Source organism: Populus nigra, chromosome 6 (assembly GCF_951802175.1).
Source record: "Populus nigra chromosome 6, ddPopNigr1.1, whole genome shotgun sequence".
Classification (NCBI taxonomy): domain Eukaryota; kingdom Viridiplantae; phylum Streptophyta; class Magnoliopsida; order Malpighiales; family Salicaceae; genus Populus; species Populus nigra.
In genome coordinates this window covers 19987944-20132122 of record NC_084857.1, presented here as the reverse complement: position 1 = coordinate 20132122, position 144179 = coordinate 19987944, and the positions used below count along the sequence as shown (strand labels likewise).

The window sequence follows — 144179 nt, the reverse complement described above, 5'->3', positions numbered from 1 at the left end:
CTGTGGGTTGAGATCTTGGGCTTAGTTGACATCTTCCAAATTCATATGAATATCAAAACATCGTAGTATTGCTAGATACTATTATACTGGCTTTCTAATTCAGCCGAGTAACTCTCCATGGTAAACCACTTCCTGTCTACTGGTATACTGTTTCGCATAAATTTCAGCAGATGCATAATTATCCTTTTCTGCTTTGTGGCGCGGATCCGTTTTTTTTTTTTTGGTGTGTTATTATGGGAAAGTTGTGCCATGTTAGAATTTTAGCAAGGTCTTGGATTCATCTACCTTAAACTCAGGATACCAGTTTGCTTAATTCTTCCAACCCTCTTCTCCTATTGTGTTTTTTTGGTTGTAGTTTCCAAGCACATGCCCCTTCTGTCATGTTCGGACTGTTATTCCTAACCTGATTCCTAGCATCCATGTGACTCATTTTGCCTTGTTGGATTAAAGGAAATCAGGTCATAGCACATCTCTTAAAGCTTTATGGCTGGAAACCTCTAGTTTGCTGGCAATTTTTAGGATTGCAACAAAACAGCAGTTCTTTGTGACAGTGCTGAAATGATATTTGCAAGTGAACCAAGTGTTTTACAGCTTAAGGTTCCTATCAAGAAAAGTTTTTGATTTGCATGGGCAATCTGGGGATCTGATGCACCTTTTTGATGAATATGGCTTACCTTCAACTGCCAGTGACATTTCGTAAGCATTTTTGCTGCTATTTTGTATCTTATGTTATTTTCCTTGTATGTTTTAGGATTTTGATTCTATTATTTAGTATAAGTTGGTTTTCTAGCCTATTTAAAGACATTATAAACCCTTTAAAGAGGCAAATTTAGTCTGATTAATATTTCAGAAATAAAATAAGATTTTGGTTTGATGAGGTCCACAGGCCGAATGTTCCTCGGATGCTTTTGGTACAGTCTTTACCATTTGTGCTTTGTGACCGAGTTGGGGCTTGAAAATCTTGCTCCCTGTCTTCTTGCTTTTAAGCATGTAATATGTATGTTGTGTTTTGGCCTTGTGCCATTTCCTTCATTAACTCATCCTTTCACGTTGTTTTATCCAAGTAATTATCCATGCATAAACTCTTTTTTATTTTTTTTATTTTAATTCCTGTAATGTATGTGCTGCCCTAAATAATTTGTGGACAAGAGTTAAGTTCCACTTCAATTCATATTTTTGGAGCCCTAATTTTTTTTTTTAATTAATGTGGGTGTATTCGGACCAGCTTGCGTATACCTCGACTAATCTTACGAACCCTGAAGTTAATGACTATTATAAAGAGAGAATAATTGCCGTAATTTATTTCTAGATTTTTTTTCAAACATAAAATAAAAAAAAAACTTAAAAATTTGATTTGAAAATTGGAAATTAAAAAGAGAGAACAGATTGATGAGAGCCTAGAGAGAAAATACAGACAGAAAAAGAAAAGGAAAAGAAACAATAGAAAACCATTTTAAAAAAAATCTTATCTACTAAAAACAAGAAAAAAAAGCCGCCCCCTCTGGTTTTTCTTTGACCAGAATCCATGAATGCCATTGAAACTTCAGAACCTCCTTCCTCTCAAATCAACAACCCCACTCAACACCAACTCATCCACAGAACACCACCCAGCCTCTAGAACTTTAATCGCCGACGAGAAAAATCGGCTCCTATTTACTTATACTTCTGGAGCTAGATATTTTCTGGCGATTATGACATGCTTTTAAATTTTCCATCGAGTAAATCACCATCAGTTCGATGGCAAATTTGTTTCAATTGGCAATTTTTTAAGTTAAGTCAATAATTCAGATATCAATTTTCTTTCCGATAGCATTTAATAGATTGGATCCCAAGGTGACATTTGATTTTTGTTTGTGTGGATTCCAAGTCGGTCCCTTCATTCACATGAATTTCAAGTTGATCTTTTTATCCACCATGTCTCAAGTTGATCCAATCATTTTTTTTTTTAATGTGGATCCAAGGTTAAGCCTTTCATTTACATGGATTCAAAGTTAATCTTTTTATTTTTCATCAGACATATCTCAAGTTGATCTTGTTATTTTTATTTATGTCGCATGTGTGCAACATCGTGGTGAATATTCCACTTCATCTAAATATATCTATCTGGAAAATATGAAAAGACAAGAAATTCTTTCTTTTATCGGTGGAAAATAGAATGGGAGTCATCACCTAGTATTTTGGTCACTAGGAACCCTAACTGGTCTCAGAGATCGGGTACGGGGACTGATTGCGTAAAGGAAAGGTATTAGCACCCTAAATATATCTTACCTAAGATAAGTTGCATTGTTTGATTGCCTAATTAAAAGCTAAGGTGTTATTATATTTCTAATTGTTGGTCCGTCTATGGTTCAAGAAAAATCCTTCTCAGTAAGGAGATCCTTATCTTATCGGGTAAAAATCTAACCATTCTAACGTCTATAAAAAAACTATATTTTTAATATCAGGAATACGTTTTACGTATAAATTCATAATCCTGAATACTAAAAGAAAACAAAAATATTTTTTGGAATTTTTGAAATATTGGCCTAGTTCTCATGGCTCTAACAAACTTCTTATTAAAGCCAAAGTGCATGCTAAAATCTATTTCTGATTTTTTTTGTGTGTTTTATGTATATAAAAAAACAATATGATTTTTTTTTGTTGTATAAAAATACGATGTGATGATTTTTCTTATCTTTGAGAGACTTGATCGTATGCATGAAAAACAAAATATTTTTTTGTTTTATAAATTTTTTTGCAATGTTTTGACGAAAACTGAATATTTTAATACCAGATTTGTATCTTTGCAGTAAAAAAATACAAACCAGTATTTAAGCAAATTTGATAAAAAAAAATATGTGGGAAAATCACAAATTTTTAAAAGTATTTTTTAATTTTTTTAATTTTTTTTCATATATATAAAATAAGATATTATAATATATAATATATAACATTATAATTATATGGGCTGGGCCGGACTCATCCCAAAAGGGTTGGGCCGGACTCGGCCCAAAAATCCTCTCTGCTTCTTTTGGTCTGGGTTGGACCCGGCCCAGACAACAGGGCTAGGCCAAAACTGGCCTGACCTAGAAAGTAAAAATGAGGAGGGGAATTATTTCCCCCCTCCCATCTTCCTGCATGTAGAACGATATTCGTTCTGTATGCAGGAGAAACTTAAGCCGAAAACGAAGTAAAAATGGAGGGGAAAGAAGAGTTACCTGGCGCGATGGCGCGAAGGAGGCGGTGCCTTGCTGGTCTGGCTGAGGACGTGACTCATAAAACAGAAGCTCTGAGCGGCAGTGCTGCTGTTTCAAACGGCAGAGAGAGAGGTTACTGCTCTACCCTTCTCCTCTGTTTTCTCTCCTCTTCTTCTGCTATGTTTCCCCTTTTTTCTTGTTCTTCTTTGTCTATTTTTCACCTCCCGTTCCTTTTCTTGTTTCAGTCTTGTCCCTCTCACTTAGCTCTCACAGTCTTTATCCCCTGTTTCAAACTTCCTCGTCTTCTTTCCTTCTCTCTCTCTCTCTCTCTCTCTCTCTCTCTCTCTCTCTCTCTTCTGTCTGTTTTTTTTTCTTGTTTTCTCCTCTCCCCCCTCTCTGCTGTTGGCATTGAGTTGTATTTATAGGGCAAAGGGGAGCGAGGGCGTCCCTATCACCGCCCTATCGTTGTGCATGGGGAGCGCGACCTTTCTGCCCTGCCACAACGTCAGACGAGGTGGCCAATGGGTGTGGTTTACAAGGCACAACTTCGTTGGTTTCTCATCATGAGGGGGCGTGGGGCTTTGGGTTTTGGTAGAGCACGCGGGGAGAGAGAAAGAGGCAGGAAGAAGTAAAGAAGAAAAAAACAATATCTTCCCCTGCTGCACGTCCAGGGGAAGAAGACGGGGGAACAATGTCGCTCAAAACGACACTATTTCATTCCCTCTTTTTTTTTTTTAACATGAAACGGCGTCGTTTTGGACAAAACGCGCCATTTTATTTAAATAAAATATGGCGTCAAAACAAGTCAACTTCCAAATCAGTCCTCAATTTATCCTTTGTTCATTTATGTCTTCAAAATGCAATTTTGATTTTAAGAATCAATTCAATTGCATCCCTGCCAACTTCAATCGCCAACCCTATAGTTGGCCGTCTTTTTCAATTTAGTCCTTGGTTTTGAATTTGTGCATTTTGACCCTCAATTGATTAATAAACTTTAAATTTCTTCAATTTGGTCCCTAATTTGGTCAATTTTAGTCCATCTATTTATGCGCCTTTTCTAATTTGGTCCTTGGTTTTAGATTTATGCAATGAAGTCTCTAATTGGCCACCAAACTTCAATATTCATGCAATTAAGCCCCTGATTTTACCAAATCAACTCTTTAAAATTGTAATTTGACCCCTGAACTTTAATTTCTTCCAATTAAATTCCAAATTGACTTAAAAATTAATTTTTCTTGCAATCAAACCCTCTATAAATTCAATTAAACCTTTAATAAAATCCAATTGAGTCTATAAACATCTAATTTTAGACTTTTCTCATCATTCAAGTATATACTATCAAAATTTCAATCTTTGTATTTTTGAACCTTCTTAATTAATTTTTCTGACCATGTTCTAAGCGCTCCAGCCTCCTCCTACTACTATTATTTTTCCAATTTCTTCCAACTATATATTTTTATATATTATTATTATTTATTATATATTTTTTTATTTTATATATATATATATATATATATATATATATATATATATATATATATATATATATATATATATATATATATATATATTTGCAGGGACCCAAAAATGGGTTACAACAATTTACATGAATTTAAAGTTAATCACTTTATTTACATGGATCCTAAATTAATCATTTTATTTTTCAACTTGCAGATCCGAAGTTGATCCCGTCATTTTTGTTTTTGTGAATCCCAAGTTGAGCCCTTTATTAACATGGATCCTAAGTTGATCTTTTTATTTTTTATCAAAGGATTTTAAGTTGATCTTATCATTTTTGTTTGTGTGGATTCTAAATTGAGCTCTTGGATTTGAAGTTTATCCTTTTATTTTTCATTAATCATTCATTTTTCATCCAACAAATTACAAGTTGATTTTATCATTTTTATTCGTCTAGATCCCAAATTGATTACTTTCTTTTGCTCAGTCGTGGCGTTATTTGACACCATGTTTAGTGATTAGAACTTAAAAGTGCATTTTTATCAAGGTTTTATATCATCATTTTGCACTTAAAGTATCAATAACTCCTTAACTAGAGCATGCTTTATAATAACAAGTCTGATAATATAAGATAGCTTTAATTTATGGTAAATGCTCATTTTAAATGCAGAAATATCTCACAATTCAAAGGATTGATTGATGTGATTAACTATTGAAAGTGAAAGGACAAAGAAAAGGCTAAGCTTAGAAAGGAGATGCCGATTCAATTCAAATTGGAACACTGTTAAGTTATTGAGTCATATCTGGAGCTGTAGATCTTGGATTTCAGTTTGATTTATATGAATAGAAAGCTAAGAAATAGGCCTACAATGTTCATGAGTAGTGGAAGACCCAAATCTGCCATTTTCAAATCCAAAGTTTGGCCACAAAAGAGAAGTCAGAATCTGTCCTGCAATCCAGCCCAACACTGCTCAGAATTTTACCCATATCTGGAGTTCTAGAAGGCAAAATGACATGAAATTTGGTGGATGAAGGCAAAGACAATTTCCAACAACTTTCATGAAGAAGACCTGCTTAAATTCTGATGGTAACAATGACATTTCATCCAGACAAGAGTTTGAGGGCTATCCATCACGTCCACTGGTAGCACTACTCAGTATTTTAGCCATATCTCGAGCTCTAGTGATCCAAATGCTTTGAAAGTTTATGGGTCGAAAGATAAGATGATTGCCAACAACTTTCATGGGAACACTTTGCCAAATTCTGATTGCATCAATGTTATTGCATCCAGCCAAAATGCTTGAGTGCTGCTGTCCATCAAGTCCACTAAATCAATAGTTGGCCACTACATCAATAATCAATTACCAAATGAATAGTTCCGAATTTTAGCCTATAAAAGGAGGCATTTGCCATTCATTTAGGAATCTTGGTTCTTCAGATCAAGATCATGTTCTTGCTCTCTCTCTTTATATTTTTGTAATGCTTAAGTTTTGCTTTCATTAATCTCTTGTTCATGCTTTTCATTTCTTTTACTATACTTAGTTAACTTATATCATGTTTATGTTCTTATATTGTTTATTTATATTTTTCTTCTTCATAATGTCTAGCTAAGTTAATTATGTCAAGGTGAAAAGGTTTCACTAATGGTGTTTGAATATGTATAATATAAACTCAACATGGACTTTAATGTTTATATCCAAGAAAGTTTGCTATTAACATGTCTTATTATTTTTATCTTATTAATTCTTAATACCTTGCTTGTTAAATGGTTAATCTAGATTTGTTGTATAACACTTGGTACATCAAATACTTGATCCTTCATAGTCTTCGGCCGACATCGTTATTATGAAAGGAATTTGATTTGTTGTCAACATAAGTTAGCATCATGAATACCTGATAAAATTTATAAGTATGGTGTAACGTAAATAAGATGATTAATATGATCATGTTGATAATTTATAAAGAGTTTATACTTTACTTTATCTCTAATACTATTAGTGGATCCTTTAACCTTGACATTTGTTTTTATCATTGTTTAATCTTCACATTTATCTTACATATCAACGTCCTCTTTAACTCATCATCACCATCACCATCACCATCACCATCATCGCTGTTCTTATTATTATTATTATTATTATTATTATTATTATTATTATTATTAGTATTTATATAGTTCACCTCCCTGTGATTCGACCCCGGTCTTGCCGGGTTATTTATTACTTTGACACCCCTACACTTGGGATAAGACATCAACTCTTTGATCGTGTCATTTAGCCTTCATTAAAGAAAATCCCTCTTTTCCTGTGGTTTTTTTTTTACAATTTTTCTACACAAAGTTAAATGAAAATGATTTTTTAAATGTTTTTATATAGTAAATATTATAAAGAGAGAATAATTGTCGCAATTTATTTCTGCATATTTTTTCAAACATAAAATAAAATAAAACTTAAAAATTTGATTTGAAAATTGGAAATTATATATATATATATATATATATTTAAATTTTTGATTTAAAGATTAAAAATTAAAAATTGAAAAGGTTTGAAAATGAAAGATAACATTTTTATTATAATTGAGGGGGTGCATTTCAAACTGGAATTTTCTCTTTCCCTTTACTATTATTCTCTAACACATCCCCTCAATTAAAAGCCCTTTAGGCTTGAAACTTGCACAGATTCATACTTATTAGAGTATATTAGAGTACATTGCTTCAGATTGTGACACTTGTCACCATCTTAATATAGTGGATAGTTAGTTAATTAGCACAAGTTTGTTAGTCTGTTATTAATAGATATATAAACACAACTATCTCGTGGTATTCAGTTTATGCAAAATAAGAACTATTATCGAGTATTCTCTACTGCTCTTATCTCTTTATTTCTTCTTTCTTTCTACAAAATTATAGTTCAGGATAATCAATTGACATAGCTTAACATGGTATCAGAGCTCATTATTGCTCATGCTTGAAATTTCTTGATCCTCTGTTGCTTCCGTATTTTACTGTTATTTTCTCTGCACTCTCATATTGTTCTTCATATTTGGAGTATATAGTGCTTCGTTGTGATCTTCATCTTGAGTTGTATTTCTTTCTGCAACTTGCACAACAAGTGTTTGGTGTATTGTCTCATTCACATATTAAACTTGAAATCCTGATGGTGACTGCTTCGCAACTCCAGTTGCTTCAATCTCCAGTTACAGCTCTCATTTTCTCCATTCCTATATCAGTCAATGTCAAACTTGATGAATCGAATTACCTTAATTGGAACTCCCAGATGCAACTTTTACTTGAAAGTAATGGAATTATGGGGTATGTTGATGGTTTGCTCCCCTGTCCACCTCAACATTGTTCAATCTTGGCTGAATCTGGTATCACCTCTTCTTCCTCTCAATATGATGAATATATAGCATGAAAAATTCATGATAGAGTGATTATGCAATTGATTACTGCCACATTATCACCGATTGCTATGTCCTGTGCAATTGGTAGCACTAGCTCTAAAGATTTATGGATTAGATTAAAGGAACAATTTTCCACTGTATCTAGGACTAGTATTTTTCAGATGAAATCCAATATGCAAACCATTAAAAAGGGTTCAGATTCAGTTTCACAGTATCTTCATCGAATTAAAGAGGCTAGGGACTACTTGTCTGTTGCTGGGGTATATTTTGCAGATGAAGACATTGTGATTCTTGCCTTGAATGGCTTACTTGCTGAGTATAATACTTTTAGATGTGTTTATAAGGGGAAGAGAAAGTGTGATCTCATTGAAAGACTTTCGCTCACAATTGCTTGTAGAGAAAGTGATTATTGACACTTTAGTTAATTCCCTGTTTCTGTCAGCTATGGTTGCTAGTACAGGTGATACATACACACAAGGGAGTTTCTCTCCACATCATGGACAGTCTCAGGTGCCCACTAGACAGTTTCAGCCATATAATGGAAACAAGAACAGGGGTAAAGGTCGATTTCCTCACGGCTCTCAATTCTTTGCTTCTAGACCAGGTTTTTCCTCCATAGCACCTGTGCTTCCCAACTCAAATTCTGGAATTCTTGGTCAATCCCTTTCTCAGCAATTTCAACATCCTTCTGCACTCATGGTTCCAATCTATCAGCTATGCAACTCTGAGGGACACACTGCTCCCTTATGTGGAGCTTCTCCTCCTAAGAGAACTAGATGCAACATCTGTGGTAGAAGCAATCAGACCTCATGGTATTGCTTCTATAATGATAAGGGTTCGAATTACATTGCTTCGTATTCTCCACAGTCATCCTTTTTTCTGCAGCCACAGTCTCTGCAGTATCATCCATATCTGGCTCCCTCTTTACAGAACAGGGAAGTACAAGAACTCCTATGCAAGCTATGCAGCAATATACTCCATATCAGGCTTCATCCTCATAAAATAGGGAAGTCCAACAATCTCCTATGCAAGCTATGTACATAGCGATTCACTCTACCTCTCCATCATCTTGTTCTTCAAGATCTTCTCAAGTGTGGCTCACCGATTCTGGTGCCACGAATCATATAACGACTGATTTGGCTAATCTATCGTTGACCTCCCCATATCCATCCACTGAAACAATTCATACTGCCAATGGTGAAGGTTTGACAGTATCCCACATTGGTCATTCTACTCTTCATTCATCAATTTCTTCACTCAAATTGCATTCTGTGCTCTTTGTTCATTAAATTACTCAGACTCTGTTATCAGTATATCGTCTTTGTCTTGATAATAACTGTCGGCTCATATTTAATGCTCTTTGTTTTTGGATTCAGGACAAAGCCACAAGGAGGATCCTTTACAAAGGGTTATGCAGTAATGGATTGTATCCTATCCACTCTTTCTCGCCTGCAACCTCCCAACAGCCTTATCAAGCTACAACTTATCTTGGTCAACTCATTCAGTCCACCTTGTGGCATCATAGGTTAGGTCATCCTACAAATAATATTGTTTTCTTGATATTAAATAAAGCTCACATGCATGTCTCTAAAACACCTACATGTCTTATATGTCATCCATGTCTTGAAGGGAAGTTTAGTAAACTCCCTTTTCCACAGCATGTCAATAAGTCTGTAACTCCATTTGATACTATTCATATTGATTTGTGGGGTCCTGCACCATTTATTTTGGTTGATGGTTATAGATGCTACACTATCTTTGTTGATGAATGTACTAGATATTGCTGGATTTTCCCTTTATTAAATAAATTTGATTTGTTTTCTACCTTTGTTGTTTTTTATTCCTTTGTTTCTACTCAATTTGCCTCTAGCATTAAAACTCTTCAAACTGATTGGGTGGGGGGGGGGGTGAGTATACTAGCAATCGATTGAAACTTTTTCTTCTTAACAAGGGCATTTCACATCGCCTCTCTTGTCCATGTACTCTTGAACAAAATAGGGTCGCAGAGAGGAAACATAGACACATCATTGAAACCACTATCACCTTATTACGAACCACTAAATTGCCATCCAAATTCTAGTCTTATGCCTGTCAAACAACCATTTATCTAATCAATCATATGCCTACTGTTGTTCTTCATAATAGCTCCCCATTTGAGATGTTATTTGGATCCTCCCCAACTATTACACATCTTTAAATTTTTGGATGTGCTTGTTTTCCTCTTCTCAAGCCTTATAATAGCACCAAATTGGAGGCCAAAATTACAAAATGTGTGTTTCTTGGATATGCCATAAAATATAAAGGCTATTTGTGCTATCATATACCAACAATGAGAATGTTTGTGTCTAGGCATGTTATCTTTGATGAGCACCAGTTTCCATACTCAGATTTAGTGTCTACACCTTCAAACACAATCCAATCCAGTCCGCTGTCTTCTTGTCCTATGACTATTGTCAATACATCAAACTCCATTGTCTCTATTAGCTCAGTGTCTCCTTCTCACCCCTTTACCACTCATACACCTGCCCCATCTATAGACTTTGTTAGTCCTCAGTCCATTACTGCTCCATTTTCAGCCTCTCCTCTGCTTCCTGTGGCACCTGATATGAGTATGCAATCTGATTTCGATTCTCATAGCTTTATTCCTGATAATCTACAAGTCGTGTTGTCCATTCCTCCACTTAATCTTCATTATTGCGACACCTGATATGCATTTGGTTAAACCAACTAATTACAAGGCTGCCCTTAAAATTCCTATGTGGCTATAGGCCATGAAAGAAGAAGTTCATGCCTTACATACTTAAGGCACTTGGAGTTTAGTTTTGTTGCCAGCAAATAGGAACCTTGTTGGTTGTAACTGGATTTTTAAGGTCAATAGACATTCTGATGGTTCTATTGCCAGGCACAAAGCAAGGTTAGTTGCTAAGGGTTTTAGTCAAGAACCCGGATTGGACTATGGGGAGACGTTTAGTCCTGTGGTGAAACCTACCATAGTCCGGTTAGTTCTGGCTCTTACTGCACATTTTAACTGGTCTTTACGACAGTTAGATGTCAAAAATGCATTTTTGCATGGTATTCTCCAAGAGGAAGCCTACATGTCTTAACCCCCTAGTTTTGAAGATCTCAATCATCCTCATCTAGTTTGTAAACTGCATAAATCCCTGTATGGCCTTAAACAGGCTCCTCGAGCTTGGAATGACAGGTTTACTCAGTTCCTTCCTTCTTTGGGTTTTGAAACCACTTATTCTGATTCTTCGTTATTTGTCAAACATGATGGTCATGAGATTGTGGTGCTGCTTCTTTACGTGGATGATATCATTATCATTAGGAGTGTGTCTGGTGTGATTCAGCAAGTCATTAGTGTTTTTACTTTTGAATTTGATCTCACAGATTTAGGCTCCCTCCATTATTTCTTGGGCATCCAAATTACTCACACTGCTGCTGGTTTATTTCTGTCCCAAACCAAATACGTTGAGGACTTGTTAGCTAAATCTGAAATGAATGAGGCTAAACCGTGTGATACTCCTTGTCTACCTTATCATTGACTCCTCAAAGATGATGGGGAGCCTTATCCCAATCCTCAACTGTACAGAAGTCTTGTAGGAGCTCTGCAATGCCTCACTTTCACTAGGCCGGATATTGCTTTCTCTGTACATCAGGTCTGCCAGTTATGATGTCTCACTTTAATGCTATTAAAAGAATCTTACGATACCTAGAAGGCACTCTGAAGTTTGGTCTCTTATATACTCGAGGCGATTTACAGTTAAAGGCATTTAGTGATGCTGATTGGGTAGGGGACCCTAATGATAGGAGATCTACTACTGGTTTGGTGGTCTTTTTAGGTAACAATCCCATTTCGTGGTCCTCTAAGAAGCAACAAACTATTTCTCAATCTTCCACCGAAGCTGAGTATCGAGCTGAGTTGGATTGGATAAAACAACTATTAGCCTTTCTGCACATTTCATTGCCTGGTGTGCCTATTCTATTTTGTGACAATTTGTCCACCATTGCTTTGTCTTTCAATCCTGTTCAACATTAAAAGACTAAGCATATCGAAGTGGATGTTCATTTTGTCTGTGAAAGAGTATCACGTCAACAACTCTCAGTGCAATTTGTGTCCTCCTAGGAGCAGTTTGCTGATATCCTTACAAAGGGCCGAGTGCTCCTCTCCTCCTAGATTCTCTCAAGAATTGTCTTTTGATTGGTTGTGTGTGTTTTGCCAACACCCTTCAAGAGGTTTTCTAGTGTTTAACCTCATTTTAGATTGCAAATCAGTTATGGACTTACCCCTAGTTGAAATAATACTCTTCAAGTATATGTTTATCAATCTTCTTGGAAACTATCCAATCATCCAAACATGCATCTCATAGCTTGCAGCACAAAGGCTCATGGTTGTATGCTCAGCGTTCTTCTTAATAGATTTCTCTCAGCTCTTCTAATGTCCCGACCTCATCAACGATGTTGCTTTTATCACCCAATCTTATGCGGTGAAGTGCGCATTTGGCTTCAAAACAAATTGTCCCATAGTCAGTCTTGGTGGTGGGCGTCTTTCTAGTATTCATTCAATGTAGTTGTGTGATAACATCTTTCGATAGCTATATTTCAAAGGGTGACAATATAAAATTATCCTTCAAGTGCAGCGTTATTCCACAGCCCATCTTGGAGGTGTGCCCGTTTCACCATTCATTCTTATTCAATTGCGTGTCCTCGTTAGTTAATAGTCATGTTTCAAAGGATGATGATATGAAAATGTCCTTCACGTACATCTTTGTTCCACCATCAGTCCTGGTGGTGTGCATCTTTTCAGTATTCATTTAATTGCAACTGTATGCCCACATTGGTCGATATTCATATTTCAAAGGATGATGACATAAAGATGTCCTTCAGATACATCTTTGCTCCACAGTTAGTCTTGGTGAATTCAAATGCAACTATATGCCCACATTGATCAATTTCTATTTTTCAAAGAATGATGACATGAAGATGTCCTTCAAGTATATCTTTGCGCCACTTTCCGTCTTGGTGAATTGCATCCTTTTGTCATTCATTCAAATTGCAGCTATATGCCCACACTGATCAATATCCATTTTTCAAAGGATGATGATATGAAAATGTTCTTTAAGTACATCTTTGTATGTCAATTGTTGACGGGGGTTCACTAGGTCACATGATGTTTTTGAACAACATTGCCCTCAATTGATCTGAATATGCTCATAGGAGGTTCTTGTAATTACCAGATGCTAATCATAACTTTAGTAGACTTTGCTGACTTGTCATTTAATTCTTTCTTTGCCCCCAGTTAATCTGAATTCTGCTTCTCTTCCTTTTCAGGTTTCAAATGCATTGCCCCTAGCTGCCCCACTTCTCAAAGAGTGTTGAGAAGTGTTAATGTCATTTCTGTTAAGGATTTCACAAACTCAATCGACGTTCTTCTTCGTTCGACAATCTTCCTTGTTCTGGAATTAACTCTCACATTTCAAAGATCATGTCTATTCAAAGTCTAGTTTGTTGAAATGAAATCAAAGATGTTCTTTTGAAAATCAAACTTTTTGATCAAAGATCCAACACACGTTATTCAAAATACATAGTTTCTTAATTGTCATGTATTTTGAAAACAGAAATTGACCCAATGTAGGATTAAAATGGCTTTTTCCCATGTTTTTTTTTTCATTTTAAACTCTAATTTTGGGTGTATCTTTGATGGTCTGTGATGAGGTGACCTTTGTGTGAATTTCAAAAACGAGATGCTCATGTCAAATCTCAGGCTTTATCAAGAGAGGTTGTTTTGTTTTTTTTTTGAGCTCTTATTTTATCAATATGCATAATAACCAATAGCTTAATTCATGAAGCTATGACTCTTATGAAAAGGCTCTTTAAGCTTTGAGAGCGCCATTTATCGGTTCAGATTGCTTATTTGATCAAAAAAGGCTTTTCAAAGCACGTAATGTAGGCTATGGTTCAAGGCTATGAAAGAAAGGGATTTCACCAGTTCAAAATGTGTTTGAGGGTTTCAAAGATCTAGAATCAACATCAATTATCCATCAACTCTCTTTCTCTTGTTGTCGTTACAAAGGAATGACATAAAGTCATGTTAAGGACAAAATCAAAATTCTCTTAACATGGGTCATAATCTATTTTTCTGATGAATGACTAATCTTGATCAATTTGAAGACACTAGAGGCTTTATCACGGACCTCAAAAGTCATGTTTGTAGCTCAACATTTTTTGGTTTTTAACTTTCAGCCTTTGTTGTGTCTAATAACTATGACATGATTAATTCTAACACCCATCTTCACTGCTTTGTCTAGATGATAAAGAAAAAACCAAATCGGTATTTTCTGCCCCTAGTCTATGTCTTTTTTTTTTGTTTTTTTTAGCACTATCTCAAACATTAGGTTTTTGTTCCTATCCTTCTCTTTTCTCTTGATTCTACCATTGTCTTCAAAATATCTCTTGTTTGCCCCCGGTGTGGGGTGTGATCCTAGTCAGGGTTTCTTTGAAAGAAATATTTTATTAGGCTCAAATGGGGACCACAAAGGATATAATTTTTAGAAAGTGAAGGGATAACAAAGATGGCCTTTTTTCATTTCAAGCAAGGTCGATTAAAACCGTTAAATTTTGACCTCATCCGGTGTAATGATTTGGATTTGCAAAGAGTCATGATTCGCGAATCCATAACTGGTGAATCCACTACGTGTCATTAGGCATACTGCTAAAACTTAGCTATACAACGTGGGTTCAATTTTGTGGTGTGTGGGCTCAAGATTAGTTCGGTCATCTCTTGTCATTTTAACAAACATCAAGTCTTTTCTGAAATCAAAACACTTTTAATTTTTGCGTGTTGGAGTTCAATCAAAATATTTTGCCAAAATAAAATTTGAACAAAACATTACTTTATTTCAAGACAATAATAAGACCAAGAATAAAGCATAATCCAATAAAATGTAAGATGTGATCCCAAAACAAAATGATGGGAAACAAAATTGAAAACATGACATTTCTAAACAACTTCTTCATCGGTTATCCATGTCTTGTTATCATACATTGGTGATGGCCTATTGACGATATGATCGTTGATATCATTCTTCACAAAATCTACCCGTGTCTTGCTCACCAACCTTCTGACTTCATCTTCAAATTTCTTTCAATTCTTCACATCTCATTTGGATTATTTCATCTAGAGAACCATGCCTTGGGGCAATGAACTAATTGTACCTTTTCCTTGGTGGCAAAGGTGAGCTGAAATGGGAAGCATCCATCGAGCAGACCCTTCCCTAATTATAGCATATCAATGTGCTCAATCTTACAGTTGAAGAATATCATATCAAGAAAATATTCTCCTATCAGCACAACATCAGCATTGCAGAAGGCCAAAGGACTTATGTGGGATTTTTTCCTTGTTAAAACCCCTATGTTTATCGAATGCCTTTTGCTCCATTGCTTTCTGTCATGATCCTTCATGATCCATATTTCCATGAAATTTCTCTCCCTATCGATGCAGGTTGTCGCACGTTTGTTGCGTCGCAACGATCGTCCACCCTCTAGGAAAAATGGAATGGTGTATTTCTAGCAAAATATAGAGAGACAAGGAATTCTTGTCTCTTATCAGTAAAATATGGACTAGGAGTCGCCACCTAGTATTCTGGTCACTAGGAACCCTAATTGGTCTCAGAGATGGGGTATAGAGACTGGTTGCATAAAGGGAAGGTATTAGCACCCAAATACGCCCTACCTAAGGTAGGCTGCATTGTTTTAATATCTGATAAAAATTATGGTCTTATTATTTTTTTTTCTAATTGTTGGTCTGTCTAAGGTTTAAGAAAAGCCCCCCCTTTGTAAGGAGGTTCTTATCTTAATGGGGTAAAACTTGACCATTCTACGTCCAAAAAAAAACAGAATTTAATATTCAAAATACGTATTACGTGTAATGTCGTACCCTAGATACTAAAAGACAAACAAAATAAAATTTTTGTTGTTTTTGAAATTTTGGCTAATGTTTTATTGACTTTAATAAACTGGTTATTAAAACCAAAATGCATACTAAGACATTGTTTTTCTTTTTTTGGTGTATGAAAAACACAATATGATTTTTTTAGCTTTAAGACATTTGGCCGTATGCATAAAAATATTTTTTTTCTTTTTTTTCAATTTTTTTTGTATTTTTAGAAGTTTTTGACGAAAACCGGGTATTTTAATACCGGATTTATATTTTTATGACATAAAAATACTGTCTGATATTAATCAAAATGACATAAAAACTACGCGGGAAAATTGTAAAATTCTGAAACAAATATTTTTGAATTTTTTTTTAAAATGGGCTGGATCAGGCCCAAATACATGGGCTGGTCCGAACCGGCCCGTGTGAACAGTGCCCTCCACTATTCACATGTTATGTGAACAGTGGAGGCATGGCAGAACGAAGCAGGAGAAAGAAGAAGGGAAGAAGGGCTGACCTGCGGTGGTTACAATCGTTGGCTGTGCTACTGGAGGCGATAGGCGGCGGAGCTGGTGGTTCGCGGTGGCCGGCGGTGCTGTTTTTCTTCTCTCCTCTCCTCTGGTTTTTACGCTCTTGTCTGCTTCTTCTTCTTCTACTACTTTTCACTTTTTTTCCTCTATTCCACTCTCTCTCTTCTCTTCTCTTCTCCTCTGTTCTTTTCTCTCGTCCCTCTCGGTCTCTCTTTTTCTTCCCCTTCCCCTGTTTTTATAGGCAAAAACAGGGGAGGGAGACGTGGATGGGGCGGCCACTGTGCTGTCGCCCCTTCAACACATGGAAAGTGGGTTGTGTCGGCGTCTTTTTAAAGTCATCTGGGGAGGGAAGTCGGTGAGAAACAGAGGAGAAAAGAAAATCTTCTTCCCTTGTTCTATGCGCGTCCAGGGGAAGAAGATGACATATGATGCCGTTCAAAACGACATTCTTTCAGGCCTTATTTTTTTTTGTTTTTTTTTGCATTAAAATGGGAATTGGCGCCAAAAATGCGTCAGATTCAAAATCAGGCCTTCAATTTGCGCGCGTTTTGCATTTTGGTCCTTAATCTCAGATTTCTTCATTTAAGTCCCTAATTAGCCATCAAACTTCAATATTTATGCAATTAAGCCCCTGATTTGACCAAATTAACTCTCAAAAATTATAATTTGACCCCAAAACTTTAATTTCTTCCCATTAAAGCCCAACTTAACTCCAAAATCAATTTTTCTTAAAATCAAAAACTCCATAAATTCAATTAAACCTCCAATAAAATTTAATTGAGTCCATAAACTTCTGATTTTGGACTTTTCTTCCTCAAATTGAATTTAATTGAGTCAACAAGGCTTTCATCAGTTAATAAAATACTGTCAAATTTTAATTTTTATATTTTTAAACCTCCTCAACCAATTTTTGACCATTTTTAGGGCGCTGTAGCATCCTTTTCTCATTGTTATATTTTTTGATAATATTTTTTTTGTATTTTATTATTTTTTGTGCGGGGACCCAAAAATGGATTACAACAGTTGGCCCCCTCTTTACAATGCTTATGGAGCAAAGATTTTGCGTAGTAAGTGTTGTAAAGATAAACAAAACTGGTCTTTCAAAACTGGTCTTCTCAAAATTTGGTTCCTGAAACATCAACCAGACCTAAAGTCCTGTGTGTGGTTGGGTTAAACTGAGATTCTTTTCTCCAATCTCTTTTAACCAAAACCAAAATCCTGTGAGTGGTTAGGATAAACTGAGATTCCTTTTGCCAATCCCTTTTAACCAGAACAAAAATCCTGCAGCTGGTTAGGATAGACTGAGATTCCTTTCACCAATCCCCTCTAACTAGAACCAAAATCCTGTGTGGTTAGGATAGACTGAGATTCCTTTCGCCAATCCCTTCTAACCAGAACCAAAACTCCTATGTATGCTTAGGATAAACTGAGATTCCTTTCGCCAATCCCCTCTAACCAGAACCAAAAAGCTGTGTGGTTAAACCCTTTGTTTTTTTTTTTCAGAAAGACGGTCTATTTTTATAGGCGACCTACCCACACACTCACACTTACCCTGGTCTATTTTCATAAGCGACCTGCCCACACATACTCAAAGTGGTCTATTTTCATGGGCGACCTGCCCAAGTAGAAAAAGGAAGAGTGGTCTTGTTGTAATGAGTGACCTACCCAGGTGAAAGAATGGTCTCATTGTAATGGGTGACCTATCCAGATAAAAAAAATGGAGAATTGGTCAAATTGTAATAGGTGACTTATCCAAAAATGGAAAAAGAAGAATGGTCATGTTGTAATGGGTGACCTACCCAAGTAGAGGAATGGTTGCATTGTAATGGGTGACCTACCCAAATAAAAACATGGAGAAGTGATCGAGTTATAATGGGTGACCTACCCAAAATGGAAAAAGAAAGAATAATCGTGTTGTAATGGGTGATCTATCTAAGTGGAGGAATGGTCACATTGTAATGGGTGACCTACCCAGATAAAAACATGGAGAAGTGGTCGGGTTATAATGGTTGACCTACCCAAAAATAGAAAAAGAAAGAATGGTCATGTTGTAACCACCTACCCAAGTGGATGAATGGTCGCATTGTAATGGGTGACCTACCCAGATAAAAACATGGAGAATGTGGTCATGTTGTAATTGGTGACCTACCTAAAATGGAAAAAGAAAAGAATGGCCGTGTTGTAATGGGTGACCTATCCAGATAAAAAACATGGAGAAATGGTCGAGTTGTAATGGGTGACCTACCCAAAAAGATGGTGAGGTTTCAGAGGCGCACTTGAAATGAGGTAGGGTTAGAAAACGCACTACCTAAGTGGTGAGGGCTTAAAGACGCACTCAAAAAAAGGAAGTGAGGGCTCAAAGGTGCACTTAAAAGGAGGCAGGGTTAGAAAATACACTACCCGGGGAAATGAGGGATCAAAGGCGCACTCAAAAAAAGGAGACAGGGTTAGAAAACGCACTACCTAAATGGATTACTGATTTGATGAAAAGTTGAAAACCATGCATTAATGGTTGATATGCATGTATACTTACCTAAGAAATATAGGGCCCCATTTCTTCATGGTGTCTTTCTTTTTCTCAAAAGTTGGAGTGTTGGTAGTAAACTTCGATGACCTTTTCACCCTTGCTTACTCGAGTTATATGTTGTGATTTTGACCTCTGAGAAGGGTTTGATGCCGTCACATTTCTTTGTCTTCCAACCTTTATCTCAAAGGTTGTCAATTTTGCCCGACATTTTCCTTAGAAAAGGAATTATGGAGCCAGCCCTACCAGGTGTTTGATTGCCCCCAGCTTGCCCCCCAAGTGTTCATTGGGTTTTCTTTGGGGATGGCGCTATGTGAAAGAAAGTTTGGGTTTTTTACAGGGAAATGTTTCCATACAAAATTTTTGGAACTTCCAAGTTATTTCAACCACAAAAATCATTTTGACATTGGTTCAAAATAAACTTGTTCTAAAGAATTCAAGTGATTCCTATGGACAGGTTTCTTGAAGTGATGAAAGCTTTTTGTTTTGCTTTTGGGGTAAAGATGAAGTGACATCTAGTTGGTCACAAATGGTTTAAATTTCAATTTGAGGGTTATTAAGAACCGAATCGGTTCAAAGCATTTATTTTATTTGAATGAATAATGATTTGACCCTCACGAGAAAGTACTGCCTATCGATCTAGATTGCTTGCCTTTGATAAAAAAGGGCTTGATTAGGTACGTAATGTAGGCTTGACTGTTGGTTATGAAGAAAAGGATATTTTGCAGGCTTGAAAGGTGTTTAAGGGATTTTAAGACTAAGGATCACTTGTGCTTATTCCCTAACCTTTTCTTTTGACTTTCTTGCTAAAATCAATTTCTTGCCCCCACAGTGTCGGGTTTGGGCTCTTTATCTTTGTTTTCTTCATTTTTGTTTGGTTGAGCATAATCACCTTAATTGTTTTCATGAGAAGCTCAAATCTTTTGGATCCTTTGGATCTTCTTGTTTTTTTCAATCACAGCATCTATCTTCACTGCTTCATTTGGATGATAATGAAAGACTAAAAATTACATGATCAATTCCAGCATCCATCTTCACTACTTTGTTTGGATGATAATAACACCTCTCTTATTTGCCCCCCAAGTGTGGGGTGTGATCCTAGCCAAGGTTATTTTCAAAAATGTTACCAGGCTCAAAATGGGACTGCAAAGGATAAATTTCAGCCTTGTGAAAGGATTATCAAAGATGGCCTCTCCTCATCTCAAACTCAATGCATTGAGGATCGATAGGTCTTGCTTTCATGCGTGTATGCAAAATGATTTATTCATTCAAATAAAACTCAGCTTTTGAGTCACCTCATAGGGTTTTAATTTTTTTTTGTTTTTGTTTTGTCTTTTTGCTTTCAAGTTTCCTGGGTATGTGTTTACCTGTCTAAGGAACCACTTGAATTTCTAGAATGCATTTGTTATGGACAAATACCAACATGATGTTTATTTTTGTACTCACTTTGGAGGTCCCAAAAATATCCTTGAAAACATATGAAGTTATGTATGGTTATGGAAGAACTTAAAAGAAAACACTGAAGGATTCATCATGTTGTAGTTTTGTAAGCAAAAGTTATGCTCAAAATGTTATTTACATGTGATAACAACAAAAAGGAGTGTGATATGAACATAGGAAAGCACATGAGCTTTGTCATAACCCAATTTTTGACCATTTTTATTTTAATTATTATTATTTACTGAAAATGATAAAAAATGATGATGAAAAAATAATAATGATGAAAAAAAGTGAAAATAAAATAAATGAAGAATGAATTAAAATTTGGGTTAAGGGCAACATGATTGGAAATTTTGGGGTTTAATTAAACTTTGAAATTAATCTAATTAATCCAATTAAGGGTTTAATTGGAAAATTGATAAGTTTTTGGACTTAATTGGCTTGGGATTAATTTAATTAATGAAATCATGGACTTAATTGAAGAAATTTCAAAGTTTAGGGTTTAATTGGGTTCCAAATTGCAAAAATTAAAATCCAAGGACTAGCTTGAAAATAGCACGGAAATGCAAGGATCCAATTACATTTTAACCAGGGGCTTGATTGCAAAATTACAAGAATTACAAGGACCAAATTGAAAGCAGCCTTTAGAACTGGAAAACGGAGTCGTATTGCAGCGACTGTTCACCGTCTTCTTGCTCTGCAACGGCTCCGCCATTAAGGCATAGACGTTTCATCCGTTGGCAGCAACGCTTACGTTTGATCATGGAAGGCGACCAGTTACATGGCATTTAGGAGGCGACCGTTACAGCGCCAATCGATCTCTGGCCTTATAAAAGCTGGGCAAAGGCAAACTCGCAAGGGGGCAAGACTGAGAGGAGAAAAAGAAAAAAACTGGGGAAGGGAACTGAACAAAAAGAGAGAAGAAAAACCCAGTAGACAGGGGAGTGGGGAAGCTAAAACCCAGACTCGAAAAACCACAAAAACTAGGGGGACCGGAGAAAAAAAGAGAGGAAAAAGCGACGAACGGGAGAAAAAGAAAAAACTGGGGGCAGAACCGAGGATAGGAAGAAGAAAACAGAGGAAGAAGAAACTAAAAAAACAGAGAGAAACCAAAGGGAGCTCACGTTCAATGGGCAGGACGTCATGCTTTTATTACCATCTCCTTTGTCCTGAGCAGGGGTCACATAACTGGGGGAAAGACAAAAACAAAACCAGGGGAGCAAATAGAGGAAATCCCAAGAAACAGAAGAGGCTAGCAGGAGGGGAGACTGGATGAGCACGAACTGAAAACCATAGCTAAAAAAACTCAGCCTAAGGCCATTGCCTTCATCTTTGCAGACATCCCTGTAGAAAAAGAAAACGCCCAAAAAACATCACTGAAAGCCGACACTTTTATCATCTCAGGAGCTGCGGGAAAACTAAAGTATACGGGCACAGAATCAAAAGGAAACAAAGGAAAACAGGAGAAGGAGTAGAGTAGATTCGGCCAGTCAGAGCTTCGCCACCATCTCCATCGCCTCATAGACTAGGTAAGCTCATCCTTTCCCTTTCTACAATTTAATTCATTGGACACTGTTGCCGTGCATTTTAATTAGCCCTTACGCAGCGTTGTGCGTGTCTTTGCCTAGCCGGGTCACTGGCTTGGGCTAGCATGGCCCAGCCCAAAAAAATAAAAATTAAAATAAAAAAATAAAAAAAACAAAAAAGTAGAAAAGTAGAAAAAATAAAAAATGTGTATGCATGAATAAAAATAATGTAAATTTATTGGTTTATTCACTTATGCCAGAGTCAGGAATAAAAATACCGGTTTAAATTTATATTATTTTTATTCGGTGTATTTTATTTTATTTAGCTAGAAAAATAAAAAAATATGTGCATTCGTAAAAATCAATTTATTTTTATTTATTTATTCACTGGCGCTAGAGTAGGGAATAAAAAATATTGATCTAATTTTTTGTAGCTACGAATTTTTACCAACGCCAGAGTTGGAATTATTGGAGCTCGAATATTCATTGGCGCCAGAGTCAGGAATATTATAAACAGATCATCATAGCATAAGCGAATAAATGTTTAGCAATTTAAGACAAAACCAGCAATGCAGTCTGCCTCAGGCAGAACGTTTAAGGGGTGATAATATCTTCCTTTTTACGTAACCAATCTCTGTTGACCAGTTAGGGTTCCTAGTGACCATAGTACTAGGTGGCGACTCATCAAACATAGAAATCAGTTCTTTTTCAATCTTGATTTTATTTTTTAGAGCCGTCGCGATGTCGGGTGCGACAAGCTTATTTAACAAGGGCTTATTTGACATAGATAGTCTTGTTCAAAAGCATGAAACAAAAAATAATAATAGGGCTGGCTTCATTGGCAAATCTGCTCTTACGCTAGCCTTTTTTCAAAAGTTCTATGCAGAGGGCTTAACGACGATGTAGAACAACACTACAGTCAAAATTTGTGTCCTTCAAAATTGATGCTATCATTTCCACACCCATGTTGGACTGTTAATGCTTTCTAGTTCCCCAAACAGTCCATTGCTAGTGTTTTTCTAATCCACTACTTCCAGCATAATTCGGTAAAGGATTCGTATTCACATTAGGAGTGTCTTCAAATTCTATCCACCCAGCCTTAATTAATTGCAAAAGCTTTATCTTGAAGGCATTGCAGGTATGGATGCTATGCTCAACAATACCAACATGGTATTCACAATTGAGTTATGGCTTGTACCAATTAGGATAAGGTGGCTGCACAGGTGGCATCTCTTTTCTTTCGAAGCCTCTTTTCTTGGTAGGTACAGAAATTCTACCAGTATTGACGCCTTGCTCTATGCGTTCACACACTACCACAACGTCAGTGAATTACTGGGCTGAACCACCCATCACATATTCGTAATATGGTGCTTTGAGTGTGTTGGCAAATAAAGAGACCATCTCTTTGTCCCGAAGTGGAGGAAGGACATGAGCAGCTAATTCCCGCCATCTTTGAGCATATTCCCTTATGCTTTCTTTGTCCTTTTTCTCTATATTGGACAAGTTGGTTTTGTGGGGAGCAATGTGCATGTTGTACTTGTACTGTTTGACAAAAGCATCCACCAAATCCTTCCATCTCTAGATTTTTGTGTTGTCTAATCTCATGTACCAGCTCAATGTTGTCCCCCTTAAGGTATCTTGAAAAAAGTGCATTAGTAGTTTTTCATCATGTACTACCTCTGCCATTTTATTACAGTAGGACTTGAAATGAGTCATGGGCATTGTGTTCTGCTGTATTTGATGAACTCAAGAACATGAAACTTCTTTGGGACAACCACATTTGGGACCAAACACATCTTTGTTGCCCGAACTAGGTCATATAAGTCTACCCTTGCAATGACTTTGAGTTTTGCTTCCAGCGCCTCTATCTTAGCTTGGTCAATGCTATCAGATGACTTAGCTTTGTGGAACTCGTTAGCAGATGCCACCATGATTGTCGAGGCTGGTGCAGGTGTCGCTAATTGCACAAATGTTGGATTTTGCCGAGGCTCTTGACCATGTTCGCTCATCCTTTCTTCAGGTTGAACTGTCGTAGGAGCCTGATTAAAGGTGAATGGTCAGTTAGAAGGACCTTCACCAGAGATAATTCTTAGTGTTTGCTCAAGTAAGCTAGTGAGGTGAGCCACACTTGTTTTGAAAGACTCCAACTCTTCTTGAAAATAGGCATCACGTTGAGCACGCTTTTCATCTTCCATGTTTCTTGCTCGAAGTCGGGTGTTGTAGACTTTTTGGGGACCTATATTTCAACCTGGTATGTATGCATATTATTTACAATGAAATAAGTTAAGCACTTTAATCGATATGATGAACTCACCCTTCGAGGGGTGACATATGATCATACCCTTACATGATGAAACAAAAATCTTGATTCTTGCCCAAACTCTGCAATGAAAATTTTCTGCGTGACGGTCATTGTGTTACCCACAAGTCTTGAGTTCAAGATGCTTCAAGAAGGGTTTGTCTTTATGCAACTAAAGATGGCATATACACGCTAAGGACATGCTCTATTCCTTATGTGAACATAGGTAGGTTTTCTACCTGGTCTCAAAAGGGTCTCATATCTGCCAAGTGATGATCTTCATAAAGACAGTATAGGGGCGTTGCGAGAAATGGTTAAGGCACGTATGTCCATCATTACCAAGTAGGTACTCAAATATGAGTTGGGTGTTTCACGCATCTGAACCCTGACCAATAGTCATAGGATAGATCGCCAGTTCCCCACCTAACTTAAAAGTTTATGTGTGCTTTTTAAAAATCAAAGCATGTGATGCATAAGGCAATTCTATACAATGCATGAACAAATATGTACATAAATTAAAGCACATAAGAAAATAAACACACAAACCACAACAATAAAACACAATGATCAAACAAAAACAAAGCTTAGTCCACAAAGTCCCCAGTGGAGTCACCATTCTGTCGCACGTATGTGGCGTCGCGACGATCGTCCACCCTCTAGGAAAAATGAAATGGTGTATTTCTGGCAAAATATAGAGAGACAAGGAATTCTTGTCTCTCATCAGTAAAATATGGACTAGGAGTCGCCACCTAGTATTCTGGTCACTAGGAACCCTAATTGGTCTCAGAGATGGGGTACGGAGACTGGTTGCGTAAAGGGAAGGTATTAGCACCACAAATACACCCTACCTAAGGTAGGCTGTATTGTTTTAATATCTGATAAAAACTATGGTCTTATTTTTTTTTCTAATTGTTAGTCTGTCTAAAGTTTAAGAAAAGCCCCCCTCTATAAGGAGGTTCTTATCTTAATAGGGTAAAACTTGACCATTCTACATCAAAAAAAAACAGAATTTAATATCCAGAATACGTATTACGTGTAATGTCGTACCCCGAATACTAAAAGACAAACAAAATAAAATTTTTGTTGTTTTTGAAATTTTGGTCAATGTTCTCTTTTCTTTAATAAACTGGTTATTAAAGCCAAAATGCATGCTAAGACATTGTTTTTTTTTTTTTGGTGTATGAAAAACACAATATGAATTTTTTAGCTTTAAGACACTTGACCGTATGCACAAAATTGTTTTTTTCTTTTTTTTTGTATTTTTGGAAGTTTTTGACGAAAATCGGGTATTTTAATATTGGATTTGTATTTTTAGACATTAAAATACTGTCTGATATTAATCAAAATGACACAAAAACTACACAGGAAAATTGTAAAATTCTGAAACAAATATTTTTTATTTTTTTAAAATGGGTTGGATCAGACCCAAATACATGGGCTGGGCCGAACCTGGCCCAACTACATGGACTGGGCTCAGCCCAGCCTGTGTGAACAGTGCCCTCCACTATTCACATGCTACGTGAACAATGGAGGCATGGCAAAACGAAGTAGGAGAAAGAAGAAGGGGAGAAGGGCTAACCTGCGGTGGTTACAACCGTTGGCTGTGCTATTGGAAGCGACAGGCGGTGGAGCTAGTGGTTCGCGGTGGCCGGCGGTGCTGTTTTTCTTCTCTCTCTCTCTCTTATGTTTTTTACGCTCTTGTCTGCTTCTCCTTCTTCTTCTTTTTTTAGGTTTTTTTCCCTCTATTCCGCTCTCTCTCTTCTTTTCTCCTCTGTTCTTTTCTCCCATCCCTCTCGGTCTCTCTTTTTCTTCCCCTTCCTTGTTTTTATAGGTAAAAACAGGGGAGGGAGACGTGGCTGGGGCGGCAAAGTGGGTTGTGTCGGCGTCTTTTTAAAGTCATCGAGGGGAGGGAAGTCGGTGAGAAACAGAGGAGAAAAGAAAATCTTCTTCCCTTGTTCTCTGTGCGTCCAGGGGAAGAAGATGACATACGGTGAACGGCACCGTTTCGAGCCTTTTTTTTCTGATTAACAGTGCATGAAACGACGCCGTTTTTCCCAAAACATGCCGTTTCATTTTAAATGGGAATTGGCGCCAAAAACATGTCAGATTCAAAACCAGGCCTTCAATTTGCACGCGTTTTGCATTTTGGTCCTTGGTCTCGAATTTCTTCAATTAAGTCCCCTAATTGGCCATCAAACTTCAATATTTATGCAACTAAGCCCCTGATTTGACCAAATTAACTCTAAAAAATTACAATTTGACCCTAGAACTTTAATTTCTTCAATTAAAGCCCAAATTAACTCCAAAATCAATTTTTTTTGCAATAAAAAACTCTATAAATTCAATTAAACCTCCAATAAAATTTAATTGAGTCTATAAACTTCTGATTTTGAACTTTTCTTCCTCAAATTGAATTTTCTTTGTCAATAGGGCTTTCATCAGTTAATAAAATACTGTCAAATTTTAATTTTTATATTTTTCAACCTCCTCAACGAAATTTTGACCATTTTTAGGGCGCTCTGGCATCTTTTTCTCATTGTTATATTTTTTGATAATATATTTTTTTATTTTGTTGTATTTTATTATTTTTTGTGTCGAAATCCAAAAATGGGTTACAACACAGGTCATAACGAGCTTTCCTTTGTATTTAGTAAGTCTGACATCTTTGTTATCATTGCCCTTAGAGGCTGGCAGGAGAAGTAGGAATAAACAATGGTTCTCTCTTTTTACATGAAATACAAAGACATTTCTCTTCCAAGTAAGCCAATGAAGTGAGCCATTTACAAATACTTTTGTCATGCGATAAAGGGATTCTTCATGAGGCAACTTCACTTCGTCCAACAACATCCATTTCCAAGTTGCTGATTCAAACAACTCGACTCTAATGCAGTGGTACATATAGAATTCTTTGTGTGAGTGAAACTTGGGCTTCGAGAATCTCAAAATCTTGTATCGTAAAGGCTTTGACCTTTCAATCATTAGGCCAGATTCTATTGTATCATATTGTGTCTTTGGATTCGGGATCTTTTACCATTGTTGGATAGAAAGGTCGCCCACATATAATAAGATGATTTATTATGTGCGCGACAAAGTACAATTCTTTGATTTGTTGTGACACATTCTCCACGTGCTCTGGATGAAAATCAAAGGGTATTTTTGTATGGGTATTCAAATTGTTAGTTGAAACAAAGGAAAACTAATATTCGTTCCTGATCATGCTTTGGATAAGGAAACCAAATACGCGGGGAAATCGCAATTTCTTTGAAAATATATATTTTTCTTTAAAAAAAAACAGAAAAAAATGAAATGAACTGGACTGGACTCAGCCTAGTCACGTGGGCTGGGCTGATGTTCCAGCATTAAAAAATGAACTAGGCTGGACTTGGCCTAATTGTGTGGGCTAGGCCTGTATTGGCCCAGTTACAAGGCTGGACTTAGGCTGGGCTGATGTTCCAGCCCGATAGAACAAAATATAATTAGCTAGTTACTGTGCACACCACAGTAACTAGCTAATTAAACTTCATTTGCTGCAGAACGTGAATTGCTCACGTTCTGCATGCAAATGAAGATGAACAAAATAAAAAACAGCAGGGGAGGGGGAGAAAGTTACCTGGAGTGGGAAAGCATGGTTGTGGTCGTCAGCGGTGGTTGAAGGCGACGGCGGGTTTCCTTCCTTCTCTCCTGTCTTCTTTGTTTTTCTTCTCAGCCCTCTCGTCTGTTTTTTTAGTTATCTTCTTTATTCCTCCTCTGTCTCTTCGTGGCCGTCAGCAGCGGTCAGGTGGTGTGCTGTGGCGGTGGAGAGGAAGCACGGTGGCAGGTGTGGTTGTTCTTCGTTTATTTCTTCCTCAGTCACTTCCCGTTCTTCCCCACTTCTTCGCTGGCTTCCCTTTCTCTCCTTTGTCCCAGTCCCTTTTTTCTTCCCCTTTCTCTCTCGAAAAATCCTTTTGCGTCTCTCTCTCGGTCCCTTCTCTTTTCCTCCTTTCTCTATCAGAAACCCTTTTGTTTCTCTCTCTCGGTCCCCCCTTTTTTTTTCTTCCTCTTCCTTTCAGGATAGTATTTATAGGGGCAGGGGTAGCCGGGTCGACCCTGCCCCGTCCCATCATTGCCCATGCATGGGGCGCACATGCCTCCTGCTCTGTCACGACACCGGTAGAGGTGGCCAATGGAGGCGTCCTTTGCGGGGCACAACTTCTCTGTCTTCTTATCATGAGGCGGGTGGCGTTTGGTTTTGGCTCTAACAGAGCACGTGAGAGGGAGAGGAAGAAACAAGGGGAAGAAAACAAAAACTGCTCTTCCCCTACTACACTTCCCCTACTACACGTCCAGGGGAAGAGGAAGAAGAAATAGTGCCGCCTCAAAACGACACCATTTCGTCTCTCTCTTTTTTTTTTGGAAAATGCATGAAACGACGTCATTTTTTTCCAAAATGCATCGTTTCATTTAAAGGAAACTGGTGCCAAAGTGTCAAATTTCAAGTCAGTCCTTTTATTTGCGTGATTTTCAGTTTGGTCCTTGGTTTTGGATTTCTTCAATCAAGTCCCTAATTGGCCATCAAACTTCAATATTTGTGTAATTAAGCCCTCGAATTGACCAAATCAACTCTTAAAAATTATAATTTGACCCCAGAACTTTAATTTCTTCCAATTAAAACCCAAATTGACTTCAAAATCAATTTTTCTTGCAATCAAACCCTTAATAAATTTAATTAAACCTTCAATAAATTCAATTGAGTTCATAAATATCTGATTTTAGATTTTTCCTTCTCAAATCAAATTTTCTTCATCAACAGAACTCTCATCAGTCAACAATATACTATCAAATTTCAATATTTGTATTTTTGAACCTCCTCAGCCAATTTTTGACCATTTTTTGGGCGCTCTGGCATTCTCTTTTCATTGATATATTTTTTTGATATACTATTATTTTTTTAAAATTTTTTATATTTTCTCTTTTCTTGTGCGGGGACCCAAAAATGGGTTACAACATATATTTCAAAAAAACTAGAAAAATCCTAAAACAATGTTTCTTTTTAATAATTCTAATCATTTTTAAAAAGTCAATCAGCGACTTAATTAAAAAATAAAATTGAAATTTACAGTTAAATTAGTCAAAATTACATGATTTTAGAAAACAAGAACTTGTATAAAAAAGATTAAAGATTTAAAGTTAAAGTAGCCAAATTAAAGATTTTAATTAATTCACATGACGATGAAATAAAAAAGAAAATCCAAGATTAAATCCTTATTGAAAGATCCAAGCTATATAGTTTTGAATTTGTGCATTTTGATCCTATATTGACCATCAAACTTTTAATTTTTATAATTTGAATCCTGATGTGATCAATTTCAGCCCCTATATTCACTTGTATTTTTCAGTTTGATTCTTAATTTTGGATTTCTTCAAACAAGTCTTTAATTATCCATCAAACTTCAATATTTATGTAATTCACCCCTTTATCTTACCAAATTAACTTCTAAAAATTACAATTCGATCTCCAAACTTTAATTTCTTCTAATTAAAGTCTAAATTGACTTTTAAAAATTAATTTTTCTTATAATTATGCCCTCAATAAATTCAAATAAATCTTGAATTCTAATTGAGTCATTAAACATTTAATTTTAAATTTTCCTACTTAAATTGATTTTTCTTTGTTAATAGAGACTTCATTAGTTAAAAATACACTGTCAAATTTTTTTTTTCTTGTAATGTGATCTTCCTCAACTAATATTTAGCAATTCATTAGGCATTATGGTATACTCTTCTCACTTATATATATATATATATATATATATTCATCCAACACTTTTTTTTTTATTTTTTTTTTTTAATTTTTTTTTGTTTATGTAGGGCCCTAAAATGGGTAACTATAGATAATAAATAGATATGAAAATTCAGTTGTTGATTATTAAAATATTTAAATAGATTTGTAACATAATTTTATCACATTTATGTTTTTTTTTAATCTTTCAATCACACAAAATATAGGGATACTATTTTGATATTTTTTAACTTACTTTAATAATTATAATTTTTTTAAGCAGAAAGAATGCTTCTAATCAAGATGATTACATTAGTTAAAATAAATAAGAGATATGTTGATAGAAAGATTTATTTATTAAAATTCTTTTTTAAAACAACTGCATTTTTAGATTTAATGACAATATATAGTATAGAATTTCCTCAGATCTGAAAAAAATTTAGGTCCCTCCTAGCATAGCATGGGCATATATACAACTAGTATAAACTTATTTTATGATGGCTATTTAATATTATGTATATTCCAAAATGCCGAATTTTAATGTAGCCAGGTTGTGGGTGATATATAGATAATATTGATATAAAGATGAAACAGAAATGAAGAAAGAATAAAGAGTATAAAGGAAGAAGAACAGAGGTTCTGTTTGTACAAAGAAGCAAAAGATGAAATTCATGCACTATTATATTGTTGTTTTTGCTTAACTGTTTACATTACTATTTCTCACTTTATATTTGCAGTATTGGAAGATACTACATGGAGAATATTCTTTCTTTTACACTCAATATAATGCTACCAGATTCTCTTTTACTAACAAACACTACTAACAGAATGCTAACAATATTAATTGCTAATCTTCTAACACTTGGCATCATTAGGACCGTTAATATCTTTACATGCCCCCTCAATCACAGGCTGGGAGGAGCCAAGCATGAGATTGGAGCAATGATGCTGAAACAAAGAAATGGAAAGACCTTTGGTGAGGATGTCAGCAAACTGATTAGTAGAGGAGACATGTTGGACCAGTAAATCACCCATGATAACCCTCTCCCTAACAAAATGATAATCAATCTGGAGATGTTTCATCCGGGAATGAAACACTGGATTGGAAGCAAGAGAGATAACAGAAATATTATCACAATGAATTAAAGTTGGAAGAAGTAAAGGAATATGAATGTCATAAAGCAGTTGACGAATCCAGGCAAGCTCTGCAGTAGTGATAGTGAGAGCGCGATATTCAGCCTCCATAGACGAACGAGAAACAATATGTTGTTTCTTAGAAGCCCAAGAAATGGGACTGGAACCAAAATAAACAAGAGAACCAGAGACAGGCCGACGGTCATTAGGATCTCCAGCCCAGTCAACATCACTGTACGCCTGCAAATGAAGAGGACCAGGATGAAAGTGAAGGCCAAGATGCAAGGTACCTTTGAGATATCGCAAAATACGTTTGATTGCGACAACATGAGAGACCATGGGATTATGCATGAACTGACAAGCTTGATTCACCAAAAAGGTAATATCAGGCCTTGTGAAAGTGAGATGCTGCAAGGCTCCTACAATGCTCCTGTATTGCTGTGGATTAGAATATGGTTGGCTATCATCCTTGAGTGGGTGATGATGAGGAAGACAAGGAGTAGATCAAGATTTCGAATTCTACAAATTAACCCTGGCAAGTAAGTCAGTGATATAGCTAGTTTGAGACACAAGTATACCAGAAGGCAGATAGGAAATCTGCAGCCCTAAAAAATGATGCAATGGACCCAAATCATTGAGATCAAATTCCTGAGACAGAGCAGCAATAACATATGGAAAAGAGAGGAATGGCTGCCAGTAAGAATGATATCATCAACATAGAGGAGCAAGATCATAGTGTCATGAGAAGAGTGTTGAACAAACAAAGAGGAATCAGCAAGAGAGGCTTGAAACCCCAAGCTGAGCAAAAAACTGGTGAACCGCTCATTCCAGGCACGAGGAGCCTGTTTAAGACCATACAAAGACTTCCTCAGCCGGCAAACAAAATCAGAGGGATGAGACTTGCTAACAAAGCCCGGAGGTTGAGTTATATAGACCACCTCATGAAGAATGCCATGCAAAAATGCATTCTTAACATCAAGCTACCGCAAAGACCAATTAAAGTGAGCTGCAAGGGCAAGAACTAAACGAACAGTGGTAGGTTTCACCACTGGACTGAAGGTTTCACCATAGTCAATACCCTCCTCTTGACTGAACCCCTTAGCCACCAATCTAGCCTTATGGCGAGCTACAGAACCATCAGCATGCTTCTTCAGCTGGTAGACCCACTTACAACCAACAAGATTTCTGTCAAGTGGCAAAGCAACAAGGTCCCAAGTACCTTGGGCATGAAGGGCCGCAATTTCCTTTTGCATGGCTGATTGCCATTCAACAATAGTAGAAGCAATCTTAAAGGAACGAGGTTCAACCTGAGAAAGAGCAAGAGACTGAATAGAGGCAGAATATGCCTTTTTTTGGGAAATGCCACTCTTAGACCTAGTAGTCATGGGATGAAGGTTCATAGGGGAGAGAGGCAGAACCACACACAAGCACTCAGGGTGGAAGTCAGGATCCACGCGTAGAGAAGAAGGGGTAGGGGAGGTCAAATCAGATGAAGGCGGGGAAGACAGACCAGGTGACAAAGGAGGTAATAATGCAGCATTAGGAGAAGGAAAGGAAGGAGAGGAAGAAATAGGAGGTAAAACAGAGTTATGAAGAGAGACACATGGGGAAGAAGGAGAGACAACAGGCACATGCAGAGAAGGAGAGACTGCAGGCATAGGCACAGATGTATAAGGAAACAGTGATTCATCAAAGAGGACATGTCGAGACACAAAGAAGCGATTGGTATGAAGAGAAAAACAAATATACCCTTTATATTGGCCGACATACCCCAAAAAAATGTAAGTGGAAGTTTTAGGTTGAAGTTTGTGAGTGTTGTAAGGTCGAAGTAAAGGGAAACAAGCACAACCAAAGATGCGCAAGTGATGGATGACAGGGGAAGTACCGTACAACAAGAAAAAAGGAGATTTGAGTTGGAGAATTTGACAAGGCAATCTATTAATCAAATAGATGGAAGTAGTACAAGCATGAAACCAGAATTTATTAGGGAGATAGGCAATTTGTAATAAAGTGATGACGGTTTCCATAATATGTCTATGCTTTCTCTCAGCAAGACCATTTTGTTTAGGTGTATAGGGGCATGACAATTGATGAACAATGCCCTTGGTAAGAAGATAATTTTTGAAGTTGGTACTAATATACTCACCACCTCCATCACTTTGAAAGATCCTAAGTGTAGCAGAAAATTGAGTAACTAAAAAGGCATGGAAATGGACAAAAATAGAATAAACTTCTCCTTTATTGATCATTGGAAAAATCCAAGTGTACCGTGTACATTCATCAACAAAACTAACATAATATCTAAAGCCCTCAACAGACATTGTGGGAGCAGGACCCCAAACATCATTATGAATGATTTCTAAAAGGTGGATAGACTTAACTGCTGGATATGGAAAAGGAAGCTTAGTAATTTTGCCCTCTAAACAAGTGGTACAAACACACTTGGTAGGATTTGAAGTGAAGGGAATTTGAGACTGAGTGAGAAGAGTGGACGTGATGTTATTAGAGGGATGACCAAACCGCTTGTGCCAGAGACTGGTTTTAACCTGTTGACCAAGATAGCAATACTGATTATGGTAGGAAGCTGAAGCAAGTTGAAAAGGTGTGTGGGAACTAGAAGAAATAGAGAAAGGGATAGGATATAAACCATTACTACACAGGCCCTTGAGAAAGACATTCCCCGTGATCTTGTCCTGAATCCAAAAACCAAAGTCATCACAAATAAATCGACAATGATTATCTTTACATAACCTATAAATGGATAGCAGATGTTGAGATAGCTTAGGAACATGCAACACTTGGTGTAATTGTAAGGAGCATTATGGAATAGTCCAAACAGAAGAGCCAATACTAGAAATGCTCAAACCTGAACCACCTGCAGTGGTGATAGCATCAGGACCAGAGTAAGGAGTAGCCGAGCGAAGTTGAGACAAATCAGATGTCATATGAGTTATGGCTCCAGTATCAGCCACCCAAAATTGTTTATGAGATGGAGGAAAGGTAGCAGCCATAGCACTAAGATTGGTGGAAGGAGGTCAGCCTTGATAGGAAAAGTTGCCTCTATGATAACATTGAATGGCAGAATGCTCATATTTCCCGCAAATTTGACATTGAACAGAAGAGGTAGGAGCTAAGGATTGGTTGTGACGTTGTACAATCTGCAGCGATATGACCTCTCTTACCACAGATTTGGCAAGAAGGAATATCAGTTCTAGGACCAAGAATACCAGGACTAGAGCTTGGTTGAGTATGATAATGTCGTTGGCCAGAGTGAAAATTATTGCGACCTCTACCACGACCCTTGAACTGAGAGCCACGGTGATTAAAATAACCACCAGTGTTATGACCATTGAAACCACTCTGATAGCCGTTAAAACCTCCATGGAAGCCAAAGGAAAAATGAGAAGATGGAGCTGACTTAGAGCTGGGAGAAAGAGAATTAGTATTACCTTCATCAAGAACCAGAGCTTTACCTTGAGACACCTGATTCTGAACCAGCATGGCAGAGACAAATGGAGATGATGAATGGGTCTGCTCAATAGTAGCTTCTTCAACAAGCAATTGAGAGCGAAAATCTTTAAGAGATAACACATTATCTCTGCCTCAAACCATACATCAGAACGTGTTATAATCAGAAGAAAGGCCATTGAGAGCCAAGATCACAATATCATCATCTTCACAATAAACTTCTGCTGCAGAGAGATGATCACGTGCATCTTTGATTCTCTACAGATACTAAGACACCTGTTCTGAACCTTTTTTGATAGTTTGAAGTTCACTCTTCATCTAAAAGATTCTTGCCTTGGTTACTGTAGAAAATCGATCCTGCAATTGAATCCACATATCATGAGAACTGATGCAGCCAATGACATAGGAAATGGCAGTAGAAGAAAGAGTGGCAATAAGTAGCTGCATCAGTGCTCTGTCATGCATTTTCCAAATCTGATGATCATTAGATTCAACACCCTGAATATCGGAATCTGTATCAAATCGACTTGGACATTTGCTGGAACCATCAACAAATCCTAGAATTCCATGACTCTTAAGAAGAATTTTCATTTGAAATTGCCATATGAGATAGTTTGTATCATCAAGCTTCACTGTTATAGCAGTAAAAATTGCAAGAAGCAAAGAAGTGATGGGAGATTGGATAATCTTAAGTTGAGAACTAGTCATCATTGTAGAATACAGGAAGTGAAAGAAGAAAATTGAAGATTGTAATGATTGATGAAGTAATAGAGAAACTAAAGTTTTAAAGAAGAGACTCTGTTAGGCAATATATCAAATAGCTGATAGGCACATCAATAAGTACACAAGAATTGCATGAAGAGAATGAGAATAAAGCTAGAATTCAGAAGTTAATGGCCACAAAATCAAGAATTCCAACGCTCTGATACCATGATAGACAGATAATATTGATATAAAGATTAAATAGAAATGAAGAAAGAATAAAGAGTATAAAGGAAGAAGAACAGAGGTTCTGTTTGTACAAAGAAGCAAAAGACGAAATTCATGCACTATTATATTGTTGTTTTTGCTTAACTGTTTACATTACTATTTCTCACTTTATATATGCAATATTGGAAAATACTACATGGAGAATATGCTTTCTTTTACACTCAATATAATGCTACCAGATTCTCTTTTACTAACAAACACTACTAACAGAATGCTAACAATATTAATTGCTAATCTTCTGACACTTGGCATTATTAGGACCGTTGATATTTTTACAGTGGGAAGGTCCTAGGGAAGTGATTGAGGCATCCTTCAAATCTTTTGCAGCAAACGTGTGAGACTTTTTTTTTTTTTCATTTGGGTAAGTTAGCATGTAAAAGTTGAAATTAGACATTTGAATCATAGGTAGGTGTTGCCTTTTCCTTACCCAAGCAATTAGAAAACCAGAAGCGAGTTAACCGAAAAGAATAATATATATGGAAAGACTTGCAGTTGAGACTGACTTGTAGTTTAGAATGATTAGGTGATGCAACATATCGAATTGATTTTAGGGTTAACAATCAAAATAGGTCCAACTTCATTCATCTCCAATGGATTGAAAATATTTCTTTAGTAAATTGTTGCTCTTACTTGACACTAAACACGTTGAGTTGATATGCTTTAATTAAAATAAAATGAAATATTATTTTAAAACACGTGAAATTCAATTTATAAAGGCTGAGTGTCACAAAAAAAAAAATGATGATGTATTACTAGAATAAGAGTCAAAATTAATATGCTAGTACAAACAAAAACCTAAATTAATCTTTTTAAATGGTATTGTTAGATTGAATCATAAATTTGCAAGTTAATTTCATAAACAAAAAGTCGTTGTGAGAATGGTGAAGATCTTAAGAAATATTCAATCAATTCATTATATATTCCCATTCTTCTTAAGATTAAAAAATAACAATAGAAAATAATATCTTGATAATAATATAGACTCTCTCTTCTTGATTCAAATACAATTGATTATATATATATATATATATGGGATTGAATTCCAAATAATTAATGTTATTTCATTGATCTTCGAAACATTAATCTACGTCAATTTCTTTTGCAAGATTGAACAAACTTCACAAATTAAGGAAGCTTAAGCACGGCAGTTATGATCATATCAAGACAATTGAAGACTTTGCTTAAGATTAATTATTGTATTCGATCCATTGTAATCACTTTTGAGGCATGATGGTATGTATGGAATTTGGGGAAGATGTTCTATAGACGCAAACAAAATGAAGCTTGGAAGGTGACGATGTATAATGAAAAAGTCGCCATGATCAAATTGATAATCACACGCACATTCTAAGTGTGATAATCGAATTAATTTTCCTTAAATGCAATATTATATTCATAGTTTTGCTTGTTCGGTCATCGGCTAAGACACGTCATGAAGCAGCCAGTGCATACATTGATGACGAAGGGGAAGCCAAACTGGTCCCCAAATGATTCATGCAGCTTTGTCCTTTGTTCTCTAGCTTCATTCACCCACAAAGCTATTAAAAATTCGAGGTCCTATCCTCGAAGGTAATTACAATGGTTGGAAACGAGCAATTCAGGTTGGTACGATTTTCTGCTTCCCTCGACCTCTTTATCTGTGGCCTGGAAACGAATCTCTTTCACACGTATAATCATATGCTTAGGCTATTGGAAACTTGAATTCAAATTATAACGAAAGAAAAAACTACCTTTTTTCGGATTCCAAGTTTACACTTTTCTTTTTTTTAGTTTAACGTGGGTGTTCGGGCTAGCTTGCACGCATCTCGACTAATCCCACGGGCCCTGAAGTTAACGACTATGTAAGCCTCCAGTGGTCATCATATGAACAACCACAGGGCTTGAACCTGAAACCACAGAGAAAGTAAACCTATTAATCCCAAATTCTTACCACTGAGGCACTACCTAGATGGTTAGTTTATACTTTGAAACTACAGACACAAACCTATTTATTAGATTCTGAAAATTCATAAAACTGATTGAAAAATAATATTTATAAAGTTGTTAAATTGACCTGTCTATTTAGAAAAAACAAATCAAAACTAACTAGGAAAAATAAGAAATAAATTCAAAAATAATAAGAAAAAATTAAAAACATTTTAGGTCAAATTTTAGCATATCCCTAACCCCGGTGAGCACTAATAGGCAAACCCATAGGAAATACAGCCTATAAAACAAAATTTTAACCCGATTTAATGTAAATCGGTCAAATAAAATATAATGATTGTTTTTATTAAAAAAAAAACTCTTTTGATATGTCTGAACTTCTTTTTAAGTATATCTTTTTTTTTTTATCTAAAGCATAAACATATCCTCTAGATATTTTAGAAATTTCAAACTATAATTAAATTTTCTCCTTCGTATCATGTTGGCCAATAGGCTAAGCTTGCCAGCGTAACCCATAGTCACCAAATTATAAGTACATCAATTTGTCAAGGGCAAAAGCTCATATAAGTTTACTCAGTATATATAATTAATTTATCAAGTAAATATAATTAATTTATCGAATAAATGTCTCAAGTACCAATCTTATCAATTAATTGGATTCGCATATATCTTTCCTTAATTTCTATTCAAATAATTAGAGATAACATTAAACAATACATATGCTTTTCTTCATTTTAAGATGCTAAAATATTAGTTTTCGCCTCCCATTTAGCTTGTGATGTGTAGTATGAATGTTAAAGAATAATATAAATAATATGTTGAGATCTTAACTAAAAATTTAAAATTTTTGGTTGAATTAATTTTTTTAATGTAATGTTAGAGTTTAATGACTAACAATTAGGAGTTTGAATTTCATCACTTTTAATTTTTTCTTCTAATTAATAGCACAAGGTAATGCATGTTTTTGTAAGTTTAAATTCAAAATGTTTTCACTTAAAAGAGTGTGTTAGAAAATAATATAAATTATATCTCGAAGTCTCACCTAATAATTTAAATTTTTTAATTGAAATGGTTTTTTATTATATTTTCATGTCTAATACAAGAGATGGAAATAGAAGAACAAAGATAACATTTCTTTTTATATTCAAAATTGTCCTAAAAATATATCTATTAACACTTTTATTTGTTAATAAACACATGATTTTAGCACATGCACCCTTCAAATCTATCCTAAAAATATATTTATTAACACTATTATCCGTTAATAAACACATGATTTTAACATATGAACCTTTTTTAAGGCCGTTTGTGTCCTGTTTTAGATTGCAGGAAGGTATATATTAGAAGCTATTATATCTCGGAATAATCCTTCAATATTATCGTGGATTATTGCACTGAAACGTTTCCTTTTGAAAATTATACATCGATAACTTTGCCTCAATGACTTTTTCCATCCATGAAGTTGTCTCTTCTCTTGTTGCTAACTTCTGCAAAATCCCAGTTGATGTAATTGATTACTTCTCATGTCATAACTCCTCCCTTAATTCCTGATCAACCTACAATTCTCATTGATTGCCATCCTTCAATTTAATTTTACCCTCTGACCCAATTTGTAAGTTGTCCAACTTGAATCGTGTCAGCTAAGAACTGTGTAGCGATAAGAACAGAAAAACTTGGATCCATCCAAAAATTGTTCCCCGTCCAAGAAACTTCAAATGGTCATATTCGGTTAGTAAAATCTTAGGAATATTTTAAGAACTCCAAAAAAAATCTTGAACGACAGAAGTCTATATAAATACCTCCACATCTCCTTTGGGAGATTGCAAGGATTTAACACTTGAATACATTTGAGTACTAGATATCTCTCAAGCTCTCCGAAAGTTTAAGCTAAACCCTCTGAACTCTATCTTCCACTTCTAGGACTCTTGGTTTCCTCTTTACATTTTTAGCATTTGTTCATCAATATGGCTAGCATGCAAACTCCATCATCACCTCCTCAACCTCCAACACATGTAAACCAAATCACCATTCTTAGCATCGATGGAGGTGGAATAAGAGGCCTTATACCAGGAACTATCCTTGCCTTTTTAGAGTCTGAGCTTCAGGTAGACAAGAAACCGGGCTCTTTTAGCACGTATACTAATGCATGTCAAATAGGCATGCAAGATATTGCATTCTTTTTCATCATCATATATACTAAAACAAAAAAGAAATTAAGTTGAATGCCTGATGTAAGGTTAACACTTACTAGTTTTACATGCATCTGTGTATGTATGTAGAAATGTAATGTTAGTTTATATTTCACACACTCAAAGTTTTATCTCCTGTATGTATCATTGAGTAGTTGCTTTTTGCTCAAATTTACAGAAGCTGGATGGTGCAGATGCTAGGCTTGCGGATTACTTTGATGTTATTTCAGGAACTAGCACTGGCGGCCTCGTGACGGCTATGCTAGCTGCACCGAATAAGCAAAACCGCCCTTTGTTTGCTGCTAAAGACATTAATGACTTCTATCTTGAGAACTGCCCTAACATATTTCCCCAAGACGGGTAATAATTAATCCTCATGATGAATTATTGCATTAAAACTGGTTTTTATTCATCAAGGTACTAATTTAAGTATTGTGTGCTAATAGCTCTCCGTTTGCCTCGGCTGCAAATCTCGTCAAGACATTGAGAGGACCAAAATATGATGGGAATTTCTTGCATAGCATTGTCAAGGAAAAGTTGGGAAATACACCGTTGCACCAGACATTGACAAATATTGTGATCCCAACTTTTGACATCAAGCGCCTCCAGCCAACTATCTTTTCTACCTATCAGGTGAAGAATAACCCATCAACGGATGCCCTTTTGTCCGATATCTGCATTGGAACTTCAGCTGCCCCAACTTATCTCCCTGCCCATTATTTTGAAACCAAAGATCCATCAGGCAAAGTTAGAGAATTCAATCTTATTGATGGTGGTGTGGCAGCAAACAATCCAGTATGTTTATGACTAATTATCAATCTTCAAACACATCTTCAGCTTGTATAACTAAAGAATCTTATACCATTCATTTCTTTTGTAATTTGATCAGACTTTAGTTGCCATCAGTGAAGTTTCAAAAGCAATCAACGGGGAGGGACCTGACTCCTTCCGCATGAACCCAATGGAATATGGCCGATTTCTAGTCCTGTCCCTGGGCACTGGAACAGCAAAATCAGAAGAAAAGTATGATGCAGAAGAAGCAGCTAAATGGGGTCTCTTGGGATGGTTTACTAGTGATCATTCTACTCCATTAGTGGATGTTTTCACACAAGCTAGTGCTGACATGGTTGATTTTCATATTTCCACTGTTTTTCAAGCCCTTAACTGTGAAGAAAATTATCTTCGAATTCAGGTGCTTATTTATCATGCTAATGTTATCCAATATATATATTTATTAATGAAGCAAGGTGGGGAAATCTAACCTTATAATACTTGTGAAAAATCAATGCAGGATGACACATTGACCGGAACGCTTTCATCTGTGGATGTTGCCACGAAAGAGAATTTGGAGAATCTTGTGAAAGTGGGCGAGGAATTGTTGAAGAAGCCAGTTTCAAGGGTGAATTTGGCTACTGGAGTCTTTGAACCTATCAATAAAATGACTAATGAGGAGGCTCTCAGAAAGTATAAATGAGTGAATAATATACTCTTTGTTTCATCTTGATTATTCTTTTATTTATTTATTAAGTTTTTGTTTTGTTGGTGTAGGTTGGCTAAATTACTCTCGAGGGAAAAGCATCTTCGCGAGGCTAAGTCAGCTGTTGGAAATTAAAGCTACCACTCCAAGACATGATTAATAAATAATTTGACTATTCATTTGTTGTTTTATTATTAAAAATTAAATTATTAGACGCAAATAAATTTTGGAAGAAGTAATTTATTACTTTGTAAGATAGTCTTCGAATAAAGATGCTATGCACATATATAGCATCCTAGAATTGTAATATTATGTAATTCAATCAGACTTTAAATGTTTTATTTTTTCCAGGTAAAGCTGATTTTTATTTTGTTCATAGTATTTAATAGTTACCTAGTTTTCTTAGAAAAAAATAGCAATTTTTCATATCAACTTTTGCATATCAAAATCAAGTTTCTTCTCACATGGATTTGTTATAGTTAACGATCTAAGTCATATATTTGAAAAACTAATGCGGGTTAATATTATTTTTATTAGATTTTTTTTCAATTTTATTATTCGATATTGTTTTTTTAATGAGCCTTGTAATTTTTTTTGTCTTTTTTATCTGGTTATTTCATGTCAATTAAATATAAAAAGATAAAATAATTTAACGAGTTAAATCGGGTAGCATGACCCTTTCTACTGGATCGATTTTAAAAAAAATTATAATATTTTTTTTATTTTGTTCTTCAAATTTTTATTTTATCATTCTATATTTAATTGACTAAGAATTAAGATATATTATGTTTTTTCTTGTGAGAAAAATATTTTTTTGTCAAGTTATCGTAATTATTTTTTTATTTGATCTATTTATTATTGTTGGTTTTTTTTTGTAATTTAATTTAAATAAAACCAATTTTTTTTAACCCAGTATATAACTCAAATCATATTTTTTTTTTAAAAAAAAAAGACCATGCTTATAATAACTGAATATCATCTTTATATATATATATATATATAAATAAATGAAGAACCGCGGGAGAACAGTACACAGTTACACAGTATATTATTATTTTCCATGGCTTATTGTTTAAAATAATGTTATAAAATGTCATCCAAGACATTACAAAAATAATTGTGTTCAAACTAAAATACTGCTACTTGTTGGAGTGGATTTTGGTTATGTATAATATAATACTGCTACTTGTTTGAGTGACTTCATTTTGCTTAGATGATTCTGTGTGCGTAAAACTGCATGAATTCATATAAAGTTATCTATCTCTTAATAATTAGCATGATTACTTGTACTAATTTTATTTTCCTGTTTGTTCCTTCGAAGGTGATAGACCATAAACTCAATTAAGAATATTGAGAAGCAGCCAAGGCAAAAACTAGGAGCCTCAGAAGTTAAGACTTTGTTATCCACAGCTGGTGACATGTTCAGCATTGGAAGCAACGACTACTCTCTATAATATAGACATTGCCAGGGGATCTACACAGTTTAATCCCATCGTGGTGGAGTGTATTCTCTGGACTTGGAGTGCATTTCCTATGGATCATAAGGCTTTTTTCATTTAATCCTTTTATTATAAAATTGTCTTGATTTATTTAAGACAATTTTCCCTCCGGGGACTGCCTTATAATTCACTATGAATGAATTGTAGCAGTGTAATGATTTATTTAAGAAGGTTAAAATTTAAAAACAAGAGACTAGAGTGAAAAATACAATAAACTATGATAGTGTTCTTAAAATTAGCATGAAAAGTTAATTTTGATTATCCTACGTCATCTTGGATATGTTTTCTGTTGGTATTATTTTTTTAAAAATAATTTTAATACAAAATTTTATTTTATTTATTTTCAATTTTTTTAATTTGAGAGAGCAGAGAAAGAGATGTGAAATTTCAATGAAAAACAAATTTTTTTCTAGTAATATTTTTATACTTATTTCTAGGATTAGAAACAAAAAATAATAATTTATGTATATAATAGCACGGATCACCTACTACTTTATCCATATCATTGCGGATCACATGCTACTTTTCTAAATTAGGAGGAAATATCTATATTTCCTAAAAACTACTTTTCTCTTTGTGTCTAATAAAAATACAATGAGTTACCTTCTTCATGTCTTTTTAATTACTGATAAATTTGGTGCCAATAAGTATAATATAAAAGTTTAATATTTTTTTTTCTTAAAGAAAGTTTGCAAGAGTAATTCCTTTACTTATTTCAAACTTAGTTTATTTCTACTCAATAACATTTACAATTTATTTTATTGCGAATAAATATATTTAAAGGCAACATCTTATAGCTAGAATTAATTGAGTTATGACCAGATGATGGGCCCAATTGGAAGTTGTTTTTGTTTGCGTAGCCAATTGAGTAATAGGTACTACTTGGGGGACAAATCAGTAAGTATAAGTCAAACAAGCACAGTCTTTGACAATTGATTTTTCTTAAAACCGAGATTTGTCTGAAGAGATGTAACTGCATTGACATGAACGCATGTTTTCCAAAAAACGAAGAACAAAAAGAATTCCAAAGACACACACACATGTATACTAGCATGCCTCATTAACGACAAATTAATAAGAACATACGTATTATATTATATGCGTAAAGGAAGGAATTTTCCTTGCTTGCTCTTGTTCTCGACAGCCATGATCTTGGGGCAATACCATTAGAAAAGCAGAGCTGCCATTAAAAAATTTAGAGTTACGTGGCTAAGTTTGATGGATTTTTTTCATTAATTACTCACCACTTTCCTAGATTTGAACTTTTTTATTTGTTTGAAAGTAAAAGGGTTGAATACATTTGTAGTATTTTAATTTCTTTGGCTTATCATAATACCGAAAAAAGAAAAAAAAACCCTCTAGTTGACTAAGTTGAGTGAATCTATAAACAGTTTAAGTGGTTAAAAGTTGATGGGTTTGTCATAATGCCTAGAAAAGTTTTATTATGTCCTTAAAAGGATAGCTGTGGATTTTTCATGAGAACATTATTACGCAAATATATATAAAGATGAAAGGAGGATGGCAAGGGCATGAAATATATACATGATTGTTTTTATTAAAATTCAGGTATCAAATTAAAAATTCATTTCAATTTTTTATTTAAAAATTTAACTTATTAAATGTGATTTTAATAATAATTTTATATTAAAATCTTGCATGTCAAATTTATATAATCCTCGAGATCCCCTAGTCAAGTTTTCTCAAGTATTTTGGCCTCGACATTAATTCTACAAGTTTCTCCTCGGGATGTGGTTTGAAGGAAGTTCATGATATGCATGAAATTTTATCAGTATTAACGTGACTGGATCATGTAAAGGAAAATTAAAGACTTCGCTGTTTGATTTCCAAATCCAAAAGTTTTGAAATGTTCTTAGCAAATACTATTCCTTGCATAACTCTCTGCTTCAACTTGAGCAATCTTTTGCTAATTGGTCTCTATTCGACGATCAGTTAACATTATCTTCAAAGCACAGCCGGTCTAACTTAGAACTGCCATAAACTTAATTAGAAGAAACAAAAGAAGTACTGGGCACCACGAAACCTCATAGCACAAATTGTGTCATGATGCTAAGAAATTAGCCAAAAATGTGTTGAAGGACAAAAGAAAACACCAAAGAATGCATTAATATACTACTTAAAGACTTCAAAAGTATTTTTGTATCTATCCTAGAAAAGCAATTTAGATTTAATTTCCAACAAAGCAGTCTTCGATTTGATTCTCTACCACCTTTGATACTGTAAGTTAGCGTCTTCTTCTTTAAGACCTAGTTGAGAATAATTGAGAGGCTTAACCTTATGGTTAGTGTCGCACCCGACATCGCGGCGGTCTTAAAAATAAAAAGTATGTCATGGAGAGAATGGATTTTTGGCATTCTATTCTTTAATGGAGAATATTCTTGTTTAAGGAGTCGCCACCTAATATTATGATCACTAGGATCCCTAACTGATCAACAGAGATTTTATGATACGAGACTGATTACGTAAAAAGAAAGATATTATCACCCCTTAAACGTCCTGCCTAAGACAAGCTGCATTGCTAATCTTTATCATTGATAGCTGATATTTGTCATAAAAAGCTCAAGGACAAAATGCATAATATCATATCTAAAACTTTTCCAAACCATGGGGCACATGATCCTTCAAAGCAGATTAGTATATCTGAAACTAATACAAAATTATTCATGAAACCTTATCCAATAAATTAGATTTTCAGTTGATGACATGATATTAAAAAAGTTATAACAAAGTTTTTAATGTTAAAAACACTAAGAACTTATAAAGTATTTAACCTTCTAAACTCTTATTCATTGATATTCCATATGATTTGAATGTTTATGTTGTTTATGGGCTTACGATTGAATATTCTTGGTGTTTTTTATTCTTTATATGCTTGATCCATTTTTCTTAAGAAATATTTTATTTTTATGCTTTTTTATGTTGAATCTATTTTGGTTTTGGGTCCTTGTTTTGGTTTTAATATTAGGAGTAAACTAGAAAATTCTCAAAAATATTTTAAATATTCAACAATTTTAATTAGAAGTATTTTTTTTATCAAAATATACAAATTATGAAAAGCTTTTAGGTGACGTCCAAGAGTGTATCTGCGACATAAAAAAATGGATATGTCACAAAGTTTCATTTCAGTACTTGAAATGTTCAAAAATATTTTTTTAAAAAAAAAATTTGGTTATTTAGGAAGTCTTTTTGGTCCTTGTATTTTTATAAAAATTACAATTTAGTTTTTATGATAAATAACTTTTGCAATCAGATCTCTATATTATTACTTTTCATTTGGATAAATCAGTATGTGAAAATGTAGAAATCACTAAAAAATTTAATAATTTTATCAACAGTAAATTTAATCAGTGTTTACATTAATAGTTTGTTGGCATAATTTAATCAGTGTTTAAATTTTATATATATATATATTGAAAGACTTGCAGTTGAGACTACACGTGAATTGTAGTTTAGAATGATTAGGTGATGCAACTTAGTGGCATGATTGATAGAAATCCCATTGGATTGCAAATATTTATTTATTAGATTGATGCACTTTCTTGTTAATCAAAGCACATTGAAATCGTATGCTATAATTCAAACCCTAAATAATCAATCAAATATCCGACTTCAAAATATATGAATTTCAATTCGTAAAAGGCGACGGTCTCATACAATAGAAAAACTAATATTAAAAAATTAATTGAAGCGACCATGTCTTGCAAAAAGAAATATTCAAAATTAGTTTGGCTTTGGTTATAACCTTTGCAACATCCCATTTTGATGCTGACAGGAGTTGTTTCTTCGAAAATAGTCGCTTGAACTCGTGAATCAAATTGGGGCAAATAACATGTTCAAATCCAACCAGTTGCACTAATGATCTTCATCAACTAACTTATTTAACTTTATGCCAGCAAAATACCTATCATTCTAATTTTAGTGTCTGCTTTCTTTGATTTGAGAATTTGGAATGTTCAATTGTACCCTTGGACCCAATTTGTAAGTGGTCCAACTTGAACCGTGTCAGCTAAGAACTGTTAGTGATAAGTACAGATAAGTTGGATCCATTCAAAATTGTTCCCGGCCCATCCAGGAAACTACAGAATGGTCAAATTTGGGTGACTAAGTATTGGGAATTTGATGAAAATTCCAGACACCATGAAGGGTTAGAGGTCTATAAATACCTCAGCATCCCCCTTTGGCAGATTGCAAGGTTACAACACTTAACTACATTTGAGTATACTAGCGATCTCTCATCAAGCTCCCAGAAAGTTTACGCTAAACCTCTTCAACTTACTAGGTCTCTTGATTCCCTCATTACATTTTCAGCATTTGTTTTTTAATATGGCTAACATGCAAACTCCAAGATCTCCCCTTCAACTTCCAACTCGTGGAAACCAGATCACTGTTCTTAGCATCGATGGAGGTGGAATAAGAGGCATTATACCAGGAACTATCCTTGCCTTTTTAGAGTCTGAGCTACAGGTAGAAAAGAAAACGGGCTCTTTTAACCCATATACTAATGCATGTACCAAATAGACATGCAAGATCTTGCGTGCTTTTGTGTTTTCGGGTTCATGATCATGTATGATAAAAAAAAAAATTAAGTTGAATGCATGACCTAAGTTTAACACTAAATAGTTTTACATGCATCAATGTGTGTATGTATAGAATTGTAATGGTCGTTTAGCTTTTATCTCTTGTTTGTATCACTGATTAGCTTTTCTATTCAAATTTACAGAAGCTGGATAGTGCAGATGCAAGGCTTGCGGATTACTTTGATGTGATTTCAGGGACTAGCACTGGCGGCCTCGTGACGGCTATGCTAGCTGCACCGAATAAACAAAACCGCCCTTTGTTTGCTGCTAAAGACATCAACGACTTCTACCTTGAGAACTGCCCTAAAATATTTCCTCAAGACAGGTGATAATTAATTCTGATGATGAATTATTGCATTACAACTGATTTTTATCCATGAAGATACTAATTTAAGTACTGTCTGCCAACAGCTCTACATTTGCCTCGGCTGCAAATCTGGTAAAGACACTGAGAGGACCAAAGTATGATGGTAAATTCTTGCATAGTGTTGTCAAGGAAAAGTTGGGAGATACATGGTTGCACCAGACATTGACAAATATTGTGATCCCTACTTTTGACATCAAGCGCCTCCAGCCAACTATCTTTTCTAGCTATAATGTAAAGAATAGCCCATCAACGGATGCCCTTTTGTCTGATATCTGCATTGGAACTTCAGCTGCCCCGACTTATCTTCCTGCCCATTATTTTGAAACCAAGGATCCATCTGGCAAAGTTAGAGATTTCAATCTTATTGATGGTGGTGTGGCAGCAAACAATCCAGTATGTTTATGACTTATCAATCTTCAAACACTTCTTGAGGTTCTATTAATAAAGAATCTTATATCGCTCATTTCTTTTGATCAGACTTTAGTTGCCATCAGTGAAGTTTCAAAAGCAATCAATCGGGAGGGACCTGACTCCTACCGCATGAACCCAATGGAATATGGCCGATTTCTAGTCCTGTCCCTGGGCACTGGTACAGCAAAATCAGAAGAAAAGTATGATGCAGAAGAAGCAGCTAAATGGGGTCTCTTGGGTTGGTTGACTAGTGATCATTCTACTCCATTAGTGGATGTTTTCACACAAGCTAGTGCTGACATGGTTGATTTTCATATTTCCACTGTTTTTCAAGCCCTCAACTCGGAGGAAAACTATCTTCGAATTCAGGTGCTTATATATCATGCTAATTCAGGTGCTTAATTATTTGTTCATGAAGCAAGGTGGGGAAATCTAACCTTATAATACGTGTGAAAAATCAATGCAGGATGACACATTGACCGGAACACTTTCATCTGTGGATGTTGCCACGAAAGAGAATTTGGAGAATCTTGTGAAAGTGGGCGAGGAATTGTTGAAGAAGCCAGTTTCAAGGGTGAATTTGGCTACCGGAGTCTTTGAACCTATCAATAAGATGACCAATGAAGAGGCTCTCAGAAAGTATAAATGAATGAACAATACTCTTTGTTTCATCTTGATTATTCTTTTATTTATTTCTCAAGTTTTTGTTTTGTTGGTGTAGGTTGGCTAAATTACTCTCGAGGGAGAAGCGTCTTCGTGAGGCTAAGTCAGCTGTTGGAAATTAAAGCTACCGCTCCAAAATGGATTTGATTAATAAATAACTTGACTATTCATTTATTGTTTTATTAATGAAAATGAAATTATTAGATGCACATAAAAATTGAAGAAGTAATTTTTCACTTTGTAAGATAGTCTTCGAATAAAGATGCTATGCACATAGTATCCAAGATTTGTAATTTTTTTTTATTTTTTTTCTACACATGCAGTGTATTGTTTCATACCTTGAATATATTGAATCATAGAATTCAACCAGACTTTAAATATTTTCGTTTCCCAGCAAAAGCTTATAATCATTTCTTGGATTGATTATGTTAATATTATTTAGTAATTACCTAGTTTTTCTTATAACTATCGCAACTGACATCATGGTAATCTTAAAAAATTTCATTGTAAAAAAATATATATTTAGCATCTTATTATTAAAAAAAAAGATCTAGTTTAAAAAGTCATCATCTAATATTATGGTTACTATAAATCCTAGCTAGTCAATAAAGATTCTATTATATGAGACTGATTGTGCAAAAAAAAAATATCACCTCTTAAACATCGTTACCTGAGGTAGGCTGCATTGTTGGTTTTGTTATAAATTACTAAGGATTTGTTTTATTCAGTTTTTTATGGTCTATTTATAATATTCTTGACTCTGGTGCTAGTGAATATTCGACTATAAATACTTCCAACTCTAGTATTAGTAAATATTATGTAACAAAAAAAGTATGGTATTTCTGACTCTGGTGCTAGTTAATAAATCAGAAAAATTTGGATTGAAAGCAAAAAAACATATTTCTATTATATGTTTTTTTAGAAAAAAAAAACATATATATACTACATACTAGATTCGCATTTCATAGTATAAGTCAACAACCCAAAATACCCAGTAAAGTCTTTTAAAAAAAAGTTGCAATGGGTCCATAAATAAAAAGTCCTTAAATTTTTTGGATTTTTCTGATATCTAGAAAGGTTAATGGAATTATTTTTACTTAAAAAACAATAAATAGTAAAAAAAAGTAAAAACAATTGTGCATGATAACGTGCAAATTTCTCCTCGGGATGCGGTGTTAAGGAAGTTTATTATATGCATGAAATTTTATTAGTATTAACATGACATGATCGCGTAAACCACAGGAATTTTATTTAAAATTTTAACTTATTAAATGTGATTTTAATAATAATTTTATATCAAATTTTATATTTATTTATTGATGCTAAGAAATTAGCCAAAAATGTGCTGAAGGACAAAAGAAAACACCAAATAATGCAATTAATTTACTACTTAAATATTTCGAAAGTATTTTTGTATCTATCCTAGAAAAAGCAATATAGATTTAATTTCCAACAAAGCAGTCTTCGATTTGATTCTCTACCGCCTTTGATACCTTAAGTTAGCGTCTTCTTCTTTGAGACCTCAAATCCTATCCTTCTGAATTCAAAAAGGGCGCCAGGAACAGAGGAGAGGAAGTAGTGTTGATGGAACAGCCCTTCCACACTGTCATCTTCGTCTGCAACTGCAAGCAGCAGGTTCCAGGAACTAGGGTGATTCTCTTTTCTTTAAGAACAGAGGCAAAGAGAAGACGAGGAGATGGAGGAAAGGAAAACAGAGAGAACTGGGGGGGGGGGGGAAGGGAGGAAGACAGAGGAGGCATAGCGAGCAGTACGTGAGAAAAAGAGAGCAGAACAGAGGGAGGGAAAAAGATTTAAAAAAGGCACAGAAAGGAACAGAGAAGGGGGAAGACGAGGAAGATATGAAAACAGGGAGGAGTTTGTTTTAAAACAGGGGAAGAACACCCGTTGGTGGCCATTGTTTTTTTCTTCTCCCTACTGCGAACCGCTGCCATCCTACATCATCACCAGCACTGCCAACGCCATGTCATTCTTCCTCAGCATCTCACCATTTTCTTCCCCCTGCTGCACCACCAGTGAAGAAAAGGAAGAAACTTGTGCCTCTGCACGGACTGGAAAAACAGCAGCAAAACATTGCCCGCCACCGCAGAGAAGAGCCACCGTCCCTCCGCCATTATCATTACCGCTAGCTGCCACTGTCCTCCCAGTTGACAACAGCACCGTGAGAAACAGAGAAGAACAGAGCAGAAGAAAAAAACATAGAGAAGAAGAAGAAAAGCCGACCATCGTCCACAGCCCCAGCGCCACTCCGCCACCGTCAGAGCCACCGCAGGTCAGCCCTCTTCCTCTTCCCTTTCTTCTTCTTCTTCTTCTTCTTCACCCCGGTCTCCACTATCCTGCCAAGGAACAGTGGAGAGTGAATTATAATTCAGTCTCTACTGTTGAGAGCAACTGTTCATGGCAGGGCTAATTTTTGGGCCAGCCCACATAGCTGGGCAGGCCTGGCCCACGTCAAAATAGTTGGGCCGAGTCCAGCCCAATCCAAAAGGAATAATAAAAAAAACATTTTAGAAAATTTGTGATTTTTTCTGTGTATTTCTCTACTAAATTTTGTATTGGTTTGTATTTTTATAGCGTAAAGATACAAATCCGGTATTAAGATGCCCGGTTTTCGTCAAAACATGAAAAAATGAAAAAAATATGTGTTTATGCATACAGCCAACTCTTAAAAATAAAAGAAAAAAATCATATTATATTTTCATACAACAAAGAAAATTTCAAAAATATGTATTAGCATACATTTTGGCTTTAATAACCAGTTTATTAAAGTCATGATAAATAGGTCAATATTTCAAAAATTCCAAAAAAATTATTTTGTTTTTTTTAGTATATGGAGTTACGACCTTATACGGAAAATGTATTTTAGATATTAAATTCTTTTGTTGACGTTAAAATGGTTAGGTTTTACTCGATAAGATAAGGATCTCTTTACCGATGAGAACTTTTCTTAAACTATTAACGGATCAACAACTAAGAAACACGACAAGATCTTAGATTTTATCATACAATAAAACAATGCAGCTTACCTTAGATAGGGCGTATTTAGAGTGCTAATACCTTCTCTTTACGCGACCATTCTTTGTACCCGATCTCTAAGATTAGTTAGGATTCCTAGCGATCAAAATACTAGGCGGCGACTCCCATTCTATTTTTCAATGATAAAAAACAAGAATTTCTTATCTTCTTATATTTACCAAATAGATAGAAGATAATATATTTGAGAGTGGATTTTTTTCACTGCGACGCCGCACCAGTGTAACAACAATTAACTACAAGCGCCAGCTGCTCGGTATTTTTTGCAGCCAAGACTAATTCTTAACTGCTCGCATGATTCCCTAGCAAGGATCATAAACTGATAAAGCTCCTCAAACAGAGTGCCTAAAAATCCACACGAATACTATCGCAAGACAGTCACACAACCAAATCTCTAAAAAAATCGATCTTTAGCATTTAGAAGCTCATGCAATTTTTAAAGGGCTCTGCATTTTCCTATGCAAAACATCCAGACCTGGAAGTTTTTGGAAAGCTGAAACATGCCAGAAAATTTCAAGGAAACTACATAGGCCTTCAAGCACCCATAATCACATCCATGGACCTCAATAGGGATTGCAAGAGAAAAAAATAACCAAAAGCCAAAACAGATGCAGAGTAAATAGATCAAAACAACTGATACAGCCGCCACCAAAAAACATTCAACAAAGATTAGCTAAACTAATTTTCACAGCCATACTCACAATCGTAATAAAAAATTAACAATGAACAAAGATTGCCAAGAGAAAAAAAAATCAAAACCAAGAACAAACAACATAGAGAAAACAACCAAAAAACAATGCAAGAAAGAAACTGGGAGAGCACATAACCACGCTTTTTTAAAAAAAAAAAACTAACCATCTAGTACTCTCTTAAAGAACAAAATTAGACAACTCGACATAATGGGAAAGAAGCTAACAAGGACAGTAGCTATGATAACGATACCAAACATGGCAGCCCATCCTGAAACCAAGTGAAATGGAGTGGTAAGGGTGTGTGGGAAATAAATAAAAAAAGCAAATCACATACTTTACCAAACCTGGCTGCATGAAGACCAAAATGAACAATAAGCGAAGTGGGCAGGTCACCATCAAAGCAAGCAGCTCATAAATACAAGTTGCCCTTATCGCTATTTGTTCCAATTGTAACATGCCTCTTGAGGAGTATCTATCATGGTTATGTTACAAGCAACTCACACACATTAGATTATTAGATGCCATTGTCGATATACTGTTATTTGATAGAACTTCAATTTTGAGAGGGTAAACATCTAGCAAAATGATAGTCACAGTCTCACATATCTGTATGATTACAGCAGCTTTATTCAGTCTTCAGGACATTCAATTTATTTTTGTATTTTTTGGTTGAGCTCTTAAATAACGAGTTGAATCCTACTCATTTTGATCTTTTAGTTGGTTTGTTGATTCTCTTGATTTCTAGTGTTAATGTTCTTACTGCTAATCACAAATTCATATGAAACACAGTAAGATGGTCTGAATCTTTCAATTTCTTTGATGTTCTTTTACAACACTCAACCGCTTAGGTTGGACACCTCAAGAAAATACTAGGGTCGATTTGTTTTTATATTTTGAAAAAATTAATATATTTTCAGATAATTTTGATGTGCTAATATTAAAAATAATTTAAAAAAAATAAAAAAAAAACATTATTTAAATGTATTTGCGAGCAAAACACACTTTAAAAAACAATTATTAACATACTCTCAAACAACCTCTAAATATAGTAGGCAATGCCTATAGAATCTTGCCAACTAATTTAGTTGATAAAACCATTTCCCATCATCTCAAAAGATCAAGAAAAAATTGAAATAAAAATATTAAAAGGTGGATTTCCCCTATCCTGCTAGCTAATTAACTCGCGTTACATTGTAAGTTGGATTAAAATTTATTTTTTAATGTAAAAAAATTATGCAACAAGAAAAACTACAATTGAAAATTTAATATTTACATTTAATAAAATAAATTAATAATTATATGTGCTAATATATATTAAAAAGAGTTATTAACATTAATTAAATACTAAATTGAAAAGTTGAGGAATACATGTAAATTAAAAAATGTGATCTTATGCTGAGAGGAGCCTTTCAAAAGTTTTTTATTTAATTAAATAGCAATAATTTAAATTTAAAGAAAAGTAATAATTTAAATTTTCTTCAAAACCTAGTACAATTCCTCATTTTCTTATTAATATTTCTTATTTCTACAAAAAAAAAAAAAGTTAATCTAGGTCTTCTATTTAATAAAAGTCAAAAGCAATAAAAACAAATATTAAAAAAAATTGGACGATTTAAAATAGAGATAAAAAGGTATCTTTATAATTAAAACTCCTTTATTTTATTAATATGTACAATGTTTTGGTAATTTTTTACCATAATATTTGTTTGTCGGATAACATCTCATCATAATTATAAAAATAAGTTTTAATTAAAAAATAATATTATAATAATTTTGATGTGAATATATTAAAAAAATATGAGAATAACACATTGCTTGTATGTTGCTATGAGGAACTCTTTGACAATATTATTAAACTCAACTTGTCCCAACAAGTTAACTTAGAGACCTTCAACGTATCCCCTTGTCTAGCCCAAGTTTCAAATTAAATCATGTGAGAGTTGTTTTGATTTGACTCGGTTGACTTGACATGTCTAAACGTGACTAGATTAGCCAGGTCAAAATCTAGTTTGATTTAAAAAAATTCAAGATTGTGTTATTGTTTTTAATATTGAGACGATGATATTTTAGATCAACTAGTGTTAGTTTGTGTTAACTTTTAAAACCCTTGACCTAGGTCATGGGCATATTTGAGTTTAATTGGAATCTATTTTTTATTTAATTATACAATAGTAAAAATAGATACCAGTAGGAAAGCCAGTAAAAGACATTTAAGGAAAAAAACCATCATGGAGGACTGTAAAAAAAATCACTGGCTAGTGTTATAAAAAAAATGTTACAATTTTTTTCAAAAGCAAAGTAAAAATTGAATTGTATTTAATAAAATAATATCTCAAATGTATTTTTAATTAATTTATTTAAATGAATTTCAATGAAAAAATAAGAATATATGTATATAAAGGCAAAAAAAAAAGCTGAAAGCTTGTGTGTGGTTGGCCCAACATGCTTGACCCGTTAATAAAAAGCCTAGGCCTGCATGCTTTAGCCTTCTACTTTTTCTTTTTCTTTTTTTCAAATGGATAAACGACTCATCATCTTATTATTACTTTTAAAGAAAATAGATTACATGTCATCTATAATAACAAATAATACGTTGTTTATTAGTTGTATTCTAGCTATATCAGGTGGCCGAAAAATAGTTGAAAAGTCGTGTCCCAACTCATTGGACCTAAAACACTCATGTTTAACCCCCTTTTTTTACCTAAAAACATCTAAGAAATACCTCATAAACCTTAGTAAACTTATATATAACCTTAAAAGAACATTTAATTAGTCAAAAAACCGAATAAAAAAATTCTTGACCTACGATCTATTTTTTCTAATAAAATAAGTGGTCAAAAACATCTAAATAGAACTCTTCTAATCAAATATAATTCATTGACAATAAAATTGTTATTTTTATTATCGTAATATTAATAATTAATAAGTCTCTCTACTCCCCTGTTTTTCAATAACTCTCTCTTCTTTAATAAAATTCAGTGATCGAAACACAAAACAAATAAAATATAAAACCAAAACATCAAAGCCTCAATAAATAGGGATAACAAAAATTGGAGACCAAAATTTTACAAAACACATCTCATGAACAATAATAAAAGACATGTTTTTTTGTTTTGATGTCAAATTTGATCTTCAATTTAATTTTTTTAATTAACAAAATTGAATTCTATCTTGCCAACTTGAGCATGAACTTGATGGTAGGAAACAAAAAGAACTTGATAGCAAGTTAATTGAAATAAATTATCATGTCTCGATTCCGATCAATGCAATATATAAGATAAAAAATCACTTCAAGGATAGGGAAAAAAAAGAAAGAAGAGAAAACACTGAAATAATTCACCATGACTCTTGGGCTATAATGTTTTCACCAGCCCTTTAGGGTTTTTTTTTTTTTGTTAATTTACGAATGCACATAAACTTTTAAGAATTATAAGATCAACATTGAAATATTTTAATATAAGGACTGAAATGGAACATGATTAAGTCCATGGAAGCTATTATAAACTTTAGCCAAGGTAAATTAAACAAGGCGGACCATCAACTAAAAATATCTATAAATTTTAGTCCCATCCTTGAAGTTTATGGAATGTCTCAAATCACCCAAAAAGTATTAAAAATCTAAAGACTTAAACATTGAAATTAAAAATAAAACATAAAATCAATAAAGAAACATTTTATTCTGTAAAAAATAAATGCATTATAAAATTTCAATGCATTGGTTTCTCAACAAATCCATAAATCCCATTAATGTAATCTCACTTACTAATACGAACATAATCTTTTCTTTCGCAGATACCATAATTAAATAAAATTTAAGATTTAGCATTTGTTTTGGAGTGTGGTTGCGGTTATTTTTCAAAGTGTTTTTCGTGTTAAAATACATCAAAATAATATTTTTTTATTTTTTAAAAATTATTTTTGAGATCAGCGCATCAAAATGATCCAAAACATATAAAAAAATTAAAATTTATATGAAACGCGTTGCAATATCGTTTCCAAACAGTATCTAAATTAAAACTAAGTTTTTTTCTAGTTTTTTTCCATTAAAACCTTCACCTTATCACCGTGTCCCCATCCTTCCTGGATGATATCATTGTAAAGCGACTGCGGAAGTTTAATGGAGTTCCAATACTTGCAAAACCTCATCTAGTAGATGACATGAAATTGTCATATTCATGAGCTATCATGACTACCATAGACATAGGATTTTAATTATTTTTTCAAAGTTCTTATTCAAAATTTGATAATTGACCTTAATCACGAATTTTGATTATAATAAATAGATATGATAGTGCTGGTCATAAGAGTGCGTGTTGGAGTTGGTCATGATCGACAATGTTAATAAAAAAAAAAGATAATTATAAAAATCTTCTATAATTAATCATTTTTTAACAATTTTTTTTTGTCCTTTTATAAATTACACCCTCACAAAACTTGTTACGGTTCAAGCTTTAGGTTGTGAAATAAATGAATTTATCAGGATTAATCTAGTTTTTTAAAAAAAATGCTTGAAAAAAACATTATTTTAAAGAAAAAGATTGAGTTTTTTTTACACATTACTAGTTCATTCTTCGCGCTACACAGCTAGTCAATATTAATTTTTTTTAAAAAAATATTAAGAGTATAAAAAATGTTTTAATAGTGTTACTAAATCTAACCAAGTGGGTTAATTTTTAAATTTTCACTCAACTTTTTGTAAGTAATATGGGTCTGGAACCATACCATACCCAAGCGCCTAGGCCTAGCTGCCAGCATAGACTCAGGCAAGCACCTTGGATCTAGCAGACATGCCATACCCAAGTGCCTTAGGTATGGAAAATATGTCTAATTTGACAAACAACAAACAAAAATGACAATTACCCACTCTAGTTGTTAGGAGAGAGAATATAAAGAAAAAAAACACAAACAATGCGGCAATTCAATCATTATTTGTCTACACGCGTCACACCATGTGAAAGAGAGCATGTCTATGCATCCAATAAGATCGTGAATGACTAGATTTAGCCATAAGAAAACGTCAAACGCGTCTCTTTAATGGCCCGGACGCCACCCATTCGCTTGAGAAGAAATAGAAAGTCAAAGAAACGTCTCGCGAAAAGATAAGAAATTAAAAGTAAAATTACTATTATAATCCACAATAAAAGGTCTTTTGATGTACAGTGATTTCTCCACGCCATTTAACTTTTATTATAATTGTCTGAGCTAGATTTTAAATCAATAAGTTATTAAGTTGACACGTCAAGTTAGGTTGTCAGACCTTATAGCCATAATAAATATTGAAATAAATATGAATTATATTATGTTATAATTATGATTACAAAATAAACTAAGGGGGTATTTAAAAGTGTGGTATCGGTTATTTTTCAAAGTTTTTTTCACTCAGAAATGCATCAAAATAATATTTTTTAAAAAATATATTTCTGACATCAACCCATCAAAATAATCTGAAAACACTAAAAATTATTAATTTGAAGTAAATAAAATAAAAAAATAAAATTTAATTTTTTAAAAAAATACTTTTAAAATACAAAAACAAACAAATCCTAAAAATATTGAAGTTTTCATTGTACATGCTTTACCCTCGACACTTTCAACTTTTTACCGTAGTTTGCAATTGTTTTTTTTTTTTTAATCGATGATTGTTTTCCAATTATACCCGTTAGTGTGCAGTTTTTAGTGTTTGTGAAGTTGACAATCCATTATCTTTGTGTTCTCTGGAGAGTTAAAGGTTTTTGTTAGATTTTGAAATTTGGTTAGAGGCTAATTTAATTTTAATGAGATATAATTTGAATTTAGAGTATAGAACACAGAGAAAATGGACTAAAATAAAAAGAAATAGAAGAAAAACATATGACTAATCTTAAATTCACATGAAAATATACTTTTTGGTTGACTATTTTACTTTTGCTAAGTTTACTATCCCTTTAGTTTTTAAAATTTTTGTTTTTCTTTAAAATTTTATTATATTTATCTTCAGTCTTCGAGTTTGAAAAATAAAAAAAAATTTCTTAACTGGTCATATTTTAACAACAAATAAATTAATTTTAGTATTAATAGGTTCTAATTAATAAGAAAAATTTTATTAATATGTTTTAAGTCTGTCTTGTTAAAAAAGATAAATTAAGACCGAGAAAAAAAAAATTTAGTTTTGTATTTATTAACTAATTTAGAAGTGTAACAAGCAGAGAAATTGATTTATTGAGATTAGAAGGGTATTTAATGGGTATTTCTAGATATAAATATGTTGAAAATAATTTTTTAAATTAAAAAATTTCATTTTAATTTTTTAACCACTATTCTGTGGCTAAAATTTAAATAAAAAAATGACACATCATGTACATTATTTTATTGCATAAAACATGTCGTTTGCTCCTTGAATAAATAAAAAAGGAAAGCCAAGAGAGCGTGGTCCATCTATATGACCTTGGAGCCCGGCCTTTTCTATTTTTATTTTGTTTAAATTAATTTTTTTGTATTTTAATTTAAATGTATTATAAAAAAGTTGGAAATTATATTTCAATTATTATTTATTTTTTTCATAATTATTATATAATATTATGAGTTTTTAGGAGAATACAATTGTTTTTCAATTGTTATGTACCTAATATGCACAACAAAAACCTTATGAATATTCAATGAAAATAATTATTCCATTGCTTAAAATTTTAATAGATTTTTATATGATTTTATTATATTTATCAAATTTTAAAAAATTTTATTTTTCATGTGGTTGCTGGGAGATGATCAATTCATGATTTATTTATTTTTAATTCAAGCTTGCTCTCAAGATTATAATGATTTTTTTCATAAAAAACAATATTCCTCATAAAAAGTATTTTCATCAAAAGTAAAATAAATACTTGAATAAGAAAATTTAGATTTGTTTTTAATATACTCTCTTTCTTTTTTTATTTCAAATCTATATATTTTGAGGAATTTGTTTTTTTGCTTGTGTTGCTAATAAAAAACAATTTTTGTTGTCCAAACAAAAAATATTACATAAATGAGAAACAACAATTAAAAAAACATATTTCAAATTGATAATATTATTTGTTATTTTTTCTATAAATATTTATTTTTATAATTATTTAATTAAAAAAATAAAATTTAAAAGGTAAGTTGAATTATGAATTAAATAAATTAGACCGGTTTCACAGCTAAATCTAAAATATTATTTTTAAATGTTTTTATAAAATATATTAAATTAATATTTTTTTAAAAAAAAACAAACAAGATCCACCCGCCAGTTACACCAAATTAACTTTCACACAAATTATTTTAAAACCCTAATTAGAATAGCAACTAGATCTATGGGTTATTATGGCACTTCCCAAAAAATTTAAAAAATTTTTGTTTTTTTTTTGTTAAAATTTAATATGGTTTGTACGTTTTGGATCGTTTTGATGTGTTGATGTCAAAAATGATTTTTAAAAAATGAAAAAACATCGTTGGCATGCATTTTGGCACGAAAAGTTATTTGAAAAGCACCCGCAACCACACTGTCAAACACGCTTTATATCGACCATATTTGAATTTAATAATATTATTAAAAAAAAGTAATCGGCGGCAATAAATAGTTTAGAACTGTTTTAGAACGGTGAAGGAGAGAGAAGCAGAAGCTGTGTGGTTTTGATTCATTTATCCACAAACTCCCCAATTGCCCTCTCTTTATTCTTTATTTATATTATTTATCTCACACTCTCTCTCTATGCAGAAAGAATGAAGAAAAAAGAAATGAACATAAACAGAAAGTAGCTTACAAAATGTCCCTTCTTCGAAAATCTTTAGCTGCAAATTCTTCAGTATTCACTCCTAGCGAAGCAGCCACAGTAGCCATGATTCACTCTGCTTCTCATAGAGTACGAAACAATTCACACACCTTCTCACCTTTATTCGTTGTTACCTTGTGCTATCTGTCTTTACGGCACATCTTGTGTTCGATAAAATGTCCCAAAGAAACTTTGCTAGGATTTTCTACTTAATTTACTAGTGTTGACTTTGTCTTGTATTGTTTGATTAATTTAATTCAGGTACTGTTGCGAAGAAGTAGTTGTTCTTCTTTGAGGACTGCTACTTCTGTTGACTTATTATATCGAAGAGGAAGCGTTCTCTCTCTCTTTAACACTGTTACGCACTATTCTACGAGTTCTAGTGACGACTTTTTTCCCTCTTCAAAGCAAAGATCTCGAGGACCGGTTATGGCTGCAAAAAAAGCATCGGGGGGTGTGTATTTTACCCCTCTTTATTACTTAGATGATCACGTTGCGTGTTTTTCAGACGATAGTGCTCGAGATATCCATAATTGTAATCATTCACTAAGGGCTACAAGTGTTTTTATCCAACTAATTAGATTGTTTGGCTTTAGGGGAAAAACAAGAAGAAGGGAGGTACAAGCATACAGTTGATTTACCTAAGACAACGTTTGGGATGAGAGCAAATGCTTTGGTGAGGGAGCCTGAGATTCAGAAACTATGGGAAGATAATCAAGTGTTCAAAACAGTAGTTGATAAGAATGAAGGGGTGGGTGGTTTTGTTGCTATCCTCGTGTGTATGTTTTCATATGTGGTATGAAAAAAATTAGCTTACTCTTTAGTTACTTTGTCAGGAACATTTTGTTCTTCATGATGGCCCGCCTTATGCCAATGGCGAGTTACACATGGGTCACGCCCTTAATAAGATCTTGAAGGACGTAATTAACCGTTATAAGGTGTGTTCCCTTCCCTACTTGTAAATTTAGGTATTACTCCAAGTTCCTATATGCTTTGATTATTATTATTATTATTATTATTATTATTATTATTATTATTAACAAGAAACCTGACCATCAGAAATCGAGTTATTAGATAAAATGATGAATTCCAATTCATAAAAGTTTCAACATGTAATTAATTTAATTTAAAGTAAAAAAGAAATGATAAGAATCGCTAAATTTATGGGCTTTACTATGTTTCCTTGCTGAAATGGATCAAACACTAGAAAACAAAGGAAAGCAAGAGGACAGCAAATCTGATAAACTATCCACCATTTCATGCTCAATGGCTGTATTTTTTTCATGATTCTTGTGATCATACATTGATGTCATTTTTGCATGTACACATATTGGCTATGTAATAACATCAATAACTTGAGAATGCTGGCCATCATCGAGAGATGTATCATGGTGTATGCAAGAGCCTTTGGGCAGTGATTAATCTGGAAATAATTTAACTTCCTCTTCTGATTTAATCCAGAGTAAAATGATCTATCTAATTTTTTTTATATACAATATTGTCAGATTCTTCAAAATTACAAAGTTCATTATGTGCCTGGTTGGGATTGTCATGGCTTGCCAATTGAGTTGAAAGGCAAGCATTGTTACTTTTTCTGTGCTTGTTCTTCTTAGCAATTAATTTTTCCTGCAGTAAACAAGATCTTACCATGATGTGTTGATTCCTATGTTACAATTTCAGGTGCCAGAGCTTGGTTATAACTGTGAAATTTGAAAGTTGTATAAAAAAATTGTACTGGTGCTGATGATTTAACTATATAGTATTATACTAGATGTTGTATTTTGTGTTTTAATAACATCAATTATGACACCTTGTTTAGCTTCTTTTTTTAAGAAAAAGATTTCTTTGAAATGAGGAAATCGGCATTTTTTTTTGGAATGTCCTTGTTGCCAAATCAATTCTTTGGATAAAAAAAAAGTGGAAATTTAAAGAAAAGTTGAGTTAAACAATTGCAAGTTAACTGTCATTATGAATCACACAGTTCTGCAGTCAATGGATCAGGAAGCAAGAAAGGATCTGACACAATCAAAATTAAGAGCTAAGGCAGCCAAATTTGCTAAAGCAACTGTCAAAACTCAGATGGCATCATTTAAGGTTGTAGCCTATTTATCTGCCCTTTGCTAAGTATTGACATTTTCTGTTTATTAACCAGTAAATTTATCTAATAGACATGGTTTTATTATCTCTCAAGAGTTGGCGTAGTGACATTTTTAGTTGATTTACTTATTTGCTAGGTTTTTTTTTCATTGTTAAGTTGATGCTTGCAGCGCTTTGGAGTGTGGGGAGACTGGGAAAGGCCTTATCTAACTCTAGATCCAGAATATGAAGCTGCTCAGGTAGCTGGTACAACTTTTCTCCATTGCACTTGCATGCATAAAAGTTATAACCAAAATACTAATTCAAAAGTTTACTTTTTTGTGTGTAAGTTGGTACATTTCAGGTGCCTAGACAAGTGGAATGTAATGAATTTCAGTAACTTCTAACTCAAGTGAAATACGATGGATCAAATTGTTAATGCTGTATAAAGAATTATCATCTTTTTCTTATTATCAATGCATAATTTTCTGGTAGGTTTTCGTTATGGTTAACTTTCTAAGAAATTGTATCATTTTATTTTTTTGATAGATTGAAGTGTTTGGCCAGATGGCCTTTCAAGGATACATTTATAGGGGCAGGAAACCTGTTCACTGGAGTCCTTCATCACGTACTGCTCTTGCAGAGGCCGAGTTGGAGGTATATTAAGTCCTCTTGCATACTAGCATGTTCTTTTCTTGGTTTTATGTTGTACCTCACTGAAAGAAATTGTGTTTAGGCATTCTTAATATTTTGAACTGATAAGACTTCTAAATGTTGTACCTCACTGAAAGAAATTTTGTTTATGCATTCTTAATTTATAGAACTGATAAGACTTCTAATGTGCTCTATTGATGGTTTCTGGGTATATTGGTACAATAAGCTGTATCCGAATATGTTTGCTAATTTTACTCTTTCTTATCTGTACAATCCTTGTTTTGGTTAGCGCTTAGAAACAATATCTTCAGATTTAGATATGTTTGCTTAATTTTAGTCTTATGTGTACAATCCTTCTTCTGGTTAGCACTTGAAAACAATGTCTTCAGATTTTTCTACTCAATGGTATATAAACCATCATTAAGCAATTATTATGACTTTTTATGTATGGTCTGGAATTTCTTTCCCTACTCTGCTTTTGAAGCCAAGTTTCATGATTTAAAGTTGTGATGGGAGGTGTAAACGTATAGCAAGTTTATTATAAATTCTCAAAACCATTTTCACGAACTTGTCCTATCTTTCAGAATTTGCATGGTATCATTCTGCTGGTTAACTAACTGGAAGTTTTTTTTTCTGCAGTATCCTGAGGGCCATGTTTCAAAAAGCATATATGCCATATTTAGAGTAGTGAGCGCACCTCCAACTTCAGATGGGTTATTAGAGGAATTCTTTCCAGATTTGTGCCTGGCCATATGGACTACAACTCCCTGGACTGTTCCAGCCAATGCTGGTGAGTCTTTACCTAGTCGGGCTTGCAACTCATTTATTGCATATGATGTCAGTATTTGCATAGGTGGTTCATCCCTTTTGTTCTACTAATTTAAGGCAGTTGTTTTTAATTTCACATCTCATGCCTGAATCTGGAATTTGTGGTTATGCTGTTTTCTCAAACTATGTACATCCATTCGATATTTTAACGATTTAATCAGTTTGATGCCTTGGTATGCGTGCCTGTGTGGGGGGATCATTTAGATATCGTCATGTATTAATGGTCATTAATACCTGGTTGAACTTCATGTTGCCTATACTAACTGCCACCTAAGTGAATTTTTCCAACCACCTTGAATTTGGCCACCATTAAGTTAAGCAGTAAGTATATCCTTAATATTGCATGTTTTTTCTTCTGAATACTACTTTATCCCTTGAAACAGGTAATAGCATTAATTTTTTTTGGGAGTCGTGAGAAATTAGACCTACATGATGGGCCATGATTTTATTTTTTGCCTGTGTTTATTGCAGAGATTTTTTATCTCTTTGGTTAAGATCTTTATTGATCTATTTTTTTTGTTGAGCAGCTTAGAAATGCCTTTTTTGTGTGATTATTTTGGATTTGTCCATTTGAATAGTGACATCAATGCAGTTTGGTAAATTCATACTTGCTGGTGAAATGCAGAGGGTGCTGATCCTACCGTCCTTTGTTCATGTAGTTTTTTCAAGAATTAACGTGCTCATTGCCCACCCACACCCCCCCCCCCCCCCCAAAAAAAAAAAAAAAAAAACAAAACAAAACAAAAAGAAAAACGAGCTGAGAGTTGTTCAGCTTGTTAAAGAGGTTTTTGGACCTTGTTGGATAAAATGAGTAGTTCATTTGCACATAACTTTAATCGTTTAATTCTCTCTCTCCTAATCTTTTTGGGGTATGTTCTCTCAGCTGTTGCTGTCAATGCCAAGCTTCAATATGCTGTAATTGAAGTGCAGTCATTTTCAGGAGATGCTTCTACATCCTCTGGAAATAAGAAACAAAGGCTTGGACACGTTCTGAAGGAACAGAAGAAACCTTTTCTTATAGTAGCATCTGATCTTGTGCCAACACTAGAAGCAAAATGGGGTGTGAAACTAGTTGTCAAAAAAACACTGTTAGGATCAGATCTTGAAAACTGCCGGTAAGATATGAAAAATAATGTGTATTTATATGAGAAAAAGCTCATGGAATGTAACTGATTTGACATCTCTTTCCTCAATGACATGATGTCTTTTTTATACGAGCAAAACAACTGAATTCACACTCGACAATGTATGGATGATTAATTAATATTATTATTCAGAGACTAATATCTGATTTTGAATTTTGGTGTCAGGTATATTCATCCAATAGATAAGAGGGAATGCCCAGTTGTCATTGGTGGGGATTATATTACAACAGAATCAGGAACTGGACTGGTGCATACAGCTCCTGGTCATGGTCGGGAGGATTATGTAACTGGCCTGAAATATGGACTACCTATAATATCCCCTGTAGATGATGACGGGAAGTTTACTGAAGAAGCCGTGCAATTTAGTGGACTTGATGTACTTGGGGATGGAAATATTGCTGTCATGAAATACCTGGATGAACAAATGCTCCTTATCATGGAGGAATCATATCGTAAGTTGGACTCTTTCCCTTTTAAGTGATGGCGAAGTTAATATTTCCCATCTGGTAACATGTTTCTACTATGAGTATAACTAACCATGCTAGTGTTTAAGAATCCGTCTTTTCTCTTATGCAGAGCACAACTATCCATATGATTGGCGAACTAAAAAGCCCACAATATTCAGAGCCACTGAGCAATGGTTTGCTTCAGTAGAAGGGTTTCGCCAGTCAGCTATGGAGGCAATTAGCCAAGTGAAATGGATTCCACCTCAGGTTTTGATGCATAGTTGCTTTGGTTGTATTCTGATTCAATATGCTAGGCTCTTTCTATGCTTGCATTCTGCAAAGATACTACTGTTGATAACTCACTTTGTTTAATTATGCCCTCTGCACAAAGTGATTACTTTATGGAAGTTATGTGATTTCTGTTATCATCATTATTCATTAGTAATAAGGCATATTTTCTTATTTGGTAATATTCCATATTTTCTGTATTTTCAATGTTTGATATAGTGGGAATAGTAAAGGCTGTGTGAATCCTCCTTTTTGTGATTTCTGTTATCATCACTGTTCATTAGCAATAAGGCATATTTTCTGTATTTTCAATGTTTGATGTAGTGGAAATAGTAGAGGCAGTGTGAATCCTTCTTTTTGCTTGTTTTTTTTTACATGGTTTCTTCTCTAGGACCATGGGACAATATAACTTTATTTGTATAGTATGTATTGTCATAGTTTCACTTTCGGGTGTTTTCATACCTGAATACCTCATCTCCTTTGAAAGGATGTCAGCAAGTAGTGATGTGACAAGTTTTGGAAACTTAGTTCTTGAAGCAAATATAACTTTTATCCTGGGGAATTTCATTTTTTAATGTAGGAATTCTTCACCTAGATTGTGGTGAAGATAAATTTCAATGCAGAAGTGAATAGATACCTGGATGTATTGCATGGCTTTGTGGTTTCCAAAATTGATTCGGATTGTCAAACGAAAGGCCTCTGTTTAATGCCCCTCACTTAGCCACGGAACTAATTTATGAAACCCAAGCAATTGCCTCTGTTTCAGAGTCTAGGTGAGTTTTCCTGTTTAACCATGCAAATCCCGTTCATGTCTATACTCTTCCTACCAAGTCCATCATATTTGGCACGTGCTTAAATGGAGGTGTTTTTTCAACATACAGTTTGTTTAGCAAAACCATGAATATGATACCAAGGTGGTTCTTCCATCAAGGTTTGATTGAGCATGTTTGAAGTTTCCATATCTAATGCTAGGTGCTGGTATTTCCCAAAATTTTTCAGTCAGAGGATTGTCACTTCTGTTAAAGCCTTGAGCTTGACCTCTTTTGGGAAGTGAGTTTTTCTTAATAGATTTAGTTATAAAGTTTTAGTAGTGTAATTGTTTATTCACTGCAGTGCAATTATTAACGTGTGTTTTTCATGATTGTCGAGGATGATACAAGGGGAAAAAATTAGAGCTTGTGATTTTTACTTACTTGGTTTTTTATATTTGGATTGATTTTCAGCTTCTGTTTGTCATTTTACCAATGGCACTGTATCTAATTGGTGATCTCTTGTTTAAATGTTTAAATGTATGGCTGTTCTTCAGGGAGAAAACAGAATAACTGCAATGACTTCTAGCCGCTCTGACTGGTGCATATCAAGACAAAGGACATGGGGTGTCCCCATTCCAGTCTTTTACCATTTGAAGACAAGGGAACCACTTTTGAATGAAGAGACTATTGACCATATCAAATGTAAGTGATGAAACGTACAAGGAAGATAAAACTAGAGTTTTTAAGCCTTAAGGTTATAGACTTATCTGTAGAGAAACATAGAGAAAACTCTCTTGTATTTTTATTAAATTTGAATAATAGTTTTCATCTTTATAAAATAAACCAGACATCCTATTTATATTAGTTCTAAAATCCTTTATGTAAAAGGATTCCTAATTAAAATTAAAATCTTTTATAGAAAATGATTCTTAATTAAAACTTATCTAATTAATAGAATCCATTTAACATTAGGATTTCTAAATAGTAAAATACTAATTAAATTAAAAGTTCTAAGCTGAGTAGGAAACAAATAATTAAAATCCAAAATTAACTAGGAAAATAATTAAAACTACAACTTCAAGCTTCATATGAGATGCTTTCAGGTTTTTTATGGATTTTTTTTTAGGTTTGACCTTGTCAATCTGACCCAATAACACCTGAGATAATTGTTCTTACTTAGTATCCTTCATTTGAGAAAAACTTGTCCTCGAGTTATCTGTTAGAAATTAAACTATTCCATTCCAAATGAACAAATACTTCGAATATAATATTGTAGCTAATTTATTCATGAAGTAGCATGTCTTTGACCTGTAAACTTCAAAATTTAATTTATGGTGTGTATAATAAAGAAAAATTCATATTTGATGTTATACTTTCAATTGCATCGAATTCCACGTGTAATTCATTCCCATATTTTTCTACTTCAAACTTAGTTTCATCATTATTTATGCCCTACAATACTTCAATTTTTGTATTTAAAAGAACACCAAAATAATCTTCCATAATATCCCTAGAAAACTTGTCAGAAAGTACCGGGTCTTCCATGTCCTTGTTTGGAAGATCTTTATCATCATATTAATCTCCTTCATCGTCTCTATTAGGTTCATATAGAACATCCTTGTTGTCGAAAAGTTCTTACTCGTCCTAACTTTCAATCACATTGATTAATTTGCCTCTCGGGTTGTGGTTGTTTGTCTTGATCTGACAAGGTTCATCAGCCTCCATCAAGTTCATCTTCACCAACTCTTAGACAAATGGTTGTCTAGGAGGAATTTTAGGAATAGGTCTAAGATAAGGTCGGCCTGAAGTAAGTCTTCAAGTATGTTTCTCTCTTTGTGATTCCTGTTTGTGCCTCTTATAAGCCAAAATAGATCTTCTTCATCAGATGAATACCTGTAATCATAATGACCATGAGGATTGCACGAACTGGTTTTGTGACAGGTTGGCAGCGGGCTTCATTCCTGACGCTTGCCTTTTTTATTTCCCTGTTCATGTTTGCATGGAGCCCTAATGCCTCAAGTCTGGTTGTAAGGTCATCAAATCTAGCATTGATGTCACCAAACCTAGTTTGCATTCACCCCTCTAAAAATGCTATCACTACTGAATGATAATCTAGTTGATCCCAAACAACCCACATCCTCTGATCACCATCATGGAGATGGTTGCCATCAACTACTCCATGATTATCTTCACGGTTTGCCAATGATCCAGATGCTGACCTAATATTAATTAAATTAAAAGTCCTTAGTAGGAAACAAATAATTAAAATATAAAATTAACTAGGAAAATAATTAAAACAGGAAACAATAACTTCAGACTTCATATGAGATGTTTTTGGGTTTATCTGCAGATTTTGTTTTTCTAGTTTGACTTTGTCAATCTGGTCCGTTAACTTTTGGGATAATCATTTTACATGGTAAGTCTTCTAAAAACAGCAAAAACTCTCCCCTTTTCTTTTTTTTCCTTTTTTCATAAAATTTAATCTCTGGTTTGAAGTAGATAATGGTGAATAATCATTTTATTGTAATGATATTTCTGCATCCATAATTTTTTTCCCCTCCAATTACTTCCATTTGTATCAGGTCGCATCTTCTTCTTTCTATTTCTTTTGTCATTTTTTAATATGCAGACTTAGCCTCCTATTTGACTAGTGATAGATTCCCTTACAGCTCAGTTTGTGATCCTGGCTTTATTTTTTCTGATCACCATCTGCAGCTATAATAGCCCTCAAGGGTAGTGACGCATGGTGGTATATGAAAGTGGAGGATTTGCTCCCAGAAAAATATCGTGATCAAGCGTCAGATTATGAAAAAGGGATGGACACAATGGATGTCTGGTTTGATTCAGGTATTATAAGACTACGTAGATTACAGACCTTTACCATGAACGTACTCACAGAGTACTGTGTTATTATATTGTAAACTTTTCCATTTGACAATGTCAATATTATATTTTTCTGTTTGTATGAAATATAGCAGTTTCATGTTACTTCGTATTGCTGTACGGATATTTTAATGGCTTCTTCTTCACATGCTACATGCATTCTCACTTTGGGGTAAAGGGGGAATTAGACTTGTAATGAACATGAGTGGAAGATAGTCGAGATAAAACAAGGGTTATTATTATTACAATTCCTGGCAAGCACTTAAGTTGTACCTCTTAGAAAAGGTATCTTGTCTATGATTGACCTGGTTTGGAAATGTTTTTGGAACATGTGTAACAAAATACTTCAATCTTTTTTCAATGATTGATGTTAATCTGGGAACATTTTGTCGTTAACTTCCATTAAAAGGGATAGGAGGGTGAGTAAATGTTGAACTTTCAACGACTTCTGACCAACATGAAGCCTGCAAGGTTATAATGAAGCCCACTTGGATTCAGTTGCTTAATTTTTGCACGCTTGTGCTTTCTCTGCTTCACTCTAATTGTGTTGCATTGCTTTTCTTAATAAGTTTTGCTTTTCTGTTGCTCCATAGCTGCATCATTTGTAGTATCCTGCTTAAAGTTTACAAATTTTTCTGTTGTGGTTTGAGATGTCCGTGCTTTTACTTGCCCTGCCTATTTTCTGTGCTAGGTTTCTTAAATTTATTTGTTGCTCACTGCTATTTCAGGTTCTTCATGGGCTGCTGTGTTGGGAAAAAGTGGTGGCCCTAAATTTCCTGCAGACTTGTATCTTGAAGGTACAGATCAACATCGTGGGTGGTTCCAGAGCTCCCTGTTAACTAGTATTGCTACAAAAGGTAACAGCCATCTGATCTAGTTGGAGTTGAAAATTGCTATGATTATGCTTTTTTTTTATTTTTTCTGAAGAAATTGTTTTTCTGTCTTGAAAATGAATCCTTGTAACTGTTATTTTTGTTTCTGCTATGTTGGTAAACATGTATGTCATCAGGTTCTTTTCATTCATTTTATATCATATGCCCCCAAGACTTCTACAGAAAAACTTATGTCCCTAACTCAGTAAAATGCCCACTTAAACAAAAATTTCTGTCTTGAAAATGAATTCATTCTGTTGCTTCTCTTTCTACAGGAAAGGCTCCATATACCAGTGTTATTACTCATGGATTTGTATTGGATGAGAAAGGTTGTAAGATGAGCAAATCATTGGGTAATGTTGTAGATCCACACACTATAATTGAGGGGGGAAGAAACTCAAAGGTTAGTAATGGTGCATAATAATTCAAGACATTTTCTGTGGGTGTTTTCTCATGTAAATGATTTATTACTAAAATTTATTTCTGCTCTTGGCAGGAAGCACCTGGCTATGGCGCTGATGTCTTGCGACTCTGGGTTTCTAGTGTAGATTATACAGGTGATGTCATGATTGGTACTCAAGTCCTTCGGCAAATTTCTGACATATATAGGAAGCTGCGAGGAACTTTGAGATACCTTTTGGGAAATCTGCATGACTGGGAGGTAAATTCAGCTTTCCTCGTATAATTGGGAACTCTTGGTTTTGAAGGCAGTTTTATTATGGAAAATAAAGTTATGCAGTTCTGACGTAGCTAGAGCCATTACCATATTTACACCCGTCTTCCTCTGCCCACTATATTGAAGACTTTGCTATTAGCAGGCTGGCAATGCTATTTCGTACAATGATCTTCCCATGATTGATAAGCACGCCCTATTTCAGCTGGAAAATGTTGTAAACACCATTAGAGAGAGTTATGACAACTATCAATTTTTCAAGATATTTCAGGTACAATTTGTTTTTTATTGCATTCTTGGCATCCTATAAATATAGTCCTTTGCATTAATGCTCAACCAGGTAGTGAAATCAGGTTTTGCACTTGGCAAGGTAACAAGTACACAGTAACATAGAACTAAAAATTAAAAAAAGCTCAACAATAACTTGCATGCATGCACGTGAACTTATTTGACCAACATTCTCGAAAATGATTTACTTCTGGAACCCTTGAACATTCAACATGTTTGTCCTATTGCTATGAATTAAGTTGAAAAATTAAAATACTCGTAGATTTCAGAGATTTGAGAGGGGAGAATACAATGGGCACTGCTCTGCTCTTCAAACAAAATGACCAAACCCAACTTCTAGGGTACAGTATGTTGCTGATGACCTTCCCTATGAAGAAATGAAATGACACGGCGTATAATGTGATTAAAAACTAGGGTTCTCAAACTCCAAGGCTGTAGAGAAATTTAGAGATAAATCTCTAATATTTTATTAAGAGTTTAAATAATAGTCTTCATCTTAAAATAAACCTAACATCCCTATTTATATTTGTTCTAAAATCTTTTATAGAAAATGATTTCTAATTAAAACTTGATAGAATCCATTTAGCATTAGGATTTTTAAATAGTAAAATTCTAATTAAATTAAAATTTCTAATCTAAATAGGAAAAAGAATCAAAATACAACAAGATACATAAAGACAATCTCGCACAATAACTTCTGAGCCTTATTTGAATGTCTTCTCGATCTCTAATCATCATGAAATTTTAATGGGAAACAAGGCTTTCATAATCTTTTGTCAAAATTTCAATACGATCTAACAGTCGAATTAAAAGTTATGCTTGATTTACCAAACTACATCTTAGACACTTCTTAAACTAAAAACCTACAAATCTTAATCATTAATGAAATAATGCAATAAATATTATTATGCCAAGAATATGGAAGAACCTTTTCATGTCATTCCCTTCTATTTTCAAAAATCTCGCCCTCAAGTTGCATATTAGAAATTGAACTCGACCACTCTAAAAGAATAGATATTTCAAATGTAACATTGTAGATAGTCTATTCATGAAGTTGCTTGTCTTTGACATGTAAACTTCAAAATTTAATTTATGATGTATAAATGCGAAAGAAAAATCCTTATCTAGTGTTATATTTTCTCTTCATATGAAGTTCACTTTTAGTTTCTTTCCACATTCTTTTACTTCAAACTTGAGTTCATCATCATCTGTGATCTTCAACACTTCAACGTTTGTATGTAAAGAAATACCAAGATAGTTTTTCATAATTCCTTTAAGAGAATTGTCAAAAATTGCCATGTCTTCCATGTTCTTGTTTGCAAGATCTTCATCCATAACTGAAAGATCATCGTTTGCGACTAGCTTCTCTAACTTAAGGTTCAAATATTGATACGGTTTGTCAACACCCTTTTTAGTCACATTATCTTCAACATGATTAGATAACTTTAAAATACTTTCACATAACTCCCCCATGTTTTTTCTACTTTCCTTTGAAGATAAGACAAATAATAATAATTTAGTTGTTTATCTATCTAATATAAAATTTCTTCATAATCATTTTGTATAAGTTTCAAAATTAATGATTGTCTCAAATCTTACCAAGATAAATTAAATGCATACCAATACGAGTTCTAACTTCTAGAAATTCAAACCACCATTCTCTAGCACCATAAGAAAGTTTGCTTTCCATAAGTCCTACTTTTTGATGATAAGGAACTTTGTTGAAATAAAATTAAGCTTCCAACTTTGTCAACCAATTAATAACTCTTTTTTTCAAAAATCTCCCATTATAGAATGGAATCTCATCAAATTCAGGAGTATGGCTGGGGTTTGGCCTGTCTTGAGGTAAGTCTCCAGGCAAGTTCCCCTTCTCTTCACAATCCCTGTTTGCACTACCCTTTAGTTGAGCTAAATCTGTTATGACTTGCTCTAAACGATCAAAATGATCTAGTTTCTGCTTTTGAGCCTACACAACACACCAGAGGGCCTCCATTCTTGCTTTGTGGAGTGGGTTGCTATCGTTTCATCCATAGAAGAGACCAACCTGCTATGATACTAGTTGATGTGGCGTATGGTGTGAATAGAAGTTAGGGTTTTCAAGTCTTAAAGCTATAAACCTAAGTTGTTGAGAAATTTAGAGAAAACTCTATAGTGATTTATTAAAAGTCTAAATAATAATTTTCATTTTAAAATAAACTTGACATCCTATTTACATTAGTTCTAAAATCTTTTATAAAAAGAATTCCTAATTAAAACTAAAATTTTTTGTATGAAATGATTCCTAATTATAACTTATATAATTAATATAATCTATCTAGCATTGGAATTTTGAAATAATAAAATCTTAATTAAATTAAAAGTCCTAATCTAAATAGAAAAAATAATCCAAATACAATAAGGTAAATAAAGACAATTCATAAACTAACTCCCAAGCTTTATTTGTTTTCAACTAATAAGAAATAGGGCAATTACAATCTTCTGTTAAAATTTCAACTCAATCAAACGGTTGGATTAAAAGTTATGCTTGATTTACTAAAATGCTTCTTAAATTCTTTTTAAATTCTTCAAAACCTAAAAATGTTAGTCATTAATGAAATAATGCAATAAACATTATTATGTCAAGAATATAAAAAAAAGTTTCCCTACATCGGTTTAGGAATAGAATTACAAATAATTTAGTTAGCTTCAAGCCATGAGATGAGGAAGTAGGCCCACAACAATGCATGGAATTGTATTTTTGTATGTTTATTTGTTATTCATTTTAATTTGACCTTTGTTTATTTGATGCACAAACTTGCTTTGCTTCCTTTAGGATGTCTTAAATGGGTAATTTTTGTTGCAGATCATTCAGCGGTTTGTTATTGTTGACCTATCCAATTTCTATTTTGATGTTGCCAAAGATCGACTTTATGTTGGGTAATTCTTCCATTGTTTTACATTATCATGGGAATTTCCCATTTCATTTTTTTGTTTTTTCATCTTGTTTTATGCATTTTTCTGTTATAACATGATGTTGGATAGGGAAATATGAATGCTCAGATCAAGATTGTTTGATTTGGATTTATTACTTGGGACTTTTAATAATTAGTAGAAATTTAATATTGAAGGGTTTAATAAATCTAAAATTTCAACAAAAAAATGCACGAAAAATGTTCAGAGAAGCCTTGCTCCGCTCCCCGTCACCACAAGTTTTTCTTAGCGCATCAAGTCATGCATGTATAAACTGCAAATCTAGGTCACTCTATACAGCTAAGTAAATGATTTTCAGGGGCACAACAAGTCATACAAGGAGAAGTTGCCAAACAGTTCTTGCTGCACATCTCCTTTCCATTGCGAGGGTAATTGCACCCATATTACCTCATTTGGCTGAAGATGTGTGGCAGAATCTTCCCTTTCAGTTTACTGTCCAGGATGGTTCTGCTGCCAAGTTTGTTTTTGAATCGAAGTGGCCTGCTCCCAATGAAAAATGGCTTGCTTTTCCTATTGAAGAAATTGACTTTTGGGGAAAAATTCTTGAGGTAATCTCTCATTTCACTTAATGATAACATACTAACCATGCATGTCGGGTGCAAATTCATTCTTTTGCATTGATCTTCAACTTTAAGTTTACTTCTGTTTGCTGTACACAATATTTTGATAGCACGAGTTTATTTCATTAGCAATGGATTGTCTCAGATGCCAAAACTGTAAAAAGTTGCTAGTTACAATACAATGGTATGGAAGTATTCTGTAACACCATTAATTTCTCGAGAGGGGGGGGGGGGGTTCGTAGTTATGTGCAAATAATTTGATCATTTTGCTTGTCCTTCGTGGTGTTCGGAATCAGATACCTGGGAAATCTGCCCCACCTATCACTAGTTGCGCCATGAGTATCACTAGAACCAGGTCCATCATCACCACCCACCCGAGGAAGAGCTAGACCAGGAGAAATTTGTTTGGGGGCAGGGGGCATGGTTCCCCCCTCAATAGAAGCTGTAGTTCCACCCCTGCCATCACTGTGACAACTGTCGCTAATGTCCACCATCATCACCATTTTGCTTTCACCCAGACACCCACTATCACTACCACTGTCGCCACATCCACTCATCAACACCAATGCTACCACCAGGACAATATAACACTCCATTCCCCTTCCTGATTCATGTGTAGCAAACAAGCTATTATCATTCAAAGGTTCCATTATGATTCTGAGTTATCTGGTGAATTTTGGGTGTAATTGTTATGATGTATGATACTTAAATTTGCAACTAATGAATTGAATGGCTGCATGTTTGATCATAACGTGCACTTAATATGAGACCAATGCTGATTAGCGTATTAGTTGGTTATTTTACATTATTTCAAAAGGAAATACCGCACGGTCGTTTCATTCAACAGTTTAAAGTTGCTGAATATCGTTGATCATGTTTACTTGCTTCTGACTTGAAATGATTTGACCAGCTGAGAACCGAGGTGAACAAAGTTCTGGAGGTTGCTCGTACAGGCAAGTTGATTGGGTCCAGTTTGGAGGCAAAGGTTTATCTGCATACTTCTGATGCCAGCCTTGCTTCTAGATTACATGAAATGTGCACAGCCAGCAATGACGCTGATGCATTGCATCGCATATTCATAACATCCCAGGTATGTTCATTTCCTTTTTATCAATTTACAGTTACTGTTACCTGAGTAGTTCAGTTCATCCATCCACAATTATGGCTACTTTTAAATTGTTTTCGTGTAGCCAGGGAAGAATACCCAGTTACGTGTAGAGACCACCAAACCCAAAGTTTCAGTTCACTTTCTGACAGAACGAACCGTAACTCAACCTTTTCTCACTCGAGCAGTCACAGGGACAAACCATCTTCAAAAACCCTTGGGCTTCGATTCGAGTGGGAAAAGTGAGATAGGACTCTCGTAGAAGGTGAAGTTTGGGTTTGGTGGCCACTACATGTGATTGGTATTCTTCCTCGCTGCCTTGTAAAGGATCTTGGGTTGTCAGAGATTGATCGTTCAATTTCACTCTTCTTTCTATGAAGTTCAATCAGTTTCTGCAAGTTCGGAACAAAAAATCGATCAGTTTCTGCAATTACTATTTTCTATTTTCCTTCTGTGTCAGTGTCTTATTGCTTGAACTGGTAGAGCGTTTCACTATTCTTCCCCTCGGGTCATTTATATGGAAATGTGCAGGCGGAGATGCTTCATCATGTGGAGGATGAGGTTCTTAAAGCTATTCCATACAGTGGTGAATATCTCATTCAAGGAAGCAACAGAGTTTGGATTGGTGTGTCCCGAGCAGAAGGCCTGAAATGTGAAAGATGTTGGAATTACACGCCTCAAGTTGGTTCCTTTGTGGAGCATCCGACACTTTGTGGCCGCTGTTATAAAGTGGTCGCTGTCCAACCAGAACCTGCTGTGTCTGCAGCCTGCTGAGACTAAAAATTAATAGAAGCTGGACTGCATAAAACCCAGTTGCCAATGAAGCAAGGACATGAAGACTAAAAATTAATAGCCTTTCCTTTCAATTGAGTTGGCTAATGCATTTCTCACAGTTTTGACAATGAAGTGACAGTATTGACAAATCAAGTAGATTTCAATTTTCATTGGACGGCGGCACAGTCAATCAATATGGTGTACAGTGCCGTGCTGGATAGAGAAAAATGAAAGCCAAACATATTTATCGGTGGCTATATTTGTTGCGTATTCGAGTTACTCTTTTATTTTCTCTCTAATAAAATTGGGAATTTGTTTTTGATAATTTGCAAAAGAGAATGCCTTGAGTAGTTGCAGAATGAGAAAAACCCCGGGGCTTGGATTTGAGTGGAAAAAATATTCAATCCCGCAAGGGTGCAAGTCCGTAACCCATCAACCTGGAATTTTTCAATTTTTCAAACCAAACCCACAATCAAGACTGATAACTATAACAATATCGGTTGATGATATCAAAGAGAGAAAAAATGAAAAAGTAATTGAGTCAATAAAATAGATAAAAAAATATTTAAAAAAAATCAAATTGAGAAAAAAAAATGAATTGACTGATTAAAAATTCAAGAAAAATAAAATCAGTCTAGTATTAAAAGTTTAAAACTGATAAAACTGGACTGAAGGAAAAAAAAAGGGTATAAACAGTAAAAGTTTTTCAGTACTAAATCAGTGATCCCAAAGCCAAAAACAGCCCTCCCTTGCTTTGTGTCGCTTGTTCCCCGTCTCGCCATCCGCCATCGCTAATCTCTGTCTCACTATCCTCTCAATCTACCTCATCCACAGCCAACCCTCAATCTCTAGTCTTGACAAACGCAACAGTCTTGACAAACGCCACCAGTATATCTGGATGTGATTCACACGTCACTGGGTAACTATTTCTTGTATTTGCACGATGCTAAGGAAATATTTTTTATGTTTTCATTATCGATAGAAATATTTGCGAGATGATTTGGTTTAGGCTGCTTTTAGAATTTTAACCTGACATGAATGTCCTATAATAAAAAATAAAAAATAAAGGAAAATTTTGACTTTAACTATAAAAAATCCATAAAGATTTAAATAGCCCAATTAAAAAACACGAAAACCCAAACAAATTAAGCAACTAGATTTGACTATAAACCCCACCTGTTTCTATTTTTAAAAAAACAAACTGTTTGAACCGGTTTTTAATTTTCAGTTCAGCTTTGAATATATATAAAAAACTCCAGTTTGATTCAGTTTTTTTTTATTAAAAACCAAACCCAACTGAAAATTCATTTCTGCAAGTTTTTCGGGTAGTCAAATATTTGAGGTTTTACCTATTAGCAGAGCATTGAAACAAGAAATGCTCCCAGAACGGATTGTTGATTTCCATCGAGGTCTCGTATTTATATTTTGTGGTGAACCAACATGGAGATTTTTTATTATTATTACTTAAACCCACTAAAATAATTATGAAATGGTAAACAGGATCCACAATGTAACCACTGAAAGCAATAAATTTGAAAAAAACTCTTTAAAATTTTATCTAATTTACAAGGGAACTGAACGGGGCAGGGAGGATGGGAGTTCAATTAATAAATGAAGGACCCTTGCATAGGTGAAGCAATTATGTGTAACAAAGATATGCCAAGTTAAAAACTGTCACAAGCCTGTAAGACTCCATTATTAACTTACTGGAGCTGGCCATCCAAATTCTGAGGTGGTGGCTGTATCAACTCGGGCTCCTCTAAATCATCTGCTGCTTGAATGTGTATGTCCTGTAAGAAGATGAAAACTCAAGACTAGTTGTCTCAGGTAAAAATTTACAAGTGTAAGCAATTCTTTATCCAAATATCAAGAGTTTTTATTACTATCTCCTCTAATTCTTCTTCTGCTACTGCCCAGGCATATTTAATGGCTCAAAACCATCACTTGGTACCAAAATGCTACATGAGACCTAGTTTCTAAATGAAACTGTTACACTAGGGTGGTCAGTTTATTCAAGTGTTATATACGGATGCTTTGCATGTTCCAAGCCATATGTCATCAAAGGAAAGAGCACACAGCACGTGCATCATTGCAGGTCAAAATAGAATAACCTTAGCGGGCTGCAAGCCTAAAACCCAAAACTTCACCCAAAGGGTGGCCAAGTTATGTACAATTCACACGGCAGTGGGAAGGCCTTACAGTGTTCACCTTTCTACATACCATTACATTCAGATAGGTGTATTGGAAACTGCTTTAATGTAAAGATGGTAACCTAAGGTGCATAAATTCATAGATTCGGAGCATCGGATTTTGTGTTTGATAATTCAATGTGCATATATTCTTCTCCTAACCAATTGATCATAAAGATTAAAGCTGCTGATATAATTAGTCATCACCTGAGTGTGTATTGGCTGGTGTGGTTGCTGATCTTGTGCCATTGCATAAGCTTGTGGTTGGGACATCCTGTAATATGGTTCTTTTAGATCAAGTTTGCATGATGATGTCTGAAGTATTCCTCCTTGTTCAGCACCAGGGCCCCACATTTTAGCTGTTAGAGTTGATCGTAACTTGTTAGAAAAGGAAGAAAACAAATCAGAAAGACAAACATGAGAAGACAAAAACCAACCTGACAAAGTTAAATATAGAGTGTAACTCTGAGCATTGTGGGCAACCATCCGGAGCTGGCCAGTAATTTCTTGCCCTGCCATCACATAGAGTGGCTGAGACAGAACACAACGTAATTGGTACCAGTGGGTGGTAGGCGCACCAGGGGCAGTTGTAAGCCACCTTTGTACAGTACTGCAGATCAAGGTGATTCCCATATGAAGCAAATAAATTTGTGGGATGAAAAACATGTAACAAGGAAAGCATACTGCAGGTGTAACATGCAAGCTAAAAAAAAGAAGAAGATCAGGGACAAGTACTCGCCTCCCATTAAATAACACATCGAACCAGCAGGCCAGACCATGAACTCTAGTTCCTACAGAGGCTATGAATTTCAAAGGTATAACAATCTCATATAAATCCTCTTCCTGCAGAAGAAAAGTAGAAAAGTTTTGATGAGTTGGACCAAGAAATGTCAAGGCAGTAACTTCATCATGGAGAAAGGAACAAGAGTCACTCATAAAGAAAGAATGGAGATCTAAAAGCTTTGGAAGCAAAACTTGTTTCAGGTGTACAGCACTCAGCGATGCACCCTAAGGTGGAATACAAAGCCAATAGTTCTAACTGTATAGATTCCATAGAGAGGAGGTTGTTGTGCAGCAGAAACTTTTAAAACAAAATGTAAGTTAAACCTGAAGAATTCAAGATGAAACAAAACTAGGAGGATAAAATCATAATCATTTTCCTTAATGAGCAGGCATTATATAAAACAGCTAACAAGAAGTGCAACTGCACAAGAATAAAGGGTACGGCTATACCTTTATTTCAGTAAAGTCTAAAACATGACAAATTGTAGGAGCCACCAATAATCTTGGATCGAAAGCATCTACAACAGGCTGCATGCAATCAGATGATCAGAAATATGATCACAAAAGATGGTGCAGATATCAAAGAATCAGAGTAATCACTTAAGAAGGTATTTTCTCCACAGAAAACATGAATACTTTGGTTTATAATCAGGATGAGAGCATATCCAAGCAAGTCAACCAAAATGTAATTTAATGATTCAATCAAGGCCAGAAAAATGAAATCTAAAGAGACCTGAGAGAAGTATCCCCCAAATGCAGATCCATACAAAGGTGTCAGATCAACACCGTAATAGTTTTGTTGCTGCCAAAAGAGGGCCTGCATCGAGAAAACCAATAATAAGAAAAACACAAACATTTATTTCAACACACACTAATGGTAGGAATGGACAACAGTTTAATCAAGAGAACTCATGACATCAATGGGAAAACTTGACTAGCATTGCAACATTAGGCATATAAAATAAGAAATCAGCCAATCAGTCATGACTTTTTGAAATTGTCGCACTGCTACAAAGATTAGGCATATACCAATCAGTCATGACTTTTTGAAATTGTCACACTGCTGCAAAGCTTAGGCATATAAAATAAGAAATCAACCAATCAGTAATGACTTTTTGAAATTGTCACACTGCTACAAAGAGGTGCACGGGCTGCATCAAGTTATTCATAGAATGACTTCAGCATAATTGATCCAGGTACATACCTTATTCGCAATTTCAACAAATAAGTATTCATCACTAAAAGGTGCCATGTGTATCCTGCAAAAGCAAGCAATTTTAACTAATAAAATCTAAATTAAAAGATCAATTAAATTTGGGTTTGCAGACACAGGATCCTGGAGCACACGAGAATACATGCATAAAGATAAAAATTTATACAGAGACCATCAGGAGTAATTTACAATGGAAAAATAAACAAAACGCATGCAGTTATGTACAGATTTATGATTTTATTTTTCTAGAAAAAAAGCATTCTGAAAGCTGGTGGCAACAAGAAGCATATATTACAAGTCTGTCTCTAATAAGAAAACAAGATCCAAGCATTACTAACAACGCTTCATGTCCTGAAAGATTCCAAATGCCAGGAACAAACTTCAAATCAAAACATACCTTAACCTGACTTTACAAGAAGAACTGTAAAGAGACATAGTATAAGGGGAAGAAACTGTCAAAAGAGTTGACTGGATGGTGTCATCACTCAAGTGGAAGAAAAATGGGAACCCAATTTGTCCATCAAATCAGGAAATGGAGTAGAAGGGGCATACGAAACCATCAGGCAAAATCATTAAAAAGTTGACATTACCTACAAATTTTACATGAAACAAGAAGATCTAGATGAAGATATATGCCACCATAATCATGAGGTTACTTTCCAATTGGAAGTCATCTAGCAATTGCATGAGAACAAGAAAACTTTGCAGTAGGATCGCAACAACCAGAGTCATGTAGGAGTCAAATATTCTTACTCAAAATGCATCCAAGATCTAAGAAATCAAGCAGAAAAGGAGCATTGGAGAGTCACTATTTACCTTCCAACTGTAGGGAACATTTTTCCATTTGGAACAAGAAAACGATCTCTTGCAATCACATAGGACTCCAACATTCTTTCATTAACTAACAAGGTACCTACAAGACAAGTCCCAGAAAAATTCAAGAAAAATATAAATTTGGACTTGCTATCTACAAGCACTCGGGATATTATCTGTCAATTCATTCAATCCTGGAAACATTCTTCATCTTTTTGCTGACAAAACTCATCCTCATGCCAGCAGGAGAAGGGGCATTTGAGGCTTAAAATAAACAGAGAAGAAAAATCCATTGACGAAAAAAAGGTGTTCGGCATTATTAGAAAATTTCATCATCCACTGGAATGACAAAGTAAAGATGCTGCATAAACTTACCCATTGGTTCAGATATCAGAATATCTGCTTTCTCTGGCAATTCAACTTCCTCAACTTTACCCTTTATTACCTACATTCACATGATATTGACTTAAGCAAAATGAGATAAACAATGGCATTTAAGAAAAAACAATTGAAGTACATAGCAAAGTCTCACTGTTATCCTTTCCCCAAGTGATGGGTTTCCAGCAATCAGTTTCCGGGCATATTCTGCCATTTCAGATGCTTCCACGGCATAGACATGCTTTGCACCAGCCTGATTGGAGAAAGGGAACACATAATCAGCTTGTAAAAGCACATCCAGAAAAGCAGATATGCAAGATTTTTGCACTGGGAACGATAAATTCAACTAGTCAAAAGATAAGTATACCTGAGCAGCAAATAATGACAAAATACCACTACCAGCACCAACATCAACCACCACACGACCAAAAAAATCTGCACGGTTCTCAATGACCGCAGCATAATAGGTTCCTGAAACATTAATTTTGCTTACATTGTCACACTGACCATCTGACTCAAATTACATGTCCATCATAGAATTTTTGCATTTTGAGCACATGCAGTAAACTAGTGAACATCATGATTTGTGAGGCTTTGTCAAGCTTAATAAATTGAAAGTGAACATCTACGATAAGATAGAAAGGAGTAACAGAATAGTTAGCAATTTAACCTGTCCTCACATAATCTTGCATCATGTTTTGCTGATGTAGCAATTGCCCATAATAATGGAAATACATTTTGGCAGATGATGGTTCTATTTTATCTTCAAACTTGCTTTTACAAGATGTGACTGCTCCATTAGGCATCGATGTTCCTGGAAAAGAAAATAGCCAACACTCAGAAGCAAATTGCAGGTACTTGTGGATTAGAAAGCAGGTCATTTTGACAACTTCACAAAACATAAGAAAAGTTAACATGACATCTGTCTGTTCTGTTTAGATTGGAAAAAACTTCCAAATTGCTTAGAAAGCTAGATGGAGTAAATTGAAATTGAAATCCTCATCTAGATGCAAAGTGCAAAATGGTTATTATTTTTCCATTTTTAAGGTTAAGGGATTTTCAAGGACAAAATCCATTACAAAATTTTCACAATTAACAAATGCAACATTAAGTATTTTAATGCATCTTGGAGTTCCAACTTCCATGATTCTGCATGGATTTATTTATAGGGAAACTTATAGCAAATAACCACTATCAAAGTGATGCAATCAAAAGACATGAGCTTCTAGAGAAGAGAGAGAGGGAGAGGCAAAGTTGGGGGAAATCAGGATATTTGACAAGGGGGTATCTTCATATTATACCAGGTAACTATCTATAATAAACTGACAAAATTTCCAAAGCAGCACCTTGAACAGTGTCTTTCTTCTTCCATTGCTCAAATGCACAATGGAAGGCCCTGCTCTCCTCTTCATTTCTAAATTGGACAGTGACTCCTGTTGAATATTTCTGGTAAAAAGTAATACTGTTAACATTATGAACATAAAAGCTACATCATGCATTGCAATACCAATCACCAGCCAAGTACGTAGAAAAACAACTCGTGGCAAGGGGGCATTGACATCTTGCAATTTGCATGTGTATTTAAAGAGAAGAGATACAAGCATCCACATAACAAGAGATCCAATTTCCCTACTAACTAAACAAGTGAATAAGACAGGAATAAAAAAACAGGTCCCCTTTCACTGCATATAGTTTAAAAAAAAAACTACATAATTTGAACAAAAATAAAACTCCGTACTTCTTTTCCCGTGCCAGCACCCGAAGCTTCAGCTATGCAAACAGATTGTGAAGGCCCTAGCTTGAATAACTGAACAATATCAAAAAAGAAAGAACAAAGAAAAAACACCATCATTACTCATATATCTTATCTAATCCATAAAATTCACCATTATTATTTCTACCAATTGGCAACAGCACAAACTACCAAAACAACAATTACTAAAGTAAAATTAAAAAGAAACTAAGAACAAACACTGACTGACCTGAGCAGTTCTGACATCAACACTGATAGAATCAGTTGATTCAGAGTCTCGGTTAAATCGAAGCCCCGCAACTCCATTGTCGGCGCTAAACCTAGCAATTACCGGTACCGATTGAGAATCTGAACAAGACGACGAGGTCGAAGAAGAAGAAGTAAGCTCGGTTATTGATGCTAAAGCAAACTCTTGTTGTTGTTGTTTGCTTTGTTTTTGAATCTCCATTATTGAAACCTCGATCGATTTTTATTTTTTTATTTTTTTATATATATATTTATATGTTTAGGAGGAGGAGCTGCAATGGATGAGTGAGTGAGTGAAAATTAGGGTTTTACAAAAAAGCGCGAAGCTGAGACTCAGAGCCGTCAAAAAGACAGAGAGAGAGCATAATATCTTTTGGCTGCCATGTGATGGGTAAAAATCATTTTTTATATTGTCCCTTAAGTTCTAAAACATTATTTAATCAATATTTATATATTATTTTTTTCTCAAATTATCTTTTTATTCCTGAAGGGGTAACAATTCTCTCCATCAAACTCATGAGCTCCGTAAAGCTATTTTATTTTTATATTTAAAAAAATTGAAAAAATTTTTCTTTTGCTTAGAAATCCTTTGTTATATTTTTAAATAGTTTTAATATATTGATATTAAAAATTATTTTTAAAAAGTAAAAATATTATTTTTTTAATATTTTTCTAAATAAAACATATTTTAAAAAATTATTATTATTATAATTTTAATTTATTTATGCTAATATGTGCATTTGCATGAAGTATGGAAAGGTGGGCAGGAAAAGGGGCGGCGGTTTGCCACTTTGCTTTAGGTGTGGGAGCGGATGTGATCACGTGGTAGGGATTTATGGAAGATACTTGACTTGGGGCGATAAATATGCGATGAAACATGTGTACTAAGAGCTTGTTTATTTAAATTAAACCGTAGAATAGATTTAAGTTGTTTGGTTAATATGAAAACAAGATTTATTATGCATGGATTCCACATTATTTTTGCGTCCGAAACACAGGAAAAGAAAAGCAAAGAATTCTTACTTTTCATGCACTGTTCTTACTAATTACACTGTTCACTGAACAGTGCAATTAGCATGAACAGTGTACATTGATACACTATTTACTTAACACTGTAGCATGCTACACTATTCCGGCCGGACCAATTCCGGTCGGACCGGATTCGGTCCAAAGCTCAACATGCATTGAACCGGGTCCAACCTAGTAAAATAAAAAATAAAAATTATTTTTAATTTTTTAATTGTGTTTTATTCAAAAAACTAGTGTTTAACATTATTCAATGATACTACATAAATTAGACAAAGATCGCTTGATGATGTAGTATTTGCAGAATTTGATCGCAATTCCAGTTTTGTTCCTAATTATATTTTACTTGATGTTGTCGCACATTTAAGAAACCAAAAAACTGTAGTCCTTGTCATATATATTTCATACGTGATGAAATTGTAAATAATTTAATGGAACAATGAAAAATATTTTATATAAAGTATTATTTATTTCATGATATAATAAAAATTGTTAAATCTACAATATTTAAATTAAAAACCATAAATAATAATATATATTTTTTAAAATTATTTTATAACCTTAATTTTAAAAGCATTATTAACCAAACACATTAAACTACTTTTTGTTCAACCTCAATTTCAACTATAGTTTTAACCAACACATACATAAATACCAAATCAACCTCAACTAAAAGCATTTTTTATAAAACAATTTTTTTCAAACCACAACTACAACAGCTACCACAATACCAAACACATTAACCTATGATTTCATCGAGTTTTTACTTAGATGCAAGTTAACTTCATTCATATGACCTTCAAGTTGTTTGACGATCTTAGTTCCTTTCACTCCATCTTCATTTATTTAACTAAGTATCCCGATTTATATCTAGGTAAAGATACCTCTACTTGATTCTAGGGATGATTTTGGTGGTAATATTTATAATTTTGGGTAAGTTAGTTAGTTGTACATGATATTGACTTTGTTCACGCAAAATATAATTATAAAATTTTCATTGCATCAAAATATTGTTACAAGTGTTCCTAATTCTATTAAGATTGAACATTAATTATAGTTATTGAGACTGGTATATATTATATTCTTTTTATTCATGAAAAGGAATAGTTGTTTTTATAAGCCAATGTATAAGGGATTCTTGTAACTATTACTACTATATAAGTGGTTGTCAGATGTTATGTATGCTAAACTAACCTACTTAAGAATTTCACATAGAGAGATCACATGTGTTTATAAAAAAGCTCATTTAATAATCGTAAGTGATCATTGGGCTTGGGATCACGATACCGTTTGATATTGTAGTTGGAACCGTGTTTTGTTCCAACCACAATTTATAACCGTTTGGTAAATATTTTGAACACAGATTTTAGAGATGGGTCCCACTAAAAATTAAGTTTGTGTCGCTGGTTTTGGTGAAGCAAAAAATTGTTGCTTTTCACTTTTGCCCCCTATTGCCAAGAGAAAGAAAAAACTCAAGGGCCTACTTAATTTGTTGTTTGCTTCCTTCCTTCAGCTCAAGTACGAGTTTTTAATATTTCTTTGGCAATCATCATCATCCGAACATTGCCAAGTGGATTAATTCACTAGGCACTGTTCACGTGAATAGTGCCAAGTGATGTAAATAGCGACTTCACTGTTTATTGAATCGTGTCCGATCCGAAAAAAATTCAATTTTTTTAATTGTGTTTTACTCAAAAACTAGTATTTAATATTATTTAATAACACTGCATAAATTGGAAAGAGATCGCATGGTGACGTAGCATTTGTAGAATTTGATCGCAATTCTAATTTTGTTTCTGATGATATTTTACCTGATTTTGTACACGCTCAAAAAACCATGAAAACTATAGTCCTTATCGGATGAATTTCATACGTGATGAAATTATAGATAAGTTAATGGAACAATTAAAAATATTTGATATAAAATATTATTTATTTAATGATGCAATAGTGGTAGTTAAATCTATAATATTTAAATTAAAAACCATCAATATTAATATATATATATCTTTTTTAGTTATTTTACATCCTCAATTTGAAAAGCATGTTTAACTAAACATATTAAACTACTTTTTATTCAACCTCAATTTCAACCACAATTTTAACCAAACATATATAAATATCAAACTAACCTCAACTAAAAGTACTTTTTATAAAACAACTTTTTTCAAACCACAACCACAAAAGTAACCACAATATCAAACATAACTACAATAGGTTTTGACTATCTAATTCTCTTTTAGTGGCTTAAAAAAATTAGTTTAGATATATTTATAATAGTCCCATTAAAATAATATGCTATGAAACTATGTTCATATATAATTAATATGTAATATGTACAATTATGCCACTTTTTTGTCCACTCTTTTTTTTATTCCTATAAAAGAAGAAAAAACTAACTTAAAGGCTATTTAGAAACAAAATAATACATAAAAAATCTTAAAAACAGGAGTAAAAACTAAACTTCATCAAGTTTCTTCATCCACTTTTTCAAATTTATTCCGAGTTTGAAAAACACATTTTAAAGGTTCTTTTAAATTTTCATTACAAGTTTTCTACTCTTTTTTTCATTAAAAAATAATGAAGAGCACAATTGTTTTTTAATGCATAGGAGATTTTTTGCAAAGTAAAAAATTCAAATAACCTATAACACTATTTACACAACCCATCACACCATGTGCATAGCCCACATTTCATAGTAATTGTATGGACGACCACTCACATACTTCATAATATTCCTAAGGAGATAGAATAGAAAGTATAGTTTTGAAACTCGGCCCGGCGGGTCGATCCGGAGTTGGAACCGAGTCGGATTGAAGAAAAAACAGGAAAAGAAAAAAACCCAGTGTGACCTGTTAGATTGACCTAGTCAAAAACCCGGTTGCAACCTGTTGACTTTTGTTTTTTTACTAAAATGATGTCGTTTTGATTTTTTTTATAAATATTCTTAAAGAGATAGACTAGAAAGTTAGGTTCTAATTTTTTTGGACAAAAAAATCATTTTTTTATTTTTTTTTCATTTAAAAACACTTGAAAAATCTCAATGAACACATTTACAACCTCAAGCCCCCCTTTAATTTGTAAAATAAATAATAACTTGAATTAAAAACAAAAATTCCCAATCCTTGATCTAATTTTTTAGCAAGATGAAAGATAAACAACACCTAAATAACATTTCTCTTGTCAATCGAAACTTATCAACACAAAAACCAGTAATTTTTGTTTCTTAAATGTGCTGACCAACCATTTTCATTATCTTTTCTTATTTTCTAATGATTTTTTATTCTTTTTTCAAATACAGAGACTGAAACATAAATAAATAAAGATTTAGGCCATAACAAAATATCCTAAACTCAAGGGATAAATAATGATTCAACCAAAAATGTCTGGACATAATGTATTTTTTCTTGTGAATTTGATTAACATCCTCTTTGTTTTTTAGGCTGCGTTTGTTTTCTAGAAAGTGATTTAATCACTTTCCAAACTTTCCTGTATTTGTTTGCCATTAGAAAAGTTGGTCAACGGAAAACACTTTACGGTCAAAGGAAAATTTGGCTTGGTTTCCAGAAAAGTATTTTCCTTTTATTTTGGGCGGAAAACACTTTTTGTAAGTTGTGAAAAATTTAGAAATATCATATTATTTGCTGATTATATCAAATTTGGTCCTCAAACTTTTGATTGATATATATATATATATATATATATATATATATATATTTTGTTTTGAATATTTGTTTTTCAATTTCATCCCTTATAATTTAACTTTTATATTAACTTTGGTCCTCATTTTTATAATTGTTATTTGCTTTTTCCTTATTATTTTTTAATTGAAATTTTTTATCTATCAAATTTGGTTTTTATTCTTTTGATTGTTACTTATTTTATTTGAAATCATTTATGAAATGTTAATTATTATTATTTTAATTTATTCATCTTTCAATTTTTTTAATGTTTTAGATTTGATCTCTGTTATTTATTTTATTTGAGATAATTTATGAAATTCTAATTTTTTTTCAATTTCATTCTGATTCAATTTTTTAATTTGTGAGATTTGTTCCTTATTATTTTAATAAATTTGAGAAAAATAAAGCATTAATAAGTTATTTTCCAACTCATTTTCCATGACATAATCAAACACTGGAAAATATTTTTCAACTTTATTTTTCATTACACTAGCAAACATAAAAAAATAATTCATTTTTCTGGAATTTATTTTTTTAAAAAAAACTACTTTCCAGCAAACAAACACCCCTAGTTCAGTTCTTTCTCATTAAATTGTGTTCTATTCAAAACTAACTTCCATCTTCTCACAAACACAAAAGAAATTAACTAATATAACCTTTTATGATGATTTTTAATCTAGATAAAATAAAATTGATATTCAATAATTATATTTAGACCATGCAAAATGGTGATGTTTTATAATTTTTCAGACCCAACCCCCTGGGCATTATCTGATAGTTCAAATATTAGAATGACTGTATCATAACATAGTATGGAATAGTTTATTTACTCCAGCTTCTCCATGTTTTTAAAAATATAAAAAAGTTATTAAGAGAGCGAAATGTTTTTTACAATGCTATAAACATGGTAACTTTTTAAGAATTAACTCAAATTGGTTTATCTAATAAGTTTAAAAGAAATTTAAATTATTTTTTTTTATTTTAAAAAACCAATATAAAATGATAAAATTAAAAAAATAAGACAATAAATAAAAGAGAACATCAAGCCTAGGGATGATCATTTTTGGTTCGGTTCGATTTTTATCAAAAAAAGTAACAAAAACAAAATTATTTTTTAAAAAAACCAAAATCGAATCGAAATTGGGTCAAACCGACCGGTTTCAGTTCGGTTTTTTAAGAAAAAACTGGTTCAAACTGGTTTGGCTTGGTTTTTCCGGTTTTGGCTCGGTTTTTTACGGTTTGGCTCGGTTTTTTTCCATTTTTTCGGTTCGGTTCGGTTCGATTTGTTTTTTTGGTTTTTTGCTTATAAAACCAAAACGAACCGAACCAGCCGATTTTTTTAAAATTTTAATCTATTTAATTGGTTTTTTTTGTTGGTTTTTTTTTATTTTCTCGGTTTTTTTACTCACCCCTAATTAAAGCCATGTAAAATTTTCAAACCAGTAATCCAAAATATTAAATAAAAAATATCATATATGGAAAAACAATGAAATTCAATTCCTAGCAAATCTAACATATAAAAAGACCAAACTAAAATAAATATTATTATTACTAGAAAAAAAAACCATAAATTTGATTTGAAGGGTAAAATTAAAAACTATAAAAACTTTGATAAAAAAGCCAAGGGAAAAAAATAAGAAATTAAAAGTAGAATGACTAAATTGAGAAACATAATATACACAAATTATAATTGAATAACTGAATTGTAAACATATAAAACTCAAACAAAAGAGAAAAAAACTAAAATAAAAATTCAAAACTAAAAGGATAGATTCTGAAATACCAACAAAAAAACAGGGACAGATTTAGAAGGACTGAAATTATAAGAGGAATAAAAATAAAATAAGAAAGTAAAAGAACAAGGATTGAAATGAAAAACAAAATATATGAAAAATTATAATTGAAGGATAAAATTGAAAAAAAAAACCTTATATAAAAGGAATAAGGATGAAATAAGAAATTCAATGAATAAGGACTAAAATTAAAATAATAAACAAAGAGGACAATTATACACTTTAGATGTCAAAAGAGAAAAGAGAAAAAATAAATAATAATAAAAAAATCAATTACTAGTGGCAACCCAACCATTCCAAGCCTACACACTCCACATCATGTGGAAGAATGCACGGCTATGTATCAAGGGATACGACAAATGACCACATTTGGCCAGCGGGGGTGTCACAAGCGCCACCTGAATGGCACAGATGTCATCCATTCGATGGTGCAAGTAGAACACGCACCAGTAACTTTTGAAAAAAAAATTAAAAACAAAACGTAAAAATATCCCTAGAGGCAAAACTTTTTTTTTTTTGTCTTTTCTAAAGTTAAAAACATTCTTTTATTATACATGGAAAATAGAAAAACCTGAAACACCCTTGTCCAGAAACCCAATATTTTTTTATACCAGAGGCAAAAAGGTATTTTTATTGTTACGAAGCTTGTGAAAAGTCAAAAAAACCCTTGATCAACAATTATAAATTTTGTTGATTCTACAAGTAAAAGAGTATTTTTACCGTGTTAAAAATTTGAAAATATACACACACCTTCTAAAAAGTCTTTTAATGACATCTGAGCTAGAGAAAAAGATAAAAAAACCCAAGCTAAAAGGTTTAAATTTACTCGATTGAAGGATAAAAAAGTAATTTCTTTAACGTTTTAGCTTTTGTTAATAGTCTATCCTAGTTGGATTTATAGGTCTAACCAAACATCCGAATCAAAAGAAATTTGGATTGTGTGAGAGTCCGATCAAAATTCATATCTAGGCATAAATTGAAAACAAATAGATGAAAAATTTGTGTGGCAGTGACTCCAATTCCTACAGGGAAACCTGTTTGGCAAGGTCGCCTCCGCAGTGTATAAGAATAAGCATGATTCATTATATAATTTTTTCAGCTAATGTTTGTACTTCTATTATTTCTTCCCGTTGCTGTTTCCCCCCTATAATTTCAAATTTTACTGAGAAATAAAATAAAAGCCAATCCACATCATATATTGAATATAGATGAGGGTGTCTATACACTTTATATGTGATATCATGGTATAAAATAATATGAATTTATAAAAAAAAATTATTATTTTTTATTTGATAGTAAGGATATTATGAGAATAATTTGCACGTTGTTTGAGACTAAGTTTGTTTTTTTAATGATCTTAGAGACATAACTCCATTCAAATTCAAAGAATGGAGTAATTTTTTTTAATTTTTTTTTGATGTGTTAGTGTTAAATATAATTTTTTTTAAAAGAATTATTTAAAATTATTTTCAACTAAAAAATATTTTAAAAAGCAACCGCTATCATGATACAAAACACGCTTCAAGGTAGTGTTTGAATGCAGTTCAAACCGTGTTTTTAAGAAATTTGATTTTTTTTTGTTTAAAATTATTTTTTTTATATTTTTAGATCGTCTTGATATCTTAATATCAAAAATAATTTTTTAAAAATAAAAAAAATATTATTTTAATATATTTTCAAACGAAAAACACTTTAAACCACGACCACTACTATAAATATTTTATAAAGCTTTCCTTGATTGACACATGAAGTATTAACAGGAAGGTTTTTAACATATTTGATGTGTTACTTAACAAAATCAAATTAAAATTACCAAACATCATTATACCATATCTAATATTAAATTGTATAGTTAAATTTGGTCAAATTACATGAAAAACGTAAGAATTAACCCCTTTACTATCCAAACATAGAATTTGGTCATTTTTTACATATTTTTAGTGGGTTTGAGATACTTATCCACACGTAATGGTAAGAAATTGATCAACTGATATTTTTTAATTTAAATTGCTTTAATTTACATAAAAGAGTTGATCATTGAAAGATGTGTAGATAAAAATAGAGTTGTAAGCTAATTTTTTTAAAATATTCATGCTTCAAATTATGATTGCGGTTGTTTTTCAAAATACTTTTTATTTAGAAATGTATTAAAATAATATATTTTTTTATTTTTTTAAAATTAGCGTATCAAAATGATTTAAAAATATAAAAATTATTAATTTGAAATAAATAAAAAAATAAAAAAATTTAATTTTTTTTATTTGAAACATAAAAATAATCATGATAATACAATTATATAGCTTAAAAATACATGTTCATAACTAGAAAATATCACAACTACCACGATGCGGTTGCTGCTCAAAGTCCATTCGGCCAAATTAAAGAACCCAAGTTCTTTCATAAGACATAAAATAAAATAACAAGCAAATTGGAACTTACATCAAGAAGTTGACATGCCAAGCCATAAAAAAGTCATGCCCAAAAATTTGTTAATAAAAACTCAAAAATAATAATGGTGTAATTTTTTAATTAAAAATATATTAAAATGATATTTTTATTTATTTATTTTTAATATTAATATATTAAAATTATTAAAAAAATATATAATTGATATTTTTTTAAATAAAAATATATATTTTTTAAAAATTAAACCGCATTACTTAATAAATACACTAGTTGTCATAAATATACCAGCCAATTTATTTTGAATTGACATAAATAAAAAAGAGAGAAGTTGAGACTGAAAAGAGAAAAATCATGAGAGAGATATTACTATATTGTTCGCATATTTGTTTTTTTTTTTATATTTTATGTGAGGGTAATTTATTTTTTATTCAAGTTAAAAATTATTAAGATTTATGATATAAAATGTAATTTCTAAATAAATAAATAAATTATAAAATATTTGATGTAATTAATCTAAAAATAAAAAAATAAAGAGCTCTTACTAATTTAAAATATAATACAGCAAAAATATAATTAATTCTGGTATTTTTTCCAAGTCAGGTAAGGTGGGGTAAAATTAATTTTACAACATTACTACCCCTCGTAATTTTGTTTTTTTAAAAGAAATTGTTAAAGTTAAATCCGCAGATGTCACACACACACACACACACACACACAATAGTATCAATTTTCCCTCCAAAATCTTCCTCTGTTCCCCCCTCAATGCTCACTCCACTTTTCTAACCCTAACCCTCCACCACCAATCTCTCTTCTTCTCCTGTAGTCAAGAAAGCATTTTTTTTAATTAATTCCTTTTTGCTCTAGTTTGATCAGGTTCTCAGTCAACTTTGTTTTTATTGCTTGTTAAAAAAAAATCACACACTGATATTTCCAGGGTTTTAAAAAGGTGGGATTTTTTTTTTGCAGATGAATTAAAATGGGTTCTCTTGGAGACGATGACGATGGTGAAATTAAAGCAGGGAGAGAAGACCCAAATGCCAATTTCGCCCCTTCTTATACCCAACCCTTTGATTCTCAATTTTTGCCCTCTCCATTGCCTGGTAATTCTTCGATTTTTTGTAATATTCACCATAAAGTTCTGTTCTTTTCTTTGTAATTTTTTAATTGACCTAGTTAAGATTTTTTGTAAGTTAATCTAGAGAAGTCCGGCCCTGGTTGTTGCCGCCTGACTGATTTTTTTAGCCTCTATAGCGACCAAACAATTTTGTACTTTAACCAAATTTACAATTAGGAAAGATTTTATTGAATTAGAAGTGTCGAAGATCTGTTGTCATAATACAGTTGTTCTCGGGAAAGAATTTCTCGAATCAAATTTGTTCGTGATTTTTTTTAATCAATGGAAAAAAAAGAACTACTGTATAAGGATCGATGATCACTAGCACGATTGTCATGTCACAATTGTTGCTGGGAAATAATTGAAATCTGTGCATGATCTGGTGTAGTCGATGACTGTGACATGGAAATTTTAAAGTTTGATATCTGTTTATGTATTTGTGTATATTTAGCATGATTCAACCACATGAGAGCATATAAGCGCAGCCTGTGTCGCGTGTGCTAGTAGTGTTATGAGTTGTTCTTGCTTTTTTTAGAAGTAATATGTAGTTATTTACAGATAAATTTTTATGAATAGTTGTTGAAGATTGAATATTGATGTAGTTTTATTTTTGGTTTTTATTATATGATATTTAGGTGAAAAAGGTGAGGATGCCAATGAGCTGCAATTTTTACAAAGTACTATGCTTTTTGAGGATACTGTTAGAGTTGAAGATGCATTTGAGACCCAAGTAGTGGATCTTGGTGGTGAAACACAAGCGTTGGATGACCTCGATTGGTTTCAGAACGTGGACACCCAATTGATAGACGAGATCATTGATAGTGATGGTGAAGGAACAGATAGAACTGAAGTTTTGGATGATGGTAATGAGCTCTCTGATGATGAATCTGGAAGAAGAGGCAAATGTGAATCATTGGATGGGGAGAAGATTCAAGACACCTCTCTTTCCAAACGTGGTGAGAAGGGATTGGTGGAGCAGTCTGATGCTTTGACCGATGAACAGCATTTATCAGGTGAATTTTTCTGATTCTGATCATGGAAAATAGCTGATTTGATTCATGAGAGGGTGAAATCTTTTCTCTAGTGGTTGAACATATAAAGCTTCCATAAATTTGCACTTTTAAATTTAAAATTCCCCTAGTCCTTCTGACATGTCTCTTTAGCATTATGATTCTAAGGCCTTAAATGAAGGATTGACTAGGAAACAAAAGGGAAATATCTAGTGGCACAACTGTACACAGCTTATTTGATACTTAGCACCCTCTCTGGAGTGAAAAATCACTCTTTAATGGGGCTTACTCATGAAAATGTAAAAACCGAATTAAAAAATATACACTTATTCTTTCTGTACGTAACTATGTACTAATGGTTTCGAAATCTAAGACTAGCACTTCATCCATGTCTTTACCATTACATGTTTCTACTTCAACACTAGTATTTCTCTCAGATCAGAACCAAAATCAGTGTTCTCTCATGATATTTTTGGTTTTTTTCCTTGTCATTCATGATAATTAGTATATATCACATGAAATCTTCCTAAGCATATACTAAATTGTTCCAAAGGATAACTTATGTTAACCAAATGAATTGTGAGTATGAAATTCTATTTTCTTCAATTGAATATTTTAAGTGAGCCAAATTGGTAATTGAACATAAAAAAATACTAAAGATCTGCACCAGATGACTACCAATGATGGCAAAAAATACATTTTAATAATTTACTCTTAAGAAAATTGAAATTTTATGTTGGGCAAGTTGTGCAATATATGATGCGCTTCTTGTTATAATTACAATATTTTCTGGTTTTACGTTTACCAATATTTCTCCATCTTGCTCCCAGGATCTGCCCTGAAGTATACTTCAGTTCGTGTAGAGTCCTTGCGGGTCTCTGGTATAGCAGCTCGCGGTAGTGCTTCAAATGGAACCAACAACAGTGACTCATGTTCTCTTGTGACTGATGGTCAGATTTCAGAACAATTTACTGTTAACACTAATGGGTCAAAAACAAAAATTCCAGAGGAAGTTGTTTGGAGGCATGATATGGGGAGATCTGATGATGAAGTGAAGGAATTTAGTAATGGAAGCAGGTGTAATATTGGTTGTTCTGCAATGAGAAAACTCTTCGCTGAGAATTCCTTTATTGAAACCAAAGGACATTTTGTAGGAGGAAAAGAAGTTCCCATTTGTGATGATGGGGTGGCAGGGTTAAGCTATATTGACTCCCAAGAACCAGGAGATTTGTCACAAGCCGATGCGCTTTTATGTGTGCAAAAGTTAATTGAAGAGAGCAAGGTATTGTTTGATGAAGTTGACCTGGGGAAAATTGACAGGAGAAAGTCAAGTCACATTTCAGCTGCGAAGGGGGTACAAAGTTTGGCCAAGAAAACCACTGATGGAGGCACCAAGGGAAAAAGCAGGATTTTTGACTGGGATGATGGACTCGAGGACGAGGGAGGAGGGGATATTTTCCGCCGAAGAAAGGAAATGTTTTTTGGTACTGCAAACCTTGGGAAGAGATCCTTTATGAAACCCTCAAAATCCAAAGGAAATCAGTTGGGTGTATGCAGGGACAACGAGGGAAAATCAAATGTCCAGAATGTAATAGAGGTTCACTCTGAGTCAAAAATAGATTTGTGTGGTCTAAGAGCTAATAAGAAGATGATGCAAGAAACTGAAACGAATGTTAGTAGGAATCTTTTTAATAAGTTTGATGAACAACCTGAAGCGGATACATCAGCAGGACAGTTGGAAGCTCTTACTAGGAAGGAGGTTCCAGAAATGCTAGATATAGGTTTGGACACTCAAATGGCTGCTGAAGCTATGGAAGCCTTATTCCATGGGGAGGGCATTGCTTATGATGCTACTAATGATGGCCAGCAGATTCCAGCAGTTAATTCCAAGGATCTTATGGAAGGATCACTGAGAAGTAAGGCTAAGAAGAGCATCCATTCAAAGCAACATTCTCTTAGCAACAATGAGGATATTGGAGTTACCACACATCAATCAAAGAAAACATTGAAGATTAGTGCTAAACTAGTTAAACAATCTTTAACTCCATCACAAAAATGTCCTGAAAATGTCAGAAAGCAGTGTGATATGGATGTAGTAATGACTAGAAGTAAGAGGGCCAGGTCAGATGCTGGACTTGATGAGCTGGATAGATGTAATGGAACTGCTTCAAGGGGTCATCGCTCAGTTAAGAAACAAGATTTACCAGTGGAGCTTGCTACTTCAACACCAGTCGCTCACCGGACCAGGCAGTCATTGGCAGTTTCTAAATTGAAAAGTGCTGAGAATGTGTCCATTGATAATAGAGAAAAACCCAACAGCCAGGTTGAGTTGGGTGGTTGTGAGTGGCATAAAGCTGGTGTGGTAGATGTTGAGGCATCTGAAGTGTTGAATGCTAAAGGGAACTCATCAGGACTGGGTTCTAGTCAACCCGGAGAACCTAAAACTTCCAAATCAAGATTGCTAGCTACAGACAATTATATCAGTTTTCCCAGAAGAAAAAGATCTCGTCAAAACTTGTCAGGTCAGCTTGATGAGCCCCATAACTTACATGCTCAATCCAAACCATCTTGTCAGACAGGAATTAGCACTGATTTAAACATGAAGAAGAAAACCAGATCATCCATATCTGTTTGCCCAGATATGTCACCTCAACATGTTCATAAATCAGGCATAGATGGCACTACTTATAATTATAATTCTGTTGATATGAATGGGAAGATGTCTAACAATCTAATGGGAGTGGGTGCTTCAGTAAATTCCTCTCACAGAAGAAGTAATGCAGATTCCTCACCATCAGCTGCAAATGAAGTGAATGTGCCAAGTTCAGATAATTTGTCAAGGGAGAAAACAAAATCTTACGAATCAGCATGTGCTTCTCCTGGTATCTGTATGACGCCTGTGAATGCTGCATCACCTGTTTGTATGGGCAGTGAATATAAACAATCATGCAGGAAGAACCTGTCAAGAGCATGCCTTGTGAAAGAAATGAGTAGTCTATGTGCTGCATGGACAGGACCTATTTCTGAACCAAAAGATACAAGGAAGAGAAGAGATTTGTCTGATGTTCGAGTCCTTTTCAGCCATCACCTGGATGAGGACATAATTAAGCAGCAGCGAAAGGTAGTCCTTTGGATTTCATGAGCTCCTTTTCATAAAGTGCTAGGCTGGTTTAACTAGATAGTACCTGTTTATCTTGTCTCACAGATAGTAGATCGACTTAAAGTTTCAATAGCTTCCTCCATTACAGATGCAACACACTTTGTTACTGATAAATTTGTGCGGACAAGGAATATGTTGGAAGCTATTGCTTCTGGAAAACCAGTGGTCACACATTTATGGCTTGAGAATGTTGGACAAGCTAACTATTACATTGACGAGCAAAAGTACATAGTAAGAGACTCAAAAAAGGAAAAGGAGTTCGGCTTTAACTTGGCAGTTTCATTGGCGCATGCGCGCCAGCATCCGCTTTTACAAGTAAGTGTTTTATTATGTTCAAGGCATTCTGATGATTAATATGTGGGGTGATGAGTGTCTAAGTGCAAATTTAAACCCTTAAAATTAATGAGTTGTTGTATTACATGCAACACACAAGTCAAATGGTCTTTATTCAAAGTTGTAATGGGGTTGTGGTTAAGATGGGGTAAAAGAAAGGTAAATAAAAGGTTAATAACCAGAGAATCTAGTATAGCATATAATGATGAAATCAACAGCATATAATCATCAAAGCACATGAATTCTTTATCATGAAATCACAATTACTTAGCTTTTGAATTTAACTTTCAACAATATATTCTCATTAAGAGAATATTATTTTCTTTAATTTTTTCTATCACCATTATGTATTTGTTTATTTTTGTTTCTATATTTGTTTTTTAATTGATTCAGATCATGCTCAAATTCAACACAAAACTTCATCACATAATCTTTTTTCTTTTCAAAATTTTCAACCATAAACCTATATAAACATCACATATGTTTTACTAGTCTTTGGCCAGGGAATAGGAAACATGTGAAAAGTTAAGGCTTGTAAAACATATGCAAAGCAAAGAAAGATAAATAAGCTTAACACGACTTATTAATAGATAACATGCTCTATATTGGTTTTTTAGGTTCACAATGGTTAAATGCCAGCATGTCCTTATCATGTTCATACACACACACATGTAATGTGAATGTAGTCTCTACAAGATATTAAGCAAGTTTTGGAAATACATAACCTTTGAATGAATAACACATAAAATAATCATGTTAGAGGCTCAAAAGCTCACAGAAGATAAAATCATATACTAAGTCAGCATGACATATTTTCAAAGTCAATTCCTAAATCGTTTAAGCTTCAAATATTACAAGTAAACCTATTCATTTAGTTTCTACCTTCGAATCCATAATACACATTCTCATCAACCACGGGGAAATCCAAAGATAAAATTAATCACTTAGGGTTTGAAACAAAAATCTAATATAACTTTTTTTTATTATTAAAAACAAGCACTAATATCCAAAGTAAAATCGCACATGCAGAGAAAACACCCAATAAGCACATTTATTTATTGTCTTTGGCTCGACTCCATGTTTATAGGCTTGGCCAAATTAACCTCCACCACAATACCTACCATAAAACCTTCATAAAAAGATTTCAAATGTTGCCCCTTCACTTTGATTACTTTTTCTAAACTTTGAATTTCGATTGCACCATGATTAAAGATGTTTGTAACTATAAATGATCCAATCAAACGAAAACACAACTTATTAAGAAAGAGCTTCAAACTTGAATGAAAGAGAACTTTTTTTATCAAACATAAAATTTACATTCTTTGCCACAAATTTGCATAGAAACAATGCTATTTTTTAATGTAGCTCTAGATATGGTTTGAAGAGTACATGGAGATCCAGTCTGACAGATTGCCCTAACCAATCCTAATCCCACTAGGATTCATTGTTCAAGTTGGATTTCTAATGCAATTAGAATTTGAACTTCTTAGCTCCAATGACTTGTTTCAATGTGCTCTTTTTGGTTCTTTGTTTGAAATTATGCTAAAAATGTTTCATTTAGCTTTTTTTTACGTTGTGTTTTCATAGCACTATTAAGCACAAAACAAGTTAAGTAAGCTATTGAAAGATGTAAAATATGAATAAAAGACTAAGAATAAAGTACTGAAAAGATAGAATAATATGAATGTATCATGGGGTGAGGTGAATATGAAGTCCATCAAGAAGCATGATGGCTGGACTTAGTCAACCCACAATCTTTTGCTTTATTTCGTTATATTGGTTAGGGTTGTCCTCTTCTGTTTGTTAAAGTAACGTTTTCTGCAGGGTCGAAGAGTTTTGATCACTCCTAAGACAAAGCCGGGCAAAGAAATAATTTCCAGTTTGGTCAAAGCAGTTCGTGGCCAGGTATACTGGTTTCATGATAACTTAGACGCATTATTATCGTGGTTGGATAAACTTTCTGATTATACTTCCATAATTCTTTGACTAGACTCTTTTTGTTTTAAACTTAATTTACTATTAGTGAGTGCCACAGACGGTTTAACAAAGATTTGGATTAATATTTCCTTCGGATACTCTATTAGACATGCGCACCCACACATGGCTTGCGCACCCATCAGTTTCCTTCGTCTTTTTTATGAACATCTTTTTTATATGGCTTGCACACCCATCATGTTTCACACTGAATAGGAATATGTGGCTTTTGAAACTTTTGATTACTCCATTAAATTATTCAGATGCTTTCGGCAATTCTTGCTTTATAATGATATTTGTTGAATTGCTTATCAGGCAGTGGAGAGAGTTGGCAGATCCACTCTAAAGGATGATGTAGTCCCAGATGATCTGTTAATTTTGTCTTGCGAAGAAGATTATGAAGTCTGCGTACCTTTCCTTGAAAAAGGTTTGAATACTTCTTTATTTTGGTTCATCTCTTCACGTGATCCATAAATTCTAACCAATAAGAATTCGCACTGTTACTTTATACTTTCAGGGGCTGCTGTCTACAGTTCAGAGCTGCTGCTGAATGGAATTGTTACTCAGAAGCTGGAATATGAAAGGTCGGTTGCATTGTTTTAAGGGAGGATTAACTTTGTTATGAGTAAATGAAATTGAATCTTCTGGTCAGTTGGTGGGCCTCTTGTGTGTTGGCTTGTCCATGCGTGTCGGGATGCATGTGGACGATTTTTCTTACTAGTTAACTGTTCACTGTTCTTGTTGGTGGGCCTCTTGTGTGTTGGCTTGTCCATGCGTGTCGGGATGCATGTGGACGATTTTTCTTACTAGTTAACTGTTCACTGTTCTTTATTGGCTTATTATTGGCTTAAGAATATGTTGAATTCAAAGTTCAACCGGTTTTTATGTGGCATATTCATGGATGGAATCATAAGGATCTTACATCAATGGCAGATCAAAAGGCATTTGAATACTTTTTTAAACTGACTGGCTCTTCTTGATGACAGGCACCGGCTCTTCGCAGACACTGTCAAGAGAACTCGTTCTACGGTATGGATGAAAAAAGATGGCCACAATTTCGTTCCCGTGACAAAGCGTAGATAGTTTTTCTTGTTCCTGGCACCTTTGTACGTTTTTGCATAATGCATGTAGTGAATATGTTAGGCTTTCTTCCCTGTAGAAATATTTTGACGGTGCTCCAGCAGCACGAGAATGTAAAATTTATTCTGTAACTCACAATCTTTGTTTTAGATACTTGATAGAGCTAGTCATATTTATTCAAGGAACATAAGATCTGTAGGAACGATTATGGGGCCTTCGCTCGTTCTTTAATGGCAGAGATGTTTACTCTTTTGATTTGATTTTTCTTCTACAAATGCATCTTTGGGGTTGTTTTTAGCGTTTGACAACCTGAGCTGCCTATAACAGGTCTTGATAAAAAAATAAAATTAAATAAAAAATGGATGCCTTTTCTCCCGAGAAGAACTACTAGGGTTATCTTAGCGTAGAGCTTTGTGGTTTGGTTCTTGAGAGGAAAAAGGAAGAACACTGAGAAAAAAATAAACAAGCATGAATTAAAGTTTGTGCACGGTCCTAAACAGAAGAAACCTCAACCTAGTTAGAAAGTGGATACCAATTGAATTGACAAAACCTTGAAATTCTCAAGTTTCCAATGACTTAGATTTAGCAAATTTATCTGATTTGCATTCTGCAGTTTGTGTTAACAAGTCTTAATCCTTTTCAAATCGAGCAATGAGTTGCTATAAAAAAATACACTGTTATCCATTGCACAATAAAGAAATGAGCTGGACAAAGGGAGGTGATTATACAGGATAATTTCATTTACAACATACCATGAAATTGTTTTACTACTTAGTTTCCAAGTTAACTGGGTGGTCATAAACAACAACACAACTATCGCAAACATAATATGCTAGACCTCATTTCACTCTGATAATCACTCATACTGGATTCGAGTTTGGGTTCGAGTTGTGGTTCTGGCCAACCTGAACTCGCCAAGCAAAATATTGAATGTACAACGAGTTGATGCTCATAGCTATCCCGAAACCCAAAACTGATGAAAGTAGTATTGCATAAATGGCCTTCACATGAAGCTGCAACAACATTTTTCAGATGATTTAATCAGCAGAATTCCAGGCTTCAAGTCAAAATGAATCAAGATCCAAATTGATAGCAAATCTGGGCTCTGGAGTTGTGATGAGTTTTTAAACTTGATATGGTACTGTAAATGGAATTCAGATTGTTACATGTTATCTCATAATTACCATTCTGGTGCAGCAATTTACCAAAATTATTTCTTTTTTTCCCCCACCATTTCCATGCAGGTTGCTTTGGTGTTTTTCCGCACCTCCAAAGCTCAACAGCTTACAGCCAATGACTTTCATCCGCCTTAAAGTTTACAGCTGATCCTTTATTTTTTCTGGCCTTAGTTAATAGTTTCAGAAACCTGAAAGAATTAAAGTTTTGCCTTCGTTTCTAGCTAGGGAACCTTCAACTCAGGGCAATTCACAACGTTTAGGAGGCCAAAGTATGCAATAGAGATGAGAATTAAGTTTTGGCTCAAACAAAACTATCATATCCCTCACTAACCTAATGATTAGTAATGAGTAGGGAACAAGCGAAGGAATGTCAAAGAAGAGAACATGAAAGAGACATATTCAGACCTCAAGCTGTGGGTATCAAAACTTGTATTCCAATAAAAGAGATCTCAGACCACATGATATTTGATCATCACTTGCAGAAGTTATTAAAGTTAACAAAATAACCAGAATACCAAAGAAGATCGTTAACCTAAATTATGAAAGCTTTTGATGAAGATTTTGTTCCTAGAATGAACTCATCTTGTAGTTATCTTAAATCCTTAATTAAAGTCTGTCTTCGTTAATTCATCCAGCATAACCAGTGCCTTTAACCATGATTATCTTTGCAACTTCACAGTTAATTTATTATAGTACCATATTCAATTCACTAGGCAGCACTTAATTTATTATGTTAAATTGTTTTAAGGAGGGGGATAGAAAATAAGACACATTACTCACCATATTGTAGAATAGGTGGACAGTAATGGCCACAAATGCAAACTCAAGTGCAGCATATGTCCATATATACTCTCTGATTGCTGCAAGCCATGCAAGCATTTAGCATGAAAACTCCAATTAAAAAGATTTTTTTTTGTAAAATCCAAAGATCAGAATATACCTAGAATGACAGCAAAGATAGATGACAAAAGGCCCAACGTGAATGCAAATGGTGCAGCAACTATAATTGCTTGAGTCTTCATGTCATGAATCTACAAAATTTTAGTACACAGGATTAGCATTTCAGCTCTAAACATTAATGAATAATTAAGAAAAATTCCAGTCGTGTGCCTTCTCAACATGTTCCATACAATATCACAGTTACGAGATCATACAAATTGAGGGGACCTTAGTCAACAGTCGTTTTTGTTTTGACAGCATAGTATCACAACAAACCCAACCCCACTAAACGAACCTAAGCAGGCATGTATACAGTAGAACTCATCAGAACAAGATAGTTCAAAACTCTAGCTTTCACAAAAATCTAAATTTGTTAGTACTACTTTTTGTATAACAGCAAAACAACATACCAATAATTGCTCCAAGAAGAAGAAATAGCATATGGTGCTAATTAAGACAAGCACTACAAAGTCCTGCCAGGCACTGCATTAAGCACCAAGAAAACTAAAATCAAAATTAGCAGAAAGTGAGAAGGGAAAAATCACAAGTAACTGATTGTGAGTGAAACTCAGAGCAGATGTCTCCCAGCAAAGATGCAATGCATAATGACATCATGGAACCATGATATTAATGATAAGACAAATAGATGTATGACTATGATGCCAGCTCGTATTACCTTATTGACTGTGACATCTGGTGACCCTGTTCCTGTCTGTTATTTCTATGGGCAGCACTTGTTACCCGGAGTAAAGTTACCGGTAAGTTCTTAACCTCTTGCCCACATACATCACAATTCTTGTTTCCTTTGGTGCTAAACCACTTAATTGCACAGTCTTCATGTACAAGTCTGAGGGCACCTTTACAACTGCATTCCATTTTGAGTGTATTCCCTTCTTCACATACATCAAAACAGATCCTACATACAGCTTCCTCTTCAGGAATTTCTTCATCATCGACTTCAGTGGGAATAGGTGTTATTTGATCTGCTTTATTAAGTAGCAAAGTTAATGATATAGTGGGGGGACAACAATGCAAGGATTGCAAGCATAAAGAGTTTATTAGCATTAATCTATAATATGATGACATGACACTGGACAAACCATTCGATGACAACACCCAAGAACGCAGGGTGCCTGAATCCAAGAAACAGATTGGAAGACACCAGGTTTGAGTAGCACCCAATGGGAACCTGTATAACTTACTGGAATACTTGAATTCTAAATCTTCATTCAACTGACCAACCATCAACCACCCTGCCCCACCCTCTCTAACTGCTTTATCATTTCCTGTCAATAAACCAACTCAATACCAGAAAAAGGGAAATAATGACTTGCACCTACCACCACCATCTTAGATATATATAAGCCATCAACAATCTGAATGCAAATTTTCCCCCCTTCCATAATAGACCTAGAACACTAATTCTCTTCATTAAATGTCTGCATACTTTTATTCCTTTTCTCATCATGAAACCCAGATACTAACTTACCATCAAAGAGCCCCTTCAAAAGAAGACCCCATCTCTGTCTTACCTTATTCTTGCAAAAGCCACATGACCAATTTGGGACCAAATTTATCACTTGTTTTTCATCTTATTTTTGCCCAAATTATTGATCATGCTGCCATTGCTGTGACAGGATACATGCATACTGAATAAATAATTGACTTCAATGCATAAAACCCAAAGCAATAATGGACAGTATCCAATCAGAAAAGATGCAATTCCTAATTCTATGAATAGTTTCTATTGAATATATGACATGTTTGATTTGATTGAACAGAAAGTAGGACATCACTGAGGGCTACAACATTAAATTCATAATAACATTATGCAATTCCAAATTCTATGAGCTGAAGGAGCAAGTAAGGGAACTTGATCGTGCAATGAGTTGAAGGAACAATAGAAATAAGGAAATGAAGCAACACATGTGCTACTGCATACCATTACTGGGATCTGTTAGAACATGCTCATCACAAGTAGAGAAAGATGCAGATCGTACAATAACAACATTTCGCCAAGGCACAGAGAGGGACCTTGAAACCACAGGATGAGCAGCCCCCTTCTGAACAAAAAAACTCATTCAGTTATTCTCTTCAAGAATTTCCCTAGGTTACTTATCCGTTATAGGGGGGGGGATCATATTCCAAACATTATAACTATTTATCTTGAACCAACAATTACTTTGCCCAGGGAATTACTTCTTAGATCATCTCTCAAAAAATCTAAAGGATTTGAATTTAAATTGGAGTTCATCAACCAGGCAGCAGCAAAAACCAAATATAGCTTACTTTTATTTTATGAGATTCACCAGGCATTCTTGCTGAAGCAGGCATGGAAACAGAAGGGGACAAGTTCGATGCAGGTGTAACAGGAAGAGACGTGCATCTGTTCCAAGAAAATGCTGACTTGAAGCTGGCCATAGTAGGACTATCTGGAGCTGTTTTGTAGTCTGCAGTAAGGAGAGAGCTCCTCTCACCATCAGGAGCAGCAGCTTTTTTCTTCAAGCTGAGAGTCCGCAAGAAGCCTCCTGGTGAACTGCCTTTATATGAATTTTGAGAGTGGAGTAAACCTTTTCCACTACGACTAGTGCCAAAACCTACAGGTCTAGGAGGAACTTGAAGTGAAAGATCTGAGCGCCTTCCACTTGGTTCTGGATTTGAGACTTCATTTGAGGGTTCCACAATTTTGGAATCAGCCTACAAGGAGGAGGACATATTAGATCCCAGTCATTTGATTTACAAGCTTCCAGAAAACACGTCAAACCAAAGCAGAATATACATATCTATTACAATGATATGCAAACATTGCAATCACCAGATGGAACAGACACAAACACAGTTTTTCTTAGTATTACCTACTTGGTCATAGGTCCTTGAGGAAATTCACAGCTTCTTAGATATCAGGCTTTCTTGGAATGAGTTTTAGATTTTGGCTATGTTTGTTTCCCGGAATTCAATTTCCGGAAACCACTTTCCAAACTTTCCTGTGTTTGTTTGCCATTAGAAAAGTTGGTCAACGAAAAACACTTTCCGGTCAAAGAAAATTTGGCTTGATTTCCAGGAAAGTGTTTTCCTAGAAAATTTGGACGGAAAACACTTTTCGGAAGTTGTGAAAAATTTAAAAATGTCATATTATTTGCTGATTATATCAAATTTGATCCTCAAACTTTTGATTGCTATATATATTTTGTTTTGAATATTTATTTTTCAATTTCATCTCTTAAAATTTAATTTTTATATTAACTTTGGTCCTCATTTTTATAATTGTTATTTGCTTTTCCCTTATCATTTTTTTATTGAAATTTTTTATATATCAAATTTGGTCCATATTTTTTTGATTGTTACTTATTTTATTTGAAATAATTTATGAAATGTTAATTATTATTATTTTTATTTTTTTATTTTTTAGATTTGATCTCTATTATTTTGATTTTTATTTATTTTATTTGAGATAATTTATAAAATTTTATTTTTTTTCAATTTCATTCTCATTCAACTTTTTAATTTGTAAGATTTGTTCCTCATTATTTTAATAAACTTGAGAAAAATAAAACATTAATAAGTTATTTTCCAGCTCATTTTCCATGACATAACCAAACACTGGAAAATGTTTTCCAACTTATTTTCCATTACACTACCAAACATCATAAAATAATTCACTTTCCAAAAGGAAACTACTTTCCAGCAAACAAACGGGGCCATTTGTTTAGTCTATAAGGAGTGGGGGAGGAATAGGAAAAGTTTAAACAGCTTTCAAAATTAGGTTATGTTTAAGCATTTCCTTTATAAGGGCAAGTGTCATCTTAAAACCTCACTAGTCACAGCTAGAAGCACTATCTCTAAAAATGCCAACAAGCAAAAAGCAAATGTTTTCCTCATAATATCCATTGTCAAACACATTGTAAGCAGTAAATTGTATTGAAAACTGTTCAGAATAACTGGCCAAAAAATACTAAGTATCACTGTCTCACTGGCACTTCATCACCAGCAAAGGATCAATTCAGCTTCTGATAGCATAACCTTAATAACAATAAACCTGAAATAACTTTTCTCATTACTCAGAAACACGAATATTACTCCAAATGCTTAACCCCTGCCTTCAATAAGGGAATGAGGCTAAACCCAAAAGCAATAACTAAATTACACCACAATTTATCCAAAATAACCTTATACCCTAATGAAATGTAATAGTTTGTAATTCTATACATGATGTTCTAACTAATCATGGAATAAAAATCTATCAAAATAACGTTTTTCAATTCTAAAAAAGAAATATCTGATAAACCAACCAATAATTATACAAAAAATCAAATAAATCTCAGCAGCAAACCTTGTCAACCCCATAAAAAGAGAGAGATCAGCAATAAAGATAATATAAAGATTTTTAAGAACTACCTTTATTTTCGTTTAAGCAAAGTAAAGCAAGGAAAATCACTTTAAAGATAACTATAATTAAAAAAAAGAAGACAAAGTGTAAATTATCTAGATAAAAAAGATGGAAGATATAATCAGGACCAACCAACCTCAACTGGAGAACCTTCAGCAACTCCATTGTTGAGTACTGCCTGAGTTGCTTGCATTACTGTTTTTCTAATCGACAAATCTCTCAAAAAGATTGTGGAAGAATCTCAAAGGGATATTAAAAAACAATAATAGTAGTAAATCAAAACCATAAATATGGTGACAGGATAAAAAATATCTACCAACAAAGATTGAGAAAGAGAGAATCAAGGAATATATATGTATGAGAGAGAGGGAGAGGGAGAGGGAGAGAGAGAGTGAAAGTTGGTGTTCCCAAGTGATTGTGTTGTTAGAAAAAAGAATTAATGGAGAAGAAACATTAGACTGTTCTGATGGCTACGAAGAAGAAGACGAGAGACTTTTGTCTGTTCCTTCCTTCTCTTTCCCGCATTTCAAACCAATCTTCACACTACTCTCATCCTTTTCATTCTTTTGCTACTCGCTCTTACACGAATCACAATTAATGGGCCCGGAGCTTAATAAAAAATGACTTGGATCATGGAATATAATTTTTATTAAAAGGGTGTCTTTTTTTTTTTTTTTTAAATCCTTAGTGTTAACTTGACTGATGCTAAGCTGGGTTTAGCAATTCAACCAGATTTTATTAGGTTTTTTTTTTCTCATTTCATAATCATAATATAAAATGTTTTTGTTATTTGAGATAGATCATATTACTTCATAATATCCTAACAAGCAAACTATAGTTATGAAAACTCAAAGAGAGTTTATGATTAATAATGAAGGTAGAGATTAAAAGAAGAAGCTACGACTTAAAGATGCAAATGATGATAATGTTGAGTAATTGGTTAAGATGGGTGTTTGTGGTTAGATGAGCATTAAATGTATGGGTTATGGTAGTTGGTTTAGAAGAGCAATGAGAGAACATCTTCCATACGAGGTGTCAGATTTAGAATAAGGTATGTAGTGTGATTATAGATAGTGGGAGTTGCATTAAAATGACCAGTATTGATCTAGTGGATAAATTGAATTTACATACTACAAAGTATCATATTCCTTATAAATTACAGTGGTTGAATAGTTATGGTAAGATGGAGATGGTTAAGCAGGTTTTAGTTGCGTCTCTATTGAAAAATATTATGATGAGGTGCTATGTGATGTTGTTTCTATGGATACGAGTCATTTGTTACTGGTAGGCCATAACAATATGATCGGAAGGCTTATGCATGGCAAATTAAATAACAGGTACTCGTTTGTAAATGATAGTAAATATGTAACTCTTACATATTTAACACTTAAACAAGTGTAGGAGGATAAAATGAAACTTAAAAAGAGAGTATGGCTGAAAAAGATAGTGAATTGGCTGATACGATCCAAGAAAGGGTTGAACAAGAAAATTCAAATTCTAGCATAATTGTGTCTAATGTTCAATTTACACTATTAAACATAACTCTCAATCCAACCGCTAGATAAGGTTGAAATTTAACTAGGAGTTTTTAGACATATCTTTATACATTAGGTTAAAATCTCAAGTCAATCAAAGTTCTATAAGGCATCGTGATATAGGTCAGAAGATGCAATATGTATTTTATTATTTGTTGCCTTTTGACTTATGGACTTCTTATTTGGAGATAATTCTTTTCCTAATAATAAAAGGATATTCAACAACTAATTTTAAGATTTTTTTTTCTATTTCTACAAGAATCTTTAATGGGTAGCAGTATAGTTTACAAGTGTGGTAAGGATCCCTTCAATGTTCCAAAATCCTTTTCTTATAAGGATTATTGGGCATATTTTTTCTATCACACAGTTTTACACTAACAAGCATATTTTTTCGATTCAACAGTTGGATTGGGTTGAAATCTTATTAGGCATTTCAAAAGATCCTATTTTATATTGTATTAAAATTTTATATCAATCCAACATTAAGAAGGTCTTGCGATAAGGTCTAGAAACTACTATACGAGATTTATATTAGTTTTCTAGTTGATTTATGATTCATTTTCCTATTTTATTTCTAACTCTTTTTTTTTTTTTTTAGAATTGTCTAGTATGTTTTTCACCTATTATAAATACGTTTATTTAGATTGTACTTAGGTTTTTAGCTTTCAACCATGATGTTTTGAATAACCTTGTGTTTTGCATGATGCAATATTTTTTTTTAACTAAAAAACAATCAAACTTATCAAATTATAATTGACTTTGTGACATTTTTCCTTATACTTCTCATTTACGAATTGATATTCATAAGATGAGGGTTCTTATTCCAGTAGTGCTGGTGTCTTAGGATAAGTTTTCATTGTGTCACACTCCTATCAAACCTGATGCTTTGGCTTTTCTATTTGTTGTTAATTTTTTGTGGGTTGCATGATCACGTGACTATGAGGTTCATAACATTGGATTCCATGCTAAATAAAGAATATGAAGAGGCGATAACAATGGGACACCTTATTGTTTTTCCATGTTTTGCAAAGACTTCCTAATATACAAGGAAAGTAACGGGCGACTACCTATGAGAGACAAGTCAACACTATTTCCTTTTATTTCAAGGAGAGTCAAAGGTAACAATTTAAAGGGAATTATTTCAGCAATTAAAACAAACGGTTTCCTAGCTTATTCAAAACATTAATGGCGACAACACAATCCTATCTCTACTAGGATATTGATTTTAACTATAAGAAGATTTTATGCAAGGAAGATATTGTTTTGGGATGATTTAATTTAATTATGTTGAACTAAATTATCATTTAGGTTTTTGTTGTTCTTTTATTAGTTTTTAGGACTTACTAATCTTAGTTTGGGCTATTGGTTTACAACCCAAAATAGGTTTATTAGAGTTATTATATATGGAGCTATATAAGGTTTTTTTTGTTGTAAATTTAGGCAGCCTTTGAATTTGAATGATATTAGTGTTTTGCTTATTGTAACATGTTTTTTTTTTTCTTTTTGAATAAAGAACAACTAAACTTATCAAAGTATAATTGATTTTGTAGCATTTTTCCTATACTACAGGTTCCTGAATCTTTATAATCAATGGGTCCAAGTCAATTACAATATCTTTGGTTATCTTTAGGTCAATGTCCTACCTCAAGTATGATTTTTAGCATTTTGAGTTTGTCATTTACTTTGTTGTAAGTTTTTAGATCAATATTCCATGAGATTTGCATCACAAAACTTGGACTTTGATTTTCCAGCCACTATAGGTGGTCAAAATATGAACCAGGAGATGACACGCTGTTTGCCAATATAGATGACGTGTTGTCTGCCTTAAAAAAAGGCTAGACACATAAGCATATGTTCGCAAACGCCCACGAGCTTGGCTTGCACGCCCTCGAAAGCCTGATCTTATTTCTGTTGAGTCAGGCTTGTGAGCCTAGCCTTCTAGGCATTTTATTAAGGTAGTTTAAAACTTTTATCTTGATGGAAAAGTAGATCAGGGTTTAGAAAAGTTTTTCTTTTAGTTTTTTTTGTACCGAGTAGAAGGGTGTTTTGAAGTTAGAACTCAGTTTAATATGATTTTTATGATGTTTATTAGGGTTTTTTAAATTGAAAAAGGTTGGAAATTTATTTTTAAGATCTAAAAACTTAGACATTGACTTTCTAATTATCGAAGATAGCTTGAATACAACTAGTAGACGATGCACTGTTTACTAATATGGATGATATCTTGTCTACTTTGAAACAAATAAAATAACAAAGGCCAAACACATGAGCTTGGTCTTATTTATATTAGGTCAGGTGAGTGAGCCTAACCCAACCTTTAAGGTTTGGTAACGTTAACTCTTTCTATTTCCTTTTTGTTTTTTTTTTAGATTTTGATTAAAATTCACTTTAATTAAAATAATTAAAATCATATTAAAATTATTTTTTTGGATTTTCCATGGTTTATATATTTGTATTGTTAATTATTATATGCCAAATATGCAAAACAAATTTATTAATGCACTCATAAAATGATTTTTTCATTTATTATTGTTAATGAATTGTTGACATAATTTATAACGTTAACTAATTTTCCTCATGCATTATTTTGATTTTTTATATTAAAACTTCATGATAATTTTTTATTTTAAAAAATCGGTGCTTCTAATTACAAAACATGTTTTCATCAAAAACATATATTAAAAAAAACATACTAATGAAAGAATATATTCAAACCAAAATAAATTCATGAACAATCCCTCTGACAAAATGTATTTTCGTAGGGATTTAAATCATTGTTTTTTTCTCTTACAAATATCTACTTTAATTATAAAAACAACAACAATAATAATAATAATAAAAAACTTGCGGCATCGCCAAGGTAAATAACTAGTTTTTTTGTATAAGAAAATATATCAAGAAAAGAAACTGTGTGCCATGTGACAGCTGTCCAAATCAAACAAAGGGTCTTGTAGAAATGCCACCACCTTTTATAGTTTGGTACCAAAGCCACCTAATTTATACTTTTTTCCACACCTTTGTCGATTATGATCCAATGGTTTCCCCTGGCGAGTAGATTCCCTCCGTTACTCGCTGGATTGGAGCAAGAAACAAGCACAGGCCCCGGGAAGGTCCGAGCCATCACAAGGAGCCCAAACGAGTGGTTGAGCTTGAATGGGTAGGGTGAAACCCAAAAGATCGAACATGGTTCAATTACATATGCACCTGCCATGAATGCAACCCGCACCTTCCAGGACATGGTCCGGTCACGTATTAGTGAAGTTGCTGGAAGTGATGTTTTTTAAAATATTTTTAATTTAAAAATAATATTTTTTTTTATTTTTTAAAAATTATTTTTAATATTAGTGTATCAAAATAATTTAAAAAATAATATTAATTTGAAATAAAAAAATAAAAAAATTTAATTTTTTTTAAAATATAAAAACAATCAATATAATTAGTTAAGCTGGACTGTTCATATCACAACAGAATATTAATAAACTATATCCTTTCCTTTTTAGCCTCCACCACAAATGCTAGATAAGCCTGCATTTCTTTTTTAATAGTTTCTTGACAATTATAATCAAAATTATATATATATTTTTTCTTTCCTGGACACTACTACCCTTCTACCATCTAAACCTTGGAGAGCAAATGTCTTAGCAAAACACTTAATTTGAGCCCAATACACACCCGACCAGTCCATTCCTATATCATGTCAAAACCATAGAATTTCGAAGGTAATAAATCTACTTCTATTTTGTACTCCACCCCTCATTTACTAGATTAATATTTATAATCTCACTCAAGGGTGCACTAAAAATCAATCCCTTTTCACTGGCAACGCATGTAATTGACTCTCCTTTCTATTTGACGTAAATAAATGAGTAGCATCAAGATCATTCAAAATATAAACTTGCTAAGTATTTATTATAGCATACTTGCCACTATATCTGGAGCAATTTTAACATCTTCTTGTGTTACGTGGAATACTCTTACAATAACCCCAACTTTTATTAACACAATTTAATTTATATAATGATGGACGCACACAAAACCTGTAGTTAATACATGTATAAAATTTTGACAAATTCTCCTCTATATTTTTTTATCAATTCTACGACGTAATACCATCAAGAATAGACCACATATACCCTCTCGATCCATCATTTCATACTTCAATCAATAATCACAACATATTCATCACACAATAACTAAGCAATAATTATAAGGTGAAAGAATCATAATTTAAATGTCATGTATTTTTAATTGTAAGGAAAAAGAAGGATTGATTTAAAAATCTTTAAAGTCATAGTTTAATAAATTTAGTTGATACATGCATCCTAATATTAAAATTCACTTACATACCAAAAAAGCATACTCAAAATCACAAAAAAAGTTTATGTTTTTCTTAATTACAACTTTAATAACTATTTAACAAAACTACAAAAATGATCTACTGCATATCACGAGCTTGTGAAGATCTTGTAAACAATTTAGTTTATAACAATTAATAATAACTAAAATATGTTATAGCAATATAAACAAATCTTTTACTTAATTTACTCATAGAAAATCATTATTAAACTACTTTTTTTTCCCGGAATTAATTTGTATTCTGGTCGTCGATTAAATTAGTATTACAGTGAGTACCAATCAATTTTAAATTCCTGGTCATCAAATCAAATTGAAGCCTCTAGTACTACACCGAGTACTATTCAATTTTATATTCCCAATCATCAAATCAAATTGATGCCTTTAATACTACACTGAGTACTAGTCAATTTTATATTCACGGTAATTAATTAAATTAATGCCTCCAGTACTGCACTGAGTACTAGTCAATTTTATATCTCTGTCATCAATCAAATTGATGTCTCTAGTACTACACCGAGTACTAGTCAGATTTCATATTCCCTTCTAATATTCATCTCACATCTGATACAACTAAATGCAACTAATTTTATGAAAACTAAACAAAATTATCATTAATAGCTCTAACATGTTTATAATAAAGGAGTTAGTCTCCTACCTGCTACTTGCGAAGGTCTTGCCTCTCCAATCTGGGATCATGCTCCATCAACCTCTTCTGTATTAACAAGTATACATATCATTTCCTATTTAGTATTTCAATGTAAGTTCACCTGCAACTTAATCATCAATAATAATTTATCTCATAATAAAAATTCCACTCTCAAAACCTCTATCATTTAAGTCTTTTATCAAAGACAAGATTTTTAGAGTTGACTACTCTAATTGTTTTTACTTAATCCTCTAGAACACTGGTTACTATTTTGATTATACCTGAAGTTATAAAATTCAGTTTTGGGTGTGGGTTGTTTCTTCTGAAAGCTAAGATACTTAACCATAACTTTTTTTTTTAAGGAAATAAAACCCATTTCTACCATTAACACACCAAAAAATAACAGTTATCGCAGTGTGTAAAACTATCTAAGAAAGTTCCTACCCAACCTCCCCTCAGATTGTAGCTTATATATAGAGTTTTATAACTTCAAATAAATCAATGTCAGTTTCATTTGAAAGATAACATCCCTAATTACCATGTTTGTGAAGAAGTGTATTCCAAATTATATCATTTTCAATTCCTAAACTCATTTATAACTTGGGTGATGAATTTATCCAGTTTCCAATCTAAGGTTTTTAACATGCAACCAAATATTTTCATTCATTTTCCTTACCATTCAAAAGAAGTATCTCTCTTTCACATGTCTTATAACATCATTAAACATAACACCTTAATCAATCAATTAGTCCATTTCACATCTTACTTGAAATAATTAAAACTCTCTCAAAGAAACATATTTATTTTCTTTAACCTTTCTTCATCAAACCATTATTCAACACAACACAAAAATTCTATAATTCTTACAAAGTTTTAATGTTCATAATTTAAGGCATAAACAACCTTTTCATTACAATTTAAACACAAGATTTTCATTTCTTTTCAATTCATCTCCACATCTTAGTACATGTTATAATAAGTATAAACAAATAACATTTATGCATTGTTCTAATTTCCCAACTCTTCCCCTTTACGGTCGACACTACCCCCTTCAATAACACTAGGACTTTTCTTTTCTATTTGTGTATATTCTAAGTTATTTTCATTCATTTCTATTCCAATTATATCAAACAAAAATAATTTCTCATTCCCCCCACATTTCGTTATAAACCCTAACTTACAACTTACAAATTAGGAATAATTTCCTAATCAAATTCATTTAGGCTTGCATATTTAAGTCTAATGCCCCTAACCTGGTGATAAAATGGTTTTTGAATTGTAACAAGTTGAATTTTTCCTACACTTCTCCTTTTTTCTTGATTTTATATGGAGAATGACATTTTCCCTCTCAATTCTTTCAATTGAATTGATACCCAACCACTCTTTATATCATTAAACATTATTCCATCACCAATTTAACATTTTAACTAACAAAGTTTTGAAATTCAACATCTACACACCACTAACACATTCATCTATTCACATATTACATAATCATTCAAAACCAAGCATTTTAAATGAGTTTCTCACCTTAATTGAATGCTAATCCAAGTGGGAAATTGCAAGAACAAGCCAAGTTCCCTTTCTTTTTCCTTGTTTTCTCTCAAGCTTCCTAACACTAATCTTTCAACTTTATAAAAACCCTCTAGATCACCTAATTTCTTCTTTTGATCACTCTTTACTAACCTTTCCACTTGATGTCATCAAGAAACGAAGAAAAAAATAATCAAAATCTATGCCTCTTTTCTTTTAAGTGAGTTGCTAGATTTGGGAAAAAGAGAGAGATGTATTTATAGGTTGGAATTTACTCCTTGACCCACTTTATTTCATATTTTGGTTTTTAACCCCATCAATTTCTAACTAGTCTTTCTCTTAAAATTTAATGCTTTTACATCTTCTCATTTCATTCAATTTCATCCTTTTTTAAAAAATTAATCTTATTTGGTTTTTTATTTAACCCATTTCATTATAGGATCAAGATTCTTAATGTTTTAATTATTTTAACCTGGAGTTTACAACTCTTTGTGAGTCCTTTCCCTTTTTGCTCAGGGTCGGCCTCTGTTAGCATTTGCTTTTGACTAAATAGGTCCACCTGGTTTCTTCAATGTCATAGAATATTGCTGACATTTTTTTGTTGGAAAGCTCTGACTTTGAGTCTATTCCCTAATCTTATGGGGAGATTCCCTTTTGTGATGCTTTGTCCCTCTACAATGATAGCATGCAACATTTAAATATGGGTAATCCCTCCATCTATACCTTTCCTGCTTGTAGATATAGCATCTGCCTGGGCTAGCTGAATAATCCCCTGGATGTCTCTACTCACATCGCACATATAGTGGATAGGTGACAATCCTCTATTCCTATTATATAGATCTAGCTGTCGAACCTACTTTCAAGCGTGATTGCCCTTTTATAAATTCTTCCTGGGTATCCTGTGAGGATCCACCAGATGTTCCTTACAGCCCAAAACTTCCTCCCTTTTTCCTAAACTGACTAAATTGCCCCTCTTCTTTTCTTTAGAAGGGGAGGTTTACTCAAGGAAAATATAGGCTCTTTCATTTTTCCGAACCCCACCAGTTTCTATTTAGGAGTCTCCTCTACAAGTTCCTTTACATTCCAAAATTGTAATGCAACTAATCCTATCTTTAGGTCTTGTTTAAGATCATCCTGTAATCCTTTTATCATGTGTTGTTCCATGGGCAAGTAAACAGAAGCAAACATGAAGAGGTCCTGAAATCGCCTCTCATACTCTAACACTGTCATATCACCTTGCCAATGATATAAATTCTTATTTCTTATTCTTACGGTGTTGTTAGGAGTGATATCTGTTTTCAAACTCTATTATGAAATCTCTCTATTTTAGTACTTCAGTAGCTCTCATCTTTTTCACTATATCCCACCACATCCGAGCACTATCAAAGAGCAACTAGGTAGCACAATCCACCCTAAAATCCTCCAACATAGAGATTTGATTTAGAGATTTCTTTACCTTTCTTAGCCAATGTCCACCTATCTTTGCATCCTCCTCTCTAAAAAACAACTTACACCCCATCTCTCTCATGTTCTTTACCCAACATACTAGGGTAACAACACTCTTCCTGGGGGAAATACTTGCTGCCCCTCCTATCCCTGCAACAATCGTGTAAACCCCTGCATAAATATAAGACTTTAAATAGTAAAATCCCGATGAGTAATGAAAACTCGAGATGAAAAAGAATAGATAAATGGTGATAATAATAGTAAATATGATGCATAATGGAGGGGATGACCTCTATAAATAAATATAGAAGCATTGTTAAGGTTAAAAATAGAGGTTTTGGATTTTTGCTTAAAATTCATAATGTCAACGAAACCGGTAACGAGTTTCGACGAATAGAAGAATTTAAAGAATTTAATATAAATGTGTTATAAGAATGATAAATAATTCCAAGGAATTATAATGGATATAAAGAATGAAATTTAAGAAATAATTGCACATAAAAGTGTTGATGTAAACCTAGATAAAAATTAGTAACGTTACTGTGAACCAGTAACAAGTCTGTAAATGAAATAATTATTAAAAAGGAAAAATAAATATACTTAGGATAAAAAATGGTATTGAGAATTTAGTACAATAATGGGTACAATTTATGAAAGGATTGAATAAGAAAATTTGAATTTTTGATGAAATATCACAAACTGTCTAGTTTCATTATATCGAGAATAACTCTCAATCCGACCGTCGTATCAAAATCAAGAACTTGCTATACACACTCATCAATTTAGTCATGGCATGTGATGGAATAAACATTGCCGTAAGGATATTTCATTGCATCATTAAACTTAAATTCAATTACTTCATCTCCTACTTTCATAGACAAAGTATCTTTACCACAATCAATTTTAGTGTTGGTAGTTTTCAAGGATGGTTTTCCAAACATGATAGGCATGTTGGTGTTTGAGGGATCACGTTTCATATCAAAAATATAAAAGTCGCATGGAATAACCAAACTATTAATCTTGATTAGGACATCTTCTATCACACTAAGTGGATAAACAAAACTATGATCTGCAAGTTGTATTACAACACTAGTTTTAATCAAAGGCTTAAGACTAAGAAAATCATAAACATGTTTAGGCATACCACTAATGGACAGATCTAAATTGCATAAAGCCTTTTCAAAACAAACATTACCAATAACACATGAGATAATAAATGCACTTGGGTTATCTTGCTTTAAAGACAAATTCTTTTGAACAACAACAAATACAACTTTACCCATATTACTATTTCATAGCCTTTTAGCTTGTAAGCTATTTTGGTAGTACACAACTTCTTCAAGAATTTCATATATTTAGGAATTTTCTTGATAGCATCAATCAAATGAATATTGAGTTCCACTTTTTTAAAAACCTCTAAAATCTCTTTTTATTTGTCCTCTTTCTTAGACCTAGAAGAATTCAAAGGAAAAGAAAGGATTTTCTTGAAACTAGAATTCATTGAGTTAGGACTTACCTTTGGTGTATTAGTGGTTGTTTCTTCTTTATGCTCTGTTTGGTTTCTATCTCATCTCCTTCCTCTATCTCAATTTTTTTCGACCTTTGCTCTTCAAGCTTTTTCCTACTTCACAGTGTGATTGCATTAACATTCTCTTTGGGATCCAATGCTTGAAAGGGCTGACTTGTGCTTTTAATTTCTCTACACTTGAAGCTACTTGCCCCATTTACTTCTCTAAGTTGATAATCATTAATTTATCAAAATTTTATTTTATCACCACATCATTCCTAGAACCCCAACTAGGGCTCTAATACCAAATTGTAACATCCAGTTCACGAAACAATATAACAAACACAATAACGACACAAAAAGAGCATGGTAAATTGTTTTTTATTTCCTGAATTCACATAGAGGTCAACAAAATTTCTACCAAAATTTTGACTGAGTTTTTTCTATAGTTATACATACCAAGTTATCGATTTTTCAAGGCTTTCATAACCATATAAGTTATTCATCTTAATCTCTTTTCTTTTCATCATCTCGACCTCAGAAAACATTCCTGACATTACATAGAACATTTATCTTTCAATATTAACATCATATACATTCTTAAGAGTATAATTCAGAACATACATTAAATCAAGGGAAAGAATTATTAAACCTACCATGCATGATTATCCTAAGATGTGTATTTAAGTGGATATATATATATATATGTATGTATTTTTTTTTTATTTATGACAAAATGCTTTTCTGAAGTCAAAACATTCATCTCGTTTTGGATGTTTTCAGTAACAGCTGAAAAGGTTGGTGAAGTTGGAGGAGATGGTTGCTCAAGGTCTGTATAAACAAACGTAGATTTTTTAGGAGGGTTTGCGTGATAAGGGATATTGATAACAGAAGGGATTTTGGAAATTCTTCATAGATCTATTGTACTGGAAAAGGAAGAGCCTTTTGAGAATCTGGAACTTGTAGAGTGTCGATGGAAAGATAATTTGACTTTACCATCTGTGTACTGGGTAATATTTTTAATTTGGACATTGGGTTGAGGTGGTTAAGGTAATTCTGGTGGTGTTGCACATTCGAGGATCCAATCTTCTGGAAGGGATATATCTTTCCATTGGATTGCTTTTGGGACAACAGTGTTTGAGCGGGATAAATCTATTTGTAGGAGGAGTGTTGACAACAGTGTTTGAGCGGGATAAACACTCCTCCTACAAACAGATTTATCCCGCTCAAACACTGTTGTCAACACTCCTCCTACAAACAGATTTATCCCGCTCAAACACTGTTGTCCCAAAAGCAATCCAATGGAAAGATATAGATTTTGGAAATTCTTCATAGATCTATTGTACTGGAAGAGGAAGAGCCTTCTGAGAATCTGGAACTTGTAGAGTGTCGATGGAAAGACAATTTAACTTTACCATATGTGTACTAGGTAATGTTTTTAATTTGGACATTAGGTTGAGGTGGTTGAGGTAATTCTGGTGGTGTTGTACCTTCGAGGATCCAATCTTCTGGAAGGAATATATCTTTCCATTGGATTGCTTTTGGGACAATAGTGTTTGAGCGGGATAAATCTGTTTATAGAAGGAGTGTTTCTCCTTTTTGAGATTGGAATTTCTGTTTGTTGGCAAAGGCTGAGAACATGGCTTTGTAGTGAATTTTGAATATGAGAGCAATAAGGATAGATCCTTTTAACATGTTATAATTATAGGTCATTATTTGTAGTAGCATACTTTGCAAAATATTTTTGTCTTTGAAGGATATAGTTATGTTCGGATAACAATATCCCTTATACTAGTTTTTAAAATGCAGACTACACTACAAATATACCAAAACCTGTTCATACAGACCTTGAGCAACCATCTCCTCCAACTTCAAATGGTAATCCCACCATCCTTTAAGCTGGCCAGAGAAACTTGCAATAAGGAGTTCAACTATGGCTTTGTCTGGGGTTCCTGTTTGGGTTTTGTAGGCATTAGCTGTCATAGTCATTTGTTGAAGGGTGTTTAAGATATTGTATTTAGACATTCCATCTATGTTCCATTCATAGAGGGAAGAAGCATTATATTTATGTTGGCTAATGACAATTGGTTCAGGAGATATGGAAATGTTTGGAGCAATGGTTGTTGTGGGAGCTTGCCAGGTAAAGAAGCCTATAAGAGAAAAGAAGTAGATAAATATATAAAATCTAAGACTAGAAATTTAAATTTGATTAAGGCATGCTCCATAAATACCTATCATATTAATGTATTGATTCATGGAAAATAATTCCATTTGCATGATTTACAAAATCATATCTTCTTTTGTCGCATTGAGAAACAATTACAAAATTCTGTTTTACAAAAGAAAATCACTAATTTACAAAGTAAGATTGAATAAAAAATATGTTCAGACTTATCCAATGCTTTCTGGAAAAGAAAACAACACATTGTTGATCTTCTATATGAAGATACTTTTTCAGAAAAACATATACCTACAAAAGCAAGACCTATACAAATGAATGTTGATTTAGAACAACATTGTAGACTTGAAATCCAAGATCTCGAGTCTAAAGGTCTTATCCAAAAGTTCCGATCACCCTGGTCGTGTGCAGCCTTTTATGTAAATAAAAACTTTGAGATTGAAAGATGCATACCTAGACTTGTGATAAATTATAAACCTTTAAATTTTGCTTTAAAATGGATTAGGTATCCAATCCTCAACAAAAAAGATTTATTACAAAAATTACATTCTGCATTTATATTTTCTAAATTCGATATGAAATCCGGATTTTGGCAAATCTAGATTGATCCCAAAGATTGATACAAAGCTGTATTCACTGTACCTTTTAGCCAATACGAATGAAATGTCATGCCATTTGGCTTAAAAAATGCACCCTCTGAATTCCAACACATCATGAATGACATCTTCAATGCACATTCCAAATTCTGCATTATTTACATTGATGATGTTCTTATTTTTTCTCATTCTATAGATCAATATTTCAAACATCTACATACATTCTTTCATACTACAAAACAAAACGGTTTAGTTCTTTCTAAATAAAAAATTTCTCTATTTCAAACCCGTGTCCATTTCCTTGGCCATTGTATCTGTTAAGGTACTGTAACACCCATAGAGAGATCTTTATCCTTTAAAAATAAATTCCCTGATAAGAGTACTGAAAAACCCAGTTGCAACGGTTTTTAGGCAGTGTTAATTATGTTTTGGATTATTATCCAAACATTAGTTGTCTTGCCAAACCTTTACATTATAGGCTAAAGAAAGACCCCGTTCGGTGGTTTGACCTTTATACCAGCATAGTCAGACAAATCAAACAACAGGTTCAAACTCTTTCGCTTCTCCATTTAGCTAACCCCTTAGCCCCCAAGATAGTCAAAATTGATTCTTCTAACTTAGGTTATGGGGGGGATCCTTAAACAAGTCCATAATGACAAAGAACAAATCCTCCAGTACACATCTGCCTATTGGAATGATTGTCAGAAAAACTACTTTACTATCAAAAAGGAGATTCTTTCAATTGTTTTTTGTATTATAAAATTTCAAAGTGATTTATTAAATCAAAAATTCCCTTTACGCGTTGATTGCAAATCTGCAAAAAAAGTTTTATAAAAAGACGTCCAAAATCTTGCTTCAAAATAGATTTTTGCCCGATGGCAGGCTATTTTAAGCATTTTTTATTTTGATATTGAATATATTAAAGAAGATTCCAATTCCATCCCTGATTTCCTAACCCGTGAATTCCTTCAAAATAGATCCTGATGCTTCCCAAAGCACGATCCAAAAACAAGGGGAAAGCTCCCCAAACCCAGCCTACAAAAATAGAAAGCCCAAAGCCTTCTACAAAACTCATGTCTTTAGCCATCCTAGCTACCAAACCTATCAAATCCTAGTATGAGGCAGTCGTTGAAGAAGAAGAAACTACAAAACAATCACAAGTACAAATAGACTCAGTTCAACATTGGGTCGACACTATCTCCAAATCACCAAAATTACTTCTAACATTACAAAAGGTGTACCAATAGACCTCTAGTGACTCCATGTCAAAACATAGGTAGTATTTCCAACCTTATTTCAAAACCACGAGGAGGCATTTCTGCTTAAAAAACCCTCCTTACTTTACAACCTTCACAAACAAGTTTTCTGAAAACCAAATCCAAATATATTTTCAAAACTAATTTTCAAAATATTTTAACTATGGAAGACGGATTTTATCATGAAAACCCTTTCATTGCTGCTTCCAAAATTTTTCCTCCAAATTGGCACTACAAACCCTAGAATTTAGCCAAACCACAATCTTACTATGCCGCCATCCTTAACATCACCAACTCTGTCAAGTTCAAACACTTCAAACTACATTCCGATCACACTAACCCGACATATTCTACATGCATTATTCACAAAGTTATCCATCCTAAAAATTTGGGACAACTCTTACATTAACCTCTCTCATTCTTCATACACCTCCGTACACATTTCCAAGATTTCAATACCTCCTATACGTATTGGGATTACCAACAAGCATGGTTCAATGCCTTCTTCTTACAAAATCAAAACTATAACCATTCTTGGATTTTCTACTTCTATAATGGCATGAATACTACAAACCTCCCCCTCTGGTTCCTCCAATGGTGGGACTATTTTGGTTGTCATGTTGACTACCTCAAAAACCATCCTTTGGTTGAGAATGGTTATCTCTATTTCAAAATTAATTCTCAACCAACACCTTCTGAAAGGAAGTTTTATTCTATTCTCATTTTCTGTACAAAGTTTTTTTTTTCCATGGGTATGTTCATGTTTCTATAATTATAATCTCCAAAATAGATATCCAATACTTATTCACAAATTCAAAATCAAATGGTGGGATTCCTTGGCAGCTAAATCCAAAAGTTCCAAATTAGTTGTTACAAAATGGTTACAAAAGAATCAAACCACTCCCATCATTGATCATCATCCTCAATCCAAATTTCTAGCTAGGAAGGCTCAAACGACAGCTCTCCTTACCTCCACTAGAACTGAAGAAGAATACCTTCAAATAGTGTAAAACATTATACAAAGCCAAGACCCTAAAACAGTCTTGTCCCAATCCAGCTCATCTGATTCGACATTTCCTACCATTTCCCTTGGAGATGATAATGAAGACGACTGCTTTGGCATTCTGCCACCTATCAAGAGGCACTAAAAAAAAAGTGTCGGCAGAAAAATACAAATATGTTTTCAGCTCAACAGTCACTTACAAAAGGTGTCTCACTTCAGAAGAAGTTGGTTGAAAATTATTTTTGAAATGGAGATAACCATTCTCAACCAGAGGATGATCTTTGAGGTAGTCAATATGACAACCAAAATAGTCCCACCTTAAGGAGGTTTTTGGCTCGAATAGGTTTTGGGTTTTGAGCAGCTTCCACTACAGGAGGGTTTTTTGGAGGAAAGGTCAAACTGGTGACAAAAACTACCAAGTTCTTGCCTGGTACGTTTTATTTCCCACTTTAAGTATTTTTGGAGTTTGATATCCTGACAGATCTTAAGGCCTTGTTTTTGGGTGAAGCTCACAAGTTCACCATATATAAGCTGGTCATATGGTATGATTTTGGTTGTAAAGGTATCTTTGATTTTGTTTCTGACCTTTTCTCCTAAGAGAATAGGTAAGCCTGCAAGGAATTTTTCTTTCCAAAAAGGCTAGTTTGAGTCTTTCCTAAGCATGACACGGGTAATGAAGGTGTTTTTATACCATTAAAAGTCACTTAGCTTCTTACACCTAAGGTTGGAAAAGAGCTCAACATTTTTATCTTTCAAATGTGAAGGGTCTCCGACAAAATGCAAGAAAATTATAAGAATAAGGGTTGATACAACATTTTGGATAGTGTTTCCAGATGGGTCAAGGATAGGTGTTTGGTCTTCATATGTTTGGAAGGAGTTTAGGATATGTAGGTGATCAGTTTCAGTGAGGTGATAATCCCACCATTCTTTTAACTAGCCATAGAAACCAATAATAAAGAGTTCAGTAATAGCTTTGTTCGGGGTTCCTGTTTGGGTTTTGTAGGTATTAGCTGCCATGGTCATTTGTTGAAGGGTATTGAGGATGTTGTATTCGGACATTCCATCTATATTCTATTCATAGAGGGAAGAGGCATTGTATTTGTGCTGGCTAAGGATAGTTGGTTCAGTAGGTATGGAAATATCTGGGGCAATGGTTGCTTTAGGATCTTGCCAGGTAAGTCTGTTTAGTTTAAGAGGTTGATTCAGAAAAGCATCTTCATCAGAAGAATGCCCAAGACTGTTTTGTAGAGTATTGACTTGATTTGTGGATGTAGAGGGGTTGGTTGTTTGTGGTGTGTCTGGAATAGTTAAAGATGAACCGTCAAGGTTTTGTAAGTGTGTTTTGATATCTCTAAGAAATTTGTTTGGTTGTCTTGGATTTGTATTTGGCTTGTTTTTGTAATTTGATAAGGTTGGAAGACTAGGTTTTTTAGTTTTAGGTCGATTGTGGTTTTGGTGTCAACTGAACTGATAGTAGTTTTTTGTATTTGTTTTTCCAGTCGGGTAAGCTGTTTTCCTAAGGTATTGAGGTTGGTGTTTGTAAAGTTATTTTGGTTGATGATGTGTTTGGTAGTTGAGAGGTTGTCATCACTAGGTAATTTGTAGGGAGCTGCATTTACAGTCTGGTTGTTATGGGTTATTTGGATTTTTCTCAAGGGTGGATGTTCAGACTCAACTGTTGGTCCGCTAGTAAGGTTCCATATAGGGGTTTTGGATCTTGATGTGACCGGGCATGCATGTTTGATGGATGCAAAAGGGTATACAATGTGATGTTCAGATACATAATATAATTCGAACCAATCAAAGAATAAAATTTATACTTTATGAAACTCAAGGAAATTATAAAATTGTTTTTGTATCTCACTTCTCTGTTGAAGTGTTGGAAAAACCAAATTTGTTTTGTAGAATTATGGTCAGCATAAAAATTGTTTTTGAAAAAAGTTTTGTCAAGAACAAAATGTTTTTCTGAAGTCAAAACATTCAGCGTATTTTGGATGTTTTCAGTGACTGTTGAGAATATTGGGGATGTTGGAGGTGATTGTTGTTCAGTATTGGTATACACTGGTTTTGGTATATTTGTGGTGTAATGTGCATGTTGGAAACTTGCAGAAGGGATGTCTGAAGTAGAATGTCGAGGTGGGTTTGGATGATATGGAATGTTAATGACAGAAGGTATTTTGGAAATTCTTCCAAGATCTATAGTACTGGAAGAAAAAGATTCTTCTGAGAATCTAGAGCTTATAGAATGATGATAGAAAGACAATTTGATTTTGCCATCTGTATATTGTGTTATATCCTTAATTTGGACATTTGGTTGTGGTGGCTGTTGTATTTCTGGTGGGGTTGCTCATTCAAGAATCCAGTCATCTGGAAAGGTTATATCTTTTCATTGGATAACTTTTGGAACAACTGTGTTTGATCGGGATAAATTTGTTTGGAGAAGGAGTGTCTCTCCTTTTTGGGATTAGTATTTGTGTTTACTGGCAAAGGTTGAGAACGTGACTTTGTAGTGGATTTTGAAGATAAGAGCAACGTGGATAGATCCTTCAAGCATATGGTAATTATGGGTTTTTATTTGCAGAAGCATACTTTGTAAGATGTTTTTGTCTTTGAGGGATATAATCAGGTTCAGATAGCAGTCAAATGAAACTGGACAATTGCAGAGGTCAGACTCAATGGAACTAAGGAGTGAGTCTTAAAAGTTATGGAACCTAGCATCGCGAAGAACAGCTAGATGGATGTATTCAAACCTTCTTTTGTAAGTGGTTTTATGCTGACTTGTACTAGACCGACATGAATATATTTGTAGTTTCTGGCTAGATGTTTTTGTATGTATTTTTTAGAAAGGAGTTGGATAGTCTCAAAAGGCTTTGTAAGCTGAATATCTCTTTCTTCAGTTTTGATTGTAAAATCTGTTTGGAAAATATCATATTTTGATTTTTGATAAATCTGTGTTTGAGAAATTTTTGGAATTTTCCAATCATCAATGTTTTTTTGTAAAATCTTTAATGGTTATTTCTTCACTGTGTACAATCCTCTTGTTCTCTGAGGTTTCAGATGTAGAAGAAGCCGAAATAGAAGTAGATTGATAAAAAACAGAATCCATAGTTTGAAAAGATGATTTAGAAAACAGGCTGCACGTTATATGGATTTACTGCCCTAGTCACTCAACGAGACTTAGACCATTCAATAGCATTCACCTATGAACTAAGGTTCTCTTCTCTCTCTAAGGTTTCTGAAAAATATATTCACTATTCCTACCTAGATCCTAATAGGCTCTGATACCAATAAAAAAGTTTCAAATTGTTAATGAAGACGAACATAGTATATGGCGTTGTTATAATAAAAAAGTTCCAACTAGAGAAATGATTCGTTAGAAAAAGAATATGATTTGTCCATGGAACACAATACGTGTTCTTTTCCCTGGACAAACGCCTTATGTAAAACCAAAGTACTTTTTCAAACAATTTTCATGTATGTTCTTTTTAATCTAAATTGTCTTATATATTACGTGAGTCACACAAGGATAAAATAACATCGTTGTAAAAGAAAGATATGGTTTAAATTACAAAATCTATTACATGCACAACAAAAGTTCCTTGAAGTCCTAGAGTCTGTCTAACGTCTAGTTATTTGGTCCATCAATATATGAAGGTCCTGCAATAAGGTTAATTAAGCAAAAGTTTTGGATTATATTCATAGAATTATCTCATAAAGATAACAAGATTGCGAGTACCCATTTTCTTATTGTATTTTATAGAATTTCCTCATGAATAATAGTCACATCCTTCATAACAATTTCATAACATATCAATATACATATAATCACAATTTATTCCATCATACAAGGTAACGACAAGAACTTTACATCAACTATGCTCAAACAAATCATTATAACTCAAATTCGTTGGTTTCCAAAGCTATAGAAAAACAATACTAATATTGGCCTTCATTCAATTTGAAAGTGAAACAAATTCATTGATTTCCTCAACTTCGAAAACAATTTCATGGGTTTCATCCATTACAAAAGCAAATCAACCCCAATGTTCCTTATAATTCTGGGGCTTAATCCTTACATTTGCTTTCACTCATTACAAAAGCAATCCAATTTTCGCGGTTTTTGTGATTTCAGAAACAACTCTCAACAATGGCTTCCGTTCATTGCGAAAACAATCCAATTTCAATGGTTTTTGTGATTCCAGAAACAAATACCAACATTGGCTTCTGCTCATTGTTAAGCAATCCAATTTCAATGGTTTTTGTGATTCCAGAAACAAATACCAACATTGGCTTTCACTCATTACGAAAGCAATCCAATTTCAATGGTTTCCACAATTTAAAAAACAATTCTCAACATTGGCTTCCGCTCATTGCAAAAGCAATCGAATTTCAGTGGTTTTCGTGATTTCAAAAACAAATACCAACATTGGTTTTCGCTTATTGCGAAAGCAATTTGAATTCTTCTTAGGCTCATATTACTTTCATGAAGTATCCATATTACTAACTTGTTCGTTACTCATTCACAAATCTTAAGGTTTCAAACTTGACTCCATGATTTATAACCAATACAAATTTGCTAATTTCCAATGATTTCGGAGATGATTTTCTACATTGGTCTTTCGATTATTATGGAAACATTTCAATTGTATCAATTTTACATTATATCCTAAAATTTTATCCACAACCTTTCAGATCTTCAATATTCATCAAGAATTCAAAATTTACAAACTTAACGAAGTTCATTATAGGTGAGATTTTGTTTACCTACTTCTTTGGTCTCGTGAGCTCCTTCGATGGAAAACCATGTGCCCGACATTCCTTCTATACCATATAATATTTCCTTTCAGTATATGCTTTAACAAGTTCACATACATTTTTTTTTTGTAAGAATCACTTATATAAAATTCCACTCAAACTTATTATATTCAAACAACATATTACAAGTGCACTAAAATACTATTTAGTGTTTCTTCCTCTACTAGAGTTGTAGGACTCGATTCCCTTCAGGGATTATTTCCTTAGTAAGCTACATCATAATAACACATCTGGGATGAAGAGGGTCAACCCAAGTCTGCCGTTTATACACAAATTTGTTGAAATATAGTGGTAAGTAGGTCTGTCCTGTAACACACAACCCAACCTCTGCCTGATGTTTTATCCATATCTGAAGTTCTATAACTCCAAATGGAGCAAGACTTATTTCTTGTGAAATTTAAAATGATGGCACACATCTTTCATGAAGATATTTATCCTAATTTCTCTCAGCTACAAGCCTAAAATTTTAGTTCAAGGTCCGATATACATGGTGTACATAATTTTTCAATTTAACCTGTCTTTGGTTTTCTACCAATATCTAGAGTTCTACAACTTCTATTTAGATGATTCCAGTTTCATTTAAAAGTTAACACCTAATTTTACAACTTTCATAAAGGAAACTACTCCAGAGTATGACTTTATCTAGGTCACTTCCTGGTTACAAGTTAACTAACAATACAACCCAGATTTCTAGTTTGAATGTTCAACACATTGTCATGCATTTCTTTTATTTCTTCATTCATTATTACTCATAGAATTTTATTTTTCACATCAACAATCATAACAAGTTCTTATTATGGGACTTCATGACTTGTTTTACAATGTTTGCTTTAGAAGCCATATCAAAAGACTTGGCTCTTCTTCTAATAAACTTATTTTCCTCTTATATTCTTCACCTCAAAATAAGGTCTTTAACTCTCATTTCCTTGCCCTTACGGTTATTCTTGAAATTTTTCTAAGATGATGGTAAATTTTCAATGATTGTAACCATTTGGAAGGATTCATTATGAACCATTCCTTCAGCAAGAATAAGCAAGAATATGCATGATAAGCTAAAACTCTTAAAATCAACTTATCATGGTATTTGAGTGGACCATTTTGAAATCCATAAATTGGCTGACTATGAATTTTTTCATACAAACATCTTTAGCCTTGTACTTTTTATCTAAAGCTTTCTATAATGTATTTTCCAGAGTTTTGAAACTCGGACCGGCCTAAGGGGTCGACTCGCGACTCGGCCGACCCAGGCTTGAGACTAGTCCGGATGGAGGTAAAAACCTGCTTGGGAGTTGGCCCGGTGAATCTCGGTCGACCCGGCGGGTCGACCCGGAACCCGGTCCACCCGGTCAAACCCAGGTGAGACCTGGTCTATTTTTTTTTAATATTAGCAGCCATTAAACAACGTCGTTATAAGAGTCTCTCTCAGCCGACCAATAATCACGTCCCCCTTTTCCTTTTTAACTTCCCACACTACCTCTTTATAAGACCCTATCATCTTTTTCCCCTTTCTTTCTTTCTTTCTTGATTTTCTTTTTAATTTTATGTCCATTATCATCGGTTCTTCCGTGATATTTTTTAACAATTGAAAGGAGCCTTGGTTTCAGGGTTTTTCTTATCTGTCACCTCATTATTTTTTGATTAATTGTTTAGTCTTTTAATTATAAAGTGAGGAATTATGAGAAGTTTGAGTGAGCAATTGGCAGTGATGGTGGTTGAGGGGGGTGGGGATAATGTTGATAAGGAAAAGAAGAAGAATAGGCACCGATCTAATCACCGATCCAAACGGAACCCTCCCAATCCAGGTAATCGTAGCTTAAAAGTACTAATCGTGTTTGTCTTTTGTGGTTGTTGAGGAAAGTACAATGGATTAGCTGTTGTAAGATTTGAGCTATAACTGTAAAAAAGAACAGCAAAAAATAAAGAAAGAAAGATTAGTGATTTTGGAATTTTTGTTATCTTTGCTTTTGTATTCTTGTTTTTGTCAGTTTTTCCGCTAAGGGTATTTGTATTCCCTTTCAGTGACAACTAAGAATTTTGTGAATAGAACAATGTTCAATTAATTATTTTTTTAATTTTTAAATGAATCAATCATCTTCCTCTTCTACTCGATTGATGCTGTGATTAAAAGTAAATAAATCCTCTGGAGTACACTAGCATAGTTTACTGTCTGTGCCTAGACTGTATAATAATTCTGGTATTCTTTCAGAACAATTCTGATGATATGGTTTCTGTTTTTAATTGTCACGAGAGCAGCTTTTAGTCAACCAAATGAACCACGTGGAGAATCATCATTGTTTATTGGAAATGGTGGCAAAACAAAATGTTCGAGGCAGCTGGAATTAGATGCAAATCCCATCAGGGAGCATGGACCAACCACATTATCGGGTATTGTATATAGTTTTATGCCAACTATGCATGCAAACGAACAACTAAAAGACCTGGTGCCATCTGATCGTGGTGGATCAATGATGGCTAAGCCATGTCCAGAACCAATTGTTGATAGAGGTCTCAATGGAAAATTGCTTCCTTGTCACCAGTTTGAGGGTCAAGCTCAGAGTAGAATTTTTTCTCCATACTAGTCTGTGGAGACTGTTAATGAGGTGTTAGAGGTTTGTTTGATATTTAATGCAAGAATATTGTTGTCTATACTAACATAGCTTTTCCTTAATTTTTGCTTGCTCACTTGTGTTTGCTATCTTAAATTCTTGGCGGAAAGGTGATGTATTTAAAGTGTTATTTCGTGTAAATGCTCACAATCGACTTGAGGTTTGTTCTATGCCTATTTGCAAATGTTCTTTCAACTTTCCCTAATAACTTTTTATTCTTAGCCATTTTCATATGTTGTTTTCTATTGGTAGGCATACTGCAAAATTGAGGGAGTTCCTACAAATCTTCTTATCAGTGGAATTGCTGCACAGAATAGGGCTGCAAGTTTTTTTTGGGTTGACCCGGGTCAACCCATCTGACCTGTGACTCGATCACTTGATCGGGTCGATGACCGGGTCGGGTTTCAAAACTATGGTATTTTCACTCTTGATTGAACTATACACATCATACAATGTATTGTCTAATCCATGTAAGAAGTAGTTCTTGCATACAACATCCATGTGATTCCATGTGTCCATAACTTTCATAAAGTAAGATTAAATTTATTATTTGACAACATTGATTTTTTAAATTTATTATTTGACAACATTGATTTTTCTTGTAATAAGAACTTTGCCAAGTTCAAGGTGGTTTGACAAAACAATATTTTATGTTGTCACCTTTTAAAGTTCAATCCATTGAATTTGTTAGGTTTCTCTCCATGCATCATAAAAATAATGGTGAAATCCTCCCTATCAAAATAATACTTGCCAAAACAATATTGGTTCAGATAACCAAATATTGTGTTGAAGTCATGATAATCATATATAAACAATAGCCAAATATTTATAGTTAAAATTTTGGCTTCTCAAATGTAAGAATGAAATAACTAAATTAAATATGTAGAATAGTCACAAAACTAAACAAATTGGCCAACAAAAAAAAAAGATGAAGCTATTACTCAGACAATTGATTTAATCAAGTTTTACTTATTTAGTTCAAGAAAGTAAATGTTTAACATGTATCATATAATCCAGTTTTCCTTACTTAGTTCAATAAAGTACATGTTTAACATATATCATATCAAAATAATTTTATTTAAAATATAGATGATCATACAAAATAATTTAAAATAAAGTTGCAATAACTTTCTAAAATTTTTTCTAGTTTGTCAAAAAATAAATATATAAACTAAACAAAAAAACTAGTATAATAAAGCCTTACGATTGTTGTTCATAGATTCAAACTAGTGTTCATAATTGTTTAGTTTATATAGCATGCACTTTTATTAAACAAATAAAAACATAAACTTGCAATAGAATTAAACAAGAAACTTAGCTTGCAGTTTAAGCATATAAATCAGAGATAACTATGGAACATACTTGTTGAAGAACATAGAATAAGAGTAAACCAGCAATCTATTGTTGTTAAAGATCAATCATTTTCCTTAAGACTTTATTGCTCATCTCTTGGTGAAAATAAAATAATATCAATATGTTTTCCAAGATTTTAATAACTGCATTCTTAAAGAATACCCTTTCTTTAAAAGTTTACGAATCAAAGAAATAAGGGATTCAAAATACTCTGTAAGAGGGATAAGAACATAAACTCTAGAATAAAAGAGAAAAAGGATAAAATAAGCTGATAAAAACAATATAGAAGAAGGCTAGAGGGCTACTACAAGATAAACAGAACATCCCCTTTAACCCCCTTTTTATAATGATTTTTAAAATCAAAATTGATACAAAATTAATTTTAATAATTATTAGAATTAATTCCTGATGTTTTGCTTTAAATACCGACCATAAAAAAACACTTGATAGTTTTTTGCTTTAAAAACCTAACATTTTTTCCTTAAAAAATAAACCATTCAAGAGCAAGAAGATTATTTAGACTCTTTAATCATGTGTTAGACATATAAATGGGCCGACAAACAATTATTCTTTGTAGGCCAAATAATTATTTTATAATAAGTTGACATTCAAGTCCAAAATATATTGGAAAAACCCAAGCCCAAACCCTAGCTAAGACCCAGTCTTCGGGGCTTGAGTCAAGCCGACAAGACGCGCTTGTGGCTTAAGTCCAAAGCCACTCTGCTTAGGTGTATTTGTAATTCTTTAACTTCTCAATGTATAAACTATAGTATAATCTTGTATTTTCTAAACACGGGATAGAGGGCTTTAGGTTTAGCAAAAACATACCAGTTAAAGGTTCTTTAAAAATAATTTCTCATTCACCTATAATTTTTTTTAATCATGTTAATATTCTATGTTAAGAAAATTTTGTTGGAGAATGATTTCTAATAAATTCTTAACCCTTTAAAATAAGTGAACCTCACTTTTAATTTGCCCTAAAATATACCTATTAATCATGTTTTCAAAAACAAAATTTTCAATAATAAATGTATATATGAGTTGCGGAAAATATCTGTGTTAGTCGAAAACAAGAGTGTGAGTAACAAGCTACACTAGTTAGATTGAACATTGTGTATTAAGGTTTATAGATAATATACTTTTATTAGTTGAAAACAAGATCACATATGTTTTAAGCCCATGTGCATGCCTAGAGTGATTCTTCGGTCCAAATCTCCCAAATAGATGAGATCGGACATTGAAAGAAATTTTAGACTAAATTAGGTCCAGATGCAATCTGATTCTACCGAATCAATTGTTTGTCATTTATGCTAACTATTTACTAAATTTTCTTTTGCTTTAAATTTGTGAATTTGTGATGGTATTGGTAGATATTGATTGAAATTAATTCTTGAGATCATTGAAGATTAGAAGTGAAATGAGTAACAATTTAGTAGGAAAGTTGGAACATATAGAAATCAGTTTCCATTTAATATTCCATTAATTGGCACCAGTGTTATTATGAGTTTATAATTTGCAAGTTTTTTCCTTTTTATAGCAAAGGATTGTATGATTTTTGACATATAGTGGGCTGATTGATTCATACAATTTTGATGAAGTGTCTCGTCAATTTGATAATAATTTCAACTCTGTCTAGATGTGTTTGTGCCATGTACCGTCTTTACCTGTCATTAATGCTGTTTTGTGTCATTTAATTAGATTGTCCTGTTTCATTATGCATGTTTATACTCATTTTAGAGCCCCATGTAAACATGAAAAAAAAAGACAAAAAAAATTAAAAAACATATCGGGGAAAATAAAAAAGAATAATAGTTAGAAAAATATATCATAATGCCTTAAGAAATTGTCAAAGATTGGTTGAGGAAAATCAAAATACACAAGATTAAAAAATTTAACAGTATATTTTCGATTAATGAAGACCTTATTGGTAAGGAAAATTCAATTTAAGAAGGAAAATTCAAAATTAGATGTTCAAGGAATCAATTGATATTTTTCAAAGTTTAATTGAATTTATTAAGGGCTTAAGTGCAAGAAAAAATTGATTTTTGAAGTCAATTTAGGCTTTAATTAGAGGAAATTAAAGAGTTAATTTCGTCAAATCAAGAGCTTAATTGCATAAATATTGAGGTTTGATGATCAATTAGGGATTTGATTGAAGAAATCCAAAACTAATGTCCATATTGAAAAAGGAGCATGAATGCAAGGGTAGAAATAGATCAAATCAGGGGCTAAATTAAATAAATCAGAAGTTTATTGATTAATTGAGGGTTAAAATGCATAATTTCATAACCAAGGACTAAAATGAAATAGGCTGTCAACTTTGGGGTTGATAATTGAGTTTGACAGGGGTGAAATTGCATGAAATTAAAAGTTTGGGAGACAATTACAGGTGGAATTAAAAGTAATTGGAAGAATAGGAACTAAATTGAAGTTTTCCAAATCCCAAATAAAAAAACTCTAAATTAACCTAGACGACACATTGTTCAACCACCACTATTCAACTAAGAAACATCCCTTCTACAAAGATCATCTACTCTAATCAAACATTTACATTCCATTTTCTTCAACAATCTCAACAAAATCTTGTCCCCGATCAGCCATCACTATATTTTTAGATTCTGGGCTGACCAAGTTGGAACTTTCAAACTAATAAATGTGGAGTTACAAACCTTCAAATTGAGCAAGGATAGATCTAAACGAAAGGTATGCCTCTCCTCTACCAAGATTGGATGATCTTTGATGACGTTTACACCGGAGTTGCTCCGACAAAACCTTAAAATTGATCAACTCAGTCAACCTTGACTGAGATACCCATTTGTGCAAAACCACTCAATTTTTTCTTGTGTTCACACTTAAAAACTTCTTAGAGGTTTCTTATCAAAGTCTTAAAACATTTCTCTCAAGATCAAAGGGCCAAAAACATCTCATGTTGTCCTCCAATTTTGATAAAAAATATTATTGAGTTTCTTACAAAACCATAATCCTAAAACCATTAAAGGATAAAGCTTTTAGCTGATAAAATTTTTCTAAAACACTCTCATTTTGATCAGAGGTCTAAGATTTGATCAATTCCAATTCGAGTCTATAAAAAACCCTAGCAAAACCCTATAAATACCTCCTGAAAAGTTAGAGGCCAGGGGAGGCAAAAAAAGAAAAAAAGGGGGAAGAGAAGAGAAGAAACCTTATTGTTGTAGTTCATTAGTAATCAAGTTTATTGCTTGGCATCTAAGAGCTAAAATGATAAGTTAAAGATTGCGCAAAATATTTGATTTTCAAAGGAAAAAAGGGTAATAACTATTATGAGTTTTTGGAAGGTATAATCCTTCACTAACCTAGTATGTGATGTCCATCAGGCACACCTTTATCTTGTTTTACATGTTTAATGATGTTTTTGAACTTGCTTTAGTGTTATGATATTCTTTACTTTTTATTTTGATTAATATGTACAAAAATTGTTTTTATTGTTTAAATCTTGTTTTGAGTTGTTTGTTGATGTTCTTGAATATTTAGGTTATGTATGCTGGAAGAGTTTTGATGAAATGAAGTGGTTTTGAAATCTGTCAAATGTGGCAGCATGGTTAGGATGTTTTTCTGTGTTGGTTGATGCATGTTCTTGGTTTCTAGATTTTGGTTGGGTCTTCTTATTGAAGGTTTAGAAAAAAAAAAAATGAATCCAAATTGCATAGATATGTAGCCTATTTTAAGTTGACAGTTTTGAAGTTTGGAATCTCTTATATAATTTTGATGTTATTTGTGAGTTTTTTTTTTATTCAAAATGTTTGGTTATGGTAATATGACTTGCTATAATAAATAAAACATGTTTTAGAGGTAAAAAAAAAAAAAACCAATTTGGGAGGATTGATAGTAGTTGGGTTTCTAGGGAGTGGCTGAGTTTTGTAATGCAGTGTTTTTGAAAATAACATTGTTTTAATTCTATGGTTTGTATTAATTTTAGTCTATTCTTTTACATTAAACACTTCATTGGACTCGATTATATAGTTAATAATCTAGAGTTTACTTGTGTCAATAACAAGTTTTTTAACTGTTTTAATTCTAAAATTTTGATTTTAAATTAAAATTCATTTTAATTAAATAATGATTATTAATTAATAATTATTGATATTCGATGATTGATTAATATATTGGCTGCCTTGTTCCACACTTTTGATCGGTGCAAAGTTATCCAATGAGCATTATCTCTTTTCCTCCCTTGCTTGGTAGGATAAAATAGATGTATACATAGGCTGATAAAATTCTTATTTCAATTATATCCTCTCGAGATCAAAACTAAAGAAAAGGACCAACCAAATGTAGACATGTCACCTCCCTAAAATGTTAATAATAAAGTTAAAATGAGTCAAATTTATGAAAATCTCTAGACCAATGAATTTTCTCTTCGCCTTCTATGTCAAGCCACGAGGGTTTCTTTTTTTCTTCATGATTATGAGCTTCTAAACCTAACTAGTTTGGTGGAAATTTTGCGTGATGACGTGGGCATGAGTCATTATGACAACATTATGACAATTTACACCTATTATTCTGATGGCATTTCAGCACAGACACCCTGCGGACAGCAGTAGTCGCAATGCACACTTGAAAATAAACATAGTGCATGGTCATGTCATTGAAGAAACATCATTGCTTCTTTTATTGATCATGAGATGCCATAGCATGCGTCGGCAGATCCCTAGTTCATGATGTACCATCAGAAAAAAAGAAAAATAAAAAAAACGGGTTTTTTGCATTATTAATTTAACACCTGCATCTACTTTTTGGATGCTTTTTCCATATTCACTCTGATTTTATTTTGTCACCATATAACTTTATGTGAATGTAATATTGTTGAGTTGAGAAAGTTTAGAATTTTTATTTAACTATTAATTAGAATTTTTTTGAACTAATAATTAGAATCTTTGTTGGAATATGATAATTTAAGTTTATAATTTTTCTATAAATATAAAGGTCATATGTTCAGATTTTTTAATATATTGAATATCAATGAACAAAAGCTTAAAAGTATAAATAGTTGAGTGTTTAGAGTTTTTATAAATTGAAAGATAAGAGTCATCTTTGTTTTTACATTTTAATTTTTTTTTTTAAATATTTGAAATTTTTTTATATTTTTCTTTATTTCAAATTAATATTTTTTTTAATATTTTTAGATTCTGATATAAAAAATAATTTTTTTTTAAAAAAATATTATTTTAATATATTTTTAAATAAAAAACAAAAATACAAAACAAACCTCGACCATTTGCGTATACTAATGAAGAAAAGAAGGAGAGCATGACAACTTAACAATCTTCCCATGTTGATTCAAAGAATAGAACCCTTAACCATATGTGCATATTATTGAATGATTGGTTAAATATTGATATTAAAAATTAAAAAAAAAAAGATTTTGTAACTACCCTACCTCTATTCTTTGTATATTTACACTTAAGTAGCTTTTCTTTTAGGAACCAATCTTGGTAAAAAAAACGACAAAATCTTAAATGAGACAGCATGAGAGTTTTTTTAGGAGCAAATAAAGAGTCTTTTTTGTCTTAAAATGGGTTTGAACTCTGAATTCAACCTCAAAGGAATGATAATATATAATATAATTGATAATATATTCCATTAGATTCAGCGTAGATTGGGTATACATGGAGTGATGAAATCGAGATTAATTAGGGGGTGGATTTCATTATTGCATCACAAAATTATTAAATATGCTCTAGTGATTAATTAGAGTAACGTTGCAATATGAAATATGCTGTAGTGAATACAGTAACGTTGCAATATGCAACACCACACAAATATATATATATATATATATATATATATAGTGTTATTGTTGGTGAAAAGCAAGTATAATCATAATGCACCGCTTTGTCAAACAGGGCATAAAAAGTGCCAGAAACATGGTGATTGCTGAACCAAAACCTAACCCTTTTAGTAACAAGTTGCTAGTCCTTAGCCACAATTACTCCTTGTGCTTGAGGGATTATCTACCGATTCCCACATTTTCAAGCCACTTAAAAATTCCAGATATCAGTCAAAGTACCACTGAGAAGAGAAACAAGATCCCTGCGAACTAATGTTTAGATATGTAATTTAATTGGTCAAGTTTTAAATTTGTTATTTACAGATTATTGGTTTGACTCTCACAAACCTCAGAGCTATTGGAAACTTATATAGTCGTTAACTTTAGAGCTTGTGGGATTAGTCAAGATATATGCAAGCTGACTTGGATACCCACATTAATAATAATAAAAAATCCTTGCAAACTTTTTAAAAAATAAAAAATAAATAAATCCTTGCTAACTTTTAAGTCATCCTAGCGTCACATTGATCTCGATAAAATTCATGTGCGAACGTACAATTGTCACGTTTCCACATCTAAGAATTAATAACCATTAATGTCACACTAAGGCTGCTTAGATAGCAAATTCACCCGTGGACATAGTCCTCCAATATTGTTAACTTTAATAATTGCATCTTTATCAAATTAGAAGTGGCTTTGTGGAGCCTAATTAATACGACACATTATGCCATTGGCGGATTAACTTGTGGTCTATTATAGACCTACATATACCTTTTATTTTTTTTATTTTTTTGATGTAAATCCTGGTATTTGGAAGTTTATTAGACCCGATTAATCTAGTTGAGCCGAGTCAACCAACTAAAAGATAAAATTTTATATATAAAACTTAAATTCAAAATCTTGTTTAAAGAAAACAATGGTCGAAACTATTTGAAACAACTACCCTTGCTTCATATGCCCAATTGTATCCACGAATTCACGTCCATAGATATAAAAAAGATGATGTTCCATTTCCCCTCTCTGTCTCTCCTTCTAAAGAATATATAAGACCGGATTAAACTAGAATAGGACATGAAACCGACCAATAAATTGGACTCTCAAGCAAAGAAACCACCAAAAACTTTTCACTCAAAAGGTGAATTAATTATACGTACATGTACATAATCATAATCATTTTGGTAGGCAACTTTAGTATATAATAAACACTTGCCAAAGTGCAAAATTCACCTAACAAGTTCTAATTAATAGAAGAGCTGCAACTTTTTTCTTTCCCAATATAAGAGACCATACATGGACAACAAGAAGAGACCAGTACTGGACGTGTCTTCCTTTCTTCTGGTCGAGGGCAGTGCAGACTCTGAGGCGGAATATGGGCTTCTGAAGCTCTATCTCGATGTTACTATAGCCTGTGCTGCTGCTGCTGCTGATGATGATGATGATGCAGAGTCATGCAGCTGTGACACAACTGATCGTATACATGGTTTTTCTGAAACTTTTGAGGTTGATGATCATCGCGAGCCAAGTTGGAGTGGCTGCAAGATGTTTCTAAAGGATGCCGCCTTGGATTGCATGATCATTGAGGAGGGTGATCAAGAGGAATCAAAGGTTGATATTAATCTAAGTAGGGAGGTCATGGATGCAATGGAGGACAGACTCTTTTGGGAGACTTGCATCGCGCTAGGGTACCCTTAAATCTTAGTAGTTTTAAATTTCAATGGTCCTTGCTCTTTTTCCTTCAAGAATAAACCAAGGTCCTATTGTCTTGATCAAATTACTAGTACATATAAATTACACACCGTACTCTTGTTTCAGTTCTTTTAATGTCGATGTTGTGATCTAAAAGACTTGCTATTTGTTTATTTGTTTTTTGGACTTCAATGTGTTTCTAGTATTTGTGGCTTTTTACTTGGGTTATTTGTATTATTTATTTATCTAGAGCATCAAGCTCTTTATACTAGGGCTTTAGCTCGCATGTATTCATTAGGCTCTTGGCCATTTAATGGAGTTTTCTGTGTATAAAACTAATTGATTCTACGTACCTAATGTATTTGAGCTTTTAAAACTAATTATGTGTGGATAAAATTGATTACTTTTTATTATTTATCCGATAAAAATCATTTGTTTTATAATTTTTTTTAGCAAAGATTAGCAAAGATTAGAGATTGTATCTTCAATTTATTTAGAAAATAATACATGTTGTTCAATACGTGGATGACTCAAAAAATTGTCTTGTGTTCGACGAAATGAATTCCTACCACCTTGGAAAACAGAATTATTATTCAAATTTTATGAACAAAAATTTCCTGCTGCCTAAGAGAGAGGGAGTTTCTCCATGGCAAATAATAATACTATCATGTATAAACATAATTAATTATTTATTTAATAAAAGTGTTTTGAAAACCAGCCTAATTGGTCAATCTAAATCCTGAATCGGTAGTTGTCTAGAACAAATTTAAGTGACTTGACAAGTCAATACACAACCTAGTTGACCCAGTTAAAACTCGGGTGAAATATAATTAACTTTTTATTATTATTTTAAGTCCAAAACGATGTTGTTCTAGATAAAAATAAAAATTAAAGATTTAATTCATCCAGATGAACTAACTAGCAAATTGACTTACCAACCCTTAACTTAGGCCTTGAGCTAGGTTATAAGCTAGGTTGAATCTTTTAATTATTGTTAATAAAATAAGTTAACATAATTGAACAATAAGAAATGTTTGTGATGAAAAAGGATGAAAGTTTCTTTTTCTATTTACTACCTTTTAATAAATGATCTGATAATACTTTGCAAATATTGATCAGTAATCAAATAAATAGAAAAAAAGTTAAATGCACAAGATATTTGGTTACGAAAAGAACACCTTTTGAAGAACTCTTTAAAAGATTAAAAAAAAAAAAACCTTTCAAGGCAGCCAAATCCAGGATAGACAATTTTTACTAGTTTGAAAATTTACAAGAGGAGTATCTCTGACCACAAACCATACTTGTTAAGATAGCGAATCATGTTATGTCTCTTATCGCAGTAGCTTGCCAGTACACCTGACGATCTTGAAACTGTTGTTATCCTAACTAGAACATCTAGATGCTAACAATTCACACAGAAACACCCTTTAGGAGTCTGTAGGCTCTCCAACTCTTCAGGGACCAATTCTCCTCGAGAATTTCCTACACACTCCTTGTGTGTCAAGAGTATATGTTTTGTAATGTTGTGTAAACACATTAGTTGGTTGACACACTTACTTCAATGTAATTGATGCTTTTACATTTTGAAACTCTCCTCTAAAACACTATTTTCTTCAAACTTAACCTTCCTTATATACATGTCTTATGTGATAAGGATAAGGATAATCTTTAAGCTTCCTAGTTTGTTGTATTGGTAACAAACTACTAACATGCTTTACAAAAACACTAATAGAGTTATCTTCAGATAATGTTTTCTTCTCTATCTAAACTTATCTCTTATATTAACCAAACTAAATAGAAATTATACATAAGATCTTGAAAAAATTCTATCTTAAACAAATTATCTTTTTATCAATTGTAAAAGGATCTTCATTAATTTAAGCCAACGAAATGACATTTACAATCCCCCCCTCATCTTTGGCTTGATTTTTGACAAAACACAAAAAGAAATAGATTAGTAAGCATCAAGTTTAGATCAAACAAAAATTCTTGTAGACACAATTAGTTACCATGTGAATAATTGTCAATGTTCTTAATAATTCATAACTTGTATCACGCTAATAGTTCATAACATGCTTAAAATGTGCTTCCATGCAAAAATTTTAAACAGTTATTCAAATAATAATGCATATGCATGAAGTTTATATTAAAAGTATTGCATGCAACTATAGAATAGAAGTTTCAATGCTTATCCCAAAATATTTCAAACCATTAAAATCAATTCAGGACTTAAAATCAACAAGAAAAAAACAAAGTAGCAAATGTCAGCAGTTTGTAGTTGCATTCCTCCATAAAAGATTATAGACTACCATAACCATCCATTCATCTCCCCCTTGATTTGGCACTAATCAAGGTCCTCATTATCATCATCTCCTATAACTGTATGATGGATTTGCCCAACATTCAACCCTAATTATACAAGCTTGTCATTAACTTGTACCATATGTTATTGGATATCAGAGAACAACTTGTCAACTTCTCCAGCTTTTTTATCCCACCTTCTTGTAAAACTATCAAACTTGTTGGTTAAAAAATTTAATTGCTCCATGATTATTGGAAGTAACGGGTTGGTTGAGGGCAACTCTAGTGGATATGAGGTTGACTCGTCAGTAAAAGGTATTTTCTTACTAACCACAACTTTATATTTCCCAACAATTACAATAAAAATTTTGCCAAACATTTTCACTATGAGTTCAACATCTCGTTAGGGAACCTTACCTAGATTAGCTACTCTAGTGATTAGACTCCCAAGGGGTAGACTTGATTCCTTGTTAGAGAATGCTTTTTGAATCACATCTATAAATTGTGTTGCTAGCTTAATGGGTACATTAATTGCAATTGCATACATAATTAGGCTTATGTTAATTCTATATGTCTAGCAATTAGCCACAAGTTTGTTAGGATGATTTTTGCTAACAATCTATAGGGGTGCCATCATCGACTTCATGGGTAACCTGTAAAACCTTGTTAAAAAAGAGAGAGAAATAGATCAGCCAATACTAAGTGGAAAACATGAAAGAACTGGTCCAAAGACAAAAAAAGGGTGCTAGGATAAAAACATCTAGCATCTAAAAACAACCCACTGCATTTAAGAAGGGGTATAAACGCATGGAGAGGAAAAAGAGATGACTTTTCCTCTCCTCCAAAACTAGCAGCAATACTAGCTACAATAGCCCTCCTACTTGCAAAGAAACTCTTATCCAAACCACCTTTGCATGTTACCCCCCTTGAATACTTGAGTATGAAGAGAGTTGAAAAGTGGAAAGAGAACCGAAAACATGAAAAGAGGAAGGGGATAGAGGGTTGGATAGAACAACAGAAGAAGGAGAGAAAAACCGAGAGGGAGGGGAGGAAAACCATCAAAACCTTCCCCAAATCTTGTATAAAAATCATGTGGTAAGAGTAATCTCACTCTTTTACTTGTTATTTTGAGATGTTAAAGCAAGATGAGAAGGAAACCTTAAATGGAATGACCAAGGGTTCTTGCACTTTTAATTTTAGAAAGATTAAATGGAAAGATTGGGAAAATAGGGATAAAAAAGACGTAATTTCATAACATATAACAAAAGAAATTGATGTATGTTGAAGAACAAACCATAACTAATGGCCAGCCTGTTGAAAGAATGAAAGAATGATGTAATGAAATGATGAAATATGTCAATTTTGATCTTGTTATGCTCTTAGAAAAATACTTAAGCTCAAACAGAATTTTTACATATGCCAATAACTTGTTTTACATTTATGAATTTAAGAATTTGCTTGATTATGGACTTAGAAGATTGATGTGTGAATTGATGCATGATA

The 144179-nt window shown here is 33.3% G+C and overlaps 6 protein-coding genes across 12 annotated transcripts; 4 read left to right on the top strand and 2 right to left on the bottom strand.

Annotated features, from left to right (window-relative positions):
* The first annotated feature begins 39540 nt into the window (after positions 1 to 39540).
* On the top strand, positions 39541 to 41368 carry LOC133697326 (patatin-like protein 2). The gene is made up of 6 exons (XM_062119799.1): positions 39541 to 39672; positions 39935 to 40116; positions 40203 to 40551; positions 40646 to 40948; positions 41048 to 41220; positions 41305 to 41368. The coding sequence occupies exons 1-6, from the start codon at positions 39541 to 39543 to the stop codon at positions 41366 to 41368; spliced, it is 1203 nt and encodes a 400-aa protein (XP_061975783.1).
* A 5584-nt stretch (positions 41369 to 46952) lies between these two features.
* Positions 46953 to 49147, top strand: LOC133695936 (patatin-like protein 2). The gene is made up of 6 exons (XM_062117915.1): positions 46953 to 47214; positions 47471 to 47652; positions 47739 to 48087; positions 48172 to 48474; positions 48572 to 48744; positions 48827 to 49147. The coding sequence occupies exons 1-6, from the start codon at positions 47074 to 47076 to the stop codon at positions 48888 to 48890; spliced, it is 1212 nt and encodes a 403-aa protein (XP_061973899.1). The 5' UTR covers positions 46953 to 47073; the 3' UTR covers positions 48891 to 49147.
* Positions 49148 to 60116: 10969 nt separating this feature from the next.
* Positions 60117 to 76919, top strand: LOC133697137 (isoleucine--tRNA ligase, chloroplastic/mitochondrial). 4 transcript variants are annotated; one of them, XM_062119516.1, is made up of 22 exons: positions 60118 to 60370; positions 60542 to 60734; positions 60877 to 61031; positions 61117 to 61218; positions 61786 to 61855; positions 62262 to 62374; positions 62548 to 62616; positions 62906 to 63013; positions 63650 to 63800; positions 64722 to 64953; positions 65149 to 65435; positions 65560 to 65696; positions 67024 to 67171; positions 69185 to 69316; positions 70081 to 70209; positions 70500 to 70627; positions 70721 to 70885; positions 71040 to 71168; positions 74028 to 74101; positions 74454 to 74703; positions 75626 to 75805; positions 76352 to 76919. In XM_062119516.1, exons 1-22 carry the CDS (start codon positions 60275 to 60277, stop codon positions 76592 to 76594), a joined length of 3291 nt encoding a protein of 1096 aa, XP_061975500.1. In that variant the 5' UTR covers positions 60118 to 60274; the 3' UTR covers positions 76595 to 76919. The 4 variants fall into 4 exon arrangements, 3 of the variants coding, with proteins under 3 accessions (XP_061975500.1, XP_061975501.1, XP_061975502.1); XM_062119517.1 differs by having other exon boundaries at positions 60120 to 60370; positions 71043 to 71168; XR_009842823.1 differs by lacking the exons at positions 75626 to 75805; positions 76352 to 76919 and adding an exon at positions 72979 to 73030 and having other exon boundaries at positions 60117 to 60370; positions 71043 to 71168; positions 74454 to 74479.
* A 1186-nt stretch (positions 76920 to 78105) lies between these two features.
* LOC133697138 (probable histone-arginine methyltransferase 1.4) lies at positions 78106 to 84355 on the bottom strand. The gene is made up of 15 exons (XM_062119519.1): positions 83953 to 84355; positions 83709 to 83777; positions 83317 to 83416; positions 82641 to 82784; positions 82338 to 82441; positions 82125 to 82223; positions 81968 to 82037; positions 81596 to 81692; positions 80771 to 80825; positions 80300 to 80383; positions 80017 to 80094; positions 79523 to 79626; positions 79221 to 79393; positions 78991 to 79142; positions 78106 to 78384 (listed from the first exon to the last, which is right to left on the bottom strand). The coding sequence occupies exons 1-15, from the start codon at positions 84169 to 84171 to the stop codon at positions 78298 to 78300; spliced, it is 1635 nt and encodes a 544-aa protein (XP_061975503.1). The 5' UTR covers positions 84172 to 84355; the 3' UTR covers positions 78106 to 78297.
* A 9219-nt stretch (positions 84356 to 93574) lies between these two features.
* On the top strand, positions 93575 to 101808 carry LOC133697543 (uncharacterized). Its single transcript, XM_062120172.1, has 9 exons — positions 93575 to 93750; positions 93844 to 93977; positions 94627 to 95004; positions 95832 to 98122; positions 98207 to 98476; positions 100319 to 100399; positions 100784 to 100895; positions 100986 to 101052; positions 101455 to 101808. Exons 2-9 carry the CDS (start codon positions 93854 to 93856, stop codon positions 101549 to 101551), a joined length of 3420 nt encoding a protein of 1139 aa, XP_061976156.1. The 5' UTR covers positions 93575 to 93750; positions 93844 to 93853; the 3' UTR covers positions 101552 to 101808.
* A 396-nt stretch (positions 101809 to 102204) lies between these two features.
* LOC133697553 (uncharacterized) lies at positions 102205 to 108577 on the bottom strand. Of its 4 annotated transcripts, none has more exons than XM_062120184.1 (8): positions 108189 to 108577; positions 105955 to 106362; positions 105608 to 105725; positions 104342 to 104651; positions 104076 to 104148; positions 103667 to 103757; positions 103507 to 103586; positions 102205 to 102561 (listed from the first exon to the last, which is right to left on the bottom strand). In XM_062120184.1, exons 1-8 carry the CDS (start codon positions 108243 to 108245, stop codon positions 102409 to 102411), a joined length of 1290 nt encoding a protein of 429 aa, XP_061976168.1. In that variant the 5' UTR covers positions 108246 to 108577; the 3' UTR covers positions 102205 to 102408. The 4 variants fall into 4 exon arrangements, with proteins under 4 accessions (XP_061976168.1, XP_061976166.1, XP_061976169.1 ...); XM_062120182.1 differs by having other exon boundaries at positions 105608 to 105728; positions 108189 to 108576; XM_062120185.1 differs by having other exon boundaries at positions 104342 to 104648; positions 108189 to 108575.
* Positions 108578 to 144179: the final 35602 nt, after the last annotated feature.

Excerpts from the sequence above, each read along its gene's own strand:
- LOC133697553 (XM_062120182.1), bottom strand. The coding sequence starts at position 108,245 with ATGCAAGCAACTCAGGCAGTACTCAACAATGGAGTTGCTGAAGGTTCT. Across the intron at positions 104,652-105,607 it reads TCTAACAGATCCCAGTAATG|CAGATCAAATAACACCTATT; the intron begins GTATGCAGTAGC and ends TACTTAATAAAG. Across the intron at positions 103,758-104,075 it reads TCTTCTTGGAGCAATTATTG|ATTCATGACATGAAGACTCA; the intron begins GTATGTTGTTTT and ends AAAATTTTGTAG.
- LOC133697137 (XM_062119516.1), top strand. The coding sequence starts at position 60,275 with ATGTCCCTTCTTCGAAAATCTTTAGCTGCAAATTCTTCAGTATTCACT. Across the intron at positions 61,032-61,116 it reads TAGTTGATAAGAATGAAGGG|GAACATTTTGTTCTTCATGA; the intron begins GTGGGTGGTTTT and ends TTACTTTGTCAG. Across the intron at positions 70,628-70,720 it reads AGGGGGGAAGAAACTCAAAG|GAAGCACCTGGCTATGGCGC; the intron begins GTTAGTAATGGT and ends TGCTCTTGGCAG.
- LOC133697326 (XM_062119799.1), top strand. The coding sequence starts at position 39,541 with ATGCAAACTCCATCATCACCTCCTCAACCTCCAACACATGTAAACCAA. Across the intron at positions 40,552-40,645 it reads GTGTGGCAGCAAACAATCCA|ACTTTAGTTGCCATCAGTGA; the intron begins GTATGTTTATGA and ends TAATTTGATCAG. Across the intron at positions 41,221-41,304 it reads AATGAGGAGGCTCTCAGAAA|GTTGGCTAAATTACTCTCGA; the intron begins GTATAAATGAGT and ends TTGTTGGTGTAG.
- LOC133697138 (XM_062119519.1), bottom strand. The coding sequence starts at position 84,171 with ATGGAGATTCAAAAACAAAGCAAACAACAACAACAAGAGTTTGCTTTA. Across the intron at positions 82,785-83,316 it reads GAAGAAAGACACTGTTCAAG|GAACATCGATGCCTAATGGA; the intron begins GTGCTGCTTTGG and ends TTTCTTTTCCAG. Across the intron at positions 80,095-80,299 it reads TTGGGGGATACTTCTCTCAG|CCTGTTGTAGATGCTTTCGA; the intron begins GTCTCTTTAGAT and ends GATTGCATGCAG.
- LOC133695936 (XM_062117915.1), top strand. The coding sequence starts at position 47,074 with ATGGCTAACATGCAAACTCCAAGATCTCCCCTTCAACTTCCAACTCGT. Across the intron at positions 47,653-47,738 it reads AAAATATTTCCTCAAGACAG|CTCTACATTTGCCTCGGCTG; the intron begins GTGATAATTAAT and ends GTCTGCCAACAG. Across the intron at positions 48,745-48,826 it reads AATGAAGAGGCTCTCAGAAA|GTTGGCTAAATTACTCTCGA; the intron begins GTATAAATGAAT and ends TTGTTGGTGTAG.
- LOC133697543 (XM_062120172.1), top strand. The coding sequence starts at position 93,854 with ATGGGTTCTCTTGGAGACGATGACGATGGTGAAATTAAAGCAGGGAGA. Across the intron at positions 98,123-98,206 it reads TAATTAAGCAGCAGCGAAAG|ATAGTAGATCGACTTAAAGT; the intron begins GTAGTCCTTTGG and ends CTTGTCTCACAG. Across the intron at positions 101,053-101,454 it reads CAGAAGCTGGAATATGAAAG|GCACCGGCTCTTCGCAGACA; the intron begins GTCGGTTGCATT and ends TCTTGATGACAG.